Genomic DNA, 143,329 nt, shown 5'->3' with positions numbered 1-143,329 from the left:
ACTCGACAATCCCAGTTTGACCATGTGACCACTGCAAAGTTGGCATTTTTAACCCCCTTCATCTCTAGCCATTTGTCGTGTCGAACCAGAGCTTCACTCAGTGTGACTCCTCTGTCCACCTGGAATTAATATCATTATTTTCATACACTAAGCAAGAAACAACATGCAACCCTATATGTAGTCTATTTCGTGCATGGACCCTAGGGTGAATGGTTGACAAAACTAGAGGTGCACAAATCGGTTCGAAACCATAAACTGGTTAGGTTTGGTTCTTGGTCAACGTGGTCAAAACTTATTCGCTGGTTAAACGGTTCAGATTCAGTTTGGAACCAATTTTGTATAAATAATAATTTTGTTCTATAAAAAAATACATTCTTTACATACATACACCGGTTCGTGAACTGGTTTCTGATCATCGGTTTGTGAACCACAGGTTCCAAACCAATTCCTGCTTCAGAACTACATACTAATTTCAATATTTTCAGTTCTGAACCGATTTCGATGTGCACCTCTAGACAAAACCATTGAATAACATTACCATAAGAAAGCACGTAGAAACAAACCTGAAACTGCTGAATACCGGTCAAATCCTTGCAGAAATCAGTTAACAGCTGATTGCATGTCGGGCGGACATATGTCTGGAAACAAGCTTCCAGTTGACCAGTCAAACCATTAACTATAACCGAAGGAAACTCAATGATCTCCTGAGGATGAGGGTTCCTTTCCTTATCACACGTCGCCTCAAAATCAATAACCACAAAATAATGAAACTCTTGATGCGGATAATCGCAGGGGTAACTTTGAGGGAACGCGGTAAATGGAGCATACTGAACCCGGTTATTAACAAAGAAAGGGTAAAACTGTTGTTCGATATTGTTCAAAGCCCATGAACCAATGCAGGCTGGTTTCTTGTTGGGTTCTAGTAATTCATTGTGATCTGTTTCTAGTAAATTTGAATCGGTTTTGGGTTCGGTAAACGCTTCCGTCGGCCTAACATTGTTCGGGAGGCCTGATGCAGGGACCTCACAGTTGTTCTGCATAGTTTCTGCATAATTTAACACTAACAAATTAACCTTTTTTTTATAAAATAAAAAAAAGCTAGTTAAACCCTACATAACGCTTGTTTTAGTTAAAACCCACAAGAGTGAATCAAATAAAATAAAATAAAATAAAAAGAAAACCCTAGAATTGAATTGAATCGAACGAACCTTGTTGATTGGTGAGGACAGAAGTAGTCATGATTCAAGACCATCAGATCACTCGCTCCTTAACCAACCAACCAATCCAGAGGCTCAAGAGATTGATATTTTGTTAATTAAAAGAGTGAAATTGAGATTTACTGGCCTTGATTGGCCTGCCCACCACACCCGTATGTATGTATGTATGTATGTATATATTTGTAACCTAAATAATTAAAAAGATCTATCAAATCAATTCTCTATGTTACAATTTCATCCATCTACTTTTACTAAACTTACCATCAACCTCCTCCAGATTACTTGTAGTTAGATCAATTAGTCCCTCACATCATCACATGTACAATACAAGTCATTATATTCTCTTTTATTTTTAATTAAATAATATTTTTTTTATTATTATACTTTTTCTCTTCAGCACTCGTAACTATTTTATATGGTGGAACAATGACTTTTTAAATATATTGAATTAAGGAAAATTCCCAGCACGTTGCGTCGGGTTGATGTTATTGGCAGTCATACTCGTATAACTTATCAAATTATGCAATGCGTTTGCGAGTTGAGATGAATTCGGTCGGTACCAGGTTACGGAACCAGTAATTACTCACACAAAAAAACTTTGTAAACGCAAAAATACAACAAATTAACATAACAAGACACGCGTTGCGATTACGACCTAGAAAATAAAGCAAACCATAAATTTGTCCACTCTTAATTAATATGCAACAATTGAACATGTTCAAAATTTTTAAAAAATGTGGCGAACAAAAAAACACGCGCGTTGCAGTTGTGAACTAATACGAATTTGATTATGGAATTGAAGGATAAAAAAAGTTATAAAAAAACCACGCATTGTGTTTGCGAATTAGCGCGAATTCGATTGGATTCGATGTTGTCGAGACTAAACCGTACATAGAAAACCATGTGTTGTGGTGGTGAACCGACATGGGTTTGGTTGGTATCAGGTTACGACTACGAAATTAAAACAATAAATTAATTCGTCTACACTCAAAATACAGCAAATTAATATATTTACATAAAAAGACCATCGCGAAAACCAAAAATATAGGCGTGTTGTGGCCTTGACCTAACGCGAATTCGCCCAGAATCGATGGACTACAAATAACTCACGGGAAAAAAAACCTTGGATTGCGACCGCGAGCTGACGCGAATTTGACCGGAATTATTTGACGGTATCAATGATAAAAATCCCGTATTTTCCGGTAACGAACCGACACGAATTTAAAAATGTAAAACAAATAAGAAGTTTGGTGACCAATCACATGATTGCGTCACCAAATTTCTTAATTATTATATATAATAATATTAATAAAATACCTAAATTTTTTTTCTATTATCCAATCACAACACCCTAAATGGAAGTTAAAAGTTACAGGTATCAGGTATGTATACTAAGGTTTTTCTCTTTCATATATTATAAAAACCTTACTCGCACAAAACGGTGGAGGGAATGTAAATGCTTCAAGGTTTAAAAGTCACATGTATGGATACTAAGGTTTTAGTTTTGTAATAATGTTGGGTAATAACTTTAACTTCCGTTAAATATTAACAGAAAATGAAAAAAAGAGCGTTATTGTCATTATACTTTCTCACTAAAATTGACATAATAATCATAACATGAAATCGCGTATTATCACTTTCATCAACCGTTTGGGTCGGTAATCACTAATCAAAATTTATTTATACCATATTTTAATTAGTTTATGTTTTTTAATCATCACTTATGAAGAGTGAAGATCGTTCAGTACTTAATTTGATCATCTTTTTTATTGTTAAATTTTTGTTTTGAACATTTTTTTATTTAAAACGGTCCTTGGTATAGCTCGTTGTGAGCTTGCGTGTGCGTGCGTTCTTGAAGGTTTCACATGAATGCGGTTTCTTAAATAGTACATTTTATAGATTAACGCTTCAAGTTTAGTTTACACGATTGTTTGATACAATTTGGAATTGTGAAGGTTTGATATAATTTGAAATATTATGAAGGTTTGATTATGTTGAAAGTGAATATGGTTTTATGATGATTTGGAATACAATGTTGTTTTGGTCAAAAATTAGCAAACTAACTTTTGATCAATATAGTGTGTGAGGCTAGGTGCTAAATAGTAAAAAGATTGAACACGAGGATATGATCACGAGGGAAAAAACCCTTGAATATAATAGTCTTCGTTTCGGTCAAGAGTTTACAACCTAATCTTTAGTCGAATACCTTCGGTTAAAGATTACGAGCTTAACTTTTGGTCGAATTACGCGTGAATATTATAATCTCCGGCACAAAAAACCCCCGGACGGTGAAAACTATCACCGTCAAGTTTATTAATATAAAAAAACGGGTGATTACAGAGGTTGGAGCTGATAAGTGATCGAATGCTAAGTGTTACAGAGATTGCTAGTAAGCTAGATCGTGAAAAGTGTGTGTGATCTACTGATATTATCAGCTCAATATATAACAAAAAATTACAACTGTTATCCCGAAAAATCCGGAAACCCTAGACTAAGTTTTCAACAAGCCGTTAGCTTCCACATTTGTCGGTTGACGAAGTTCAAGTTATATTCCGTTGCAATCCACGTTCTCATAAACATATTTAACACGTGATCTTATCTGCAAAACAGTTAGATAATATAGGACAATTGAATTAGTCAACGTACCTTCCTCAGAATAACCGCTTGAGTCAATATCCTTAAGTTAAGCTCAATTCTGAGGATAAAAATCCACACCCAACAATTGCCCCCAATTTTTACTGCGTGACAGCTGTAAAAATTTTAAATTTCAAAAATAATGATATCTCTGATATGTGAAATGACATGCGCGGGAATCAAGGAGACTCTACAACCGCCTCTCTAGGTTATAATTAAAGCAATTTCCTTCTTCTTCATCACAATCCTCTTCCACCGAGTCATAACCAGGTTAGTTTCTCTCTCTAGTCTTCTTAATTTCTCAAAATCTTTCTCCTGATTCGAACAAAAATGAGGAAGAGAACACCTCGAGTGCTCAAACCTTTTCCTTTCAAAACCTCGGAAGATTTCGTTGATCAAGCCCTAATTCCGGCCACCGACGAAGATCAACGCCTTTTTAAAGACCTTGACATTAGGTCTCTAAAAGATTCAGGTCTGTTACCCGTTGAAGCCGTCATCAGACCTTACGATTCTCGAGTCAAGGCTGATTTTTCTTCAAAAACCTGGGTTTGCTTTTTCTATTACCCCTTTTCGATTGGCCTTTCGTATCTGTTTCCCCCACTTATCCAAGAGTTCTTCGATGTAACCGGCTTCTCGTATTCACAAGTCATGCCAATGGTGTGGAGGGTTTTGGCAACAGTTGACCGTCTGAACAAAACCTGTGGACTATCTATTGGTGTGCCTGAGCTTGCCGCAACTTACAACCTTCGAACCCACGGATCCTTTCGATATTGTCTTCAATCCAAGTCCATCCGTGTTTATATGATTCCCAAGGTGTCCGGTAGTGACCCTGATTGGAAAAAATACTTCTTTTTCGTTCGACGGGATTCTATTCCTGACGGGATGAACTTGCCTACCAAATGGGTTCATAAGGGTAGAAAATCTGTAGGATAGAACTTCTTTTTGTAAACGATCGACTCTAACATGGTTTGTTTTTTGAAAGTGGTTTTTGAGGATTTGATAAAGCTCAGGAAGGATACAGAGAAAAGGCTTAAGGCGTTGTTCAAGGTTCCGGCAGAGGAAAGGGAATTTTGGTTAGAGTAAGAAACAGGAGAAACAAGTGCGGTTGTTGAGAAACCTGCTGAGAGTATGACCTATGGTAAGTGTTTTGGGGATTTTAGGTTTTCCAGGAATTTCGTTATCTTGAACATAACTTGATGAATCATTGTGTAGGGATGACGAAGCCAAAGTCTTTTAGCTTGGTGGATTTGGATGATTTTATTGAAGATAGGCCTGTGGTGAAGCAAGAACATTCTAAGACGCTTTCCCCTTCGGTGAGAATCCCAACTACTCGCCAAAAAAGTGTTGCACAAAAGAAGAGGAAAGCCAACACTTCGGCTGAAACTGAGCCCTTTGCTGATATGACCACCTCCGATGCTGTAGAAAAGCTTCAAGCTCTTGCTAACTTTCTTGGACCAGTAAGTATTTTTTGCTTATCCCGAAAATAGTAATCTGCAGAAAAACTAACATTAATCTGGGAATAACAGAAAACTGAAAGTTACCGTCAGATGTCTCAAGATGCCGAATTGTTCAAGAGAGAGGCCGAAGCCAAGCTCGCCGATCTCCTGAAAGCTATTAGCATCAAGGACTTATTGCTCAAAAAGAAGGACAAAGAGATTTCGAATCTCAGGGCCTCATTTGAGTCAGAGAAAAATGAGTTTCTTGAATATGCTAAGAAGTGTCTGCTAGCATTCTGGAGTCTATGATCAAGATGTCTGAGGAGGTACAAGCGAAGGGTCATGTGATGGATTCTTAGAATTCTGGAGCTTGGAAGAAAAAACTCAAGGTGCTAAGGGGGGAGAATACTGAAGAGGATGAGACGGCTGGGACTTCCGGAGTGATCAAGGATGATGGAACTGGCGAAGGTATGAAGGAGACTAAGGTTGGGGAGACAAAGGATTTGGAGAAGAAGGAAGGTGATGATGCTGAGGGAGGAAAGGCTTGAACCTGGTTTCCAGGTGGTTTTTATGTGTTTTGAATGTTTGTTTTGAACAATTTCTGTTATGTTCGTGTAAGGATAATGTCGTATGCTCAGGATAGTGTTTGGGTGGAGGGATCCTGGTTCAGGACGAAGCCCAAACTGTCTTTTACTTTTCTGCATTAAAAACAATTATGATAGTTCGGGTGGATGGGCTCCGTTTTGAGTGAAACCCGGACTATCTTTTTCTGCATTATAATATTAGTATAACTTTTTATGACTTATATCAGATGCTTTTTACTTTTTCTGTTTTTAGAAAAATCTAAGTTTCATGAAAAATCTCTTAGTAATAGTTTAAGTTTTATCAGCAAACCAATATTAAGTCATAAACTTTAAATAATATGAAAGATGAAATTTTTGCAAATAGTAAATCATACCAGAACCGTGTATCAATTAATCTAGAGATTGTCCAGACCGTCTTATCCTTGCAATAAGATCACTGTTCAGAATATTCTTCTAATCCTGAGGATTTAGTAATAGAATTGCGACATGAGCATTATCCTGAAAAATATTTTTAGAAATTCTGGCGACAAGGCCTAAATAAACTGGCGACAAGGCCTAAATAAACTGGCGACAAGGCCCTTCAGAAGATATGTAAATCTCTTAAACCTTAAGTAAGAACTGGCGACAAGGCCCTTTAGAAGATATGTAAATCTCTTTAACCTTAGATTATGGTACGTCTACCATAAACTTGTGATTCAAACCAATAGTCGAGGATAACGAGGTAACAAGTCACTATATTTCATGTGCTGGACCCGCCTCTCAAACTAAGGCCGAATAAATCGTGCGCTACAGGCGTCTTAAAAAGAGATGAAGATCCCTTAAACCTCAAGATTCAAAACAATAGCCGAGGATAACGAGGTAACAAGTCACTATATTTCATGTGCTGGCCCCGCCTCTCAAACTAAGGTTGAATAAACGTGCGTTACGAGCGACCTTAAGAAGAGATGAAAATCCCTTAAACCTTAGAAGAGGTGAAAACCTCTCATACCTTAGGAATAAGCTGGCGACAGGGCCCCTAGAAACTTTATTCCATATGAGAATCCCTCATATCTACAAAACAGTCAACTCTAAGTGAGGGGTGGGTGTTAGTCTTGCTAACACCCCTCCGATGCTTAAGTCAGTACCATGTTTGAAAAATAATAATATTAAAAAATGAATAAAAGTATAGGTTGGAGTACATACCTTGACTGTTTAGTATAACAGTTATCCTTGGGATAGAAATCTTACATGAAATATTTTTTGAGATGTATAGCATTCCAAGCCCTTGGTAGTAAGTCACCATCCAAAGTAGATAATTTGTATGCCCCATTTCCTGCTTCCGAATCGATCAGGTAAGGACCTTCCCACTTTGGTGCGAGCTTCCCATCCGTAGGATTGGTAGTATTTTGAAAAGCTTTTCGGAGAACCAAATCCCCTTCTTGAAACCTTCGAACTCTGATATTCTTATTATAGGACTTTGCTATCTTCTGTTGATAAGAAGCCATTCTGATCTTTGCCAAATCCCGGAGTTCTTCTACTGCCTCTAAATCTTCAAGTAGGCTACGAGTGTTATCTTCAGGATTTTGATGAGTGACTCTGGCCGTCGGGATAACCATCTCTGTGGGGATAACCACTTCAGCTCCAAACACTAATGAGAAAGGAGTCTGACTAGTAGCATTCTTATAAGTGGTTCTATCTGCCCAAAGAACAAAAGGTAGTTCCTCGGCCCACTTTCCTTTCTTAGACCCCAACTTTTTCTTCAGGTTATTGATACTGATTTTGTTGCTTGATTCGGCCTGTCCATTAGCCTGAGGGTGGACAGGTGTTGATGTGATCATCTTGATTCCCCAACTGGCACAGAAGTTAGTTGTTCTCTTGCCGATGAATTGTGAACCATTGTCACATACTATCTCTGCCGGGATCCCAAATCTGGTCAGGATATTGCGCTTGATGAATGAGATAACTTCTTTCTCTCTGACTTGAACAAAGGCTTCCGCTTCGATCCACTTCGAGAAATAATCTGTCATAGCCAACATAGAGACTTTTCCTCCTGGAGCTCTTGGTAATTTCCCCACGATATCCATTCCCCACTTCATAAAAGGCCAAAGGGATATAATATGATATAATGGTTCTGCTGGCTGGTGCAAAATGTTGCTATGTCTTTGGCATGCATCACATTTCTAAGAATAATTCATAGCATCCCTCTTCATCGTTGGCCAGAAATACCCCGTCCTCAGGATTTTGGAGAATAGAGCTCTGCCCCCAGTATGATTCCCACAGTCTCCATCATGGATATCTTGAAGAACTTCTTGAGCTTCTGCCTTCTCCAAGCACCTAAGATATGGTCATGCAAGAGATTTTCTGTATAATATATCATTCATTATAGTATATGGGATTACCTTTGTGCGAAAAGCTCTTGGGTTTTCACCCTTGGGGATAACTCCATCCTGAATATATTTCCTGATTGGGATAACCCAAGAATCTTCATTATCCTCAGGATTCTTGACTCCCATATCTTCGTTGTCTTTTGATATTTCATTGACACCTTGCTCTTCTATTGCTGGGCTCAGGATGTGTACGATAGGGATCTTGACACCTTCTGGTATCCTGAAGGATGAGGCTAAATATGCCAGGGTGTCTGCTTCAACATTCTCTTCCCTAGGTACCTGCGAAATATCAAATATTTCAAAACACTTTGCTAGTTTTTTGACTAGCTCTAGATATTTCATTAGTCTTTCTCCTCTAACAGTATATGAACCATTAAAATGATTAGTTAATAATAATGAATCAACATGTACTTGAATAAACCTGATTTTCATGTCGATTGCTAGTTGTAATCCTGCTATCAAAGCTTCATATTCTGCCTCATTATTTGTGGCTTGAAATTCGCAGGATATGGATTGAGGTATAATGTCCCCCTGTGGCGATTTCAGCAGAATCCCGAGACCTGTTCCTCTAACATTTGAAGCACCATCAGTGTATAGAGTCCACTTATCTTTTGTTTCTTCAAGTTGTTGGACTTCCAAGTTTGCCTTTTCTTTAAGCTCACTGGTGGAATCAGCCACAAAATCTGCTAATGCCTGGGATTTGATAGCAGTCCTAGGTTCATATGTTATATCATATGCACTCAGCTTTACTGCCCATTTTGCCATTCTACCTGACATTTCTGGTTTTCTCAAAACAGACTTAATAGGATAGTTAGTTTTAATACATATAGGGTGAGTTTCAAAATAATGTCTAAGTTTAGTAGATGCCATAATAAGGGCTAAAATTAATTTCTCAAGATAAGAATACCTGGTTTCAGCATCCAAAAGACTTTTACTTACATAATATATGAGGTGTTGCTGACCTTCGAGATCCTTAGCCAAAACTGCACTTATAGCATTATTTGATACAGCAAGATATAGAGATAGAGATTCACCTTCCTCAGGTTTTACCAGTAGAGGAGCAGAAGAAATATAAGCTTTTAAGGATGCTAAAGCTTCCTCATGCTTACTGGTCCACTAGAACCTTTTGTTTTTCTTCAGGATATCATAAAATTCTTTGCATTTTTCTGAGGATTTGGATATGAATCTGTTGAGCGCTGCTATCCTGCCGGTCAGCCTTTGAACATCCTTGACTGATTCTGGGGATTTCAGATTCAGGATAGCTTGTATCTATCCTGGACTCGCCTCTACCCCCCTTTTGGTGACCATGTATCCCAAGAATTTTCCAGCCTTCACTCCGAAATGGCATTTCGAAGGATTCAGCTTCATGTTGTATTTGTCGAGGATATCAAATGCTGTCTTGAGATCTTGAAGGTGATCTTCAGCTTTCTTGGACTTCACCACCATATCATCAATATAGACCTCCATTGTGTCCCCAGTTGCTCTTTGAACATCATGTTAACTAACCTCTGATAGGTTGCACCTGCATTTATAAGTCCAAAGGGCATAGCAATATAACAATAAATACCTGTGGGAGTCATGAAGGCCGTATCTTCTTGATCTGAGGGCTCCATCTGGATTTGCTGAAATCCTGAGGATGTGTCCATAAATGTCAGCATCTCGTGACCAGCTGTAGCATCCACCATTGAATCTATGTGTGGTAGAGGGAATGGATCTTTGGGACAAGCTTTATTCAAGTCTGTAAAGTCTACACAAACTCTCCATTTGCCATTCTTTTTCTGTACAACCACCACATTTGCTAACCATCGGGGATATTGAACTTCCCTAATCATTTTTGCCTTCAAGAGTCTTTCTACTTCCTCTTGAATGATTATGTTTATTTCAGGTGCGAACTTTCTTCTCTTTTGATGGATTGGCCTGAAAGAGTTATCAATTCCAAGTTTATGTGTTATAATATCTTTGGAAATACCTGTCATATCTTCATGTTTCCATGCAAATGTTGATAGCCTTGACTTGAGGAAATCGAGCAATTTTGACTCAATATCCTCAGGAATGCTAGTTCCTATCAGCACTTTGGCTTCAGGATCCTCGGGATAAAGAGGTACTTCTTTAATTTCTTTTTCCCTGGCCTCCATTACGCCTCGTGCTTGCTTCTGTAATTGCTACGCCTGCTAGGGTTTGGCAGTACACTTCATGGAAGAGGTGTAGCAATTCTTGGCGTCTTGTTGATCACTCATGATTTTGATAACTCCCCACGGACTTGGGAGTTTTACACATTGGTGATAAGTGGAGGGAAATGCTTTCATATCATGTATCCAGGGCTTGCCTAATATAATATTGCAATAAGATAAACAGTCAATAACACAAAATTTTTGCATCTTATTTACCCCTTCGACATATATTGGGAGCTTAATCTCCCCAATAGTGTTTTTAGTTTCTCCACTGAATCCAACCAATACTGGGGAACTAGGGATGATTTCATCCTCAGGAATATTCATCTTTTTCAGCACGTCTAATTGAATAATGTTGACAGAGCTTCCGCCATTTATGAGGATCCTGCGTACATAATGGTTAGCCACATATAAAGTTATTACCAAATTATCATGATGGGGATCCTAAACATCGGCTCTATCACTTTCATCGAAGGATACAATCCTCTCTTGAGTGAGAATAGAAGTATTTGTTGGCCTGTCAGCCACTTCTAACTTTCTTTGGTCAACATTTCTCTTTGCAGCAGAATAAGAGGTTCCACAGATGTCGGATCCTCCGGATATGAACATGATTGTTCTTGCATCCATTGGTGGAGGAGTTGTCTTTTCAGGGATTTTCTCTGGATCTTGCTCTCTTCCCTTATTCTTGCCAAGTAGCTCTTTCAGGTGGCCCTTGCTGAGAAGATAGCTGATCTCCCTTCTGAGTGCAATGCAATCATCAGTCAAGTGCCCAAAGTCTTCGTGGAAAGCACACCATTTTGATTTGTCTTTCCATGCTCCTGGTTTCTCCATCTTCCTTGGCCACCTGGCTTTTTCACCTAAATCCTGGATGGAACACATTAATCCACCAATATCAACAGAAAAACAATATTCAGAGATTTTAGGATATTCTTCGTCATCTTCTTCATCTACTGCATTAATCCTGGGGTTATCAGGCTTGTGGTAAGGCTTTGCTCGAAAAGACTTTCCCGGGGATTTGAATTTCCTGTTCGTCTAATCATACTTTGGGATATCGACCTTAGAATTTTTCTTGTCGTCTTCTAGCCTGATAAACCTCAGAGCTCTGCTTCTTGCTTCATCTAATGACCTGCATGGAGTCATAACGAGATCATAATAGAAATAGGAGCCCTTCTCTAACTCCAACTTGAGAGCTTCCACTGTTGAAGCTGGGTTTAGGTTCTGGGTAACCCTATAAAGATCACCTGTCATTTTCTCAAAAGTTCTACTGCAAGAAAACTGGTTATTAAACATGTTAACTAAATGAGAAAAAGAATTGATAGTGTTAGGGGGAATACTCAGTAGCCATTTCATGGCTGCTCCGGTTAAGGTAGACCCAAACCCTTTACAAAGACATGCTTCCTTGATTTCCATAGGGATTGGATTGATATCCATACGTTCTCTGTATTGTGCGACGTGTTCCTCAGGATCTGTCGAGCCATCATATAGTTTCATATTTGGGGTTTGAAACCGTTTTGGGATCTGCACGTCGCTAATCGATGGCACGAACCGGGATATCCTGTGGCTATCAGTAGGAACTTCAGCTATGGTACGGATTACGCCAGGGACGTTTGATATCATGTCCTTGAGTTTCTGTAACTCTCGAGCTAAACTTGAACTTATGTCTGCATCCTAAAAAATTCCCTGATTAGCATTAAAAGGAATTGTATTGAAAGTGTTACCCTGATTGATATTCTGAGGAACGGTTTGGGTGTTGTAGCTGGCATTTCCGAACATAGTATTTCCTGGAGTGACAAATGAAGTGTTCGAGGTGTTAACATGCATCGGGATGAAGTCTCCCTGGTGCACCTCGGAGGACCCTGCAAATTGCTGAGTCTGAGCATATGGCAGCTGAAGATTGAAGAATCCTGATGGAGGTACTCCTGAGAATTCTGCCCTTTGTGGAAATCCTGAGGATACCACCTGTTGATAAGGACCTGAGCATCCTCCTTGCTGCGCCAATCCTGAGGATAATGCCTGTTGATAAGGACCTGAGGATCCCTGTAACATCCTACTTTCGGTTATTATAATAAAAATAAATTTCGTTATTTCATAGTGGGTCGTTATCGGTTTAGATAAATAGAATACGAGTTGGGCTAATGTTGGGTAAATGAATATGGGTTATGGACTTGGGTTAGGAAAGAAAAAAGGAAAGACCATGGGATTAAGCCCATGATCCATAAATATATAAACCCTTAATATCCATTTAATCCTCATTCACACATATTCCATACACCACCCAAAACACACACTTAAGATTTCTCTCTAGTTCTTCCTTATCTCTAGCCAAAATCAAGAAGGAAACCGAGCACCGACCCAAGGTAATGATAGTTTAATATTGTACGAGCCTAAAACGTTAGTTATAGTCGTGTAATGACGAGCCGACACTGTTAAACCGTTTAAATCACAAGATCCAGGTGGAATCGGGTATAAATCGGACCTAAGATGAGTTTAGGGATCACCCTAGCTCAAATCTGGATCAAACGGGACGAAAAACGATGAAAACGGTGGAAGAACGAGTTAGATCTCGTTTTTCCGGCGAAAACGCGGTTTTCCGGCGATGACGGCGCCGGAAAGGCGGCGCTGGAAAAGATAAAGATGTTAGGGAATGTTCTCTGACCTAACTCTAGTTCGCTAAGGAAACTTAGAGAACTAGAGGGTGATTCTTTAGCTAGTTCTCTAAGGAAACATAGAGAACTAGAGGGTGATTCTTTAGCTAGTTCGCTAAGGAAACTTAGAGAACTAGAGGGTGATTCTTTAGCTAGTTCGCTAAGGAAACTTAGAGAATCAGAGGGTGATTCTTTAGCTAGTTCGCTAAAGAAACTTAGAGAACTAGAGGGTGATTCTTTAGCTGATTCGCTAAGGGAACTTAGAGAACCAGAGGGTGATTCTTTAGCTGATTCGCATAAGGAAGCCTAACGAACTAGGCTTGATTCTTTATCCGATTCGTTAAGGAAAAGCGTAACGGATTACCCTTGATTCTTTAAGACCATTCGTTAACAAAGATAACGAATTAGAAGGTCTAATTCGCTAAGACCAAAGTAACGAATTGAAGTTTAACAGAAGGACAGAATGGTCCCTGAACTTAGAAAGGAATGAATTAATTACAAATAAGCTAGTGATATGGCTAGTAATAGATAATTAATACGAGTAATTGTTATGCAGTTAGCCGCGCCCAACTGAAGAAAGGAATAACAATTAACGGTGAACGTAACCGACTTCATGTGAGTTTCTAGCCCCACTTCTGTGTTCTGTTTTCGGGGCTGTGTGCATACTCGATATGTTTGTTAATACACTTATCCTAAGTGATAAGTGTATGCCTTATATGAATGATGTGAAATGTATGAGTGATTGCTTGTTAGTACGGGAACGATCTTCGGATATTGCACGTACTGTCAGGTTGTAGTGTTACGTATAAGGTAGGTATAATGTATTTGCTTATATGTATGAATGCGATAAAGTTAATAAACGAAGGAAAGGCATGGTTGTATGGTAACGAAGAGGGACCAGACCCTAATAATATCTGTGATGTTAGGGACCAGACCCTAATAATATCTGTGATGTTAGGGACCAGACCCTTATTATATATGTGATGTTAGGGACCAGACCCTTATAATATCTGTGAGGTTATAGGGCGAAAGGCTCTTTAAAACGTATGATTATGTATGTAAAGAAAGTATGAAGGTAAGAATGAAAGTATATGCACTTATGTGTGTATGAAAGAAAGTTAAGAGGTTAAGTATGAAATGTAAGAAGGTATTGTATGATTATGTGATTAACTAGAACTCACTCAGCGTAGCTGACTTTTAGTATGCACGCAGGTGAGTAGAACGAGGCAGGTAGCTTGAGGAGGACACATGGCAGAGTTGGACGAAGCTGGCATCTGAAGATTTTGCTATGATGTTTTATTTTAAAAGACTATGTTTTGTTTTTAAATGACTATGAATGCTCGATAAGACAAGAATTATGGTTATGGAATGTAATGGTTTGAATGTTTTTAATGTTCCGCGAATGTTTTAATTAACTCTGATATTTAGAACTGCGTTTATGAGTAAATCCAACACGAAAGTAGGGCTACCGGTAACGGGGCCTTACAAGTTGGTATCAGAGCAAAGTTCGAGAGATTAAGCATCCTACATGCTTAGACTCGAACAGAGAATGGGATTTAAGTAAGAAAAGAAAGAAGATGCCAGTTCAAGATAGCCATGTGTCACTCAAGCAAGCCCAGTAATGGTAAAGTGTATGGATAAATATGTATGTTAATGTTAGCTTGATTGCTAAAGAAAGGATATGTGAATGTTAGGGATAGAATTATTTGATTGATTAACTGTTTAGAATAGAACCAACACAAATAGACTCATAAGGGGAAGTGTATAGGACATGGAAAGTAACGTGATCAGCCAATCACAATTGGCCACTGTTATTACCTGTTAGCCTTACTATCCTTGTACTAAATAGTTCCTTAAGTGATGACGTTTGTGTTTTCCCTTTTTTTTGAATACGATGGCTGGAACAGGAGGAAATGTGGAAGCGGGAGGTCGTCGTGCCCAACGACCTTCAGTAGAGACAGCTTCCAACACCGAAGCTGAAGGAAGCACAACTGGAAGAAACCCGGAGAACAACGAAGGAGTCCAACTGGATCCCGTGATTCAAGCAGCTATTGTTCAAGCCGTAGCTACTGCTGTGAAGAATATAACTCCTGGAGGGTCTGCTGGAAGCCGTGAAAGAACTGCTGAAGGGGCAGGTGGTGATGGTAGGAAAGATGATGAGAGGGAAAATGGTGATTCAAGTGAGGTAAGGTCTGCGAAAGTTGATGATAGGAAGAGGGGCCGAGGCGATTGCAACTATAAGTCCTTCAAAAGTTGTGACCCGCCTAAGCTGACTGGTTTAGGAGACGCAATCGCTACTCTCAAATGGATAACCGCGATGGATAAAATTATCCGCATTAGCGAGTGCCGTCCCGACCAAGCGGTAGGTTATGCTACTCAATCATTCGAGGATGAGGCTATGTATTGGTGGGAGAGTGTGGAGCAGAGGAAGACCCGTGAAGAGATCAAAGCGATGAAGTGGGAGGATCTGAAGGAGTTAGTGATGAAGAAGTTCTGTGCTGACGCCGAGGTTAAGAGGGATGAGATGAAGTTCCTGAACTTGAAAGCTGGGACAATGGCACATCGTGAGTACACCGCCGAGTTCAATCGAATGTCTAGGTTGGTACCCGATATGGTTAACACTGAGGCCAAGAGAATCAAGTGTTATGTGAGGGGATTGCCACAGAAAGTCCGCATGCTAGTCAGGACGAGTAAACCTGCTACCTTTGACTCTGCTGTCGAGCTCGCAGAGGTGGTTTATGCAGACCTGGCTGCGGATGACGCAGTGGTGGAAGAAGAAAAGAAAGATAAGAAGTGGGTTGCTCCTGTTAAGCGACCCGGTACTCAGTTATGGAACTCCAAAGATAAGAAGCAGAAAGTGTGGGAGAAGAGATCGTGTAAGACCTACGGAAAGATGCATGGTGGCGAGTGTAAGTGGAGTAGGAGTTCTGAGGTTTGTAGCAAATGTGGAAAGACTCACGGTGGAGAATGCCGGATGGGGTCTAATGTGTGTTATAAGTGTGGGAAGGTAGGACATTATGCCAATGAGTGCAGTGCGAAGCCAGCATGTTACAAATGTGGCAAGACAGGCCACATGGCGAGAGAGTGCACCGATGGTGAGGCTGGAGGTAGTGGGAAGAAAGATGCTGATCAAGCAAGGCCGAGGACTAGGGCCTACATGTTGACCCAAGAGCAAGCCAAGCAGATTCCCGATGTCGTCACAGGTACGTTTCTAGTAAACGGTATTTCCGCTTCAGTATTGTTTGATTCGGGCGCAAACAAAAGTTTCGTAGCCACACCATTTAGTAAACTAGCTAAAATGAAATGTTGCCAAGTGTCTGAAACACTTATGGTAGAAACCGTTAGTGACACTTCGGTTAAAATAATGAAAATGGTTAAGGATTGTAAGATAGAATTGGAGGGACATGAGTTCCCTGTTACTTTGTATGTTATGACCTTAGGAGGGTTCGATGTGGTTTTGGGGATGGATTAGTTGTCTGAGTACGAAGCTCAGATAGTGTGTAGGAGTAGGATAATAAGGTTAAAGTCCTTGGATGGTAGTGCGGTGACGGTTTATGGTGATAAGGAAAGTTCTGGGCTTAATGTCATTTCGATGATAAAAGCCGAGGGTTTGCTAAGGCGAGGGTGCTGTGCCTACCTGGCGTATGTTGTCAACGCTATGGCTGAGACGAAAGAAATGAAAGATGTTCCTATCGTGCGCGACTACCCAGAAGTGTTCCCAGAGGATCTTCCAGGTTGCCACCGGAGCGAGAGATAGAATTCCAGATAGACTTAGTACCGGGCGCCCAACCCGTCGCGAAAGCACCTTACCGTCTAGCACCGTCCGAAATGAAAGAATTGATGTCCCAACTGCAAGAACTCCTCAACAAAGGTTTCATAAGACCAAGTGTTTCCCCGTGGGGCGCACCGGTGTTGTTCGTGAAGAAGAAGAATGATGGAAGTATGAGAATGTGCATAGACTATCGTGAGTTGAATAAGCTTACGGTAAAGAATAGATATCCTTTGCCAAGGATTGATGATCTGTTTGACCAACTGCAAGGTTCAAGTTGGTTCTCACGGATAGATCTCAGATCAGGCTATCATCAGCTGAAGGTGAAAGAGGCAGACATCCCTAAACCAACGTTCCGAACGCGATACGGACACTATGAGTTCCTCGTAATGTCATTCGGTCTAACAAATGCTCCTGCAGCATTTATGTACATGATGAATAGGGTGTGTCGGCCAATGCTGGATAAGTCAGTAATCGTCTTTATCGATGATATATTGATCTATTCCAAGAGCGAGTTCGATCATGCTGAGCATCTGAGAGAAGTATTGGAGACCCTGAAAAGAGAGAAGTTGTATGCTAAGTTTTCGAAATGCGCGTTCTGGTTAAGAGAAGTGCAATTTCTAGGTCACGTGATTAATCCTGAAGGGATTACCGTTGACCCAGCTAAAATTGAAGCGATAACGAATTGGAAGACTCCCCAGAATCCGACTGATCTACGAAGCTTCCTAGGGTTAGCTGGCTACTATAGGAGATTCATCGAAGGTTTCTCCAAGATAGCCGCACCGTTGACCGGTATGACCCGAAAGTCGATAGTATTTAGTTGGGGTAAGTTTCAAGAAGAAGCTTTTCAGGAGTTAAAGAAGAGACTCACGCAAGCTCCAATCCTTGCTCTACCCGATGGTGACGAGGATTTAGTTGTTTGTGCCAATGCCTCGCATCAAGGGCTAGGTTGCGTGTTGATGCAACGAGGGAAGGTGATAGCTTACGCGTCTAGACAGTTGAAAGTCCACGAGAGTACTTATCCGACGCATGATTTAGAGCTAGCGGCAGTAGTGCATGCCTTAAAGATATGGAGGCATTACCTGTATGGTACTAAGTGTACTATTTATACAGATCATAAGAGTTTAAAGTATTTCTTTGAGCAGAAGGAATTGAACATGAGGCAGAGAAGATGGTTAGAATTGATAAAGGATTACTATTGTGACATCAAGTACTACCCCGGTAAAGCTAATGTGGTCGCCGACGCACTAAGCCGTAAGAACGAGGAAGTCCTTGCAATAGTAAAGTCATACCAGTTGATCATGAACCCAAGTCTTTTTGAAGAAATCATCAAGGTGCAGTCTGAGGTGTTAGTAGATGAAGGGTTAGTAAAGAAAGAAAGGATTTATGGTCAGCAAGATGAGTTGATGGAAAACACTCATGGAGTTAAGACTAGGTTCGACCGTATGTGGATCCCACGCCATGGTGATCTTAGAAGTCGAATCTTAGATGAAGCTCATAAGTCAAGGTACTCAATCCATTCTGGAGCTACAAAGATGTATCAAGATTTGAAAAGAGACTACTGGTGGCCTGGAATGAAGAATGATGTAGTGGATTATGTTAGTAAGTGCTTAACTTGCTTACAAGTCAAAGTCGAACATCAAAAGCCTTATGGGAAGATGCAACCGCTAGATATACCTGAGTGGAAATGGGAACACATCACCATGGATTTCATAACTAAGCTACCTCGTATAGCTAAGCATCATGATACTATCTGGGTGATTGTGGACCGTTTGACCAAGAGTGTTCACTTTCTGCCCATACGAGAGGCCATCTCGTCAGAAACGTTAGCAAGCTTGTTCATTAAAGAAGTTGTAACCAAGCATGGAGTACCGTTATCGATCGTGTCTGATAGAGATACACGGTTTACTTCGAGGTTCTGGAAGAAATTCCATGAAGCTATGGGGACGAGGTTGAACATCAGTACGGCGTATCATCCTCAAACCGATGGACAGTCTGAAAGGACGATCCAAACCCTTGAGGATATGTTGCGTTCTTGTGTTTTAAATTTTGGTGGAAGTTGGGATGAGCATCTGCACCTGGCAGAGTTCTCCTATAACAACAGTTACCATTCAAGTATTGGTATGCCACCGTTTGAGATGCTTTATGGTAGACGATGTAGAACCCCGGTGTGTTGGGGTGAGATTGGTCAGAAGGAAATGGGAAGCCTAGAAGTGGTTCAAGAAACGTCTTCAAGGTTCGATCAGATCAAAGCAAGAATGAAAGCCGCTCAAGACAGACAGAAGTCGTATACGGATAAGCGGCAACGACCGATTGAGTTTAACATTGATGACAATGTGATGCTTAAGGTCTTGCCTTGGAAAGGAATTATCCGTTTTAGAAAGAGGGGGAAATTGAGTCCAAGGTACATTGGACCGTTTAAAATTATAGATCGTGTAGGCGAAGTGGCTTATAAACTAGACTTGCCAGAAGAGTTAGAAGTAATTCATTCAACCTTCCATGTTTCTCATCTGAGAAAATGTCTAGCTGATGACACGTCCCACGTGCCATGAATGGACATTGAGGTTGATGAACAGTTGAACTACATTGAGCAACCGATCGAGATAGTTGACCGCAAGGAGAAGCAGCTTCGTCACAAGGTTATACCTTTAGTGAAGGTGATATGGAAGCATCGCAAATGTTCATATGCTACTTGGGAAGCGGAGGATGAGATGCCCAAGTTTTACCCAAATTTGTTTATGTAATAGTTAGGTTTCGGGGACGAAACCTCTTTAAGGAGGGAAGACTTGTAACATCCTACTTTCGGTTATTATAATAAAAATAAATTTCGTTATTTCATAGTGGGTCGTTATCGGTTTAGATAAATAGAATACGAGTTGGGCTAGTGTTGGGTAAATGAATATGGGTTATGGACTTGGGTTAGGAAAGAAAGAAGGAAAGACCATGGGCTTAAGCCCATGATCCATAAATATATAAACCCTTAATATCCATTTAATCCTCATTCACACATATTCCATACACCACCCAAAACACACACTTAAGATTTCTCTCTAGTTCTTCCTTATCTCCAGCCGAAATCAAGAAGGAAACCGAGCACCGACCCAAGGTAATGATAGTTTAATATTGTACGAGCCTAAAACGTTAGTTATAGTCGCGTAACGACGAGCCGACACCGTTAAACCATTTAAATCACAAGATCCGGGTGGAATCGGGTATAAACCGGACCTAAGATGAGTTTAGGGATCACCCTAGCTCAAATCTGGATCAAACGGAATGAAAAACGATGAAAACGGTGGAAGAACGAGTGAGATCTCGTTTTTCCGGCGAAAACGCGGTTTTCCGGCGATGACGGCGTCGGAAAAGATAAAGGTGTCAGGGAATGTTTCCTGACCTAACCCTAGTTCGCTAAGGAAACTTAGAGAACTAGAGGGTGATTCTTTAGCTAGTTCGCTAAGGAAACTTAGAGAACTAGAGTGTGATTCTTTAGTTAGTTCGCTAAGGAAACTTAGAGAACTAGAGGGTGATTCTTTAGCTAGTTCGCTAAGGAAACTTAGAGAATCAGAGGGTGATTCTTTAGCTAGTTCGCTAAAGAAACTTAGAGAACTAGAGGGTGATTCTTTAGCTGATTCGCTAAGGGAACTTAGAGAACCAGAGGGTGATTCTTTAGCTGATTCGCATAAGGAAGCCTAACGAACTAGGCTTGATTCTTTATCCGATTCGTTAAGGAAAAGGGTAACGGATTACCCTTGATTCTTTAAGACCATTCGTTAACAAAGATAACGAATTAGAAGGTCTAATTCGCTAAGACCAAAGTAACGAATTGAAGTTTAACAGAAGGACAGAATGGTCCCTGAACTTAGAAAGGAATGAATTAATTACAAATAAGCTAGTGATATGGCTAGTAATAGATAATTAATACGAGTAATTGTTATACAGTTAGCCGCGCCCAACTGAAGAAAGGAATAACAATTAACGGTGAACGTAACCGACTTCATGTGAGTTTCTAGCCCCACTTCTGTGTTCTGTTTTCGGGGCTGTGTGCATACTCGATATGTTTGTTAATACACTTATCCTAAGTGATAAGTGTATGCCTTATATGAATGATGTGAAATGTATGAGTGATTGCTTGTTAGTACGGGAACGATCTTTGGATATTGCACGTACTGTCAGGTTGTAGTGTTACGTATAAGGTAGGTATAATGTATTTGCTTATATGTATGAATGCGATAAAGTTAATAAACGAAGGAAAGGCATGGTTGTATGGTAACGAAGAGGGACCAGACCCTAATAATATCTGTGATGTTAGGGACCAGACCCTAATAATATCTGTGATGTTAGGGACCAGACCCTTATTATATCTGTGATGTTAGGGACCAGACCCTTATAATATCTGTGATGTTAGGGACCAGACCCTTATAATATCTGATAAACCTTAGAATTTTTCTTGTCGTCTTCTAGCCTGATAAACCTCAGAGCTCTGCTTCTTGCTTCATCTAATGACCTGCATGGAGTCATAACGAGATCATAATAGAAATAGGAGCCCTTCTCTAACTCCAACTTGAGAGCTTCCACTGTTGAAGCTGGGTTTAGGTTCTGGGTAACCCTATAAAGATCACCTGTCATTTTCTCAAAAGTTCTACTGCAAGAAAACTGGTTATTAAACATGTTAACTAAATGAGAAAAAGAATTGATAGTGTTAGGGGGAATACTCAGTAGCCATTTCATGGCTGCTCCGGTTAAGGTAGACCCAAACCCTTTACAAAGACATGCTTCCTTGATTTCCATAGGGATTGGATTGATATCCATACGTTCTCTGTATTGTGCGACGTGTTCCTCAGGATCTGTCGAGCCATCATATAGTTTCATATTTGGGGTTTGAAACCGTTTTGGGATCTGCACGTCGCTAATCGATGGCACGAACCGGGATATCCTGTGGCTATCAGTAGGAACTTCAGCTATGGTACGGATTACGCCAGGGACGTTTGATATCATGTCCTTGAGTTTCTGTAACTCTCGAGCTAAACTTGAACTTATGTCTGCATCCTAAAAAATTCCCTGATTAGCATTAAAAGGAATTGTATTGAAAGTGTTACCCTGATTGATATTCTGAGGAACGGTTTGGGTGTTGTAGCTGGCATTTCCGAACATAGTATTTCCTGGAGTGACAAATGGAGTGTTCGAGGTGTTAACATGCATCGGGATGAAGTCTCCCTGGTGCACCTCGGAGGACCCTGCAAATTGCTGAGTCTGAGCATATGGCAGCTGAAGATTGAAGAATCCTGATGGAGGTACTCCTGAGAATTCTGCCCTTTGTGGAAATCCTGAGGATACCACCTGTTGATAAGGACCTGAGCATCCTCCTTGCTGCGCCAATCCTGAGGATAATGCCTGTTGATAAGGACCTGAGGATCCCTGTAACATCCTACTTTCGGTTATTATAATAAAAATAAATTTCGTTATTTCATAGTGGGTCGTTATCGGTTTAGATAAATAGAATACGAGTTGGGCTAATGTTGGGTAAATGAATATGGGTTATGGACTTGGGTTAGGAAAGAAAAAAGGAAAGACCATGGGATTAAGCCCATGATCCATAAATATATAAACCCTTAATATCCATTTAATCCTCATTCACACATATTCCATACACCACCCAAAACACACACTTAAGATTTCTCTCTAGTTCTTCCTTATCTCTAGCCAAAATCAAGAAGGAAACCGAGCACCGACCCAAGGTAATGATAGTTTAATATTGTACGAGCCTAAAACGTTAGTTATAGTCGTGTAATGACGAGCCGACACTGTTAAACCGTTTAAATCACAAGATCCAGGTGGAATCGGGTATAAATCGGACCTAAGATGAGTTTAGGGATCACCCTAGCTCAAATCTGGATCAAACGGGACGAAAAACGATGAAAACGGTGGAAGAACGAGTTAGATCTCGTTTTTCCGGCGAAAACGCGGTTTTCCGGCGATGACGGCGCCGGAAAGGCGGCGCTGGAAAAGATAAAGATGTTAGGGAATGTTCTCTGACCTAACTCTAGTTCGCTAAGGAAACTTAGAGAACTAGAGGGTGATTCTTTAGCTAGTTCTCTAAGGAAACATAGAGAACTAGAGGGTGATTCTTTAGCTAGTTCGCTAAGGAAACTTAGAGAACTAGAGGGTGATTCTTTAGCTAGTTCGCTAAGGAAACTTAGAGAATCAGAGGGTGATTCTTTAGCTAGTTCGCTAAAGAAACTTAGAGAACTAGAGGGTGATTCTTTAGCTGATTCGCTAAGGGAACTTAGAGAACCAGAGGGTGATTCTTTAGCTGATTCGCATAAGGAAGCCTAACGAACTAGGCTTGATTCTTTATCCGATTCGTTAAGGAAAAGGGTAACGGATTACCCTTGATTCTTTAAGACCATTCGTTAACAAAGATAACGAATTAGAAGGTCTAATTCGCTAAGACCAAAGTAACGAATTGAAGTTTAACAGAAGGACAGAATGGTCCCTGAACTTAGAAAGGAATGAATTAATTACAAATAAGCTAGTGATATGGCTAGTAATAGATAATTAATACGAGTAATTGTTATGCAGTTAGCCGCGCCCAACTGAAGAAAGGAATAACAATTAACGGTGAACGTAACCGACTTCATGTGAGTTTCTAGCCCCACTTCTGTGTTCTGTTTTCGGGGCTGTGTGCATACTCGATATGTTTGTTAATACACTTATCCTAAGTGATAAGTGTATGCCTTATATGAATGATGTGAAATGTATGAGTGATTGCTTGTTAGTACGGGAACGATCTTCGGATATTGCACGTACTGTCAGGTTGTAGTGTTACGTATAAGGTAGGTATAATGTATTTGCTTATATGTATGAATGCGATAAAGTTAATAAACGAAGGAAAGGCATGGTTGTATGGTAACGAAGAGGGACCAGACCCTAATAATATCTGTGATGTTAGGGACCAGACCCTAATAATATCTGTGATGTTAGGGACCAGACCCTTATTATATATGTGATGTTAGGGACCAGACCCTTATAATATCTGTGAGGTTATAGGGCGAAAGGCTCTTTAAAACGTATGATTATGTATGTAAAGAAAGTATGAAGGTAAGAATGAAAGTATATGCACTTATGTGTGTATGAAAGAAAGTTAAGAGGTTAAGTATGAAATGTAAGAAGGTATTGTATGATTATGTGATTAACTAGAACTCACTCAGCGTAGCTGACTTTTAGTATGCACGCAGGTGAGTAGAACGAGGCAGGTAGCTTGAGGAGGACACATGGCAGAGTTGGACGAAGCTGGCATCTGAAGATTTTGCTATGATGTTTTATTTTAAAAGACTATGTTTTGTTTTTAAATGACTATGAATGCTCGATAAGACAAGAATTATGGTTATGGAATGTAATGGTTTGAATGTTTTTAATGTTCCGCGAATGTTTTAATTAACTCTGATATTTAGAACTGCGTTTATGAGTAAATCCAACACGAAAGTAGGGCTACCGGTAACGGGGCCTTACAATCCTCCCTGCTGCGCCAATCCTGAGGATCCTACATGTTGAAACGACCCAGCAATGGATGCATGCAAGTATCCTTGGGATCCGGATGAGTACAATCCCGTGGACGCTGAGTGCTGGAAAAGCGAGGATCCAGGGTTGTACGCCGTGGTTGACTCCGGACGCACCAATCCTGAGGATCCTGGAGGAGTGAAATCCAGAGATCTCGGGATTAATGGTGTGAATTCTTCCGCCGGCTTCTTGGCTTTCCTGATATCTTATAGTTCCTTCACCAACATCTGCTTGGTCTTGTTCTGGCGATCCATCTGTTCCTGTAATCGCTTATAAATAGACAAAAGTTCATTATTAGATACCATAACGGGATACTGGGGGGAAGGTCTCGATCCCGAAAATACTGGAGTAGCAGCTTTCTTCTGAATGTTGTCAGGTTTCTTTAGGATAATAGCAACAGAAGGAGGAGGAGGCATGGAAGGTTTCGCTGAGGATTCTGAGGCTGCGGCAGAAGATGAAACAATCTTGGGTTGTGAAGACATGTTGTGTATATTGAGAGTATGGTTTCGTTTGAGAATGAATAATGATCAAAGCACCGTTTGCCCCACGGTGGACGCCAAATTGTTTTGGTCAAAAATTAGCAAACTAACTTTTGATCAAATTAGTGCGTGAGGCTAGGTGCTAAATAGTATAAAGATTGAACACGAGGATATGATCACGAGGGAAAAAACCCTTGAATATAATAGTCTTCGTTTCGGTCAAGAGTTTACAACCTAATCTTTAGTCGAATACCTTCGGTTAAAGATTACGAGCTTAACTTTTGGTCGAATTACGCGTGAACATTATAATCTCTGGCACAAAAAACCCCCGGACGGTGAAAAATATCACCGTCAAGTTTATTAATATAAAAAAACGGGTGATTACAGAGGTTGGAGCTGATAAGTGATCGAATTCTAAGTGTTACAGAGATTGCTAGTAAGCTAGATCGTGAAAAGTGTGTGTGATCTACTGATATTATCAGCTCAATATATAACAAAAAATTACAACTGTTATCCCGAAAAATCCGGAAACCCTAGACTAAGTCTTCAACAAGCCGTTAGCTTCCACATTTGTCGGCTGACGAAGTTCAAGTTATATTCCGTTGCAATCCACGTTCTCATAAACATATTTAACACGTGATCTTATCTGCAAAACAGTTAGATAATATAGAACAATTGAATTAGTCAACGTACCTTCCTCAGAATAACCGCTTGAGTTAATATCCTTAAGTTAAGCTCAATTCCGAGGATAAAAATCCACACCCAACAAATGTTGTGTTTGATCTTGTTAAAGTTAAATATATTTTATTTTACCTTGTTAAACCTGAAACCTGACCCGAATCTAACTGACTCATTCAACCATTGCGTTGGTTATTGTGTTAATTTCTTCTAGGTTCCAACCCAATCAACGCGACCCAAACAATTCAAAACCCGAAAAATAACCCAAGGAATGTTAGCGTATTTGTGTTTGGCATTTTTTTTATGAACATGTCAAAGAAGCACTTTTTATGTTTGCCATATTTGTGTTTTGGAATATTTTGAAATTCTACATTTTGATTAGTATGGAAATTTGATTTTTTTTTGCATATTGACTATAATGCCCTCGGCTATTCTGCACATGCTTATCGTCTTTGTTAACATTTAACGAAAGTTAAAGTTAGTACCAACATTGTTACAAAATTAAAACATTAGCGCCCATACTTTTAACTTTTAAATCTTTGTAGGCCCGAAAATTTTGACTTGCTGTTCTAAAATTATTTGATATCTTTTTTCTTTTCTTTAAAAAAATGGAATGATATGAGTGACTGTTTCTTATAAAACAGATTAGAGTGAGTTGATTAGGACAACCCTTTCTGTTGAAATGGATAAAAATGGTTGGTGCTCAAATTGCCAGTTTAACTACTTTATAAAGGGATGTGAAGATTAATACGCGAATATATCAAATCTTAATTTTATTTAAACTTTTCATGATCTTATCATATAAGCAAAAGAAACGAATTTTAGCTATAATTAGCTAATATAAACATGTTTTAGATGATAATAATCCAGAAATTTTATGATCTTCATAACTCTTTTAATCACCTTCAAATGTCAACCCTTTAAAAAGTTAAGCTTTGATCTATTGTAAATTTTAATCCAAGAATCATCTTTCTAATGTGATTCCTCAAGGGTTTCAATTGAACCCCTCTAGTTTTCCAATTATTCATTTCAATCCTAACAAAGTTCATATTTATACTTCCTCTCTTATACTTTTAAACTTGGCAAATCACACCATAAACTATATTTTATACTTTAGTCCTTATACTTTCATAATTATCAACAATCACTCTAAACTTTCCAAGTTAGTAAAAAAAGGAATTATAAACCTAGTATGTATGAATTTGACAAGCGAATGGTTTTGTCTAAGGCTAGAGTGGCGTCTATAAATCCTATTTGGCCCGTCACTCTTACCTAGGAATCAACTTTTGGAGGCCATGCTCTTAGTTTAAACGATTCTAGTATATGATACTCTTTAATCATCATATACTTAACTAACTTATTTCTTAAAACATAACTTATTCTAGGACATACCGCAACTGGTACAACAAGTTCTTGCTCAAGTTTGTGTTCATTAAACGACTAAGATGAGATTCATAGCCCATTTTCTTATTTTATCTTTTGGGGTGGAACATGTATGCGGTTGCATGCACAAATAAACATTTGTCTACAAACATACAATTCTAATATCAAGTATTTATCATGAGCATTGTTATACGAACTAAGCATGATAACTGTTTAGCTGCTTGCAGTCATTAACTTGACTTTCAAGCTAATGGTAGTACTAATATGGCAATAGATTGGAAACTGGATCATACATTATGGACAACTCTATGAGTTGGACATCATTCGATTTTAGTACAACCAAGGAGGTTGTACCATGTCATTTATTCGTTAATCAATACTGGGTTTGACGGCATGCCTACTCAGTGTTGTTTATAAATATGCTTATATGAAACTTGAATTTGAATTGTTTACTTTATGTTTAACTTGCTATTTTTTAAACCTATGTCTCTCACCAACTATATTTAGTTGACTCGTTTTTCTACATGTTTCAAGTAACCAAGCTTAGGTCAAGACAAGAAAACTTAGGATGGCCAAGATATCAAATAAATGAAACCTTCAGTTATTTTTTTGGTTTGCTTATTTGAACATGTTGGTTTGATTTTGTTTAAGACTTATGTAATTCAATTAAACCCTATGAAATTTCAATAGTAATTTGTGGTTTACCTTTATGCCTTGGTTTGTTATGATTCATTGTCACGCATAACGGATTTTACACGTGGTGGCAGGTGTTACAGATTAATATCAGAGCATTGGTTGTAGAGAACTAGGTAAACCACCTAGAGTATGGCCAGCTAGGTCGGCCATTGGGACTTATGTGTTTAATTGCCTAACATGCTAAGTTTTTTCCTTTTAACCATGTCTTCCCACTCAAGCTTTCATTTCGACGATGGCTCGCAAAGTCTAGTTAATTGGAATTTCATCCTCAATAAATCCATAGGGTCAACCCCAAACCTCAACAACGTGGAAGCTAGAGTAGAAGAAGGAGACCTTGGCTGCCTCTCAGATGTAACAAACCGAGGCATTAAAATCATTAATGAGAGCAATAGGCGAATGATCGTGGAAAAGGAGTTGAGCTTGCACCTACAGACCAACCGCCATTCAAAAAAAGTAAACACGACAACAAAGGATCAATCTCTTGGCTCTGTACCAGTACAAGTTCAGTATCGGTGCCCAGTACAATTTGCTCATTCATGGTTTCCAGTGGCGGATCCAGAATTTTTTTTCCAGTGGGTTCACTGTTTTTAGATGCTCTAGTTTTGTACGATCGGGCACAAAATTTTTCGGGTCGGTTCAACGGTCCGGGTCGTATAAGGTTCATTACATTATAAAAATACTATAAATTAAAAAAAAAATCTTCGTAAAAACAAAAACATACATAAAAAAGATATGACTGTCTTTAAGTTAAAAAAAAAAACTAATTATAGCACGTTGTTCTCTACTTGAACATGATGATAGAATTTTCACGGCTCACCTTGGAAATATCTTTGAATATCAATAATGCCTACAAATCAAATTTAATCACCTCTAATTGTCTAATTCAATTAACTTTTGACATAATCATTCATTCTAATTCTAATTTTAATAAATAAACAAAAAATACTTGAAGCAAAATATCAAAATAACTATCTTACTGTGAAGACTTAAGTAAAGGAATCTGAAGACAAAGGTGGAGACTAGGAAGGAGGCGCACGGAGGTGGAGGACTGTCGTGGTGTTAGCGATGTGTAAACAACTAAGCTTAAAAAATTAGAAAAATAAAAAAGAATAAAACTAACACATGAAGCTGGAATAGTAAATTGGTTAAAATGAATAAAGGAAAAGAAAGAAAGAACGAAAAAGGAATAAAACTAACACAGCAAAAGAAAACAAGGAAAAGGAAAAAAACTAACAAAAGAAGCCGTAAGGGAGTTTCAAACCAATAAAAAGAGAATTTAAGTAGCATATGTAGCTGCAATTGGGTTTCAAACCTGGGTTTACACAATTGAAAAGAAGGGTGTTTACCACCAAGCCAAAGTTCAATATTATGTATTTGTTCACTCACAAAATATACGTGGGTTTACTTTCATAATTTGTATAGGTATTCTATATAAATTTTGAAACTCAGTGGGTTCTCGTGAATCCGTCCGAAGTACCTTGATCCGCCCCTGATGGTTTCGCTTATGTTCGTTACAATGATGGAACTAAAATATAAAAAAATACATAGTTAAAACAAAAAAAGAACTTTAAAATAACTAAAATAAAAAATACAAAATTATGGACCCAACCATACGAGTTAACTCAAATTTGATCTAATAAATAAAAATAAGGAAAAAGAAATGTGGTTAACAAGTTTTAAAATATAAAAGCCAAACTAATTAGCAAAAAAAAGAGAAAAAAAATCGCTAAACCACACCGAAGAAAAAGTTTTTTTTTTTTTTTGCCAAAATGATAACCACCGACAGGTATCGAACAATTATAATTTATAAGTTTACAACCTAAAACTTGACAATCCTAAACCAACCACATGACCAGAAATCAGAAATCTTTAAGCATCCAAATGCTTTAAATAGAAAGCACACCAAAACTATTAAAATGTAGAGTTGAATAATCGAAAAGAGGGTCATAAACTTATAATAATGAAAAGGCCTCCCCCTCTTACAAAACTCCATCACATCATTCTTATTCTTCTCATATATTAAACTCTTGTATTGTAATCTTTTTACTAAAATGTTAAGAAAACTTTTGTGGAACCAACTATGAGTTTTTATCTTACATATAATATGAATTATAAATATGGGCATAAGACAATATCAGAAAATAAAATATCGTGAGCACCCTTATGAACCACTTGTCATTACCTGTGTTATGTACGATGATTTTATGTTTATAAGTTATTCAAGTTTTCATGCTGTTCAAGTTTATATGTCATTCGAGTTACAAGTTTACAACTTTGTTGTTTTTTGTTATTCTTTGTTATCCGCTTACTAAGTGCTATGTTTAACTACATTTTCCTGTTGTTATGTATGTCACATTGCCGGAGCTATTAGGGAAGACAAAGAGAAGTGTCCTCAGTTCAAAAGACAATTATCGTAATAGACGAAATTAACTAAATTTTTCATTTTTTTTACATGTTATATAACATTGTAAGTATTTCCGATATTTGATTTGTTATATGACTTTGTATAAGTGACACATGTGTAGTTTCTTTGAGTTACGTGTTAAATTATACTACATAAAATGAAAAATAAAAAATATAATAACAAATACATGTCGGTGTGAAAGCTTGGTTTCTACTTCATGTTATAAAAATTCAACATATTTTTTATACTCATAATATGTTTACAAGTTTTTATCTTTTTTAAAACGGAGTTAAGTACTTTTATATAAAATAGAAAATATTAATGGTGTGACAACTACAAGTCTACAAGTAACCATCGTTATAGAATACGAGGCTTGGTTTTTTTAACGGAGAACCAAATTTGATGCACATTTATGGTATTTTTAGCGGATTATGGTAATGAAAGGTTTGAGCTAGGTCTTTTGCAAGGTTGTCAATTCAAATCTCGAGCTCACCTGAGTTTTTCTCTCACCGTGTGTTACGCCAGAGAGTTATGCTTTTCTGGCGGCACAACGACTGTCAAGTGGCAGTCAGCCAATATGGTTTCCCAGAGAACGCCCAAGCCAAACTCTGAAGACAAAATAAATCCGATTAAGACAACATAGTCTGGCCAGAGTGAGTCATCGTGACTCTCCAAATTCGGGAAGTGCGATAGCATGAATGCAAGAAAGTTGTTCTAGAATAGCACTAAAGAATACAAAATAGATCAATATTTTTAAATGACTAACAAATTCTTCAAATGGCTGCTAACGAAATTCATCATATCAGAATACACTTGCCTTTCCAAAAACTCGATAACACAGTGATATAAAACCCACTCATATCAAAAATCAAACTACCAATCACCGTCTATTCACCCAGTCTCATGTGTATGATGACAATGAATAATATAAAAGGAAAGACAAAGAGAAGAGAGGTGTGGTGGTGGGACCGAGGCTAGCCAACGTGGATTAAGGAGGTCGCAGATTTAGATGGAGGCGTATTATTAACCACGAATTTCAGGACCACAATTTCCCACCACACAAATCAAATAAAAAAATCTTGTCTTCTTTCTCATTTTCTTTTCTTTTCTTTCTAAACACACAACACAACACAACACAATCCATCATCCTGCAACCAACCAATTCAATTCTCACCGCCGCCTCTACAAATCCTTTGCTGGTTTATTATTTTTCAGGTCAGTTTTCTTCATTTACAAAGTTTCTTCCTTAAATCTGTTACCTTAATAACAATTTAACAAACCTTTTTGACTTTAATTAACTTATTTTCATCTGGGTTTCTTTTATTTTTTTGGAAGTCTAGTGATTCTTTAATGTTTTCTATTTATAACAAACCCTTTACTTATTTTGATCTGGGTTTATTTTTTTTATAGCATACCCTTTTGAGTTCAATTACTTAATTTTATCTTGGTTTCTTTTGTTTTGGAACTTTAATGATTTATTTTCAATATTTTGTATTTTTACCAAACTCTTTTGAGTTTAATTACTTATCTTGATCCGGATTTCTTAAATTTTGAAAGTTTAGTGATTTTTATTTTATTTTATAAATATTTTGTATTTATAACATACCATTTTGATTGAATTTTTCTTTTTTAGATCTGGGTTTTTTTCGATTTTGGAACTTTAGTGATTATTATTATTTTTTAATAATTTGTATTTATACCGTACCCTTTTAATATAATTCCTTATTTTGAAAGTTTAGTGATTCTTTTTTTAATTTAATTTAATTTTAATTTTAATATTTTGTGTTTATAATTACAACCCCTTTTGATTTATGTTACTTTTTGATCTGGGGTTTATTAGATTTTTTTTTCTAATTCACAATTAATTTTTGCAAGTTAAATGTTTCTGCTCTGTTTTACATAATTAATGCTTGATAGATCCTCTGTTTTCACATTGCTTTGACTTTAATATCCTGCTTAATTTTGACTTTTTAAGCTTACAAATGACTGATTTTAGCTTGACCTTAGTGTTTGTAATCTAAATCTTAAGGGCTTTCAAGATCTGTTAATAGTTATAAGGTTTACATATGATCCTATTTCAAAGATTTGACTTTTATGGTCAGTTGACTTTCTTCTTGACTTAAAATGTGATAATCTTGATGGGCTTTGTTTTACAGTGATTATTATTACTATGGAGTGGTATTTCGGTAACGAAGTTGACGATCTTGTGGTTCCGAAGAATTATGAACAACCACAAATGATATCATCACCAGAAAACTGGTCGCAATGGGGAATGACCGGTTTTGTTAACTCTCCGTTTCCAAAAAAGAACTTTAATTCAGGAGATGAACTCGGTTTTAACGGTGGCAAAAACTTTTACTCTTCATTTGACGAATCCAATAACGAAACATCAAAATCTAACAATTCAAGCATGACTCAAGAGTTGTACAACAATGGCGGGTCCCTTTTGTGGAATAACGAAGCGGATTATCGACAGTTTGCGGAGGAAGAAGCCAGAATCAATCATATGAATGACATTTTCTTGTACATGCTCAACTTTTGGGATTAAGATTCTTGATTTAATGTCGTATTACATGTCACTAATTAATTAAAGAAGAGGTTGGAGTGACAATGCTCACTCTTTTGGATGGTAAGAAAGTAATCGGTTCCGATGAAGTCCTTTTTGACTCTAATCCGATCCATTTTCACTAATATGAAAATTTTATTTTAATAGTATTTTTAAAACGCACATCCAAACACCCCTTAAAAACAATATGTTGAATAAATGGTTTTTAAAATTTGTATTCTTATGGTGTGATTTTGGTACGTTTTGCAGTGGTTCATTTCTTGAAGAGGATCCAACTAAAGAATCAACCGAGCCTCATGACAATACAATTCTAGGTAATGATGCTAACAACATCTTTGAGAGTGAAATGATGAATACGCAATATGTTGGACGCCATGGGCAAAGCTTTGGAAGCTCGAAATACCTCAAAACACACGCGTTCTCTCCGTCAACCGATTGGGGAAACGGTGAAGTTTCAACAAATTATCAAATGCCAAAGGTGAGAAAAAGTTTAGATTTTTATTGTCAAACATTAGTCAAGTTGTAAATCACACGCAAAAGTCAATATTCATATGGTCAAACATTAGTTTATTGGTAATTACATGCAAAATTCGATATTCATATTACATTATTGTATTGGTAATTCTGCCTACAATATTTGTTGTAACTATAGAATTTCGTGACATGTCACATACGTTATGTAAATTTTAATTAAATTGTAGTTAGTTTGACCTGCATATTTAAAGTGTGTACTAATCGGTATTATGTATCTCATGTTTGTTTCTTTGTTTTTGTTAGCAATATACAAGCAATGAGAACACGGAAGAATCAGTATTGAATGATCTTGAAAGGGTGACTGCACAGGTGATTACTTGGGCATTATTGGAAATTTTAAATTTTGTGCGAACCTGTCAACACGCTTAATAAAGTTTTTTTTAGCAGTTCACGGACAAGACTCGAATTTGCTTCCGAGATGCTTTCTACCGACTTGCAGAAAGCTCAAAACAATCAACCAACTCATGCGGAGATGGAGAATCTATGACAACTTGTATTGATGATACATTGAGGTGCGTATAGTGTTTTGTTCTTTTCAAATGTTTAATAATTATATATATATATATGATGAGTTTCAATACAAAACTGTTAAATAATTTAAGAACTCTTAAAAAAACACCTATTTTTTTATTATATTAATGTTCTAGTGTAGTTTTATATGTATATATTTACAAACAAATCGATTATGCTAACAGAAAATCATAGTCCAAATCGACTGGTTCATTGTTATTGATATTATCTTGGTTTGTGACATTCAGCGCTGGAGGACGAGAATCAAAAACAAATGTTATCGATAGAGCGGTAGCCAGTCTCGTGTTTCACAAAAACGAGTACTATGATGATGCACAACCAACTGCTTATTAAGTTAAATTAGTTTTGCAGATATATAATGTATGTATATATGTTGCACTTAGGTAACTAGGTACATATGTTTACATCATCCAATTTTACATGATGTTGTTTACATCATTAGGGAGATATTAGTTCGGGTTTTTAACCTCTTGTGTTGTTGGTTGTTACTAAGTATGAGTAGTTTGTTACAAAGTATGAGTTGAGTGATATGACAATAGAACACCGGGAAGTGAGTAATATAATGTATAACTTGTTTGTTAAATTGGTTGTGATCAGATTAACTTGTTTAATAAAGAGTTATACTAGCCAACACAGAACCTAATTATTTTCATCTAATATATCAGTAATCGTTGGGTTGGTTCATGTGGTCGCTTCGAATAGAATTGTGTGGCACACAGTTTCTGGAGCTCTTGCAAAACTAGTCTAGTATTCCAGAATCCAGGAGCATAGTGTACTCAAAAATGATGCATTGGCCATGCCAGAAAGAGTATTGTGTGTAGTGCAATGTCCTCTGCATAAACTGGTTTTGTTTCAAGGTATTGCGCCTACTAACAACAAAAAGACTGTTGTTTCACAAAGGAGGGTTCAAAGGTAGCACATAATCGTATCTTGACACTTGTATCTATTGATCGTTCTCCATTCATATGGGGTTGCTGAAAATAGTGAAAATGGAAAGTTTGCTTCCCTATATGATTCCTTGCTACACTATTCCTTAGATTCTCATCATCAGAGGTCTCATATACGTCCATGTCAGGATTTAACCATCTCCATCATTATTGTCATATGTGTCTTCATCCACATCGTAATCAACACCACTTTTGTATAGCCGCATGTCAACTTCTACATCCTACAAAGGATTTTCAAATTCTATTACATAATCAGGATCAGAATCAACATTACCATCTGGTTTATTATCTTCAATCCTTCATAATTATTTTCTTCGTCAGCTTTTCCATCATACCTACTACACAATTCTTCCTCACCCTCAGTTTGACCAGCAATTCTTTGTATGGAACCTTTTTACCACCAGGCATGCTAAAATCACTAGCAAATCCTGCGTTTTGTATCACTTTGCTTTGCCCATGTTCAACATACATTTGAACAATGTTATGACCACCTCTTACAATATGACATACACCATTAAAGTGGTAAATTTTATCCAACGGTGTAAGACCCTAATTCAAACAACAATCAGTTTTTTTATAATGAAATTAACAAACTTGACCACAACCATATTGTAACTTACAAACAACTTCTTTAAACAATCCTTTACAAAATTTATCAACCTCAACATAGTCAATGAAGCTTATCTTACCACCCTCATAACTCAATTCCGGATAATTAATGAACTCACATCCATGGTACAATTGGTAAACATTGTGTTACTATCACCTGTAAATATGTGAGGGATATTTGAAAATAATATGGTATGGTTATTTATGAGTGGTTGCGAGTAGAAATGAAGAATAGAAAGAAAATGTTATATGAAAAAAGTTAAATTTGGGGTTTCACTATTCATACCGTTTAATTTTTTAATATTTTTTGAAAGTGGTTGTGAGTGGAGGAGATAAAAATTATAAAGATAAAGGTATAATTTTTTTTTATTTAAGTGAACATGAGAGACAAAATGCAGTGATTTTTAGTGTAACTATCTTAAATCTTAAATATATATAAACGAAACCTTTAAAAGCTCGATATAACATTCATTTATTTGTGAAACGCTTTCATCATCAAACCCAAAGTATATTATTAACTTCCTTATAATAAATAAAATTATAATCCAAAAAAAATATATAAATATTAGAAACGAATAATGTAAAACAACCATGTAATACAGGGGATAAAAACTAGTATGATATATATGAAATATACGGTGTGGAATGGGCTCGGAATGCTCTAAGTACCATTAATCAATCAATAACACTAATAGTTTGAAAATTCTTGTATCCAATTAATAAATTCGCTGCTTGCTTACCATAAAGTTCATTCGGCTCAAATTACTCACTTTCAAGCCGTATACTATAAGACCCAATCGCCATATCCACTTCAAACGCGCTAAAGGAGCTCAAACTGATGCTCAACTAAAAATCAAAGGTCAAAATTACGGGGAGACAGAGAGGACTAGAAGCCAGACGTCCTAAGTTTAATCGAGGGGTTCAAATGTATAAGGGGGTTTTGTATGAAAAATGACCGTATTCCCCTTGTTGTCGACTGATCCACAAACATAGTCAACAGACGGAAGGATGCACTTTTACCCGCCGAAAAAACCACGAGGATGTAAATCAATCGGGTTAAGTGCCCCGTCCATAAACCATCACAAAAACAAATCATAATTAATATAATAATCTGAACCTTTTTCCGATAAAACTAATATATAGTATATACTCGCTCAAAAGTATTGGCGCCAAGGACTGGACTGGAGTGGAGCAATGAAGAGAAGCTTATTAGGGTTTCATCCTCCTCACTTCTCAGAGGTATGTATGTATTGGTTGTGTTATAGGTAGCTGCTTATAATAATAATAATAATAATAATAATAATAATAATAATAATAATAATAATAATAATAATAATAAGATTGTTATTAGGTTTCATATGATATTATTTACATTACATACAGGAAGAGGCATGGCTCCCTGCTTGGCTTCATCCTTGTAATCAACCACCTTCTACTTCTTCCCAGGTATTCAAAACAACATAATTAATTCATTAATTAATTAAAAACATAAACTTTACAATATTTGAATCACTCTATTAGGGTTCTTGTTCAGCTGCCCCAATTGGGGTCTTTTACTTTCTGTTATTTGGCTACTTTAAATGGATTCTTCTTCTTCTTATTATTATTATTATCAGGAGATTGGTCGCCTTCAAGAAAACGTCGTTATTACAGAAAATGGGAATTTGTCGAATGAAGCTACGTGCAAGAGTCTCCGCTTATTCTTATCCGGCGATGACGACTACTCGCTAATGAATTTTCCTTCATCTTCTACCAATGTAAGCTTTCATACTCGTCTAATATATAATAAAACTGCAACTGTGTTTATCAGAGTTTTTATTTTACTTTCAGCATCAACTTCAATATCGTCTTCGTCTGTCTTCAACCGAAGAATCTCAGTATTCACTCAATCCAACTTTGAGTAAATCCAAAGTTATTGCAGATGAGGCCAAATTAGTAATTACACACCCCAAATCTTCAACCTTCAAGGAGCAAACCGAGGAAAACGCTAAAGTAGATGCCATGTGTTAAGAAACTGACATCAGCGATGCGATTGAACTAGCTGTCGCAGCATCAGAAGCGTTAACAATACACAAGGTATTAAAAGATGAGCTCTTGGTTGCATCATCTGTACTCGAGGCTGCAGTACGCTTAAAACAGGCCCGTTTGGAGAATTCCAGAGAGAATCTTGGTAATTCGCTTGAGGAAAGCAGTGAGGTTGACTTTGACTTTTTTTCGGATTTGTATTACTTGACCATGGCGGATGCATATGAAGATGTAGGGTTAACTGTTGCAAACCATGGTGACCCGAGTGCTTATTGTTCCGTATCTCATGTAAATGATACTTTTGGTTCTGAAAATTATACATCTAATGCCAAACACAAGGGGAATATATTGGAATCTTGTGAACGTGTTACACTCAATGAACGTGTTGATTACGAATCATTAGGTGCGGAGAACGCTGATCTGGCATGTGATGTTGATCCTGTGTTTAACTGTTTGGTTGAGCAAGCTGATTTTTGTGCAACAGAGGTGAGTTAACGATTCTCAAGCAAATTTAGTTCTCTTTATTAACTTAGATATTAATAAAAAAATATATATAAATCATTTATGATGATTTGCAGGCTGGCTTGCAGAAAGAGGGTTTTTCAGTTGAGGATATTACAACATCTCAAACAATTTTAAGATCCAATGGTAGCATGCCGCCTTTTTGCATTTTTATGTATATATATATATATATGGACGAGTTTATTGATTATGTTATGTATATACATATATAATTATTTTTATATATTTTTATGATTATGATCTTATATAAAAGTAATATTTATTATTTAGTTAGTTCTGTCATAGTTATTATGTAATATATTCATTATATTAAATAAAAGCTATTATATTTATATGATAAATGGCTAACTTAGGCACGCAAGCCTAGCCGAAATAGGTTTTTGTATTTATATTTATAAATCACAATAGGGGTGTGCATGGGTCGGTTTTTGGCTCAAACTGAAACCGAAATTTTGATTTTTGAGTTTTTGAGAACTGTTTGGTTTTGGTTTCCCAGCTTTTCAGTTTTGCCATTTGGGCTTGCAATTCTTGGCAAAAAGATTGGCCCAAAGTAATGACTTCGGTCCTAGTTGTTTTTTTTTAATAATTAATTGATTATTATAAATTACTTAACATTCAAAAATAGAAATGAAAATTCATAAATTCGTTTCGGGTCGGTTGCTTCGGCTTTGGTTGCATGCAAAATCGAGTCTGTACAGAAAATTTAGTTTTTACCAAAACATAAAGCCAAACCTCGGATTTTGTGTGGGTCGGTTATTTCGGTTTGTTTTTTTCGGTTTCGGGTTGGTGTTTTCTGTTTCATGGGCACCCCTAGCTCACGAGTGGCTCGGCTCGTTTACACCCTCATTGGTACTTACTTTGTAAATTATTTTTTCATGTCTGTCTATGGATTCGTGTTAAATTATTAATAAATTTGTTTTTAACTTTTCTGTTTTTTTATAGAAAGACAAGATAAGATGACAAATTTGGTTCCAGATAGATTTCAAAGCCGCTGGTTTGGTGGTTGGACATCGAAGGTGAGCATTGTTCTGGGAAATACCAAAACTGCCCTCCACTAACTAGTTTAGCCTTAACATATTCTGAATGATTCTTTTGTAATCATATCTCAGTTCACAAACCGTACTAATCGATATCATTTTTGCTTCTTGTTTTCAGAGTGAAGAAAACATTCCTGCAGTTGCAAATGCAACGATAAACATAAACGAACCACTAATGAGCTATTTGCTAATGAAACGAGTTCTCTCTCAGAATCTGCTGATATTGCTCCCGACATGAGTTCCTGCGTACAGATCAGACAAGATAAAGACACAACCGTCTCTCAATCAAGTGTAGTTCTTCAACATGCATACGAGAATACTGATAATGACGAGAATTTGATTCCTGGTGACGTGGCACTTTCTCCCAATGTCTCCCCGATGGACCCTATGTGTTCTGTTGTTCCTTGCAGCTATGCTTCTGATAGTGTCGCATCTCAGAACACCGAACACCAGGAAAATCTCAAGAACCATCCGGGCCCCACGGTTCAACCGAATCTGGATAATTTAGAACTTAATCGTGAGAGTTCACCCACTATACACAGACAGGTGACATCCCTTAAAACTTACAGCATGCTTTATCCTACATGTGCTCCTTATTTAGGCAAAGAGCATACGCGTGTCGAATCATCACCATTTAAACATAATCAGACTGCAAAAGAAGATACTGCGTTGACTGGCCAACACGAGGAGACCACCAAGGTTTCCCAAAAGGTAGAATCTATAGTTCCGAGACGAAAACGTGTCCGTTTTTGAGAAACCGAAATTTGTTACCGACAAGTAAAAAAGTTCCAAAAAACACCACAAACGCGACTCAAAGATCCTTCAGTTGCAGGTAGAATTTGCAGACGGGTAACAAGAAGCAAATTTAAACCTCGGGAAGTTAAAAAAACCAACAAGACGCTACTGCAAGATCTAAAGTTTCTACTAACGGGATTTTCGGTTAAGAAACATAAACAAATCAACAATTTAATTCAAGAAAATGGCGGAATAGTTTTTGATGATATTCCTTCAATATCCAGAAGAAAGAAAAGCTCAAAACATCCACTTATTTTGTGTCCCAAAAAGCTGCTAACAACCAAGTTTTTGTATGGATGTGCAATAAATGCTAGTATTCTTAAAATAACATGGTTGTTTGATTCAACTGATGAAGGTTTGATCTTACCACATAAGAAGTACACGGTTTTAAACGATCATGCAACCGATAACCGTCTTATATTCAAGGATATTGCCATTATGCTTCACGGGAAACAAGATTTCTGCAGTAAAATGGGAAAGGTTGTAAAACATGGAGGCGGGTTGGTTTTCAAAACATTTCATTGGTTGATTAAGAGTCTTGATTCTAAGAAGGTGTCGGTAGGGGTTATTGTTGTGGAGGACGAAAATGGTATTTCGCGTCAGTTGAAACAATGTGCCTTAGAGCAAAAGATATCGGTGATGCCTTATAGTTGGATTATAAACAGCTTATATGCAGGAAGATTGCTTCCTTCACCACAACTTAAACTTCCAGACCAAGCGGTTCAAGTGGAAATGAGTGAAGAAATATGAATCTTTTGTAAACTTGACGATTAATTGATGTTGTTGTTAATTTGAGGACTGATTATGTAATTTGATTTTAATATAAGGGAGATTATTAAAAAAGTTTAAATTCGAGGAAAACAGAAGCGAAAACTCTTTATTTCAACTGGATATCCAGATACGTGTTTACATTATATACTGGTACGTTAGAAAAATCCTAAAGTCCATAAACAACTAGGCCAAGCCAAATTATATACTCAAAAGTTATATTACTGGATAATGTTGGCTCGGGTTTTCATTATACTTAAGAAAACTTAGTGAGACAAAACTTAGAAAAGGGAAAAATAAAATAACAATGTGAATACGACTCGTTGATTTTGCATGTCTCTCTCAATCTATGGAATCCAATCTTCTGTTATAAGTGCCTGATCTGTGTAGGTTTCTCTGTTTTGAGCTATGCAAGCTACATTGTCTCCATACAATACAAGTAGGTTTCTTTTGATCAACTCCGCTCCGCACCATTCTTGAATATGTTGAAAACATTGACCTCAATAAGTAAAAACGTATTCGAATTATGATCGAGCTTTGTGCAGCATGATAGATATCCTACATCATAATCACCTGGTATGCCGTATTTCTCTCATGGAACAAACCATGTCTCAAGTCCCTTAAAGACACCAATTATTATTTTATGAAGTTGATTATGTTCCTCGTTAAAAGACTTGCTAGGAAAATCCTGTGGTATAAAACCGTAGTTTATAAGAAAAGTACACCGCTTAATATTACACAATTAACAACATGCTTCACATTGATGTTAAATCGACACTTCAAGACCAGTAAAATTAACTGATGTGACATGAGTGAAACATGAAAGAAAACTCTGTTTAATCCAATTGAATATTAATACATACATTACATCATAACTGCATTTATGACAATTTATAAACTCAAAAGAGGTTTCTTTAGTTGTTTTCTTTTGACTGATTTATCTTTCTTTCGATTTGGTCCAAACGGCTAGCCCGGCTCCCGCCCACCTTGGTTTTTGAAGGCCCGTCCGATTAATTTATACCCTGGTTAGCTGCTCGTAACTGATCCATGATCAATGGCATTGATAAACACAACCATTGTTACATTGTACACATCCCACACTTTAATTGGACAACTTTATAATGATAACACGGCCAACAAGTTAAGAATAAGTACGTGTTTATAATTGGGCAAATTTATAATGATAACACTTGAACCACTAACAAAACCGTATAAAACCTTCCACAACAAACAGAGTTTTAACCGTCAAAAGGAATTACACAACTGATCCGGAACATGAACTAAAACTTTTATAGAATATAGACATCATGAAATGAAACAACCTTGGCTGCACCAGCTACTGCAGGTCATCTCTCCTTTTCTAGGTTTTATCTGAGCTAGCATTGATATTATTCACCTGTGACTGTGACTGTGACTGTGACTCAGAATTTTCATCTTCCTTTTGTTGCTTATCTTTTTTCTCGAACCGACCACCACACCCTCTGCTTCTTCTCAATGCATGCAAATGTCGTGACTCGTGCAAGTATGGCTTCTACAATTTCACAAATATTCAGTAAGTCCCACAAACTAAATGGCCAGATTTTATGTGTATTGCATACGTAACGGGATTAATTTTAGAATGCCCAAAAATGAATTTTAACGAATTAATATAGTTCTCTTAAAATTATTAAAGCAATTAAGCATGCATAAAACTAATGTAGATCAGACCATAAGAGGTGGCAATTTTGACCTAACTTCAATCACAAACTAAACTAAAATTGTTAGTTAATACTTAATAAGAAACAAGTCAATCGGGTTGAAACTCGCCAATTAATATTTCAAAAACATACCATTTTAAAATCATATTGAACACACTTAGTATTTATTAATAAACTCGAAAGACACAGAAAAGAAAATTGTCCAGGTCAACCGTCAATTCAATCCTAATGTGTTTAAACCTGATGGCCACATGTTGTATGTCTCCATAAACCATGGTTTAACCGATATCAGCTACACAAGGAATAGTCAAATCATAGTTAAACCAATAGACAGCTTTACCCAAGAACACCAACCAACCACACATGAGTTCTACTGTTCTAGAGTGTCAAATACTCAAATATGAGACTGTAATCCTAATGGGCCTAACCCAAGTGACGGCTAACCTTAATGTATTCTAACATTTATTGATGTTTAAGTTGAAATGTGTCATTAACTGGTATGTGCTTTCCTTCAATAAATTTATAATTGGTCTCATTTCCATCTGATGAATTGTGGTTTTTGACAAATATGCCACAGTTATCATTTGTTGTTATACAATAAGATGAAGGTCAATTGGTCAGAATCATTGACAGATACAGTCAGATCCATCCAGTCTGCGCAGATATTTGGGCCGAATTCTCTACTCATATCTTGTACTTTTGTAAACCCTAATTTAGCTAAAAGATCCTAGATGCAAAAGTGGTACCTTTCGAGAGTCGTTAGCTTTTTTTATAGATTCAGCTTTTGCACGGCACTGTCTGCGCCTCAAGATGCCATGATATTGTTTAGCATTCACAAAAACCGGCTCTTCAACTGTATCTGACAACGGCAGAGGAACACCAACACCACCTCCCATCAACTGAACATGTACCTGATAAAAAAAATCTCTTTTTTCAGAACAACCAACCACTGTAGAGGTGGCATTTCTAATCTAATGACGGGTTCAAATTTGATCTCTAATAGGTCAAAAGCAGGAGGTAGTATAATAATACCATAGGTTGCATTGGATAGGGGTTAGTTGGATATGGATGTGTTTCATATGGAGTGAACAGACTCCTGTAGTAAGGATCCGGATAAGGATAAGCTGCTTGTCCCTGATATCATACATAGACTATTAGCTTACACGACACGAGGTTCAAGTTTCAAATCAATAAATCACTTAACTATTTCTGTTCTTTTAACCTTGTAAACCATATTTTTCGTAAAAATCTCAACATCGTTGTTTTACAAAAAAAAATTGAAGGTAAATAAACAAATAAGGATTTATTCAGCAAGTTGAAAGGGATACCAAAGTTGGATACTGGAGGTTTGAAGGATGAGAAATGGCATCTGCAGTGGTAGTTGCCGTTGGTGAAGATTGATCCTGACCATCCATTTGGCTTTGGCTCATCTCACTTTGACTACTATCTGTTCGATTACCAAACAGTCAGTTAATATTGTCAAACACTGCATACTTACCTACGCAGTAAATGCGAAAAAAATATTGGATATCAGTCAAGGACCGAAATTTGAGATATTAGTTACCTAGATATTGGTAATTTTAATATCATGCAGAATTTATATATATAACAATTTAGTATACTCTCCTCGTCCTCCTACCATTAACAAGTTAACCTTTTGCATCTTACTAAAGACTAACAATCCTAGCAAGCAAGTAGAAACTAATTAAGAGTTAAAACACTAACATTTAACACTAAAAATTGACAATCAAGACTTAAAAAACTAATATTGGGAAAATTGGTGATATATCAGTCAAATATCGGGACAGATATTATGACCTAAATTTTGCACCGTTATTTTACCAAGAGACCAATAACCGATATATCCGGCTGCATGAAAAGCTTATGAATGAGAAGATAAATATAACATACATACCAGAAATCTCAGGAGCAGAAGTGGATATGATTTGATTTAATTTAATGAAGTTGGATCTGGAAGCACAAGTAAAGTAAAGTAAAGTAAAGTCAAATCATTAATCAATTTTGAACCCTAAAACCCCAAATCCATTTTAAAAAGATGTATGATTAACTGTAATTGAATTAGGTCTGATACAAACAAATACGAAAACAAGTAACTAAAACTAGCTAGGGTTTCAATTAGGAAGGAAGGAAGGAAGCAATAATACCTGGTTCAAGGAAGAATATTTATTTATTTTGAATTGAAATGAATGTTGGTTTTTGGTGGTGCTGCTGCTTCTCCCAAAATGTTCTCTCTCTCTCGTCAACGACTTTCACGTCACAACGCCTTTACTTTACTTATTCTTAATCAATCTACGAAGCTGTTTTATGTAACACGTAAGTGTTATGTTATGTAATGTTAAGTTAGTGACTAACGGTTAGAGCAACCACAACAACAAATCATCATATCATAACTAAATCAGATTCCAAACTTTTTATAAAAACCCAACTTTCTGTCACAAAAACAAACATTTACAAAATATTATTAAAACTATATATATAATATGTATGTATATATCCATGTGAGAGGGTGGAAAACGAACCCACCATCACTTGTTTGTTGCAAGTTTGCGTAAACAAACTTCACCATTTAAACTTTACTCCCACAACAATAAATTAAGTTCACATTTGTTTGTCTTTTTTGCCACCTCATCCAAACATTGGGCATTACACCTTGTTGTGGATGCTCTTATGACCGCATGTGATTGGATAACGAGATAAATTTTGTATTCTAATTATTCTAAAGTTTAATGGATGAGAGATTTAAAAGTATTCTCTCTGTGATTTGTGAAGCAATGCTTATTCATTCAGAGAAAGGAATAACTTGAATGAGTGTTCAAAATTTTAAGTGTTTTATAAAAATATCGGGACTAACCCACAATAAAATTAATACTAAAATTATTTATTTCACTTATAAATAGTTTTGTTAAAAGATTATTATTATTTTATTATAATCTTTTTCTAACCGAAGAAATTTTAATGTATAAACTTAGACGTTATATCAGACCGAACCCCTTGATACACGAGAACGGGATATAATCCGTAATCCCTCGCCTAGGTCGGGCTCAAATCTAGTCCATTCACAAATCGTATTTATGTTTAACTTCTCCGCATTTAGTTTTATTTAAAATCAAAGGATAAATATAGAATGAGACGAACACAATCGAATCGATGGAGAAAGAAGCAGCAGCAGCAGAAGCGATTACAGCAACATCGGAAGAGGTATCACATGAGTTCAAAACCCTAATCGATCAACACCATCTGGATTCATTGAACCAATTGCAGCACACCATGTACGATCTTATATATATTCATTTCCAATCAATAGTCTTTTGTAACCCTAGCTAGGTTATTTATTACTACATAATAATTGCAGATTAGGGCGTTTGCAGGATAGTAATGCAGTCCTTTCTCATTTTAACGACTACTCCGAACACTGTTTTGCTGAGGTTTCGACTGATCTCTCCGCAAATACTCGCCTTTTGAAGTCCATGAAATCAGACCTTGATTACATCTTCCAAAAGTTGAGGTGTGGTTTGTTATCGATTTATGTTATATTAAACCACCAGTTGCATAATATTCATAGATCAATACATGTATGCTAATGCTGCAAGCTGCAACAATTGTTTTACCTTTTGCAATTTAGATTAGTAAAAGAGTACTCGGTAATTAATTTGAAAATCACAGTAACTCGGGTCATTAAATATTTTTAATTTTTATTGAAACGAAATAAGATGTAATCCACAATATAAAGAATATAGAAGGAAGACAATTTAGTAAATTCTAGATTTTTCTAATAATTAAGTATAGACTTGGAGCAAATACGGACTTAGTCGGTACACCACAAATGGATCACACTATGCCATCAATATCATACTTTGAACAAAGTCTTTTGCTAAATAGTCATTTTTTTACTAGTGGTGGTAATATGAGCATGTTATACGGTGTTTGGACAAAAAATGATATCTTTTTGGTACATGAAGCAACGAGTAGGGTTGGGTTGAATACTTGACAAACATTACCTGTTCAAAGTTTAATACCTAATGTGTTAATATGATTACAGAACCTACCTCAGTGCATTAATAATGCTTTTAAGGTGTTTTAAGAAGTAGCTTTCCAACGAGGTTCAGGTCACTGGGCTAGATAACTAGGATTTGAGCCTCTTAACATAAATTTCACAGTTATAAAGGTGTGTAACATCGCGTCTGTAACAGGTCAATCACCATTTTGACATGTTAGAGATGTGATTGTGCAACCCGTTACAGATCTCTTATTTATTTGCATTTGATTACTTGGTGGCATATACCTTGTCGGAAGCTACTTCCTAAAACACCTTGTATAGAATATAGAAAAATGCATCGTTATTGTTTTCATATAAATTTCGTGATCATATTCACACATTAGTTATTCAAAATGGATGAGTAATGTTTTCTAACTCATCCAACCTGACCTGATTCGTTTCTTCATGCACTAGAATTATATATCAGTTAGTCCAAAACTGTATTAACATGCTCATTTTAACACCACTACTAAAATTTGATAGTTCTATAAATGGCTTTGTTCGTAGTATCATATTGATGGGAGGGATCCAAACGGATATGCTGGTATTATGTAGTCCTTTTTTCGGTGTACATGACAGTGTTTGTATTTAGTTACAAGTTTGTACTTATTTAAAATAATCTAAAATTTACAATATTTATACCATTAGTCTTATTTTTACATTTTTTTATATTGTGGGTCACATCTTATATTGTTTCACACTTGGCAAGAGAGACCGGTTTATGGGAAATTCGATGTTGATGGATGCATTGTGTGCGTGTAGAAGTTAGTAAGAGAGATGAAGAAACGAAAAGGGGAAATCTTGGTTAATAACTTGTGTTACTGAATACAAATCAATTACTGAATATTCTTTTACCAATCTAAATTGTGAAAGGTAAAACAGTGGTCACATGGCAGACACCTTGTAGCATTAGCATACGCCTTAATATTTTTTGACAAAATGTGGCAAAATGTGGCATCCAACGTACACTTGATTAATGATAGCAGGTGTAGCTTCCTTATAATGTTTTGACAAAATGTGGCATGCAACCGTAATATTTTTTTCTCATACAAGTATAATTTTCCTAGGAGATTGGCAGGAAACACTTAAAAGCAACGTTCCAGATGATTTAGATACTTATTTTAGAGCAAAGAGAGTACATAAATGTGTTCAGATTCAGAAGTATGATGCATTTAGCTGTCATGAAAGTAATCATAATATGAATGCAAAACATATAATCGAACACAAAATTTCTTTTTTGGGGATGACTAAAAAGTAAAAACTTCCCTACTTGAGAAGAGCATGAAGTTTAGGTGGGCCTATTGTGATTAATATTGTTTCTTTAATCATAATTAACACCTTGGTGCTCTTTATAAAAAGAAACAAAAAGTGTTGCGAGTTAACCCAACCAAAATCGGAACCTGTTCAGTATGAAATTACTCCCTTCAACTCGAAATTATTATGACCCATTTGCCCTTATGTAATGAGTTCCATGAAAGCTGACTTTGAAACCATATGATGCTGAACTGACAAGAGTTAAATATTGCTTTGCATTTTGATTAAAAAAATGTTGGTTTTGTTTCAGGACTATAAAAGCAAAGATCAAAGCTACATATCCTGATGCATTCCCAGATAATTTAACACTAGAATCACTCGACCGAAGGCCAGATCTCAATGAAACTGTATGATGCTCTGTTAACGTTCATTTTGTTTTTACTGATTACATGAACCACTATTGAGAATAACAAGTTCTCAGAATGGTTAGTCAAAATGGGTCACTTTTTTGTGTTTTTCTTTCTTGGATTTAATGTTTGTAATATGATTGGAAAGAATCAGGGAATAGTATGCCAAAGCATTAACTTAGGTTATAATAGTGGTTACATTTATGGCCAAAACATGACTATAATGCCTTAATAAGTTTGGAATGAAACATGTCACCGCCCTGTGAGTATATTTTGAGTTACTTTGACTTGTTTGACATGTTTTTATTTTAGCAAATCTTTTTAAAGTGTATCTATTTAACTGTTTGTAATATCTATTTAACTGTTTGTAATTCATATTGATACGTTTTTAAAATGTATCCAAATTGACCCAATTTTCCCATACAAACCAACATACTTAGGGCATGTTTGGGATTGAATTTAAAAAATGCTTATTGGCTTATTGGTGTTTTCAATAAGCCAATAAGTTAAAATGTGTTTGGCAATCACAAAAATATTTTTTATTTTAGCTTTATGAAAGGCTTAAAAAGCAGTTTTTCAAAAGCCCCAACTCCCGACTTTTCAAAATGGCTTTTTGAAAAAGCCAATAAGCATTTTTCAAACTCAATCCCAAACATGCTCTTAATACAATCTCGCTTATAGGCATGGCTACTTTACATAAATGAATATAATTTGCTTGCCAGCTCTCTGATGTATGCATGTTGGTTTGCAGCTTTCATGACACCAAGCTTTGGATAATAAACATGGAAAGAACAGAACATGCCCGGTCCATCCTGAGATTCTTATGGATTCTATTTCCATCATATGCCTGATCATTTTCGTTCACACTAGTCTTATATTATGTGCTATAAGTCAATAATTTCATATTTTGAATTGTTATTGTATCTGTTTTGTTTTCATCTGTTTTTGGCATACAATAGACTTCAAATTATAAGAATGGATAATGTATTGATGTGTATTAGAATGGATGATATATTATAGATTTTGCAATCATGTTACAGTTTAAATCTATATTAAGCAGCACGATCAGTCTGAAATGTAAGGAAAAAAACACAAAAGGCTTGGTTAAGACAGGTTCTTTTTTTGCTATATTTGGTACCAAGCATCAATAAATCTTCAAAATCTTGATTACAAAATACACCTACAGTTTCTAAAAGTTCAAAGAAGAGAAAAAAAAAACAGAAAACAACATTTTGTGAAAGCTTATATAAAACCTGGGATTTCCCCAGGCATTGGAGCCAACTGATTGGTATTGAACCTTTCTTCATCATAAAAAGTGGCACGTACGACTCTTCCGCCAAAAAACCGACCTTCAAGATCTACAAGTGCTTTTGTTGCTTGCTCTGATCTCTCAAACTGCACAAATATTCTAACGGCTTCATCAACCGGAAAACTAGGCTCGGTTATTTCAAATATCAACACCCTTGTCACTGTTCCATATTTTGAGCATTCCTCTGCAACCTCGGATTCTAGATCATCATCTACCTCCCCGGGACCCACCTTCAAACGGATGTGTATTAGAATGGGTGATATATTATAGATTTTGCAATCATGTTACAGTTTAAATCTATATTAAGCAGCACGATCAGTCTGAAATGTAAGGAAAAAAAACACAAAAGGCTTGGTTAAGACAGGTTCTTTTTTTGCTATATTTGGTACCAAGCATCAATAAATCTTCAAAATCTTGATTACAAAATACACCTACAGTTTCTAAAAGTTCAAAGAAGAGAAAAAAAAAACAGAAAACAACATTTTGTGAAAGCTTATATAAAACCTGGGATTTCCCCAGGCATTGGAGCCAACTGATTGGTATTGAACCTTTCTTCATCATAAAAAGTGGCACGTACGACTCTTCCGCCAAAAAACCGACCTTCAAGATCTACAAGTGCTTTTGTTGCTTGCTCTGATCTCTCAAACTGCACAAATATTCTAACGGCTTCATCAACCGGAAAACTAGGCTCGGTTATTTCAAATATCAACACCCTTGTCACTGTTCCATATTTTGAGCATTCCTCTGCAACCTCGGATTCTAGATCATCATCTACCTCCCCGGGACCCACCTTCAAACGTATACCACAAAGATATTAATAAAATTAGAATTTAGAATTCATGTCAATGTCAGAATATTCAATTTCACAGCTCTTGTCCAAAACAAACATATAAAAAAGATGACAGATTCAGTTTTGGGTGCAAATCCAATATCTTAATAATAAGTCCACTTACAACTACTGCAGCCTCTCCAAATTTGATCAGTTACACTAAAAGCTGATTATTAACAGACAACCTAAATAGACATGATCATTCATTTATTCTTAGGGGTCTTTCTTCTCACCAAAAGTAAAGGAAATCAATCGAGGTCAACAAAACAGGAATGAAACTAGAAAGAAAAGCCTTCCCAAGACTATTTTTTTTATCTCCCATATTAATTTTCCATTAATCCCAAATAGCTCCTAGGCAGCAAGCACATGAACACGCTCAACTTCTTTCTGAATGTCACGAAAGAAAATTAATAACACACGTGCCCACAATAAGTCAATAACTTCCAAGTTGCAAACGAGTTCACTACACTGATATGACCATGTAATTAATTACATAACTGTTTAACATTACTCCATTAGTAGAAAATTATTAGGTAAGTGCTAGAGGTATTTATTCAGTTGACCTCTCGGTTGTCAATTAATCCATCTTTTTAACCAAACCAAACAAATAGCAGTCTATAATATACTTCTTCTATTGGTTTTGAGGCATTAGAAGAAACAAATATCAAACGGAAACAAGTCAAGCAAAACACAATGGTCAACAATCTGCAGTTTTACAACCTTAATTTTGCATCAAGAATTCCTATAAACATATCACTTAAAATCTTCTTCCCTATGCATGGGCATGTGATTTCTGATTTTCTAAAAGCATATCCTCATCGGCATCAAAGTCTTTAAAATGGATATGATATTTACGGTAGCTACAGTATATGGGGAATCACTGTAGCTATCACAGGTTTCATCTCCATTTAGAGATTCTGACTGAGAACATAAATACAAGAAATTTTGTTTCAAATTATTTAGAGATAGAAGTGAATGCAGATGCTGATGCTCAAGCTTTCTCATTTTGATTCACTTGCAAGTGCTTAGGTTGATGATCGTGTCATTCTTAACACTAACTACCTTTTAAACCAAACTTTTCTACAGTAAAATAAAAAAAGTTCTTCTCTTTGACAGCCAAAAATTCAAAAAGTAAACAAGAATTTTTCTGGCCAACATACCTACCGCAATTATTATGTCAACATCAATAAGAATGGCGATGATGTTATGATAATGAAAAGAAGAGTATAAGGTATACAAAATTTTAATGTAATAAACAGATGCCAAAATGATATATATCTTATTCTCTACAGACACCAATGATTACTCGCACTTTGTACAAAATATATATATGGGAGGGTTCATAAGAAAACCACAAACTTACAAAAATTCCGTGATTGGTTAGTTTGCATGGTCTAAGTGACAAATTAACTACAAATAAAACACAAGTATTTCCAAGAATGTGACAATTGCAGGGATTAGAACATCATTTCTACCTTGAAACATATGTCATACACGCAAGAAAAGCAGTAAAAACATATTATGAAAAAAAGAAAAGAAAATTAGAAAGGCATCTAAAGCTCACAAATTTTTCTTGGTTTCAAATTGCATGAACGAGTTCAGTAATACACCAAAAAATGACCAAATAACTTAACAAGAATTGACTATTGATCTTTTGCTCAGGCTTATATTAAAGTTCAATAATAAAACTGTTAGAAAAAAGTTTAAATGTGTTCTTATCAACTAAGTTTCTATTAAGACTACCACTGAAATATGATGCTGCAACTTGCAAACGGTGCCGACTTCACTGGCATGGCGTGAGAATTTAAAAGTGTAGCCAAGATATTATCATAAGGTCTCTACAGACTCAAAATGTGATTCTTACTAAATACTAAAACGCTATTTAATGGTGGGATTCTTAACCACGCTGCCCACGCATGCAATATGATCACAAACTTTTTACACTACAACAGGTTTTCATTAGGATACACACATTTTATAACTGACCTTCCAATATATTCTTGTGTTTTCTACGATATATAAGATTGGTTCTTGTGTAATGAAAGTTTTCAAGTTTTCCAACTTTCCGTATAGTTTAATCCCTAGTCTATGACTTATCATGATACTTATTCTCATAATAAAACTGTAAAACATAAACACCAAAGTGTATAAATCCATGAAAGGCACTAACCATGTTCCGAAGCAGCACAACGCGAGTGGGGGTCCCATTAATACTAACCCCTCTGGTTTTCTTCTCCACCTGCTGCTTAGCCTCACCCGCATTGACAATCACCCCAGCCCGCCTATCCGTCTTCTTGGCCACCAACGGCGTCGTAATCCCCTGCTCCTGTTTCCCAAGCCCCTGCCCGGCTTTCCACCCCATCTTCGCCATCATCCTCTGCGCCGCAGTCATCTGCCCGCCCGCCCCAACCCCTAACCCACCCATCTCACTCTTCTCAATACTAAACCCATCCCCATCTCGATCCCTATCCCCATCCCCACCGCCACTCATCGCTGCCCGTCGCTTCCACGCCTCCTCGCCCGATATATTAATATTAACATTAATATTAGCCTCCCTCTCCTTATCCTTAATCTCCCTCTCCTCCTCTTCTTTTCGCCTTCGGTCCATCTCCCTTTTAATTTCCGCCTCGGCCGCCTTCCGCTTTCGCTCGCGTTTCAGCTCCTCGTAATCGTTGGGCCTGGCGGGGTCGTATTCCTCGACGACAGAGGACGGGACAGCGACAAGGGCCGGTTGGAAGGTGGGGTTAGTGTTTGGAGTGGTGGAATCAAGAACTGGGGGTGGTCTGGATTTGGGTTTGATTAGGGTTTTGGGGTGAGAAGAAGAAGATAAAGAAGATGGCTTTCGGAGAGTTGGTGGGGCCATTTTAACGGAGCTTGACCAGACATTAGATGAGGGGTTTGAGGGTTTGGTGGTGGCGTTGGAATCATCGTCGGTGGATGAAGGTGGAGGTAGGTCGCCGTATAACCCACCAAGCATTATATTGTTTTGTTTGATTGATTATTGTAGATCAAATGGAATTGAAGAAGAAGAAGAAGGATGCAGAGAAAGACTTGTGTGATATGGAAAATAGGGCTCGTAAAGTACAGGGTATTTGCTCATAAAAAAACACAAATTGAACCTCCATTATAACTAAAGGTTCATTAAGTGTTTTTTTCAAATTTCAAACTATCTTTTAGGGTGTTTGATTAAGATAATAAAGATACGAGTGAATTGATGTAAAATTTTTCTTGGAATGGTGATTCAAATGGTTTGATTTTGTTAATTGGAAATTCAAATACCCGGATTGAAACACATTTTCGTTGTTAGGATCATCATTTCGATATAAGTCCTAAAACATCGGTTTAAAATTCGGAAAAACACTTGATGCCATTAAATGTTTTACAACGGAGGTCCTTGAGAGAAAAATTGTCAAAAGGTTGGACAGTTGGCAGAGATCTTTAAATGTGAGATTACTATCGATTAATACATAAAATGTGAGATTATTTATTTCCAATTTGTCAAAAAAAAAATATAAATTGAATTATGGTAAAATTAATATTTTTTTCCAACATATTTGTCGCTAGCTCACTCCATTCATAACTTTGAATATATTTTCCGTTACAACCCATATTAACTGAAAGTTATCTCGTTATTTATTAGATAACAAAAACGTCTTATATAACAAAAACATTAATTAATAATTATATATTAAAGTTGAATCTCTCTCTCTCTCCATTTAAAGTACCGAAAAGATTAGTTTGAAATATTAGTTAATCTATTGTCTTGGTGAAATTGGTTAAAGTCCATCTTTGTTCTTATATAACATTTCTAAGTCATGTTTCTTAGCACATCTTGGCCATTTCCTGAATCCACTTATGGCACGAAACGTGCCTCAGCGATGGTACCAAACAGACTTACGTTATTTAATGATTGGTTAAATAGTTTTAGTTATTTATTTGGTTTTTACACTTTGTTTATCTTAATAAATGAAATATCAACTCCTGTTGTATCTAGTGCAATCCCAGAGGCCTTCCTAAAAAGCAAGATAAAGCCCAGAATCCTTTTTACCATAAACTTGTCATACGGATCTAGTTCAATGCCAAAAGCCTCTACTAGAGATCCCAAACCAATTTAATTAAGGTTAAAGTTGATTATTAATTTATTAAGTTAAATTATTTAATATTATGTCCCCTTATAAGAATCGCTTGAGTATATACTTCCGTCCAAAAAAATTATTTAATCACAACTGTAATCTTATCAGTTACACATAGTTCTTTTTGAATTACAACTTTATATTTGATAAATTATTGCAAACTAGATAGGCACACACACATATATTGCCATTTTATTCAGTTTTATATATACTGCATGCTTCAGCTTTATCTCCCCTAAGAATCGCTTGAGTAAGCTTGTGACGTACAGGGACGGATTTATTCATGTGAGTACCGGGTCAAGCGAACCAGGTGTTTTTCGAACCGTAGTGGAGCATTTAATAGCGACTTTTTTAGCGAACCATGTGTTTCTGGGCTGAACCATATATATAATTCGTTTCAAATATATACATAAAACATATACTGGCTTAGTGGCAAGGCGTGCATTGTGTTTGAGTGCAGACCCGGGTTCGAGTCTCACACAAGACACAACCTTATTTTTTTTTGCCTTTTTCTTTTGTGCTCTATTACCCTTATAAACCTTTCTTAAAAACCCTAAACACCCCCAATTTCCCTCACTGTCTGTCTGTCCACCTCTACCGTAGAGAAAGAAACTCGCCGAGACGCCGACCACCTCACAGTCACACAGACAGACGCCGACCACCTCCAAATCTCCAATTCCATCTGTAGCTCCCACAAATTAAAAACCCTAAATCCACAATACACATCCTCCGGCCTCCGCGTTCGCCGACGGTGACGACTCCGACACTCACAGTCACACAGTCACACCAGAAACTCGCCGTCGCCGTCTCACCGATAGTCCGATACCCTCCGGCAGTCCGGCCTCCGCGTTCAGGTGCGTTCCCGAATCCCGCCCCTTTTGTAGTTCGTTAGAATGAGACTTTTGATGATTGAGTGTTCAAAAAAGATGTTAGTTTTTTAGGGCTTTGAATTTTATTTTTGCTTTTACAGAACTTAAATTTGATAGATTATGGACCGTTTTTTATCGAGAAGGCCACGAGACCCTTCACCATCTAGTAGTAATAATCTGGCAAGAGTCGAATTGGATGATCTTCCATGGGATCCTTCAGATCGAAAGCCGATTTCATCATATCATCCTAATCAAAAAGATGAAATTAGAAGAACATATTTGCTAAGAGGGCCATGTCAACCTATTGGGCATAATTTCCCGCAACGAGATTTTGCTAACTTGGCCACTACATTGCTAATGTGAAAGAAGATTCGAGGTTTGACAATCTTAAAGGGGTAAGTGATCTTGCAAAAATGATGGTGGAAACAAGAAAACACATTGATTATCCGTTGGTTTATCGTTTAATAAAATTGTCACTAGTTCTACCGGTTGCAACGGCTAGTGTTGAAAGAAGTTTTTCTTCAATGAAGCATGTGAAGACGGAACTACGTAATAGGATGGGTGACGGGTACATGAATGATTCTTGCATTTGCTACATTGAAAGAGAGTTTTTACTACAAGTTTCGATCGAAGATGTAATGCAACGCTTTCAAAAGATGAAAACTCGTAAAGAACAACTATAAGGTTAGTTTTTTTTTTATTTCGAAAGATTATCGTTTTTAAGTCCCGTGTTTTTTTAGTTTCTAATGATGATGTTTTTTAGTTATTATATCGTTTTTTATTATATGATTAATCTTTCTTGACCCGAACCGTTAAACCAATCCGAATCGTCAACCCGACCCAATTTTTTTATACGCGTTCTTATATATTTAGAGCATCTTAAAATAGCGAACCAGATAAAAAAAAATTCTAAATCCGTCACTGGTGACGTAAACCACCTTTGTGCCAATACCCAAGCTTCTTTAGGCTTGTAAACTGCAATTGAATGTCCTGCTCCCTGTAAACATCCAGATGCATTAAAACATGTATATATAAATCTACATCATACATATACAAGGTTTTAGAAAAATGCATGCTACATAATATGTTTTCATTTTCTCAGACAGTAATTGTTTAGGCTCATTTATATGATTTTAAAATATAATAAACTAAATTCAATAGGTTCAATAGGAGACAATAATGAACTGATGATGATTTTTCTCACCTTAACAGTAACAAATGTCAATGAATAATTGTTTTTTGCATATTTTGTTTCGTACCTGCATAAGAAAAATTGAAGAATAACTTCTCAATAACATCAATATAAAACAAGTTATAATTTCAGTGTTCTTTAGTGAATGGAACACAATCTCACCCTCCAACTTGATCGTCAACATAGAACGGTATCCATGGAACCTCAACATCCAGATTTAGAGAAGTTATCCATTGCTCAACGCCAACGTATGGAAATGTTAAATCATGATCACCACTGTCAATTACAAGGCGGCAAAATCAATTGTATGCACACATATAACCAAATATATAAAATGATAATTATCTTCCGGGTAAGAGGGTAATGTTAAATTACCTATAGATCAAAGCTCGACAGCTTTTACTAGAAAGTTTCTTATGATAGGAGAAACTACTAAAAATGTCATAAGAGTAAAAGATTGTGTCATTCTTATCTTGTTGGTAATGCAAGGTATAGTTGATCACCTCCCATTTTTCAACTTTTCCCTGATAAAATTATAATATTATTGAATTAATAACAATAATAGTTCAAATATATATAAGATTACGTACTTGGCGAATATTGAGAGCTTGTTGTACAGCGTCGATGTTCGCCCATTTATTTAGGGCCTTCCTGTAATCTCTCTGAAAGTAATTAAACGAAAGCTTTAGTTTTGTTATATTTGTAAATGCACAAAAACCCGAATTATATATAAACTTTATGTAAAGAAATGTGTCTATGGCAACCCTTTTTGAGTGAAAACATAAATCACACATTACTATTGGTCACACCTTCGAACTCCTGTTTTATTATTTGTAATCAAAGTAGTTGGACTTCGAAAAGTTCAAAACTGAGGTTACTAAATATGCATAAGTATGTTGTATACCTACAACTAAACAAGGTACCTAGCTAATCGTAGACTCGGTACCTAGCTAATCTTTCAGAACTAGTTATATATTTCATGTGTGAAATAGCTAGATGAACAAAACTCTTAACACATTAAGTCATTAACACAAAACACCACATAATTTGGTGTTATATTAACACTTTTAACTAGGCCAACTAGGTTTAGCCTTTAATTAGTTATTGGATAACTATAAAATTACCCAGAAATTAGATAACCTGCTTTCCTTCACACTTGTTATCAGTATAAATATCATGTAAATATCTATATAGACGGTAATATTTTCATGATGTGCCTTAGACAAAAAGTAAAGAAAAGGAAAACAAAAATAATAAGATGAGAGAGAGCGATGAGTTACTTCACAATCTAGCGTGGGATCATTTTCGTCGCAGAAAGGATCCAAAATGTTTTCGACATTAATACGGCGTGTGCACTGCAAGTCGAAGCATCTAGCATAATTATATCATGAACACCAATTTTGTATGTTTTGATACTTGTATATATTCATAATTAAGCTCACCTCTTCATATCTTTGCAGACTGTTTGCGCATATCGTATTGGCAGAATTGGTATTTACATAATTACCATGACAATTTTCTGTGGCGGACTACAAATAAAATTGTAATACATAATACTTAGTGATCTGACTTGGTCTTTTTAATCTTTACAATTTACTAAAGTAGTTATATCACCTTATGAACTTCATATGATATGAGTCCCACACGATGAGCATATTCAAGTCTTGAATTGAAATCCTTGAACTTATCGGTTAGAGGACTGCAAATAGTGTAGCCCTGCATGTTTTATAACAAAAGTCTGCAAATTAAACATTTATAGCTTATTGTAAAAATATAATCTTTGTAAATCATTTATACTAAGTTCTAATCCTTTAAACACACAATAATGAACTCTTGGAATAAAGTAAAGTTTAGAAGGTTTAATGATTTACTTGAATGTTGAATTGCGGTTGATCTCCACGCTCATTACCTGTAAAATGCGAGCTTCTTTTGCTTCGCTCATGTATGGGAGTCGCCAAGCTTTTGTTCGGTTTGAGAACGTGTCAACCTATATATGTGGGGGAAACTGTTTCTATATTTGACAATGGTCTTCGAAGGGCGATTGAGGACATCGTGGTTTGTGGAGGTCCGTTCTTTGGGGATCTCCAATGGAGGTTAGCATCACTTCCGACCCGTTATGGGGGGTTGGGTCTCTGTTCGGCCAAGGATGTATCTACAAATGCTTTTGTGGCTTCGAGAGCACAGTCGTGGTGTTTGCAAGACCATATTCTTCGGGGTTGTGATATTTATGGGTTGGACTCTGATTATGGGTGTGCGATGGATCGTTTACGTACTTCACTTCCAGATTTTGATCTTAGCGGGTTCTCTAATAAGGACACCGCCCCCCCTAAAACCCAACATGTTGTGGCGAGTGCCTTATTTAGTGGAATCGTTAAGAGTTTAGAAGTGAAGTTTGATCTATCCCCTCGCCAAAAGGAGGTGTTTGAATGCCTTCGGGCTCCTCGGGCTCAGGATTTTCTAACGGCCATCCCCGTTGAAGGATTAGGCCAACGTATGTCGGGTTTGGAGTATCGGGCTATCCTTAAGTACCGGTTAATGATCCATATGTTCCCGACGGATGAACCTTGCCCAATTTGTCGCAAGGTCTGTTTGGATTCTTTTGGTGACCATGCGGTGCATTGCAAAGAATTACCTGGCTTTAAATACAGACATGATCTGGTTAGGGATGTTCTGTGTGATGTTCTTAAACGGGCAGGGATTTCTGCTAAAAAGGAGGCCCCTGTTAACTTTCTCACGGATCCTCTTGAAGGAAGGTCTACTTTACGACCAGCTGATATTCTTGTGTTCGGGTGGGCAGGGGGGAAACACGCCTATGTGGATCTTACAGGAGTGTCTCCTCTTGTTGGGCTCAGGGACCATGGGTTTGTTGTGGGTCAGGCTGCGTTGAAGGCTGAATCGGGCAAAGTTGTTAAACACGAGAAAGCTTGTTTAGATAATCAACATGTCTTTCTACCATTTGCCTTTGATACATTTGGTTTTCTGGCTCCAGAGGCTGTGAAGTTTTTTAGTAGGGTTCAGCGCGTCGTACACGGAACCTCTTCAGCTTCTAGGTCCCAAAGCTTCGTTTTTAGCAGGATTGGCTTTGCTATTTAAAAGGGGTTGCGGCGCAGCTTGTTGCCCATTTGCCTACCACTTTATTGTAATCGTTTTATAGTAAATTATATAAAATAAATCCAAGTTCACTCAAACTTTATGTGCCATGCATTAATGAAATAAAGCAAATAATATCACATGCCATAATTACCTTCATATAAATCTAATGCAACTCTGGGAATGATGAGCCCTACATAAGAAATTCCTGATATGTATAATGGATTCCGCAAAAACGTAGGATGATCGATCAAAAACTGTTCGTTAGACAAAACACAAAATGGGTATAACAATCCAAAAAAGTGTAATATAATTAGACAGAATTACAAATTTTGTCCTTTAAAAAAAGCCAAATTACGGTTCGTGTCCTTTTTTTAGTTTCCTTGCAGGCGGTGTACTTTAAACTTTTTTTTCTACACGTTATGTCCTTTACATTTTTGTCTTTTCGTCTACCCTGCGACTTCTTCTTCCTCTTTCTTCTTCATTGTGCCTCTGATACGTGAGTTTGATCCTTCAGATTATATGTGCCTCTCAGCAACAGGATGTTGCCTAACATAGACTCCAAAATTCAATCGATACAGTAATATGCAATCAAGTTAATTACTGAAGAAATCTAAAGTACAGATTACAGTTAAATTAGGTAATCAACATAGATTTCAAACTTCAATCAATAACAGTAATATAAAATCTCAAGAAATCTGAAGTTGAGATTACAGTTGAATCAATAGTCATCTTTCCCTAATTCTGTAAAAAGAATGTTACAATTCGACCTAATTACTACAGAACACTGTTAAATTAAGTAATTAATTAATACAATCAATAATCGTGTAATCGATCTTTAACATAACACAATCCAATTCAGATTACAGTTAAAACATTAAAATTCAACCTAATTACTAATTAAAGAATGAATAACCGTCAATTTGAGTGCTAATTGAGGAATTAGATAATTAATCGCAAACTGAGTGCCAAATTAGGTAAATAACAACGAAATTAACGATCAATTCGTAATTAACGAACTAATTTCAGCAATTATGAAGCCCTAGAAAACTGTAAAAGAGTTATAGAGGATTACAAATGGCTATAAGAGGACACGGTCCATTCTCGTTTTGAAGTACGATTCTAGTAGCGTTTCCTGAGAAGTATATCTTCTTCGTTCGATACATCGTTTGATTAACCGGCTGCTTCTCTTGCCACTTCGACAGCAGTTCCGACGGTGAAGCCATTGCAGCAGTTTCTAGTAACAATTACGAACTGAATACTGTAATTGAGCGTGTTACTATGTGTAATTGAGCGTGTAATTTGGTAGGTGTGAAGATGATGGGAAGTTGAGAAAGGAAAATGAAGAAGAAAGAGGAAGAAGAAGTTGCAGGGTAGACGAAAAGACAAAAATGCCCTCACATGCGCCTCACGTGAGGGCATTTAACTGAGTTTTTCTAACCCAGTTAGCGTAAAGGACATAACGTGTAGAAAAAAAAAGTTTAAAGTACACCGCCTGTAAGGAAACTAAAAAAAGGACACGAACCGTAATTTGGCTTTTTTTAAAGGACAAAATTTGTAATTCTGTCATATAATTATATAAACATCTCAAAAGATATGTAGGTCTTGAAACCCGATTAGAAAGGTTGCTAGGGTCATTCTTGGACTCTATAGCCACACGACTTTCATCCAAAAAGTGTTTTTTTTTTTGCACTTGGACTCCTGAGGTTTCCCAATTGTTGTCAATATTATCAAATCACTAACTCTATTAATTTTCATCGTTAAATTAAGAGTAAACCCGTCTTTTCACCGTAGTATGAAAGGCTTTTGGTATTCTTTCACATAAATTTTAATAGTAATTTGAACCCTTTTTTCCACTCTTTGATCCCACACAATCTTCAACCCTTCGAAGAATAGCCTCCACCACCATTTAAAAGCTTAAAGCTCATCCAGTGTGACCTACCTACAAACCTTCCGGCAAAATACTCTACTCTATTGTCTCGCAAGTTGCAACTATAGTAAGATCCTCTGAGACTCTATTAGTCTTTTTACATTTTTTTATTTTAAGTTGATTGGCGGATCCAGAAGTTTTAGTCAGTGGGTGCCATAAAAGTTAACCTAGAACGGGTTTGGTCAAAATGAAACGGGTCAACCAAAGATGGGTCGGGTCAAACCAAAATGGGGCGAATAAAAAAGTTACATTAAATAAACTATGTATATAAATTTAAGCAACAAAATTCATTAAACATAATAAACAAAATACATATTACAATTGACATTTACGTGAATTTATGTTTTGAAAACGATCAATTATAGCCTCATACGTACATACATATAAGTGTTTTTTTTTATCATTTGTTGTAAAATTATTAACCATTAAAAAATGATACTCTGAATAAATTCATATTTCGGTCTAATTATTATAATGTTTATATTGACTCTAAATTAACTAGATTGTTTTAGAAATAAAACCAAAATCACCGTTCCTCAAATGACAACAAAAATCTCATGCCTTTTAAATTTCAAAGAACACGCAAACAATCAATCAAAATGAAACCAACGGAAATCAAAATAAAAAAATGTAAACAATTGATAAGCATATTCGTACCATTATAAAAACAAGAATCCGAAATCACAAAAAAAAAATGAACAACGGCATATACGTGATGTGAAAACCTTTTCATCTCTCACTCTTGTATAACTTGTAGATTCCATATTTTCAATTTATAATTTGGTTAGACAATTAAGAAATTCAGGCTTAATTGTCATTTTTCAAAACAAAATAAAATTTATTTGAAAAGTTAAGCTCAAAAGATTGGGTTTGAGACACCGAAAAAGGTAAGGAAGGGGCACATGAGTCATTTTGCTTAATATATTAGAACTTTATAACATAAACTAGGTATTTGAGTGGGTGTCTACACAGCTACACTCCCCTTGCCCAACACTGGATTCGCCCTTGCACTTCCTGATTCGATCGGTCAAACATAAGTGTTTAGCAGGGGTGGCTCGTGGGACATCGAAAACAAGTTAGGGCTTTAGACCCACACTTAATTAAGGCCTCCAAGTCCAAAAAAATATTATATATAGATATATTATAATAGGTAAATTAAATTCAAAGTCAAGTATTAGTGTGGTGGGTAGGCTTGGTTGTTACTAAAATATAAGTTATAAGTTCAAAGCTTGTAATAAACAAAAAAATATTTTCTTAACAATTGTCATAAAAAGACCACAAAATCTAGTTTTGATTTAGGCCTCCAAATTCGTTGAGCCGGTCCTGATATTTAGCATCATTACTATAATTAAAGACACAAGAGACAAGACCATGCATGTTCTTCTGATTGATTTCAATTCAATTGTTCATTGAATATTTTCTCTTTAATTAGATACTATGGTTGCCATCATGCCATGAATCTTCAATCACGTCATGGAAAACTTAAACGAAGCGAGATGATATATGTCGGTGAAAACTCATATCCGAAACATGATGATTTATGTATGTGTAAACTCAAAGTTGATGGAAGGAATAGTACGTTGGAGAGTTGCCATGCATTAAAATAACAATACATGGTGTACTGTTTTGCCTCCCTAGAACAACCGTCTTGTACACCGAGTAAAAAAGACATAAATACCGGCTCTTATTTAACGGTAATAATTAATTGGATATGGTTAACTAATATTATTATAACTAATGCTTACGTAAGTGTTGGTGACGAGTGAACACAAACTGTCCATTACAACACCAATTGTCATTGCAAAAATGCGTATGGACCACAGTTAATTAAAATCTTTTTTTCCCAATGGTTTTTAAGGATGTTTTTTCGGGGGTTTGGACATTAACTTTTAGGCCCTCAATTTTTTTGGCTTTTTCTTAAATCGTATTTTATTCAAATTTACTTTAGAAATAAACTCATTTTATGACTAAAAGTTTTAACGTTATAAAAACTCTTAATGAACATATATAAAACTTTAATAACTGTATAAAAGCTATATTTAAAAGATTCAAATCTTCATGTATTTCAAAACTTTTTACAACTTTTTCATTTTAAATTATTTAAACTTATTAAAATATATATAACCCAACTCTGGCAATCCGATACTATATAAAAAGTAATTTACCTGCGTGTTGTGCGGTAAAAACGGTTGGTTTTCACTGCGTGTTGCAGCGTTGAGTTAACGTGAATTTGGTCGGTATTGGCTACGTTTGTTACGATAGCGAAACTAAATCTAAAAAATAAATTCATCAAACTAACATATTTTAAAATAAAAAAACTAGCGGCACTCGTATAACGTATTATAACAAAACATAAACATATTTATTAAGTCGGTAAAACTCGGGCGTTCGTAAAACCCGAGCGTTATAACAGTGAGTCGACGTGAATTCAGGCAGTATCAATTTTGTTCATTACAATACAAACAACGTTGGTAAAACCAGAGCGTTAAAACCCAAAAAATAAATTCGTCAAATTAACATATAAAAAGACTACTATATATGAAAATAAAATACTTAAAACGACATTTATTCAATTAGTAAAAACCAAATGGTGGTAAAACGCATGCATTTTCGTGCACTGAGGCGATAACTTGACGTTAATTTGGTCGGTTTCAGTCAACTAATGTTTTTTCTTAATCTTATCTTACTCTTTTAATAAAATAAAATTTCTATGAATTAGGTGTCAAGCTCACATTGATCGATTCTAGCATAATTTTCTCTCATAGTATCCTAATATGTAATCACATTAATCCTAGTTATCAATTGATCATGAGTTAAAAGCATTTTGACAGTTGTTTTATAAAATAGTCAATTTTCTCTCATAGTATTCTCTTTCTCATATCTCATTATCATAGCCATCTACGGGTCAAATCTATTTTGACAATCGGTTATAAAATAGTTATTAACTAAAGCAAAATATTAATTGAAAATCAAACAATTAGAAATATGAAAGTTAAACACCTAGAAAATAGCTAAGAACATTTTTTTATGGTTGGTTTGTTCTTTTAATTTCCACTTTTGTTTTCCTATGGACACTATATATTGTATTATTTAGGGTAACTAACCGACATGGCCTAAGATATTAATATTTGATGATGATGATGAAAATACTTATAATGATAAAACATTAAATGATATATGTAAAAAGATTTTCTCAAATTTATAAGTTTGAGATTCTACACCTTTTGTTGTTGTACTTTGTATTATATATTTCATTTCTTTTTTACCTTTACATGTTGTTTCTTTATTTCAATTAACAGACATTATTTAATTTTATCATTTAACAAATTTCATGTACACGGGTCAAAAAATTCTCTCAAGCTATCAGATTGTTTTATTTGTAAATGAAGGTTTCTCATGCATTTGACTCGATTCACGGGTATAGGTCTCACTAAACCAGATAGCCCTTAAACGGGTTATTACATCTCATTATATTAAAAATTAATCTCATCAAATATTTGATATGAAAATCCTATAAAATAATGATATACTAAAAACTAATATCCGTTTTTTAAAATATATATTTTTTATAATAAAGAGACAAATTTATAGTAAAAAAAAACGGGTCATAGGTCTCACCAAACCCTGATAGCTTAAATTCATGTTATAACATCTCATTTATTTGTGAAACCATTTTATCATTAAATCTTAAGTATATTATTAACTTCGTTATAATAAATCAAATTAAAATCCTAATATATATATATATATATATATATATATATATATATTATAAACAAATAATGTGAAATAACCTCGTAATATGGGGGATAAAAGCTAGTTATGTATATATATGATTTGGATCAAATACAAATGAAATTAACCTGCTAAACGTGAGAATCACGTAAAGTAATTATATATTCAAGTAGAGTAATTATGTAATTACATAATAGAGTAATTGTGTAATTACTCTAATTGTATATATAATTACTCTACTTGATACTCACGTTTAGCACATTATTTTTATTTGTATGTTAACTTTCCCCTGTATATATAAGGCATTAATAATTTAATATGATATTACAATACACAAAATGATCGTGAAAAAGAAAAAGAAATATAAAATGATATTACTATTTGGAAATGTTTTCTAAAATGAAATGAAGCGTGTGAGAATATTTTATATAAGTTTTTACATTTTTATAGTATTCCAAATGCGTTGGATGACTAGACAATTTGTAACGTTTTAGACTTCCATGATATGTTTTTTTTAGTGAGCTGAAAACCGATTAACAATAACAAAAAAACCCTGACAAAAACGAAATAACCGACCCAAACTAACAACGGGCTGTTCGATTTTGGTTATGCTTGGTTCCAAAACCAAACCAATTGATGCTTACTCTTGACTAAGGATGTCGATTAAACCCGAACAAGATGGAAATAATCGAAACGTCGAGTAATCTGGTATGGGACCAAGTAATACTTTTGAATATTATAAAGTCGATCTACGAAACTTGTTTGTATATTTGTTTGATAGATTTTCGTTCCAAATTTATTATGTTGGATCAAAAGTTTCACGTAAATTAATTAATAGGTGGTTAACAAATTTTGATACTTTCTGGCCAATTTTTTCAACCACCCATATTTCAAACCCAAATGTAACAGCGAAAACTAACCCAAATTCAAACCCGAGAAAAACCAAAACAAACATTAAAAAAAAAAAAGAAACTTGGGTTTCTGTTAGGTTTAACCCTAAACTGAGCCACATAGATCACTAAAACCTTTTTAATAAATTCGGTAGCTTGGGAAGCTAGAATAGTATCACTGCTAATCCACCCTTCTTCGGTTTTGGCGTAGGAAAAGCCGGTACCAGCAGGCATATCCACGAATATGATGTTCGCCATCTATAAAATTACATGAAACAATATGCCCAACAGATTAAATAAATATCACATTTACTTGATAATTGAATTAATGTAAAGTAATGTGAGGAATTACTCTATATAATAGTAACTAAGTTTTAAAATTGTTTCAATCAGGTCACTGATAAAATATCGTGTTCCAATACGGTTATTGAAGTTTTTTTTTGTTTCAATCTTAGATATTTTACATGGATAGCTGGTTATCTAGGTTTTTTTCCCAAATTATTGGACATTGCATAATATTTATTTACAAATTGCAGAAATTAATTTTTAAATTTCAATAAATTGAAAAAAAAAAGAGTCAAAAAACTACCATTCTTTTAAGTTATGTTTTTTTTTATAAAAAAAACATCAGCTTTTTTTTAAGTTTTGGAAAAATACTTAGGTTACGTTTTTACATCATCATTTTAAAGTTTCATTCTACTATTTAAAATTTGATTTTTACCTAAGTATTTTTCCAAAACTTAAAAAAACATATGATGTTTTTTTTATTAAAAACGTAACTTAAAAATGGTGGGTTTTTACATTTTTTTTTGCAATTTTTTCTCAATTTAAAAATTATTTTTTAAATTTTTAAATAAATATTATGCAATGTCAAAATGTTTGAAATAGAAAAAAAAAACTAAATAACTTGTTATACAGATAAAATATCTATTATTGAAACAAAAAGGCTAACTTAAATAACTGATTTGGACAAAATATTTTATCAATGACCTGATTAAAACGAGTTTAAACTTTAGTTACCGTTGAATTAGATTAATCCATAATTTAAACCAGATTAATCCATAATTTAAACCTGTGTCCAAGCGTTTGGATTCAAAGCTAATGTGAGATTGTCCTTATTTAAGCTAAGTGGGCCTACACATACAAGAAAACAATGTATTAGGCTATTAGCTACAAATTATAATTTTAGTAATTATAAATTTTTGGAGGGCAAATTTGTCTTTTATGCCATGACACCATCTCGTTTAGATAGCGAAAGAGTATTTACACTTTTACCTCCTTACCTGTAATCATGTATACGAACCAGTAGTCTTATATCTTTTAAATTAGGAATAATTTCGTACATCCCGTCTGTAGGGGTATGGTACTAAACCCGGCTTACGACCTTAATTTATTATGTTTGGCTTGTTTTATTATATGGGCTAATACAATATTATTGGGCTGAGGGGGTTTTGTGGAGGTAACCCTAACTGGGCTAGGCCCATTAAGGTACCATGATGGTGGCCATGAGGCTCCCTATATAAGGAGGTTTCCACCTCCTTATTAGGGGTTGGTTGTTCTCAATAAGAGCCACCACCATAACCATTTTTGTGTCTGTAAACAAGAGATCCTTGAGATTTCTTAGCAGTCACCTCCACACCCCCAAAAACCATTGCAGATCTTAAGCTACCGGAGAAGAAGATCGAGTCGTGGTTCGCTTATCTCGAAGACCGGGGAACATCGTCATGGATCAGGTCAGATTCATTTCATGTTTCTACACCGTCAATTATTCGGAATATATTGTTAAGATGTACTTAATTTTATATTTTTTTTACATTAAATGTAAATTTATTTAAGATTGAGTTATGGATTATAATGTACAACTCATCCATGAAACATTGTGTATATCCCTTGAGAGTGAATTTATTTATTAAGTAATTCAAAGTTTCACATAACATCTACTCTTAAGTACTAGTCTTAAGCTATTTACATATTAAACAACTTTCTTTTAACACTCATATTATTTTAAAATACTTTATTTCCTTAATAATATTTTTTATTTTTCTCAATAATGAGTTAATCAAAATTTCATGCGTGTGTTGGCGAAGCACCGAGTAAAAATCAACTTTAAATATAAATACCACAAATTAATTAAAATACAACTTTAGTTTTATAGTTACGACAACTATTAATAGCGAGATTTCAGTAAAATCTAACTGTGTAAACAATGAATTTCTGTTTGTTAAAGTCACAAATTCGTTTTTACCATTAAATGATAACTTTTGTTAAACCTTTAAAACCGTCAGTGTTTCTGTTAGTGTGTTGTATTCCCCACCGTATCACGTAGGCACCTCTTTAATATAAACACACATATAGGTAATGGATCTTCTTAGAACAATCATTTTTTTTCATATGTATAACTCCGTATATCCTAATTTCATATACAAAAAAGCACAAGTAGCTAGGACGACTATTTGCATATAATAATAATCGTTACAAAATATATATGTGTAATAAACACCATTGGTCACATGCGTAACCAGTGTCAACCTTGCCGTAACACGTGATGTATTTTGCTAGTTTAAGTTGAATGAAGTCTGATGCAAACACACAAATGACCTGCAAGATTACTTATGTGCTTGACATGCGTTCATTTATATATTTCATCTATGTTTATTGTTTAGTGATTAACAGTAACTTATAAAAGGATGATATATATAATTATGAAAATGGCAGATGATCGAGCATACCTATTTCATCCATAAAGGAAAGTAAACCAGAAGCCCCAGGGCCACCCGAAATATAATATATAAGCGGGTCTTCTTTTGGATTTCTCATTGACTCAACAAAATAGTATGAGAATTGAATCTCTTCCTTCTCTCCTATTCCCATATAACTTCCATACAAAATATATACGGTTCAATTAGAAGAACATATGCACACATATGTCATATATCAAAAGGTTAGTCCCATAAACGTACATATACGTGTGTGTGTGTATATATGTGTGTGTGTATCAGTGTATGTATATGCATACACACATATTAGCGAAACAACTAAAATCTTATATTAAGCGATTATTTTTGTTGTGTGGTAGGCTATTTGGAAACTTCAGAATAAAACGGTTTTCTTGATCGAAGAATCGTCCAAAGACAGAGTTGTTATTTAATGATGTTTATTTATCATTTTCTTGGTATTCATTTAGCTATAGGAAGGATAAGTATAAAATCTATCGGATAGAGTGTTCAAAAAACAGGGAATAAAATACAAATATGCATGATGTTTACCCAGTTTCAAACTTGAAAGGAAGATCACCGGAATATCCAGGAAGTTTCTTGATAATTGATTTTGAATGTGATTGAAGTATCAACAACGAATGAACGATGAGAACGAAAACAAAATATCTTAACATGGTTTTGGAAAACTCCTTTGGTGTCTCTTCTAAGCCTTTCGAGTCTCATTAGATGATATTTATAGAAAATAACTTACGTGTACAAACAAAAAATGATATGCTCCTAATAAATGTCCCGTAACAAAAATGTACAGTTGAAAAAATGGTAATTGTGATCACTTTTATTTATCATGATACCATCCAAAGTTCCAGACCATCTGACAAATAATAGAGTATGTATTAGAAAGACCAAGGGTTGTAGTCAGTTGGTAGAGTATCTTGTTTACATGTGCACCGATGATCTAGGAGAATAAAAAAAATGAGCTCGCAAAAATTACAGATATATTCGGTTAACTTAGAGAGCTTAAGCTAGACTCATTTTAAGATTTGGTAAAAACTCGAGCTTGGATCATCAGTAATTGTTCAAACTCACGCTCAAATGGGTCTCGTCTCATTTATTGCTTATACTTATTAATCGATATATAGGGAAACTAAAAATTTAGGAAACTGTGGAACTCTTTATTTTATATGTATATATGGTTGGTACACACACATATATACAGATAAATGATTTGATACATTAATCATTTATGTACGCGACACTCTGGAATGTCGATTTTCAATAACCACGTTAACCCTAAAATCACAACTATGTACGTAAGCCGATCTTTGTCCACCTCTGCTCATCGATTCCGCCCACCTTCACCATCACCGTTCAGTAATCGGTCACCGTCCAACGATTATGTCCATCGTCGCGACCATCGTCTATTGTCGTGAACAACATTTTCTTCCGTTACAACCATTAATCGTTGTTCACATATCAGTTAATCAAATTGACAAATTGAAATATAAATTGCTTAACCTGATTGATCTATTAACCTTGAAATCGATCCAATTACTCATCAATTTAAAGCTTCAATTGATCAATTATGAGTTTTGAGTGATGTGTTTTAACCTTGAATGTTTTAGGATTTATGCCTAAATATTTTAATTAGGTTTTAAGCTTTAACGTTTTAAGGTTTAACCCTGAATGTTTTAGGGTCGGAATTTAGCTTGAACATTTTTATTTTCTTAACACTTAACGTATTTTGCGTACCTATTTTACGTTAAACAATTATAAATTATATATATATATATATATATATATATATATATATATATATATATATATATATATATGATCAGGATCATGAGAGAACTTTTTTGAAATTGAGAACCATGAGAACCATTTTGGATCACAAAAAACCCAAAAATAAAAAAAAATCATAAAATAAAAAAAACACAAAAATGAAAAAAGTAGAAAAACCAAAATTCTTATTTTAACATCCCGGTTTCATAAAAAAAACTCGGTTTAGCCAAATTATATACACATATGTATAATATGTATATACATATATGTACATTTACATGATTTTTTATACACATGTGTATAATTTAAGATAAATGACATTGTACATATGTGTATATTACGTAACTAAAGATTAAATAAAATTATACATATGTGTATAATACGACGTTTTTTAATTTTTTTTTAATTTTTTTAATTTTTTTTAATGAAACCGGAATGAAATATAAGAATTTTGGTTTTTTTTACTTTTTTAAATTTTTTGTTATTTTTTGTTTTATGATTTTTTTAAATATTTTTTTCAAATGTGTTTTTAGTGATCCAAAATGGTTCTCAAAGTTCTCAATTTGCAAATGGTTCTCTTAGGATTTTTACTATATATATATATATAAGAGAGAGAGAGAGAGAGAGAGAGAGAGAGAGGTAGGTGTACAAACTGGGCAAATGTGCGACGATTAGTTTTTAAGACACGACCAAGCCAATACAAATATGACTTGTAAACTATTTGACAACGATGGGAAATTTGTTTCCATAATTGCCGTATGGTAGGGTAACACTTATTTAGGGTATATAATATAGTAAAGAGTAATCGTTGTGAATTGGTTTCGTTCTTTTTTATTTATTTATTTTTTATAAATATTTGGAACTACTCTCAATACCTAATTAAGTTAGCCTTTATGAGACGGAATGATAACCAATCATACTGATTTTCACACTTTAGGTCTGACTTACCCAAAAACAATATCAAGGAGGAAACCCACCACTTGGTAAAACCTCCTTAAGTCAAATTTCGAACTTGATACCAATATGATCACAAGCCACAATTTTCCATTTGCGGACCTATATGTTGAGTAGGGAGGTCGGCCGACCCTGTGAAATTTTTTTAGTAGTATATATGTGTTAATCCCAACTGTCCCTTGTGAAATTTTGAGGATCACTACTAGAAAATAAGTCATTTTCCCACAAAACTTTCTTACAAATTTCCTACGACATGTAGTTCCAACAGATTTCTAACAAAAAAAAAATAAGCTTCAACTTTGCTACAACATTATCTAATAAACATTATGTTAAATCAAAATAGTTTTTGTAGGAAAGTTGTAGGAAGTTTACAACCACATCTTTTTGTAGCAATTTTGTAATAAAAGTTGTTGGAAAACAGTTGAAAACGATTTTCAAGCATGTGTTTTTCCAACGTAACTTTTTGTTGGAAACTTGTTAGAAATTGGATTTTCCAACAAATTTCCTACGAATTCAGTTATAGAAAAACATCTCTTTTTCTACTAGTGGATGATAGAGAAACCCCAGTGGAATTATAGAACGACCCTCATGAAATTACAAAACCAGTCATAATAAAAATAGATTTACCTACTTACAGTTATAATTTCATGGACGGCAGAAAAACCCCGTGAAGGGTTATGTTCAGAAATTTGGTGTGGATTTCAATGAAGTTTTCGCTCCTATTGCTTGAATTGAAACGGTTAGATTATTACTCGCCTTAGCCGCCCGAGAGGGGTGGGAAGTACATCACTTGGATGTGAAGTCGGCGTTCTTACATGGTGAGCTTGACGAGACCGTGTATGTTAGTCAACCGGAAGGTTTCGAGAAGAAAGGAAATGAAAATAAAGTTTATTTATTAAAGAAGGCCCTTTACGGGTTAAAGCAAGCACCGCGAGCTTGGAATGTGAAACTCGACAAAGTGTTGCAATCGCTTGGTTTTTACCAATGTCAACGAGAAACGGCGGTGTATCAAAAATATATAAAGAATGACATATTAATAATATGTGTGTATGTTGATTTACTTGTCACAGGTTCAAGTAAGGATGAAATTCTTAAGTTCAAGAAACAAATGGAGGAACAATTCGAGATGAGCAATTTGGGTTTATTGTCATTCTATCTCGGAATAGAAGTCTCACAATCTGAAACTGGGATCGAGATCAAGCAAGAAGCCTATGCCAAGAAGATCTTGAAAGAAACAAATATGGAGATTTGTAATCCTACCAAGTGTCCACTTGAACCGAGCACAAAGCTTTCGAAAGACGAGAAGGGGAAACCCGTTGATGCTACCGTCTACCGAAGAATAATCGAGTGTTTGAGGTATTTGTTACATACGAGACCGGATTTGAGTTTTTCTGTTGGAATAGCGAGTCGGTATATGCAAGAGCCAAAGGAATCTCATATGGATGCGATTAAGCATATTCTTCGGTATGTTAAAAGAACCGTGTCTTATGGTTTAAAGTATTCGAGGGGTGGAAGTCGTCACCTTTACGGGTATTCCGATAGTAGCCATGGAGTTGATGACGTTGATGGCAAAAGTACTACCGAGTATGTTTTCTACTTTGATGATGCCCCGATTACTTTGTGTACTAAAAAACAGCCAACGATAGCTTTATCTTCGTGTGAGGCGGAGTTTATGGCAGCAACCGCGGCTGCGGGTCAAGCCGTTTGGCTCCAAGAATTACTTAGTGAAGTAACGGGATGGCCGATGGAAACCGTAGTATTATATGTTGATAATACATCTTCCATTGCACTTATGAAGAACCCGGTGTGGCATGGTCGAAGTAAACATATAAAAACAAAGTATCACTTCATACGAGATTGTATCAAGAACGGGGATGTTAGTGTGGAACATATTCCCGGAAGTGAACAACGAGCTGACACGTTGACGAAGGCTCTAGCTCGTATAAAGTTTGCGGAGATGCAAAAGCTACTTGGAGTGGATGATCTCTCGAAGGCCAAACCGAAATTAGAGGGGTGATTGTTAGCTATAATTTGGTTTGGTCCGGTCCATCGAGCCTATGGTGGATCGGTATCTTGGAGACCAAGTCGAGCACATGACTTGGGCTACAAGTTATTTAAATAATTGTTTAATTATGTTTTTACTAATTAGTATTTGAGTATGATAATGAGTTTGTATTTTAGTCTAATTAGGTTTTCATATTTAAACTAGTATATATACCCGAGCTTATGGGTTATATCAATATGCATTGTAATTTTTCGAGCTAATGAAAATTACAAGGATCGAGCTTATGATCTAAATGCGTTTTGTGTTTTCGATTCTGGTTACCAAACTTCACTTAAGATCGGCTCACTAAAGCTAGAGCCCAAATTAAAAGCTCATTTAATAAACGAACTCGAGCCTAAGTTTTATATTGAGTTTGACTGAGCTCACGAGCTTAATTAAGCTATTATTATAATAGTTTTTAGTTGATATGATCAATATCTAATTACATAAGAAACACTATTATATTATGTAATTAAAATAATCAATAGTTCGTGCTCTTCTAAGTTAAACGATCCGAGCCCGTGTTTAGGTGAGCTCGGGCTCAGCTCAACGGTAGATTTATACGTTATGTTTACAATTTCTTTTATATAAAATGGGTCATGTCCAACCCGACGCAGCCCATTTGACGCTCATTAAGTTACTTATATTGATCAATTGCTGCATGCAGGTACTGGTAACTTTTGCAAACTCTTTCTGGTTAATCTCATCAAGTCTTAATGCAGCTAAAAGACTTCATGATACAATGCTGCATTCGGTTCTTAGAGCTCCAACAACTTTTTTTCAAACTAATCCAATCGGACGGATGATTAATAGGTTTGCGAATGATCTTGGTGATATTGACCGCAATGTTGCTAATCTTGCAAACCAGTTTCTGAATCAAGTTTGGCAATTGCTTTCAACTTTTGTGCTTATTGCCATTGTCAGCACAATATCTTTGTGGGCCATTATGCCTCTTCTGTTTTTGTTTTACACAGCCTACCTCTATTATCAGGTTAGTATCCTTCTCATTTACCCTTTATGTTTCTTTATATAGGTAAAAAAGAAAAGCAATGATAAATACATTTTGGACAACCACTTCCATTTTAGCTTCTATTTTCTTTATTTTTCCAATTAGTAAGGGTTATAACATAACCTGAATTGACACATTTTCAGAGCACATCGCGGGAAGTCAAGCGTTTGGACTCCATAACCAGGTCTCCCATATAAGCACAATTTGGCGAATCATTAAACGGTTTATCAAGCATTCGTGCTTACAAAGCATACGAACGCATGGCCACCATTAACGGCAAATCAATGGATAACAATATCAGATTCACCCTCATAAACTTCAGCTCCAACCGTTGGCTCACCATAAGACTTGAAACACTAGGAGGTATAATGATTTGGTTAACTGCCACCTTTGCAGTCATGCAATTTTCAAGAACATATGATCAAGTAGCGTTTGCGTCCACCATCGGCTTACTCCTAAGTTATTCTCTAAACATCACAAATCTTATGAGTAATGTTTTAAGACAAGCGAGCCGGGCAGAAAATAGTTTTAATGCTGTTGAACGCGTGGACACGTATATTGACTTAGCATCTGAGGCTCCATCTGTGATTGAGAATAACCGACCGCCACCTGGCTGGCCTTCATTGGGTGTAGTGGAGTTTGAAAATGTGGGATTTAGGTACAGGCCCGGTCTTCCTTCGGTTTTGCATGGTATATCTTTTAGTATATCTTCTACTGAAAAGGTTGGGATAGTTGGAAGAACGGGTGCTGGGAAGTCGCCCATGATTAACGCATTGTTTCGTTTGGTTGAGCTTGAAAAGGGAAGAATTTTGATTGACAGTTATGAAATTTCAAGTTTTGGATTGACGGATTTGCGTAAGGTTCTTGGTATTATACCACAATCACCTGTTCTATTTTCAGGTATGATTAATCTTGATCAGTAAGATAGCGAATAATAAAGTTATTCAATATCAAAGTTTACTAAACTTTCATTGTTTTCTAGGTACGGTGCGTTTTAATCTTGATCCGTTTAACGAGCATAGTGATCCTGAGCTTTGGGAGGCTCTTGAACGGTCGTATTTAAAGAACGCGATTGTCAGAAATCCCTTTGGTTTGGATGCTGAGGTATGACTTCACATTTCACTCTTTGGTGCTTTTACATATATTTCAAATTTTGTATTATTTCAAACATAAGTTTTTCAATTGTTATGAAGGTTTCGGAGGGAGGTGAGAATTTTAGTGTTGGACAAAGGCAGGCAGGCAGCTACTGAGTCTTGCAAGGGCGTTGTTAAGAAAATCAAAGATTCTTGTTCTCGATGAAGCAACTGCAGCCGTGGATGTCAGAACCGATGATTTAATACAAAAAACAATCAGAAAAGAATTTAAATCACGCACAATGCTTATTATTGCGCATCGACTCAACACCATCATTGATTGCAACAGAATTATTGTGCTTGAAAGCGGTCAAGTATGTCTTCCACTTATATTTATATTGAAAATTTCATGATACATTTAATGAAAATGTTTTGAATTTGATTTCAGACTGCGGAATATGATTCTCCGGAAAGGTTAATATCGCGTGAAGGGCTGTTTTCGAAGATGGTTCAAAGCACAGGGGCTGCAAATGCGCAGTATTTACTGGATATTGTACTTGGTGGAGTTGGAATAAACAGGTCCAGTGGAGAAACACCACAAAATGATGTTGATATAAGCCTTGATGATCACATGTGACAAGAAAGTACAAACTCTCATTTGTTTTTCGGTCACACTTGTAGCCGGTACTCAATTGTATTGACAACTTTGGCCTAATGAATTTTACTAGTTTACCATCAACATATATTGAAAACATCAATTAGTTTGAAATTTCCAAATTAAAGATGTTGTCTAAAGCTATCAAGTTTGTTTGTCTTAATTATACCATGGTTCACACCCTCTAACTTAGTTTAATTATCATCTAAAGCTAAAAGGTTCGGTTTTGTTAGGCCTTGATTGGTCATTCGACTTGCTTCAATATCACTAGTATTAACTATTAATGTTATTAGATTAACGGGAGTAAGATGACGGTGCCAAGCACACTGCTTAGGCGTTTGTTCTTGTTTTTGTTTCACTTTTGATATGCCATTTAGACAAAAAGAAGGTAAGTTTAATAAATACCATGGTTACAACATGACTCTGTGAGTAGCTAGCTACCTGATATAGCTAGCACGACCGAACGAGTGTCTTACGCGAGAGTTAGCTTCAACCATGTTGCTCATCTCATTTGAGATCAGATGTATGACTGAATTTTCCTTTTTTAAATGCTGATTTTACCCTTAAGTTGAGAACAAATTTTACTAATAACAAAATAAATCATGTCATCCCAGAAAAGTTTATAAACGCAAATATTAATTTACAACAATCTCTCACCAACGGCTACAAGATATGGAATGAAGTAGAAATCATAACAATGGCTTAAAACAAATACCGTCAACAAGGGCGGAACATATGTGGGGCAGGGAGGGTGAGATTCAATCTGGCCCTCCTGAATTTGGGTTTAGAAATGGGTTTTAAAGCTACTGTTGTTCTCTTGATTGGGAAGTTTCTTGGTTTTTTCTTTTACTATGAGATAAAAAGATGGACAAGAAGAAAAAATTTGACTTATTATATTTTTGAAAATGATAAAATAGATGAGTGTAAACTGAAAATATTGACACAGTTATCCATATAACCCCTTCCCATAATAACTTACTAGAAAGTTTATTATACTCTTGAAAATGATAAAATGAGTGGCTTCAAAGTTTGATTTTCAATTTATATTATTGTTTATTCATTTACTTGATTGTTAATTATTTCATTAGTTGAGTATATCGGCAAGTTTAATGAATTAGCCTTAATGTGGGGAAGTATTATCCTGCAATAAAATATCATATGATTTTTTTGTCGTGTAATTGTAAAAACTGTTTTTTTTTCTTGGATATATGATCTTTATGTAGTGTAAAAAAGTTGGTTTTTTTATTTTATTTTGTTATGTGTTTGAGCTTATGATTAATATAAGATTTTAATCATAAGATTTTCAGCCCCAGCTATGAATATGTTCAAGTTCCGTCACTGACCGACAAACAATAGGCATGAGTGTTACCGATGTTGAGGTTTTGCATACCGTCTCAAACCAACCAAATATGTACCTTTTTATATTTACGATCTACTGAATGTATGGGCTGTTACCCTTGGACCTTAAAATTTTCACTAAAAATAAAATAATGTTTCTATTTCATTATTAATTATTTTAAAACATAAAGATATGAAGGCCCCAAGTAAATACACAAATAAATCCATACATGCGTAGGCCCGACGGAATGGGTATGAAGGCCTACTGGTTGACGGAGTAGATATGAAGGCTCGACGGAATAGATAAGTTGGCCGACTATTTATTAAACCGTCGGATTGACCATTTAAAGGTTTTTAAACCGTCGGACCGACTCTTAAATAAATGGCCGGCGTCATATATAACTGAACGATCGATTTTTTTTTAAAAGCGATTAGTCTGGTAATTTAAGTGTATACGTATTTGGATGTGGGTAGTTGAAAAACAAAAGGGTGCATGACGTTTGTTCTAAGATAGTGGATCATAAAGTTTAGAAATGGGTCACTTTTAGTATATTTTTTTTTTTAGTTTGGATGAGCCAGTCAAGTAATTGACTTTGAAAAAAATGGATCAGTTTCCCATAGAAAGTAATTAAAAAAACAAGACATGTAGTTTACTTTTAAAAGTCTTGCTTGTTCACGCGGTTTGACTATTTTGTCTGATAACAATTATTATAATATTTATCCAACCTATTTTTCATTTCAAAAGGGTAGCCGGTGAACGCACATGGGTTACAGTCTTACAGATCAACTTAATTATCCCTTGCATCATTAATTAACAGTACTCTTCCTCATTAATCATCCAATCTCACTCTAATGGCTCATGACTCAAGCACTTCCAGGACGAAAAGTACGTTCCCATTGTTCTCTTTTGTTACATTTTTAGTGAACCCATTATGCATGTAGAGCAATATTATATATATAACCATTTTATATGGCGAATATTAGATGAGGAAGAGTACGTCCCATTATGTAGAGCTATCCAAATAGACTGGGAGAAAGCTCGAGAGTTTTTCGACGACCACGAAGACGCATTGACCGATATACTCAACATTAGAGGACACCGAGCACTTCATGTTGCAATTGGTAATCCTGAAAATGTTGGGTTTCTTGAGAGTCTCCTCGAGCGGATACACGTGGAGTCTTCCAACTCTAATGAATCATAAACAGCAAAACGGATTGCACTATGCCGTAATACTTGACAACACAATGGCTGCGAAGAAGTTGGTCGACAAGAAGCCACGTTTGTTATTCATTGTCGACTACCAAAACTTATTGCCTATCCAGATAGCTATTTTCAATTCTCACAAGACCACTTTTCTTTATCTGCTTCAAGTGTGCAAACAACATATTTGGCTTAGTCAAACGAACGGATATCACAACCCTTTTGAGGGCGAAAAGGGTGTTTCGCTTCTCTGTTATACAATCTTGTCAGGGTTTTTGGGTGAGCTTTACTATCCCTTTTATAGAGTTAATTGTCTTCAAATTCATACGCATGATGTGAGTTTTTGTTCATGCTTATTGTAACTAAATGCTACTTGCAGATGTTGCATATGAGTTGCTCAAGGGCTACCGTGAACTTGCTTCAACAAAGGTCCCTGGTATTATGCCTCCATTATGGTGTATTGCGCAAATGCGGGATGCATATCGAAGTGCTAAACCATACAACTTCTACCAAAGCTTTGTTTATTCGTGTATGTGTCAACTTGCTTTAACTAATATCATTAAATTATCTTTGTGTAGATGTTTTCATGTGAAAAGATCCAATACACTAATCCTTAACGTATATTAATGTACGTGAATCCTGTTTTTCACAAATCGATCCATGGAATCACATCCCAACATCTCGGAATCGTCAATATATATCCAATTAATCATTGGTTAACCGAAAAAAACTGTTTTGGATCGTTAATCGATCATTTTTTTACTTTTTTCACGAAGACCGGTTTTTGAGCGTTTTCTGAGTGTTTTAGGTTTTTGGCTGAGCGTTTAAGTTTTTGTGAGCGTTTTCTGAGCGTTTTAGGTTTTTGTCTTTGTTTTTTTCCTTTGAGCGTCTCGCGTACCTCTCGTACGTTAAGGCATTAGCGTACAGTATCTCTACCCATGTTTTCATTATAGTGACTTAATTATCCATAACTATAAACATCATGACAACTCATCCAAATAGATCAAGATCCAATGTTAATTGCCATTTCTTGACTCCATCTTTCTTCAAGGAAAAATACTATCGCAAACCTCAAAACCATAAACACGTTTATTGATTAGCTGAAGTCTTTATTTTTGTTGAATTAAATACTTGGATCATCATCCAACTAACATGCATTTATTTTGTCCTTTTGAAGATGTGCCGACAAAGACATGTGACATAGATGACAAATATAAGATTCGGGATATTGAGAACCAATACACTTATAAAGAGAATCTTCTCACCAAGTGCATGAAGAGCTACCTCTACCCTGGTTAGTTTGTGACTCAAATGTTCTAGTTATATTAACCATAAATTAAGTTCAACTCAAATGGTTATATCATAGTTATTGGTATACGACACTCAACAAAAACATATTGATCATCAATAAACTTATAAACGTAACAAATCTCCTCATATATCTATTTAGCTGATTAGACAGTTTAATCATAGTTTTACTTATACCATCATATTACCCGGCCCTTAGCGTTAGCTCCCACTTAATCAAACTTTGAATAATATTATATTGACCAAGATCTCTTATAAACACAACTGATTCAATAAACACTGAATTAATTACGATGAATATAAAGGGGGTGTTACACGTGGCTTGTTTATTTACATATGTATATAAACATAGGTTTAGTTTTTCTTATCATGTAGCGTTTCACTGAGTTGTCTAACTTCGTATTGACTCTTGTTGATGCTAGAAACTGCTATTGGTTCCTCGTCTTCTTTCACCAAGTTAGAATTTTCTTGTGCTTGATTTAATTTTATTGCAATTATAGCATTGCACGTTGGTGAAGTCCTTGGTAAATTTCCTTCCTTTGTTATAATCATTGCTTCTATTTGTTTATGTATTCTGTGAGGCATTCTCCTCCCTTCTAACATAATCATCATGATTGTTTTCGAAGTTATTGTGTCAAGGAAATTCTCTTCCTTCATATATTCTTTGAGCCAATTCACGCACTGTTACACTTAGTCATTTATATGTTTAGTTTCGTGTAATTTAAAGTTTTACATTTTCATATAACTGAATCTGGTTTCTTCTCTTCTGTAGTCATCAAGAAGATTCATGTCAAATTTTGGGACGTTGCACTACTACATGATGGTACACAATTTCTATCATTTTGTTTCGTCTTAAATGTTGTCATTTTTTTACACTTCGAACATAGAGTCGAATCTAGAGTATGTCTTTAGTAACATTGTAATCAAGATATTAGAATATATATGCGTATGACACTCCATCGAAATTGTTTTAAATATATAGTCTAGAAAATTTTAAATCAAAATTAAGCATGCTATCATTATGCAGTGCTCCATATCAAACACCTTCAGGAGAACAAGATGAAGCACAATATAGCTCTTACGATACTGAAGTTAATATGTGAGGAGGTTGTTAAATTAAGATCTGATCATTTTGGACATTATGGTGATGCATTTATTGTGGCGGTGATTAATAATACTCCGGAGGTAATAGAGCATATCAACCGAGTTTTTCCACAAGCAATTTGGACCAGAAACGCGAATGATTATTCACTTCCTCAACTTTCAATAATAAACCGATGTGAACATGTTTACAACTTTTTAGTGCACGAAGTGACTCAGGACAAGTATTTACATAATGTACGTGTTGATAAAGATGAAAATAACCTTTTGCATTTGGCTGGACAATTAGCTCCCGCAGACAAACTCAATATGGTTACCGGGGCGGCATTGCAAATGCAAAGGGAGTTACAGTGGTTTCAGGTGACAATATTATTTTCTATATCAAAATATAAAATTAGTTTGAACTCATTCGCTTTAACATCTATTGACTTATAGGAAGTTAGCAGATTTATGCGTCCTAAGGAGCGGGAAGCTAAGAACCGAAAACAAGAAACACCGATTATGGTTTTTAGAAAAGAACACGAGGATTTGAGACATAAAGGTGAAGAGTGGATGAAAAAAACAACAGATTCATACACGATCATAGCTGCACTTATTATCACGATAGTTTTTGCAGCGGCGATTACTGTACCCGGGGGAAACAATGAGACTGGGAAAGCAATTTTTGAAACTAAATTTAGCTTCATCGTATTTGTTATATCAGATGCAATCTCATTGTTCACATCCACCACCTCCTTGTTATTATTCTTATCTATTCTCACGGCCCGTTATGCAGAAGATGATTTTCTCTACAGGTTACCGAACAGATTGATAATCGGCCTTGTCATGTTATTCATGTCTGTGACGTCCATGATGATTGCCTTTAGTGCAACGTTATATATTATGTTTGGACGAGAAAAGTCATGGATCCTGATCCCAATTTCCGCACTAACATGCCTACCGATTGCTTCCTTTGTGACGTTACAGTTACCGTTGCTTGTTGATCTTATTTCTTCAACATATGGTCTTGGGATCTTTGGTAAACGAAGTGAGTCTAGGATAACATCATAGGAGATATAACCGAGTTAGGGTTCATCTAGATGCAACCGAGTTAGGGTTCATCAAGAGTCAAACCGAGTTAGGGTTTGAGAGTTTGTAATCATTTTTTTGAGTTATATTTTATGATTAATATAAACGAGAGTTAGTCGTTTATTCGTGCTTAATTATCGATCCGGGACTTGAATATATATATATCTTGTACCAACTTTAAATTCGTGTCACATTATAAATTTTACTTTGACAACGGCGGAAGCACGAGAAGTGGCGAATTATACAAAATCTCTTTGTAAGGGACAATACGGATTGGCTAAGGGGGTGTTTGGGATTCCTTATTTTCATCAACTTATAAACTTCTTGAAAAGTTAATAAGGTGTATAGGGTGTTTGGCAAATCATAAAGCTTTATGGGTTTTAACTTATGGGCAAGGCAAAACAAAGGGGTTTTGAAAAGTTAGGAATCTCTAACTTATTAACTTAATGTGTTTGATTACCTATTACACCCTTTTAACCCTCAAAACCCATTACACTTCATTTAAAAGAGAGTGTCTTTTTAGTCATTTTGGTTGTCTGCAACACAAGCTAATCCAAACATTTTTTTAAAAACTACTTTTACAAAATTCATAAGTTAATAAGGACTTTTAACAAGAAGTCTTTTTTCAATTAAATAAGGAATCCCAAACACACCCTAAGAGTAGGTCAAACCAGTTTATTAAATATTTCTATATAATATAAAAATAGCTCGATTACAATTATACTCTACGTGTTTTCATCTTTTGGAAACATAGATTATATTTCCATTGGTGTTTTCACCTTGCGAATCGAGGTTCATCTCTTCCGTCATTGATAATAAATAGTAACAAAAATGAATGAAATATTGAATAATTGGAGAAATCACATACTATTATTTCAATTGTTCGAGCTCTGTTATTTTTGTTGATTGATTCAATTGGTTTCACCTAAAAACCTTTGCTAAAATTCTCTCTGTTTTTTCAACTGATAACAGTTATGTTATTTCAATAAAATCGAGCACAACCTCGCAATTGTCACCACGATGATTTCATATTTTTGTTTGATTTGTACACTTAACGTCAATGAGTTATTTGTATTTGATCCATATGCTACACACACGTGTGTGCATATGTGTACAACTAATTTATATATTTAACCAAATCTTTTGGATGATATCATAACAAAATCAAATAGATTTGATTTGGTTGTAGTGCATTGTGATTTGTAAATTGGGTTAGCTTTTATATTATTGTTCCATTTTCTGAGTGAACCAAATGGCCAAGAAAAATGGTATTATATTTTTGCAGTCACCAAAATAAATTAAAAGTGGTAGTTTGTAAACGTTTATCAATGTGATTTGTTGGTATGGCGATTGATGTTCTGTTTGTCAAGACATTGGTCAAAAGGACGCATGTTCGAATCCGGTTTTAAGCATATGCCATGGTCAGAAGGGCGCATTTTCGAATCCAGTTTTAAGAAGATGCTTTGGTTTATCTGGTTTTACACTTGACCGTTTGTGATAATGGTTTATCGGTTAGTGCCGGTAATAAGTCACGGTATCTATTTTGGTTCTCAGGTCTCACCACTGGTTTGACAAGAATTTCAGGTATGATAAAAGTTTCTAAATTTAATACGTTCGGCTCGTTTAATTTACACAGAGCGTGGGCTTAAGCTAGGCTTATTTCGATCTTTATTTCTAATGCTCGAGCTTGACTAATTGCTAAATTTAGCTATGTTTTCAGATAGGTATGTTAATGTTATTATTATTATTATTATTATTATTATTTTAATTTGTTAGCATTTTATGTCTATGGCTCACATTTTACTAACACCCGGGTTTTACCGACCAAATAAATGGTTTTTTAACTATTTTAATTTTTTATATGTTAATCAACCGAACACACATTAGTGCACCAACGTAAAGTGACAAGTATATAAACAGATCCGACCTACCCGACACGTTATCCGACCTGTCTGGCGTTTTGCGCCAGGTAAAATACTATTTTAACTGAAAAAGACATGTACCCATATGATATAAGCTATGTAACTGAGAAGGACGAATGATATAAACCAGTTGCATGAGAAGGGTCTAGAAGTGTCGGGCCAACTTGAGCCCGATGCACACACTATTACCTCACACATCGGGTCTGGAGGCGTGGGGCCAAGTTGGATCTATATACTATGATGGCCATATTTTACCTTAAAGCACATACATACCTTGTTCAATATTTTGTTACATGTGTCATAAACTCGCAACGAGCTCAAGATAACATGGCTACAACAACAAAGAAAAGAACAATGCAGAATACATATAACAAAGGAAACTAAAGTAATTATATAAATTAATAAGAATTTAAAATCACTTCACTATTCTTCATCATAGTCTTCATCTTCCTCATCCAGCCTTGAGTTGACTCGTGCAAGATGAGGGTCAATCGCCATCCTATCAATTTCTGAAACCGACCACCCAGGATACTCACTGTTAGCAACCTCACTAGCTTCTGCAGCCGCTGCTGGCACCTGTGGTTCTGGTTGTGATACTGATGGCAGCACCGCATCACCATCAGAGGCGGCAGGGACTTTATCTATAGTCTCATCTAAACCAGCATTCAGATCAAAGTCTCTGCTTGGAATAATATCGACTGCAGTATCAGTCTTGATGGGCTCTGAGTGGTTGTCAGTTGGGCCCAGTGGGCCCAGGTTGGGCTTGCTGGTCTGCTGAACAAATAGCATGGAAGAATCTGATTTGGGTTCAGGCGGGGGCGGAATTGGATCTCGGTCTGCAGATGCTCTGCCTCTGCCACGGCCTCTTCCTCTACCTCGGCCTCGGCCTCTGCCACTACCACTGCTGTTTGTATGTCCCACTTCGCTCTGTTTCAATGAAATGATGATTCTAATTAGGTTTGTAAACAACCCGAACGAACAAGAACAGAGACTTGTTCGTGTTTGCTCGTAACTCATTTATCTTTAATCAAACAAACGTGAATCTGTAATCGTTTGTGTTCATCTGTTAAGACAATGAATGTGTGTGACCGTTAAGAGAACTTAAACATACAAAACGTAAACGATGGTTATAAAATCTGAAAATTTAACTGGTTTTAAATTAGTATGGGGTGACAGGTGACTGGCAGATCGTGTTCATCCTTTTACTTCAACAAGTAAAGCACATCACGTCCTTTCCACTAACTGGTGTTAACCTTTTCTGTTAGTTTTCTGAAAGTGACCACGTTGCCCTTACAACTAAAAGACAAAATGTGTAATATCAAACTTTGTAAACAAAAAAAAGTACCTAAAGCTCTATGGTTTGATATTTTATTGTTTAGTTTTGTTTTTGAATTAAAAAAGTTTCATATTACACATTTTGTCCTTTTGTTGTAAGAGCAAAATGGTCATTTGAAAAAAATTAACAACAAAAGTTTACACTAGTTGGTGAAAAGAACGCAATGTGCTACAACAAAATATTACCATGATCCGATTTTTCTTTAATTCTTCATCACTTTCATTCATTTCATCAGCAGCAGCAGCTTTCCTATAAGAAAAGAAATTGCATTTGATAAAAAAAGGCGATTCCATAAAATATAACATGGTGTATAATAAAAGGATGGTAAAATGTTTATTACTTTCTCTTTGCAACAGCACGGTCATCACCACCAGCTTCTGAGTGGCCATAGTCGGGGACCTTGCCAACCACTTCCCTCAGAAAATCATACACGTTGTAGCTTTGAACACAGTGTTTTCTGAAGTAAATATAAATCTGTTAAGTGTATTTCACTATGGTTTTTAACACCAAATAGAATTCAATATATCAGCTTAAGAAACAATAATCCAAAAGAGCAAGGCAAGGCTAGGGGATGTAAACGAGCAGAACCGAGCCGCTCGTGAGGTACTCGGGATCGGCTAGCAAAAATCTCGAAATGAACCGACCTTAAACGAGCTTGAGCCTAAAATTGAGCATATTTAACAAACAAGCATCAACCCAAGCTTCACATACCAGGATTGACTAGCCTATACTAGCCTTTTGGTTATAAAACAACTTTTATTCTATATAAATAATTAAATACATAACTTATGAAAATTAAGATAAAAATAACTAAATAATATATATTTCGTTATATGTATAAAACTATAACAATAACTAAATAACTATGAACTAAAACACATAAATAAATAATTAAATATTTAATAAATAGTTAAATACTAAACGAGCAGACCTCGGGTTTGAAAAGTAATTAACGAGTTAAGCTCAAGATTTAGCCATGGAGCTTGAGTTCAAGATCCCTTAAACTAAACAAGCTAAGCTCAGCTCATTTACATCACCGTGTAAAGCGGAGGCAAAGAAATATGTGGAACAGTGGCAGATTTACTTGAATGACAGGGGGGTGTAGGCCCCCACTCAACTTGTTAATGGCTTTGTAATTTTCATATAATAATTGATCCAAATTCAACATGCGCCCATTCAGTTTCTTTCATAGGCCCCAAGTCTTTTATTCTTTCCCTCCAAAGCCCAATTTGAATAAAGAAGATAGTAATTAATGTTGACACTTGAATAATAAAATCCATTATCAATGAAATATTAAAGCCAAAATTTGTTATAATGTCATTACCAAACACTTATTTGTGAAGTGCAATGGAAACGTGTTTGTGAAACGAAAAGACAATCTTCTGAATCCAGTTTGGCTTATTTAGATAATCTTCCTTGGTGGTCATGACTTTCTATAAGAAAGCTAGGTACTAAAGAGCGTATTTCAGCCCCATTTTGTTTAATATACATGGTAATTAGTTCGACTACAATGTAAAAACGGATAAAGCACGATCTTTTTTACCGATTTCAGTCTGCCCCCACTGAACATAATTTCTGGATCCGCCACTGATGTGGAATATTAATTTAATCTAAGTTCGCGCTTGAGGGACGGAAATATGTGATATATGATTATAGCTAAATTCAGGTAAATCTCGGCTCGTTTGCATCACCAAACAGTTCATGAAATTAAAATTCTTTCATAATGAAATTGAAGTTCCAGATAAATTACCAAGACGGTGAAACAGGTTAAATTAAGAAAATAATTTAACACCCTATACTACTTTCCGGTTCAGAAAAATAAAAGAAATTAAAATCTTGACTTACAAATGCAGCGAGTTAACAGTCTTTGCTCCTCTACGAAGAGTGATGTCATACGTACGGTCACAAAGATCTTGCAAAAACAATTCCAACGCTTTGGCTGCATCATTATTTAACAACGGTAAGAAACACAATAAAAACAATGATCATATAAAGAAAGAAACAAATAACGTGTATTATATGATTACAAACATAGTATTATCACAGTAAGATTAAAATCTGTGAATAAAATGATTTAGGCGACAACGTGACACTACTCCTCTGACCCATTGTCCAAAAAGTAAACAGCTTTTTGATTCTACTCGTTTGCGAAAACAAAGTGAAAACCGACCCACCGTTAATAAGTAAAGGGGTAGAAGTGGAATTGATGGTAAGAAACAACTTACAAACTAAGACGGGCACGGCCATGGCAATCTTTCCAACATCCTCATCAGCTTGCATAATCTTTTTAATCCGGGCCTGCAAATCATCATCATCATCATCGTACTCAGTATATCCCACCAATAGCAAAGCTATGGTAGGGTCTGAGGAGGGTAAGATGTAGACAGCCTTACCTCTACCCCGTAAGGATAGAGAGGCTGCTTCCGGTGAGACCCCCGGCTCGATAGTAGTTTTGCATCAAGCCTTGGACATAAGGCAGATAGCACTCAATCATCGGGACCGGCTGATCGGTGCATGTACCCTTGTCTTTCGGCTATCAACGCCACTACATGATGCCTGATTAACCGTCCGTCACTTTTAACGTTATTTTCACGAGATTAGTAAAATAACGTCAAAATTAGTGCAATTTCACTTTTGCCCACCCGAGGGTTCACACATATATACATCATATGTGCGCACCGCAAGCAGGGCTATTATTGGTTCAAATAATAATAATTATCTATGAGACACTCGGATGGATACTCGTACAAAAGTTTTATTATTGGTTCAAGTAAGTAAAAAAAATCAGATATATATAAAGCATAAAGAGAAATAATTTGGAGTCCATTGATTCCAAGTAGTTATAACATACTAGGCTCCTAGAAACCCTAATTTGAGGAAATTATTTAAATATCAATTAAACGTTCCAGACACCCTAATGACTGAAAATCAAAACCAAAAATGAAATGAATTGGGTTATATATAAGAATCGACTGGTGATGGTTCAATCATGGGGCAAACTGAAATTAATTTGGTCGATTAATTAATAATAGACAAAATTATAATAATTTGAGAAATTGTTCAGCGACAAGTAGAAATCACACAGACAAATATATTGTTTGGGAATGAAATTGAAGAATTGGAAGTAGTAATAATAATAATAAATGGAAACTTACAGCCGGGAAGCGGGTATCGAGCTTTTTCTTCATGGCAGGCTTACAGTCTAATGAAACAAACAAAGATATATATACATATATATATATGAGTTTGAGTTTTGGGATCTTGTAACCGATGATGCTTAATCGATACCCCGTATATATCACTTGTTAGACTGCTTCCATACAAATACAACAAGCCTCACTTGTTTTTTATTTTTATTTTAACTTCACGGCTCGGACCCTTTCCACTTTAATTATAGCGTTAGAGCATTTCAACTTATCCTAGTTCTCATTCCTAATTACATAATAATATTATTTTATACTTTTATTATTACAATTTTCTCAAAACTCCACTCACAACCAATTCACAAATATTAAAAAATAAATAGAAGCAAACAAAGTTTCTTCAAATTTACAAAAAATCAATATTTTTCTCCATTCACCCTATAATTTACCCTTACAACAATTCACAACCTCACCCTATAATTTGCAAACTTCCTCACATTATTTTAGAGCATTCTCATCCCACCCCTATATCTAAACCAAAAATTACACTAAAATTCACTACATTTTCTCTCTGTTTTAATTAAATTATATTTTTATACTTTTATTATTATCTTTCCTCTCTACATCACTTACAACCACTTTAAAAAAATTATAGGGGGGTGAACAGTAACTTTCAAATATACAGAAAAATCACTGCATTTTCTAAAATATAAAAACTTTTCACTCACAACACCCTAAATCACTCTCTAATTTATAAAAATACCCCTCACATAAAATAGAGGGTTCGGTGAAAATGCTCTTACATTACAAATCATTTATATAGTTTTTTTATAATAAGCAAACCCTTCGTATTTTCATTTTACTATATTTTTTTATTTGAAAAAATTTTTTGAATTTCGTTTTTTTCACTATAACAAGTGTTAAATTTTTCAAGTAAAAGGTTGGTTTTGATTAGTGGGTTGGTTTATTTTATTATTTTTAACTAATAATAATAATATTAATAATAGATAATTATTAGTATGGACTCTATCCACTACACTCACTTTAGCCATAAAACCCCTATGATTACGTGACACCACATGACGCATAACACCCCTATCGGGGCTCCATCCACTATACATGGTGTTTAGGCAAAAGATGCATTTGACGTGCTCAATGGAAGAGATAAAAAAAAAAGTCAATATAAAATCATATGTACATGAATTTTAAACTAACAAGAGTACTTCATTTGTAGTGTTAAAATGCTACAATAAAAAAGCCAACATAAGCACCAAGTTTTATTCTTTCATGTTAGTTTGCAACAAGCATGTCTAGGTCTCCCTTAACCATCCTTGACCACATAGATGATTACGGAATCCGCGACCTACTTCATTACCATGCTTAACAAAATTTAACTGTCACTAGTTTTCTCCAACACTAAAAGATCAAACCCGAGAGCCGTTCAGTCAACAGTTTCATTAGTGCAACCCAATACTTTTGGTTTCTGTAGCCAGTACTCTTGAAACCTCTGTTTTGCATACTCCATGTAGTCAAAATCAATTTCATTAACATGTTCCTGAAATAAAAATAAAAAGTTATATTTTATGAAGGTCAACTCTTTTTAGTAAGAATGTTTTCTCCAACACTAATGCAGGTGTGTGTCAAACAATGGAGGTGGTGATTTAGACCTAGTGGTCAAACGCTAAAACGGAAAATAAATAAATAAAATAAAAGGGAAACGGGTCAAACGTGCATGCGTAAAGCTACTAAATCAATTCATTTCATTATACAGCTAATATCATTAGAAAAAACACTTTCTTGCTAAGTTGCTATTATAAAAAATGTCAGGCAACTTAATTTTGATGTGTTAAAGTCCCTCCAACTTATAAAAAATACACGAAAAAGCAAATAAACTGACTTTTGTAAATTAAAGTCACTAAACTTCTCTACAATGCATGTAGTTGTGAATTCGTTTTAATATAAGGATCAAAGTTTAATAAAGTGGCATTCAAAATTTTTGCAGACAAAATTATACCGTCTCATTTTAATCAATTAAAGAATTAAAAAGCCGTTGTTCTTTAACACGTGCTTAGAAACAAAAAACGTGTTATTTAACATAACATATAAAAAGTAGCAAAAGTACCGATATTACTCCCCATAAGCCCCACATTAGATGACTTGCAAGAGTATACTTCTCAACTTCTTCAAGTATCTTGTCAACTTCTGAGTTGACCGGTGGATTACCTGCACCACAAAGTTGAAACATATATTACCAACTAGCTCTCATCGACTATTTCATTACTATGAGGCTACATTATGTAACTATACTTTTAATAAACATATATTATCAGTGTTAAATTAATAAGTGTTAATGTTGTTTGGTACCTGAAGAACTGAGATATACGTGCAGAAATCTCCTACGCTCTTCAAGATCTGTTTCAGTTGAAATTCATAAGAAGCTTAAGCATTTTTCTACGGTATTTAAGAAGATGTGTTAATAGCTAATATATATTGACTCACCAGGGTATTTACTGTAATCCAATACATGAGGTGTTTCTGTATGATAATCAGCAGCCATCTCACAAAAGTGGTTTGCAATATCAAACATGAAAGGGTTGTAACAAGCATACTCATAGTCCTGTAAATATGCGAGTATCAGGAATAGAGGTACTGAAAGCATGTGAGAAACTAACACAAGCAGAATAAGTAGAAGATTATAATGCATGTCTAGTAATCATAGGATTTAACATTAAACAAACTTTTACTTGTCTGTGTCATTGACATACACTTTTATTTCAGATAATACTTCCAATATTCATCAGACATTAAATTTAGAACACTTCAATGGGTACAATATATATTGTATTGTGATAGTATATAATATTATAGCATCACATGCAGAAAATCAGCACTTAAACCTAACATATATAAACAAAATCAATTTCCTAAAAATTATTGTTAACTTAGGTAGCTATTATAGCTTATTCGTCATAGTTTGCATGCTCTAGACATGACAGCCATAACACATAAAGCAAATGTTAAATATGATAACAAAAGAACTGTAGTATTACAAGATTTTCGAGGACTTATGCATTTGAGTGCACTTCAAATAACTTTCAACATGTTTGACCTTTGAACGAATCGTTTTTAGTTAAACCGTCTAGCTCAATCTGTTAGACACATTATTAAGAAAACGACCCAAATAAACCCATTAATAAGTAAACTGGTCAAATTTGCTATTTACTTAACACATGAAAAAAATGCACTCAAATCCATATCTTAAACTGCAAGTCCTTGTCAACATTATGGGCAATGTTTGACCCCTTTGACCTCTTTCTTTTTACCTTAATATTTTATTTTTACTTTTTTTAACCCTAAACCTTATGTAGAATTAAATACTCACAATTATGGTTATGGATCTTGTATCTTCATCCATCATTATGTTCCCATACTGTAAGTCATTGTGACAAAACACTATGTGTTGATCTGATGCAAGACACTTGTATAGAGTTTCTATCTCTTTCTCAATTGCATCCAACCTGAGGGCCTCGGATTCTTCTGCAGAGCACATACTTTTGGCTGTACCAATCCATTTTCTAGAAAAAAGAAAAACAAAAATCGCCAATTTACATATTACAAAAAACATAGATTATATTGAGGCGAAGTAAACTAACAAGATTAAAAGAGTTATTAGTATTATACCGCAATCTATCCCAGACTAATGCCTTCTTTGGACCAGGCATATCAAGATCATGAAACTCCTTTAGCTTTGATGCTATAAGCGCAGATATATCAGGATCCCTCAAATCACAAGCTGACAGTGTCTGGTTTCCACAAAACAAAAAAATAAATAAAAAAAGATTATTATTACTTTCTAAAAATATTATACTCTTCGACACGTTAACCTTGAAACGAGATGTTTCGGGTTATAAAAGGTCGAATAAGCTAAAATGAACCAATTAAATTACCTCTTGATTAGCTTTATTAGGAAAAAAAGAAAACTAGATTATACCATTTTCAAATTTTATTTTCTCAGTCATATTTTAATACAATAACTATTAGTAAAATTCGAGAAAGAAGGGACAAAAAGCCTTGTATGCTGACCCGATATGACCCTGATCCAAACTCAACAAGAAAAAACAAAAACAGTGATTTAAACCCCTATTGACTAGTGAAGATGTTGGACTTCACATAGGCGTTTGTTACCGTATGGGCATTGATAGTTTGATATGAAGTATATATGTCTCCTAAGTGTTTTTTATATTTATCAAACTTTTAAATATTACTCAAATTCATATATATAGAAGGACATGAGTCATATGCCAAGACTAGGAAATATAATATAAATGCAACAGTTGTACTACTAACATAGTAACATACACATAAACAGGCAGACTAAAAAGTTAAAAATAATTCCTAAAGGACAGGCATATGTTCAAAAACAACAGATTCATTCATGCACAAGAAAACCATAATAAAACACTAAATCAAAGAACAAGAAACAACATATACCCGTGCACGAATAAACTCTTCAATCCGCCCATTTGAGAATCTACCTAGTAAACGAGGCCCTTGTCCTTGTTTAGACATAAACTCAAACGTACGGATCTCCAACTCCCTATCAAAAAACACATCCACACCCTCACCATATATCCTCACTAAAACCTTTCGAGACCGTTCTCTGTTTGTTGGCCACTTGATTTGGTACACTTCATTGGTCATCGCACCTTTGAGTCTTATTACCTGTAAACCATCTACATCAATAACATCATCCCAATGAGATGCCAATGACTGTAGTATCCTCATCGCCTCTGCTGGTAACCGACTTCCTATAGCATCTACTTTTTCTGCAGACTCCATAACTAACAATTCCTCGGTAAAGGCAATTACCGGTTTACTATAAGCACGTGAAGAATTTAACCTGTGGAATGACTTCTGAGAAAAAAAAAATATTTGAGCTTGATGTTATCTATAAATTATCCTCTAGATATAATGAAAGCGCTATATACTTCTTTGCAGTGAACAAAATTGTTCTATAACAGTTGTGCATCAATTGATATTGGGAAAATTTAGCTACTAACAAATTCTAGATGCATAGCAGCTTGTAGTCTGATTGTTTTCTTCTATATGATAATATTTTAACATGTACTAATATATAACATGAACGCACAGCCATCACAACTTCAAAGTTCACACTACTGCCCCGGGCCCGATCACCCTTGTAGGCCCGAATTTAAATTAAAAAAAATGTTTAAACCCAATTACCAAATTTACTTAAGGCCATTTTTATAAGAAAAAAAAAACTTTTTGGACAACTCAAATCATAATCCAATAAGCCCGTTTAAACCCAATAAAAAAAAGCTCTCTTTACTTAAGGCCCAAATTATTTCTTGCCATCGGCCCAAAACCCAAAATCTTTTGACGATTCTTGGGGCCGGCCCTGCTTCAACAATTTGGAGTTTAGGTTAAAATATCTTGCAAAAGGGGTTTTATGCAGAAACAAGAATTAGTAAGAAAATCAGGTTGAATTCTAGCAATTAAAAAGATGATAAATTGTTGAAATGAATATATACAGAATTAACTAATGAATAGCAGAAAGAAGAATGAATATGCAATCAAATTATAAGAAGAATAGAATGAATGACCTGATTAAGAAGTAGATGAAATCTGGTGGAATTGGGTTTTAGGGCACATGAACAGTAGTTGGGACTAGTAACCTGAGTCTGAGAGACAACGCTGGTTAGTGGGAGGATGCTGTGCATGCTCAATCTTTCACTTGCACCCCTCGGACATTGTTTATTTAGGCCGTCCAACAAACAACGCACCGTTCTCAGTAACATTTTTACTTTGGTTTGGTTCGAGTTAATGGAATGAAGGAAGAATGAAATGAAAGACGGAATGGAATGAGCAAGTGAATGAAAATTATGAAATGACTTATTGTAGTTTGTTTATCGTGTTTGGTGAATCTGTATAAATAAAATAATTATTATTTTATGTCGTTTGATAGAAAAAATGCAAGAATAAAATATAAATGATAAAAATATTCATATCTCTAAAGTAAAAAAAAAATACAAGATTGTAATGGTGATGGTGGCTCCGGAGACGACGATGGTTGTGGTCAGGCAGCAACAGTGATGGTGGAACGGCGGTGACGGTGGTGATGGTCAGGTGGTGTTATCTAGAGAGTAGGGTAGAAGATGAATTAAATGAAAAAGAATGGACAGTGGATTTGGAATAATGGATTCCTTGTGTAATCATCAATTTAATTCCATTTATCAACCAAACATCTCTTTATTTTTTCGCAAGACTCATTCAATTCATCATCTCATTCATGCCTAACATTTTTTTAATTTAATAGTCTCCGCTAAATATATCAAATTAAAATTTATTAATCAACTATAATTAGTTTATTTTTAATAGTATTAATATTATAAATATTTATAATATATATTCTTTTAATTTTAATAGTATCAAAACACACACACACATAATAATAACAATAACAATAATAATACTGCATCGACACTCATAATAATAACTATATTTATTATGTTCTATAACAACCCACAAATAAAGAATAAAGAGATAAGTGAAGGAAATTCCATCCCACATTGGTGAAAGAAAGAAATGGAGAAGGTATCACCACAGTATAAATAGGTTGTAAGCTCTTGTCCCACATCGCTAAATTACAAAACTAGTGAGCACTTTATAAGAAAGAAAATTCCTATGTTAATGTTCTTATAAGACATATCACACCCAGTGGTCCTAGCGGAGGGTGCGGAAGCACCCAAACGCGCACGTGGCGCTTTGATGGCACACTTTCTCAGCAAACCTATAAAGATTCTTCGTGATACGCGACGCCCTTGCCCATGGCCATTGCGTACCGCGACGAGGTCCAGAACTTGTTATAAATAGATGGGCAACGGGACATTCACATCTCTCACCAAAACTCTAAATTTCTCTCTGAATTCACACACATATACTTTTATATATTAAGATAACGGTATAATACCCGAGTATCGTAACGATATCCGATCGAAATAGATATACACGAATCCGAAAGCTCTGCCTGTTAAGGTATGACATTGTGCCATCGTGTAAAGTTTCTACTCTCGTGAATATCGTTATGATTATTGGTTTTATACTAATCTAGGTATACTACATTGTGTTTATCCTAGGTGCTTAATACCAGGAGGTGTTACTTAATTGTAAACTTGCAAGGTGAGACATTCGAGTTTTGTACCACTCACATTTGCGTGAGACAACTATTTTCCGACACTGTCATGATAATTTCAAAACCTATAAAACTCATGAAAGATGGTCTAAATGTTTTCAAATATATTTTTAAAGTATTTTAAATACATTACAGTGATTAAGTCTATGTAGACTTACAGGATAGTTACTACTGGTATTGTGGGGTTTTGTATACAAGGCTTGCCTACTGGGCTATTACACGTTACTTATTGGACAAGTGTTAGCCAATAAGTAATATGACCACAGTCATAGATACGGTCGAGTGACAAGTACCTTTCGGTAATTTGTAAGCAGGCAGGTGTAAAAACATCTTAATGTTGTAACTGTAAAATGTGTCATTTACAAATGAATATACTCACCAGTATTTCTTGCTGATCAAATATTTTAAACATGTTTCAGGTGACTTGTTAGAGACAAAGGAATGATGCCTGCAGGCTTCCAGCTTAAATAAGTGGCTTGTCACCAGAATAAAAAAACGTGTTTTGTAAATTAGGGTTTAACCCTATAAAACTTATGTTTGTAACAAAAGGGATTAAATTCCCGGTTTATCATAATAATAATCATGGTGTTTTTATAACTCTGCTCATTTTTCCTAACTACGATTCTGATGAAATTTTCCGCTGCAAAATAATTTAATAAACACCGATACCACCAATCTATGTTCACGGCTCCCCTCCCGGGGTATAGGGGTTGGGGGCTGTGACAGCTGAAGTGGTATCAGAGCCACTGCTTTAATCAATATGGGTATTTTAATAATACATATTCTTAAAATTAAGAGTTAGGAAATACATGCATTAATCTATGTGCTAACCAAAAAAATAAGATTTTAACCACACGTGAAAATAAGTACTATTCTCGTTTGGAGTTCGTTGTTTTATTGTTTTTGATTAACAGCATGAGTGAGCTAGTTGATGCTTTTGAACATATATCCGTTAACTCCACGGATATAGAAGAAGGAGAATGTAGTCAATAACACCCTGAACCCATGGTCTTTCAAGCCCAACCTGTAGAAAAACCAAAGCCTAAAAGAAGAAGAAGGCTGAAAGACTGGCAACGGGGGTTGAGAAGAAATAAGAAAGGAAGAACCACACAACCACCCCCACAACCTGAACAACCAACTCAACCCCAACCTAAACAACCAACTCAACCACAACCAACTCAACCACAACCAATTGAACCACCACCAACTTTACCACCACCTATGTCAACAATACCAATGCAAGAGAGACTAGGCAGATGTGTCACACCCCCATCTTAGGCCTGGGAGTGTGATCCAATAGTTGGTACCATAATTGTAAATAAATCAGAGTTACGTTTGTAAGCGGAAGTCTTATAAAACTTTAAGGATCATATATCAAAAGACGGGATTAAAAATATACCCGTTTAAGTTGGTAACAAAACATTACTTGTTAATTTTTTTACAAACCACCTATTAAGTGTTTTACAAAACAAATCCTAGCCATCGGATTAAATATAGCACTTCGATGCTTCCAAGCGCTAATCTTGTTCACCTGCAAAATGTAATAAAATACGTCAGCAACGAATGTTGGTAAACACGCTGACGCAAAAATATTTTCTTTTACTTTATTACCCCTCGAGAATACACCTACCTCGGCCCAACGTGGATTAGGAATAACAAAGTCAAATAACACATTATAAACATGAGCCTCTACTCTAGGTCACCTCAGCAAACACCGCAGCGTTTGACTTAGTTAAGTACCCATAAATATACACAACGGTCGTACTCCCTGCAGGAGAGCGTCCTACGACCAGGGGTTGTGCGATCATGCCCATTCATCGCATAGTACCACCTATGTAAGGATCTAGACATACGTATACCACAGCCTGAGGGCTAGGTTTATACCCTTTATTTATAACGGTTTTAGGAACACATAGTTCCTTGTAAACAATTTCATAGAACAAGTTGACTCATTTTAAAACAGGTTTAAAAATTTGGGGGCGTATTCACCTTATCGCTTTAGGATCGGCTTCACTCACCGTCCAAGGGTCTTTCCCTTCTTTATCTCGCACCTATAGTACGAGTATAAATATTTGTTAGTCGGATACACGATCCGGCTTAAGACCTTTAGTCTTATTTTATATCTCGATGAACCTCTAGTTCATTTATCTCATTTACTTGGAAACCTTTAGTTTAAAAGTAATTATAAACCTTTAGTTTATATATAAAAACCCGACGTTTCTTCTTCTCCAAGAAACGTATTCTTTTTCTTTTATTATTTAAGAATACTCATTATTCATTAAATAATATTCTCATAACAAAGAGCATACATATATACTTACACACATATATACGTATTAATATTCAATATCTTATATTTCATTCATTTCTTTGTTATGTTTTCTTTTCTTTTATCGAGGCATCGAGTATAACCTCGACTTAAGGCTTAAGTCTTGAATATAATATTATATTATATTGATTTTTCGTTACGCCTAACCTTGGTTGGCGTTTAAAAACCCTAGGGACTTGAGCAGTACTCCAATACCGCTTCACTTTTCTTGATCAACTTTGGCACGCCAATGATCACCAATCTTTAACAATGGCCAACATTCCTTTCGATAACAAGCCTTACTTGGTTGAATGTGGGTGGAGGGTGGCACGCACTTCGAGAGAACGTTGATACACAAACGAGGGATCGGGGCACGCAAATCGAGGTGAATCGATAATATGATTGTTGGGATCTAGTGAGAAGTTAGAGAGAGAGTAGAGAGCAGATTTGGATGTGTGAAATGAACACCCCATGGCTGCTATTTATAGGCAAAACTCGGAAGCCCATCGCGGTACGACCGCCTTCAGGGCACCCGTCGCGTACCGCGACGTAGCCCTGGTGACGCAGACAGTAGGTCTGCCACGTGTGGACACGTGGCATACCACGTGTCTCGCTGTCAGACACCCCATCGCGGTACGCGATGGGTCTCTCTGCTGAGCCATCGCGTAGCGCGATAGTTCATAAAATCAGAATTTTCATTTTTAAACCCTCAACTTTGGAATTTGGCCATTTTAGTCCTTATACTTTGGAAAGTTTACATTTTGAACTTTAAATTTTCACTATGTTACAAGATGCCTAGATGAATGTGAAATCTTCCAACCAATATTCAACGATATAGGTGCAGGAAGCTCCAGCAACCCTAATATATCATCCCAGGATCCAAATAATACGATGCTTCCTGATGACATCATCAGTCAAGCTCAAATGGAAGAATGGTGGACAAACATTTGGCAATATCAAACAATGATGTCAAATCCTTATGCACCATTCCAGGCTGAAACCGCAAACTACCCCACCATGACGCCGGAAATGACGACAGAGCTCCGTCACTATGGGGATGAATTGGTGGATACCGCCAATGGACTGAGGAATATTGGGGAGACCCTACTCTGGAAGTACTACGACCGAGAGCCTTATATATAAAGCTATATATATAATATTTATATGTTCATTATCGTAATTTCTTTCGTGTAAAAAAAAGTGTAGTGACGCATATATATATATATATATATATATATATATATATATATATATAAAGTGTGTAGATGTAAAATATAGTGATGCATATATATATATATATAAAGAGTAAATGTCGCAAAGATCAACGATTTTGACATATTCTGTGCCTATGTGTTATTTTATGCTTATGTGTTCTTAATATCTTATTATTTGATTACGATATTAATAATTTATTTCTTATATGTAATTCAGATGTCGAATGAGCACAATCGCGAAAATGAGCACAATAACGAAAACGAGCACAATCCCGAAAATGAGCATAATCACGAGCACAATCCTGAAAATGAGCATAATCATGAAATTCATAATCAAGAAAATCGTCTGAATATGAATGCCATTGAAAATATGATAGCTCTGAAAATCACTGAAGCAATTCCTTTAATTGCTTATGCTATTAAGCAATCCATTTCTATAATTAGGCATAAGACCGAGAGTAATAAATGCAAGTCTAACAATGAGGCTAGTCATAGTGTGAATGGAGGAAACAGCAACCCATTACCTAAAAAGTCAAAAGTTCACGGTTGTACTTACAAGGATTTCTTATCCTGTAAGCCAACTGAATTCTCTGGAAACGAAGGACCTACTTCAGCACTACGCTGGTTAGAGAAGACAGAAGCCATCATAAGAATCAGTAAATGTGCTGAAGAAGATAAAATATTATATGCTTTTAACCTCTTTATCAATGAAGCAATGGAATGGTGGAACACGGTCCTCCAGTCAAAGGGAAGTCACATAGTATATACTATGCCCTGGGAAGAATTTAAAGAAATAGTAGAAAGGAAATTTTGTCCTCCTCATGAAAGAGAAAAGATTGCTACTATGTTCTTAAACCACAAGATGGAAGGCGTGAAGTGTCGTGAGTATACGACAAAGTTCTTCGAATATGCAATAATGGTACCGGCTTTGGCTTCGCCAGAATCAGTACTAATTTCTCGTTATATTTGGGGATTAGTAAGTGAAATCCGCGATCTGGTAAAGTCAGCTAGACCTCACACTATTGAAGAAACAATTGAGCTAGCTAATACCATGACAGACGGATTAGTCCGAACCCAGAAAGAAAACAAAAAAAAGACTTAGCCCAGAAGATTACCCATTTCGGAAAAAAGGAACAGGGCAATCTTATGCTTATCCTTTCTGTAAAATTTGTAGAAAAAGGCATTCAGGGAGATGCGCTTTTAAGAAAACTAAGTATTTCAATTTTTGTAAAATGGCTGGGCATACAGATGAAGAATGTAGGAGAAAAGAAAGTCGTGTCTGCTACAACTGTGGAGAACCTGGCCACATACGTCCAGAATGTCCAAAACTGATAAAGGTGCATGACAACAAAGCAAAGAACACATATGGGCCTAAGAACAATGCACGAGCTTTTCAGCTTACTGCACAAGAAGCAGCAATGATTCCAGGCGTCATTGCGGGTACGTTCCTTATCAATAACGTTTACGCTAAAGTATTGTTCGATTCCGTAGCAAATCAAAGTTTTATAAACACGAAGTTTTTCCAAGCCTTAAATCAACCATTAACCAAACTTAATCAAGTTTGTACAGTAGAAATGGCAGATGGAAATTCCACTCATATTCATGAAGTACTTCAAGAAGAAAACATAGACTTACTAGGCCACAAGTTTAAAGCAAATTTACTCCCAATGAAATTGGCTGGATTCGATGTCATATTAGGGATGGATTGGTTAGCAGCCAATCATGCTCGAATCCTATGTAATACAAATTCTATTGAAATTCGCACGCCAACGGGAAAAATCATTACCATTCAAGGAGATAAAATACTCAAGCCTAGGAAGTTCATATCAGTAATGAAAGTGGCAAGCTATCTAAGGAAACAATGGGTAGCATATATGATTTCTGTAATAATTAGCGCCAAAGGAAAAGAGCTAAAAGAAATTCCGGTAGTATCGGAATATCCTGATGTCTTTCCAGAAGATATACCTGGACAACTGCCTGATCGAGAAGTTGAATTTAGAATCCATATAATACCAGGAATAGCGCCAGTTGCTAAATCACCATATAGATTAGCTCCAACAGAGATGTTGGAATTAAAGAAACAATTAGATGAATTGCTAGAAAAAGGTTTTATACGACCTAGCTCATCACCCTGGGGAGCACCAGTATTGTTTGTCAAAAAGAAAGACGGGTCAATGCGTATGTGTATCGATTATAGAGAATTGAGTAAAGTCACAATTAAGAATCCGTATCCTTTACCGAGAATTGATGATTTATTCGATCAACTCCAAGGAGCTCGATATTTTTCTAAAATTGATTTACGCTCAGGATACCACCAATTAAAAGTGCAAGAAGAATATGTTCCTAAAACAGCTTTTAGAACAAGATATGGTCATTATGAGTTTACGGTCATGCCATTTGGTTTAACCAATGCACCAGCTGCATTCATGGATATAATGAACCGAATATGTAAACCATATTTGGATAAATTTGTAATCGTTTTTATAGACGATATACTTATTTATTCCAAAACTAGTGAAGACCATGTTAAACATCTTCATACGCTTTTGACACTATTGAGGAAAGAGAAGCTTTACGCTAAATTCTCAAAGTGTGAGTTTTGGTTACAAGAAGTACAATTTCTAGGACACTTGATTAACCATAAAGGTATCCACGTGGATCCTGCTAAAACAGAAGCTATTACAAAATGGGAAATTCCTAAGACTCCTACAGAAATTCGAAGTTTCTTGGGATTAGCGGGATATTATAGACGTTTCATTCAAAACTTTTCCCGAATAGCAGTTCCGTTAACCAAGTTAACGTGTAAGAATATTAAGTTTGAATGGGGACCTAAACAAGAAGAAGCTTTTATAAATTTGAAGCAAAAGTGAACAAATGTCCCAATACTTGCACTGCCAGAAGGAACTGAAGATTTCGCAGTTTGTTGTGATGCTTCTAAATCATGATTGGGATATGTACTAATGCAACGTGAAAAAGTTATTGCTTACGCATCTAGACAATTAAAGAAGCATGAAGAGAATTACACAACACATGATTTAGAATTGGGAGCAATAATTTTTGCCCTAAAGATCTGGAGACACTATCTATATGGTAGTAAGTTTACTGTATTTACAGATCATAAAAGTTTAAAATATATCTTTGGGCAAAAGGAGCTTAACATGAGGCAAAGACGCTAGATGGAAATTCTTAGCGACTATGATTGTGAAATCCTATACCGTGAAGGTAAGACAAATATAGTAGCCGATGCATTAAGCAGAAAAGAGCATGAGAAACCTAAAAGAGTGCGAGCTCTAAGGTTAGAACTTCAAATCAATTTAATTGATGAAGTAAAGAATGCTCATAAACAAGCAATAGAAGAAAATAATATTGTTGATGAGAAAAGAAATGGTACCATTGATCTACTTGTCAAAGGAAATGATGAAATTATCTGAATGGGGAACAAGATCTCGATACCAATCATAGGAGGATTACGAGAAAAGATTCTCGAAGAATCGCATAAATCCAAATACATAATGCATCCTAGAAGAGATAAAATGTATCAAGATTTTAAGAAAATCTATTGGTGGATAGGAATGAAAAAGGACATAACTAATTATGTTTCAAAATGCTTAACTTGTTCACAAGTCAAAGCAGAACATCAAAAGCCATCAGGATTACTTCAACAATTAGAAATGCCAGAATGGAAATGGGAATTTCTAACAATGGAATTTGTTACCAAATTACCTACCACAAGAAGAGGTAATGACACAATTTGGGTAATTGTGGACAGATTAACAAAATCAGCTCATTTTATACCAATGAAGGAAACTTTCAAAATGGAACAATTAGCTAAGCTGTATGTAGACAAAATTGTCTCATTACATGGAGTTCCATTATCCATTGTATCGGATCGAGATAGCTGTTTTACTTCTCATTTTTGGAAAAGTTTCCAATAAGCTATGGGAACAAAATTAAACTTGAGCACAACATACCATCCACAGACCGATTGTCAAAGTGAAAGGACCATACAAACATTGGAAGACATGCTAAGAGCATGTGCAATAGATTTTGGTGGAAATTAGGATGACCATTTACCACTAATAGAATTCTCCTATAATAACAGTTATCATACAAGTATTAATGATGCCCCATTTGAAGCCCTTTATGGACGAAGGTGCAGAACTCCAGTATGTTGGGAAGAAATAGGAGGAAAACAATTATCGGGTCCTGAAATCATACAAGAAAGTACTGATAAGATAAATCAAGTTAAGGAAAGATTAAAGACAGCACGAGATCGTCAGAAAAGTTATGCGGATCATCGACGCAAACCATTGGAATTTCAAGTTCGAGACAAAGTGCTACTGAAAGTATCTCCATGGAAGGGAGTAATCCGATTCGGTAAGATAGGAAAGTTAAGTCCAAGATTTGTTGGACCATTTCAAACTCTCAAACGAATTGGACCAGTAGCCTATCAGCTAGAATTACCAGAAGAAATGTCAGGTATACATGATGTATTCCATGTAAGTAACTTAAGGAAATGTTTAGCTGATAAAACACTAAAAGTACCCCTTCAAGATATAAAGGTAAATGAAAAGTTGAAATTCGTTGAGAAACCTTTACAAATTGAAGATAGGAAGATCAAGAATCTCAAGCATAAAAGAATAGTTCTGGTCAAAGTGAAGTGGGATTCAAAACGTGGACTAAAATATACTTGGGAATTGGAATCTGAAATGAAACGGAAGTACCCACACTTATTCCAAGAAAATCTCGAGGACGAGATTCAAAATAAGGAGAGGAGACTATAACAAACCACAAATAAAGAATAAAGAGATATGATATGGGCTAAATTATATATAAATATTATAACTAAATCCTACATTTTTAAATAACTTTAGAGTTGTTTTTTTTTAAATCATTGGCTTAATTGGTTCATATTTAAATTGATGTATATATAAATCCTACATATTTATATATATATTGATGTCTATATATGGTTTAGTGATTTGATGTATAAATTTATAAATCATATGTTTGAATGCATTGGTTTATCTGAATGAATGTTGACTAACGTTGTTTTAGTATGTGATATAGGCCATCATTCTACCAAAGCATCTCAAATTCCAAATATAGAAAAGAAAAAAAATACAAGACAATGGTGGAGGATCATATTGAACGCCATATATTATTCTTTCATTTGTATTTCGGCCTATAAGATATAAGGTGGCCCACAGAGTAAAGTCAACAAGCCCACGTGAGAGTTGGTTAAAACCAACTCTAACGAATGAATAAAAAAAGTGGGTTTTTAAACCCTACATTGAAGAGGGGAAGGGGGACTCCCCCGTGAAGAATTCAAAGAGGTTAAACGAGATCAGAAGCTGGATGAAAAGGAATCAAGCAAGCAAGCAAGGTCTCATATATTATATTCTTCTATGAATCATATTTCATTTATAATTATGAGAGGCTAAACTTTTATACTGTCTAGGGTTTGGATGAATACTTTTTAGACTTGTTTTATTTTTGGTTTTGGATTATTATTGATTGGTTCATGTTTTGGTAAAGTTTATATTTTATTTGGTTGTGATGCTTATGCGTATTTGGTATTAATTTATTATCAGTTTTTGTTCCATATGCATCTTTGTGAATGTCTTTCATGTATGGATACATATTAGGTTGTTTACTGTGTGTTTATAACTAGTTTATGGTTTATTGTTAACGTATTCCATAGGAGCAGTAATTGCGAGTTTAAATATACCTTATATTCTGTCACTTGAGAGACCGGGAGGTAATTAAGTGTCGACTGTTTTAGTCTTTTGCGGGTTTGGGTAGTGATTGCACGGGAGTGAGTTACCCTAGATTCCTTTAGATTCTTACAGATCCGAATTATAACCGAATTCAATAAAAATACCCCTTTACGCCTTAGGGTGTTTTGTGATTAAAGAGACCGGTGGGTAATTTAATCTTTGGGTACCTTAGCATAGTTTGGTAAGGTGAGACCGGGAGGTGATCCGAACCATTAAACCGTGAGCTTACATGATATTTAGGGTTCTTAGGTATTGTTGGTGAGACCAGGAGGAGATCTAGCATACTTTAGTTATTCCTTAAATTTCATATTTTTAGAATACGGTACCATTCATTAATCCATTACCGAGAGTTTACGAGTTGACTAGTGGGATTCCTTGCCTAGGTAGTTGTTTCACCCTATTTGAGTTCCAGTCCAATTTGTCCGTGTCTAGTTTTCGTGTCAGTTTTAGTTTAAGTATTATTTATTTTATAGTTAATAATTAAAAACACAAAAAAAATCAATTAAATTCATTTATTTAAGTATTTAGTCAGAGTCTAGTTTAAGTGTCGCTAGTGTCCTGTGGGTTCGATATCCGGACTTCGTTAGGCTTTACTACAGTTGATAGGTACACTTGCCTGTCTAGTGGTCTAGCATTAGGATAGTCTAGATTTATAAATTTAAAACTAGAGTGTCTAGGTTAGGTTAAGTTTTTAATAGACCGCGTTATGCACATCAAGATAAGTGAAGGAAATTCCATCCCACATTGGTGGAAGAAAGAAATGGAGAAGGTATCACCACAGTATAAATAGGTTGTAAGCTCTTGTCCCACATCGTTAAATTACAAAACTAGTGAGCACTTTATAAGAAAGAAAATTCCTATGTTAATGTTCTTATAAGACATATCACACCCAGTGGTCCTAGCGGAGGGCGCACGCGCACGCGCACGCGCGAAGTGCGATGGGCGCAATGTGGCGCTTTGATGGCGCACTTTGCACTTCGCACGCTCGCATCGCGATACGCGACGGACCCATCGTGTACAGCGACGTGGAGGTTACGCAGAGGACACGTGGCGTGCCACGTCGCAGGCCTATAACTAACTCAACAAACCTATAAAGATTCTTCGTGATACGCGACGCCCTTGCCCATGGCCGTCGCGTACCGCGACGGGGTCCAAAACTTGCTATAAATAGATGGGCAACGGGACATTCACATCTCGCACCAAAACTCTAAATTTCTCTCTGAACTCACACACATATACTTTTATATATTAAGATAACGGTATAATACCCGAGTATCGTAACGATATCCGATCGAAAAAGATATACACGAATCCGAAAGCTCTGCCTGTTAAGGTATGACATTGTGCCATCATGTAAAGTTTCTACTCTCGTGATTATCGTTATGATTATTGGTTTTATACTAATCTAGGTATACTACATTGTGTTTATCCTAGGTACTTAATACCAAGAGGTGTTACTTAATTGTAAACTTGCAAGGTGAGACATTCGAGTTTTGTACCACTCACATTTGCGTGAGACAACTTTTTACCGACACTGTCATGATGATTTCAAAACCTATAAAAATCATGACAGATGGTCTAAATGTTTTCAAATATTTTTGTAAAGTATTTTAAATACATTACAGTGATTAAGTCTCTGTAGACTTACGGGATGGTTACTACTGGTATTGTGGGGTTTTGTATACAAGGCTTGCCTACTGGGCTATTACACGTTACTTATTGGACAAGTGTTAGCCAATAAGTAATATGACCACAGTCATAGATACGGTCGAGTGACAAGTACCTTTCGGTAATTTGTAAGCAGGCAGGTGTAAAAACATCTTAATGTTGTAACTGTAAAATGTGTCATTTACAAATGAATGTACTCACCAGTATTTCTTGCTGATCAAATATTTTAAACATGTTTCAGGTGACTTGTTAGAGACAAAGGAATGATGCCTGCGGGCTTCCAGCTTAAATAAGTGGCTTGTCACCAGAATAAAGAAACGTGTTTTGTAAATTAAGGTTTAACCCTATAAAACTTATGTTTGTAACAAAAGGGATTAAATTCCCCGTTTATCATAATAATAATCATGGTGTTTTTATAACTCTGCTCATTTTTCCTAACTACGATTCTGATGAAATTTTCCGCTGCAAAATAATTTAATAAACACCGATACCACCAATCTATGTTCACGGCTCCCCTCCCGGGGTATAGGGGTTGAGGGCTGTGACATGTTCAAGGAAATTAAGCACAAAAAGAGAAAAATAAATAAAATTTTTATAGTTTTTGATTTAATATTTTAAAGTGAGATCATAAAATTCAAAAAATGTTACAATGGAGTAATTTTTCAAATAAATTTGTTAAAGAAATTGAAAGTTTAGAAGAGAGGCGAACGTTTAGCCTAACCATTTTCTATGTGATATTTTTTGAAGCGGTTTGATAACAATTCGTGAACAAGGGTAGCTAATATGATATTTCATGGCTTATGGGTGTGAATGGTTTGGGAGGTTTTTCCTTTTATTTTGAACGATGCTCTAAAGGTTTGAGCACTCATCATGCAATTTGGTGTAGTCTTTACTACTTCATAACCATTTACACTCCTTTAGACATCGGCGGATTTAAAGGGTGGTCAGGAGGGTCACTTGACCCTGTGGCCGGTGAAACTGTTTTTACACCAGATAACTCGAAATAAGAAACAGTTATAGCTGGACCCTCTTTATTTTCTTTGAGATAGGATTTAAACATAATGAAAAAGATAGTTTTAAAGATTTTCAAGCTGGGGGTGGCGCTGTGGTGGTCTGGCGGTCCGGCGATGCTTCTATGAGAAAGAGATAGAACGCAAAAGAAGATAGTGCTGCTGTTTTTAACCAACCTTGATTTACGTAAAAACCCAAAAAGTATTTTGTTATATTTCTTTTTAACCTACCCTTAATTCTCTGCAAATCTATCACTAATCTCGATTTCCAAGACTAGGTTTATATTGTTTTATTTTTGCTTTACATAATTTTTTTCTTCTAACAATGAGTCAATGACTTTGCTTCGATTATTTGTTTGATAAGATAGATCTGGCATGTGAATTAATTTTTATATCAGTTTGATTATCTAATTAGATATAGTATTTTGGTTTTTAAAAAACATTATTTTTATATGTAGAAACGTTTTTTTAGGATATAAATTGAAAAGAGGAAAAAAAACCCAAACCATATACTTCGTCTAATCCATTACATGATATTGTTAGGGACAAAACGATTTGTGTTGAAATATTTTTTTTTTCTCACGGTTATGCTTAAAATTGATTTACACGTCAATTATATCTTTCTCACAAGTTCACTTGTGTGTTATATCGATAAAATATATTTGAGAGCATTAAAAATGATGCAAAATTACAATGGTATTAAACCATGAGTGTTATGGTTAACAATTGTAGCTAAAAAGAGTCGCCGGTGTACACTAGTGAATCACGAATGTACAACTATATTATGACCCCTTAATTAAGAAGTCTTGGTTCCGTCACTGCCTTTAGAGGCAAACATGTAACATTAGATGGTTAAAATAGTCAAATTTTTAGGTGTTTTTTAATAGATCTCAACAATCCAAAAATCAAGATTCCTGCCCATAATTGTTTATTGTTTGATCTGTTCAACATTCAACATTTCCTGCCATGATCAATAGACAAGTTGTCGTAAAAAAGGTGTGTAACGTGCGACCAAAATAGTGTGTAACAGCATGCCAGAATCAATAGTCAAGTTATCTTTAAACTAAAATTTTGTGTTGATTACAATGTGTGTCCAAACATCTTACAACGACGACTCTTAGTTAATTTTAACAAATTCTGTGATATTACTGCAATTGCAATGGAAAAACTTCCATAGGAAACCCGTAAAACTTAAGTAGCGCGTAGACATAATAATGTTATCTATTACTAACATCATTAATTAGGTATTGCCAACAGTAATTGTGATGGCGAAACTTCCATAGGAAACCCCATTTTGCGTCCGAATTTACTGACCTCCGTCACAAATCTTCCTATGTTTTGTGACTGTTTGCAATAGACATATTTCGGACAAGTTTGCCACTGATTTCCAATCTCCTTTTCTATTTATTATTTATTCTTTTCACACTATGGCGATGTATGTTATGAACGGGAACCGGGCCCAAATTAGCCTAGTAAATGTGGCCCATCAAATTAAAGGGTCTGATGATAAAAAGCATGGAACGAGAGCGTAAAGGAAATTAACGAATATGATGAATGAGTCTATGTATCTTCTTCTCCCATCTCCTATTACTCTATAGTGTCTGATCTTCCCGTCCCCTTCTATTATTCATTGGTTTGCAGTGTAATCGATCTATCTATATCAATATAAACATATCCGATTTTGCTCTAATTTGACTATTGCTTGCTGAGTGAATATCAGTTCACTTCAATATATTTGTACCCTATATATACATTTAAACTTTAATGAACTTCCTTTCTATTTTTCTATACTACCATGCAGGGTCGGTTTTTGAGCCGTTCAGCCCGTGCAATGGCACGAGGCCCAAATTTCAAAGGGGCCCAAAGATATTTTTAGTAGGTAAGCAGGCCCAGAAATAAGACCATCAAAGCTACGCATATGGGACTACGGCAATTTTATCAGAGATCAAGCAAGGGCCATCTGCCATTCTGGTCTCTAGATATTAGGTATGAGCTCTGTTTGTTTCATTTAGTCGATGACCTAGTTATTTCTTACAAAACTAAATCTGTCAATCTGGTTTCTGGGTTTTAGGAATTATTTTGGTCGAACTGTATGATTTCTATGCTTGCAAAACGCATCTGTTATGCTTGAAACAAAACTATAATTTTACTCTTAATTTCTTCTTAATTCTAAATAAAATGGGTTTTTGATGATGAAATTTGCCTGAAACTTCGTTGAGAAAGATTGTTTTGTCAATACAATTTTTTTCCAGGTTCAAATTCTGACAATTTCTTAGGAGATTTTTAATTTTTTATTATTAACTTTTTGAGAGAAAGTGTTATGTTTGTTAATTAGGAGTTTGTCAATAACAATATTTGTTTTATTATTGAACCTGTTAGTTTTTTGTTTTTTTTTTTCAATTTCATGACAAAATTCTTGTACCTCGTATGAGTTTGTGGTTCTGTTCTAGTTATTCTTTATTGTTTTTATCTAGAAATCATGCCTCTCGTTCCCAAGTTTTTCTTGGATCTACCTTAAAGCTGTAGTTCTAATGTGGATGAAGCTAATATGGGTAAAGATATGTTACATTAACGAACTTAATGTGGATGAAGATGATGTTAATGCTAATGTAGATGAAGGTAATGTGGGTGAAGATGATGCTAATGTAAATCCTAGTATTGATATATTTGATTCTAGAACTTGGGATGGGCTCACTCCAAACTTGATTAATGAATTGGTTAAGAAAGGTCCCAAAACGATATGAGAGTCTAAAAATTCGCTTAAGTTCGATCATTTTGATACACTATTTTTGTTTTGTTTATTTTATAACAGTTGTATTCGTATTGGGGTTTTATGGTTTTATGAAATTATGTAATTGATGAGTTTATAATATAAGGAGGAGGCCCAAAATTTGTTTCACACGAGGCCTTAATTTTTTCTATTATTCTCGGAGACGGACCTGCTACCATATGTGCACAAAATGAAAGCTGCAACAAATTTTACGACTGAGCGTAAGTATTCGAAATTATTTCCTCCGAACTTCAAGTGTTGATAAATTGTATGACATGACAGTTGCCGAAGCTAACTTTTCTACCAATATAATTTAGGCCACAAATTCTTCCGTAAATATGCCACAGTTTCTTTCTCAAGTAAACTTCGGTTGCAAATGTTGAGTTTTCTAGTATGTGCCACCTCTTGTTAATCCACCTCTATAACATTTACGGTTTCTATAAACTTATTCTTACCTATTAGAATAAGAATTGTAGTAATTTCTACGTAAATACGACCATATGGACTTTGTGTATGAACGTTTACTTTTAATTAGTTGCTGGACGCGTCTCTTAATTATTTAAGGACAAAATGTCACTTATTCTTGACTTGGTCGTCTATTATCAAGTACAATATTTAAATGTTATATCATTTTCAAATAATAGTTTACTACTTAATACATCTATAAGAAAAGGAGCACTCTTCATCAATCATCCAATCCGTTAGTAACTTTCCAGTATAATGGCTACCTCTAGCACTTTTAGCGGCTACTCCTTTAACCGAGGTATGATACCCAACAATTTTTCTAAACGACTTAGCTTTATTAGTCAAAAAGGGCTAGCAGCGCAACTTGTTGCCTGTTTGCCTCAAATTTCGATGTAAAAACTACTTTTTAATGAATGAAACTTGACCTCGATCTCATTTTTTTTTTCTAATCTGCAGGATCACAAGAATATCCATACCCCTCTCACGTGAATGCCACAAGCTTTCTGTCTATAAAGCTGTCCGGTAAGTCAAATTATGTTCAATGGCAGGAACAAGTGACTTGCCTTCTGGAAAGCTATGATATGCTTGGTTTTATCGATGGCACGATAAAGAAGCCCCAAGAGAACAATGGTTCTAAAGCGAAGGCAGATGTTAGTACTTTTGAAGCCATGTATAGGGAATGGAAAAGGTCGGACACCCTAGTGAAAGGATGGATTTATGGTTCCTTAAGTGAAGATGTTATGGGAACGGCTGTCGGTCTCCAAACAGCTAATGATGTTTGGAATAAGCTAAAAGAAAATTATACTACTCCCTCTGCTCCGGCGCCTGTTACTGTCGGCCCACCCGACACGTCTACGAAGAAAAAAGGTATGCTCGGTTCAAATTTTGATTAATTGTTTCTGGTTTCCCTATCTTGTTAGTTTTCTGAGACAATTGTATGGTTTTCGTATGTTGTAAAAGATGTGGGAGAGTATGTTCCACTATGTAGAGCTATTCAAATGGGGGACTGGGAAAAAGCTCAAGAATTTTTCAACGAGGACCAAGACGCGTTGATTGATAAACTCAACATTGACGGACAAAGATCGCTTCATATTGCAATTGGTAGTCGTGAAAATATTTGGTTTCTTCAGAATCTCCTTGTGCGGATAAACCCGGACTCACTTCCAAGTCTTGTGAATAATAAACAGCAAAACGTGTTACATTATGCTGCAATGCTTGACAACATCGTAGCTGCAATATTGTTGGTCGAGAAAAACCCACGTTTGTTATTCTGTGTCGACTACCAGAATTACTTGCCAATCCAGAAAGCTATTTTTAACTCGCACGAAACCACTTTTCATTATTTGCTTATGGTTTGCAAACAGCATATTTGCTTCAACAAAGAGGTTGGAAATCACAATCCCTTTGAGGGTGAAATGGGGGTTTCGCTTCTAAATAATGCAATCTTATCAGGCTTTTACGGTGAGCTATCAAACATTTTATTAACAAGCAGCAAGTAGATTTAAAATATCCTCATACATATAAAGCCTGGATTTATTTTGTTTATTATAAATCATATTTGCAGATGCTGCAGCTTACTTACTCCATGACAACCCTGAACTGGCTAGAACAAAGGTCACTACATTTAAGGCTCCATTATGGTGTATTACAAAAAAGTGGGATGCATATCGGAGTGCGGAAAAATACAACTTCTACCAAAGATTTGTTTATTATCGTATGTTTCTTCACTAAATTTCATTGTATGGATGTGCCATGTCTTTTATTAACATATGCTGGGATGAAGTTAGCTATACTAATCTCTTATCCTCAAAGCTCTAGGCTTAAAACATGTTTTTCAAATAAAGTTGAACTAAACTACTAAAATTGTAATTAATTTGGTTTCTTCATCAATATCTTGATTTGTGCTGATCACTATCTAGTTAACTTTTTATTTCATTTTGAAGTTTTGCCTACCGAGAATTACAACACAGACAATACAGATATGATCCAGGACACTGAGAACCAAGAGGAGACCAATCAAGTCAATATGGGCCAGAATTCTAGCTCTGTCTACCCTGGTGTGTGATTCAAAAGTCTGATTAAATAAACCATAAACACGAGTTATAATCGACAACTGTATACATTATGACAAGTTTTTTAAATGGATCAAGATCCAACTTTCATTGGTGTTGCTTGACACCATGTGCTTTCTCCTCTTCCTGCCGTACTATATAATGTCGATGAAAGATGAAATAATCCCCTTGCCATTCTCATTAAACAATCGACTATAAATAATACATAGAATCCCTTATTTTAGGGATAAATTTACAAGTATTTGAATTCTAGATTACAATCTAATTAGAGACAATATACAATTACTATTACACCCCCGTAGTCGAAGCGGGAGGTTGTCGAATGCTAAGACTGGCTCGAAAGTCATCAAACAAAATCTCCGGGAGGCCTTTCGTGAAGATATCCGTAATTTGGTAACATGTGGGCACATGAAGGATGCGAACGTTACCACGATGTACTTGTTCGCGAATGAAGTGGATGTTGAGTTCGACGTGCTTCGTTCTTTGGTGTTGAACCAGGTTGTCGGATAAATATATTGCACTGAAGTTGTCATAGTAAACTAGTGTCTCTACCGATAGAGGACGATGAAGCTCAAGTAACAAATTCCGAAGCCAACATATCTATGCCACCAAGTTCGCGACACCCCTGTATTCAGCCTCTGCACTAGAGCGGGAAACTGTAGATTATCGTTTTGACGACAGGTTATCACCCAAGTAAACGCAATACCCAGATGTGGAACGTCTCGTGTCTGGGCAACCCGCCCAATCTGCGTTTGTGTATGCTCGTAGTGCAATGGTGCGTGTCGGTCCAAGCGTGAGGCCGAAGTCTGAGGAGCCCCGAAGATACTGAAGGATACGAAGAAGAGCATTCCAGTGTGACATCTTAGGTGAGTGCATATGAATACACACATGTTGGACTGCATAAGTGAGCGTAAGAAATATCAGGGCATGTAAACATCAGATACTGAAGAGCCCCGACTAGGTTTCGGTAAAGGGTTGGGTCACCGAAATCGGTCCTGTCATGTTCACTTAACTTTGGTTTTGTGTCGACAGGGGTTGGGACCGACTTGCAGGTTGACATGCCAGCTCGATCCAAAATTTCATTCACATAACTTCGTTGAGACAAGAACGTAGAGTCTCATGTGCGTTTTACCGAAATCCCCAAGGTCTTTCATAGCAAATTATGAACCGAGTTTGTTCACAATGTGACTCCTCAGAGTTTCTGTGGAGGTTGTGAGAATTATGTCGTCCACGTAAGTGAGGATATATGCAGTCTCGAATCCATGGTTGTATACGAATAATGAGTTATCGCATCGGCACTGTGTGAAACCGGGTGTGATAACGAAATCTGTAAACCGTTGGTACCATGCCCTCGGTGCATGTTTTAACCCATATAACGACTTTTTAAGTTTACATACGTGATCCGGATAGCCTCGATGGCAGAACCCCATTGGTTGATAAATGTAAACTGTCTCATTGAGGGAGCCGTGTAGAAACGCATTCGTCACATCGAGCTGATTAATTGACCAGGATTGTGAAAGAGCCAATGAGATTATCGTGCGGATTGTTGCCGGTTTTACTACGGTACTAAATATTTTCTATAGTCAACATCCAGCTGTTGGTTTCTATCGTCACAAACCAACCGCGCTTTGTACCGTTCCAATGATCTGTCCGATCGAAATTTATGTCGGAATAACCACATACACCGTAAGACATTCATGTGTGGTTGGCACGAAACTACTTCCCATGTTCCATTTTTAATAAGGGCATCAAACTCCATATTCATTGCTTTGTGCCATTCAGGTGTGGACAAAACAACCGTTGGGTTACGGGGAGCAGGGGCTATGGTTGTGGTATTGAGATTAAATGGTTGTTTTGGTTTTACAATTCCGTCTATGGATCTGGTGTGGATGGTACAGATTTGAGTTAGTGGGGTTTGTGAAGTGAGTTGACTAGTGCGGGAGTTCGTAGTATGTATAGGTGGGATCGGCGGGTTTGAATCGGCAGTGGGCACGGTGGGGTTGGTGGGCCGAAGACTGGGTAGGAGCACGAGCCGAAGATTGGGCTGACGGTAAGGGGGATTGGCCCGTGGGTGTATGGGTTGTACAGGTGGGGTGGGTTGTGGATCGATAGGTTGTGAAGTTGGTTGGTCTTTGTTGTTGGTTAAGTGCCAAAGTTGCGGGTGTATAGGATCGGTTAAGAAGGAGTAGTTATCAAGTGGTGGTTTATTAAGGTTTTTAAATGGGAAGAATGTTTCGTCGAATCTCACGTGTCTACAAATGATGAGTTTATGTGTCGATAGATCGAGACAATTGTAGCCACAGTGTTGGGTCGGATAACCAAGAAAGACACACGGTTTTGAGCGAAGTTCAAGTTTATGAATTTGTGTGTGAGGAATGAGAGGGTAGCAGAGGCACCAGAACACTCGGATATGATCGTACGGAGGTGATCGTTTGCATAGGAGTTGAGTGGGGGTTTTGAAATTGTGTGTTTTACTAGGGAGAATGTTTATTAAGCAGGTAGCGACCTCCGGCTCATAATGCCAGTGTGTTTGGTATGCTGGATTGAACTAGAAGGGTGTAGATGACGTTGTTTATTGAGCGGATTTTGCGTTCCGCTTTACCATTTTGAGAAAGATGTGTGTGGGCATGAGAAACGAAAAGCCATACCGTGTTGGTTGCAAAAATTTTGAAAAGAATTATTAGAGAATTCATTTCTGTTGTCACATTGAAACTGTTTGATGTTGCGTTCAAATTGAGTTTCAATTAGTTTGTAAAATGCTTGAAAGACGGTGTAAACTTGTGATTTATTGCAAATGGGATAGGTCCAAAGAAAATTAGTGGCATCATCCACAAACAAAATATATACCGATGACCACCGGTACTGATTACTGGTGAAGTCCATAGATCACTATGTATCAAATCAAAAGGTAAATAAACATGAGTATGAGATTGAACGAAAGGAAGTCTACTACTTTTTCCCAAAAATCATGGCTGACAAAGTTTAGTTATAATGTTATTACATTTGACATGACTAGATTTATTTAAAACATGCATTAAAATTTTCCCCCGGGTGTCCCAAGCGTTGGGCCAAACATCTTGAGCAAGAGCGATGAATGAGGAAGGAGAGCAAATTTTAGAGAGAATCTGAGGTGTGAGCAGATAAAGGTCCCCAATACTATTGTTGTGTAAGATACACGCCTTGGTCTTAAGGTCCTTCACAAGAAAACCCAAAGCATCAAACTTAATAGAAATTTGGTTATTCGTGGTTAATCGACGAACCGACAAAAGGTTTTTAATAATATTAGGGGCGAGTAGGACGTTTGGTTTTAAGGGTGGGTATGGTGGTGTTAGGGTTTGGTTGCCTTGGCCGACTACGGAAATGGTATTACCGTCGCCGACAATTATATTCCGTGAAATGTCATTATTAAAAAAGAAGTGAAATTACCTGGGTTGTTTGTCATGTGATTTGTAGTGCCTATATCCATGAACCACGGCTGCTCGGGGGAATTTAGGGCCATGGTATGAAGGGCTTGCTCGATGTCGGTGGAAGTGTAGCTGACATTGTATGCCTGAGCGGGTCGAGTGGGCCGAGAACTCCTTGACCCGGGGAGTTGGGTGTAGTGGTCGTCAGGTACGAGAAAGGTGGGGTCGATGCCCACTATTGACACTGGGAATTTCCCTCACCTGGGTTAGACCATATGCCTGGGAATGAAGCCCAGGGGTAAAATTCGATCTGTTGGAATGACCCACGGCCGCGTCCAGTTGAGTTTCTCCCGCGTCTACACCCACTGCCACGTCCGTGACTATTATTGTTGCTGCTGAGTCTACCCTTCTCTTGATTGTTTTCTGCCCGAACGTCTGCACGTGGATTGAGTTGTGCGGTGTTGTTGTGTGAGCTGGCTGACCCGTTTGAGCTGACATGAAGAGCAGCGACTGCGGAGTTTGCTGCATAAAGTGTCGTGGTTGCACGTTGGGTTTTTTCGTGGCAGAGAGCTTATCGAAAATTGTTGAAATCAGGAAGTGGGTCTTTGGAGCGGAAAACGGTGGCAATGGTAACGTATTGTTCTGTCAGCCCACTGAGGAGTTGCAGAACCAATTGTGTTTTGGTGAGGGGAACGTCTACGTTAAGTAGTTGATCGGCAAGCATCTTCACCTCTTGACAATAGGCGGCCATGTCCTTGAAGATTTCGAGACGTGTATTGGTGAGTTTTTCCTGAAGGTAAAGTGCACGAGAAGCCTTGTTGTCTTGCAAAAGGTTTTCGAGATCAGTCCATGCGTCATACGCAGTGGTGTTTTCTTGAGGATGGTACGGAGAAGGTCCGGGGAAATTGTCTCATATATCCACTAAAGGACGATTGCATCCAAACATTCCCAAGATTCTGGTGCCGGATCTGCTGCCTTATCTTTTCTGGCGACGGCAGAGGAGGCGGAGGTTTCCCTTCGTGGTGCCAAGTGGTCGGCGGCCGGAAAGGCCGTGCAGTGTATTCGGAACAATCCCGACCATGTTATGTATTGGGCACTCTCGTTGTCAAGAGTGATCGGAACAAAATTCCGGGTATTGGTAACGGTGACAATGGGGTGGAGAGAATCCATCGGTGAAGCAGAGAATCATGAGTAGGAGGAGAGAGGCCGACGGTTTATGAGATACCGGCGGCTTAGGGTTAGCGGAGGGTGGGGAAGAGAAAAGAGGTCGATCGGTGTTTGCTTTGATACCATGAAAGATGGAATAATCCCCTTGTCATTCTTATTAAACAATCGACTATAAATAATACATAGAATCCCTTATTTTAGGGATAGATTTACAAGTATTTGAATCCTAGATAACAATCAGATTATAGACAATATTCAATTACTATTAGTCGATCATACGCTAATTAACGTTTATTTTCATTTTGAAGATGTTCCTTTTCCGCCTCCTTACATTCCCGGTACATATAATAATCCTGATATTGAGAACCAAGAGACTGAAGAGGAAAATCCTTTATGCAAGGAGAGTTGCCTTCCCCCTGGTTTGTGATCTAAAACTTATATTTTAATTTAAAGTAAAGATGATATATCAAAACATTTATTGGCAAGGGTATGTTAAAAGAACAATATCTTCTCCCTTTTATCTTGTACATATGCGAGAAATAAACTCGAATTACTAAATTATCATTGTTGGCGTTTTAGATAAATCATTGTTCATGAAAACAAGTATTTTCCCTAACATCTATAAACCTTCTAAGACGAACTTATACGTACCCAACCAACTATAATTTCCATTTGTATGCTTGCTTCTATCATCAAAATCATCATTCGTGTGCGGCATGTATATCCGCTAGCCTTATTTTTTTTTTGTTTTTTTTCTGAGATATGTATATATATGAATCATCATCTAATTATTTCTTTTCATTTTCAAGATGTGCCTGATGCTGAGACGCCAGAGACATATAATTACAACGTCAACCCTGGTGTCTACCCACCAGATGGTGTCAACCCACCTAGTGTCCACCTACCAACTGTCAACCATCCTGTTGTCCACCCACCTGTTTTCTACCCTTCTAGCCTCCACCCACCTAGTGTCTACCCTCCTTCTCCTAGTGTCTATCCTCCGACTGCCTACCCTTTTGGCGTTCACCCAACACATAATTTCTTCCCTCCTGGTGTCTACCATCCCGGTGCCTACCCAGGTTAGTGGTTCAGATTGACATGGATATTTTTCGAGCATATATACATTGTTCTCACTTTTGTGTTCCACACACACGATAAGCTCAAATGGCAATATCAAAAACTAATTGATCAACATAATCGAATCACATTCACGTTTTAGCAAAGTGAATTAACAACTATATACATTGTGAAATCTCATCAACAAGAATTAACATTCAATGTTGATCATAGGCATTGCTAGACATAATCCTGCTATACATTAGTTAGCCTAAAACACGTTTTTCAAATGATATTGTACCCGCAATATTTAAATTTAACTATTTTTGTTATTATCCTCAATATTATTATTATCGTCATTGGTGTGCAGATTTCCATGTGCCTTATGCTATTGCAATTGTTTCCACTTTTCTAACATTTATATACAGGTCATAGTTTAATTTTCGGTTGTTTTCATTTTGAAGACGCACATGTGCCTTACGGCTTCCCTGGTTCATTTCCTGCTACTGACAACCAACATACACGTCCTGCCACCAATATTAAGTGTAAGAAGACCTATGTCCCTTCTGGTGTGTTAATTAGAAAGTTGAAGTAAATGAACCATAAACATGATTTACGAAAATGATTTAGTGGCATAGGTCTCTCTTTCAAGAACATTATGCTCACATTTTCATCACGGAGGCGTCTAGGATAAATTTAAGGCATATTCATATTTATTATTGATCTATTCACTCAAGTGATTAATCATCTATATATATAGTCCTTGAAATAAATTGTTGACAAAAACATCAAGGAATGACATTTACATTTTAGAAAACTAAATCGGCAAATCGTTATTATTGGAACATTAACTTTGTATATAATAGCCCAGTACTTAAGCATCTGACAATGATTGCTAATGCCATAATTGTCAATGATTTGTTTAGTTATGTCTTGTTCAATTTTATTTCCTAATTTTCATAGTGTTGAATCTGGCTTCTTGTGTAGTTATGGAGAGGATTTATGTCAAGTTTTGGAAAGTTGTACTACTGTATGGTAAGAAAGCTTCTGTTATTTAGTTTGCTCCTAATCCTTTTGCTGGAAATCAGGCTACGTATGGTGAATCAAATATTCGCTGAAGAAGTAATTAGTAGATAACACACACTCAAGGTGGGAATATAATAGGCTGTTTACTTCATGTAGAAACGAAACTAGACTCTCGTTTTATATCCATCTTCAGATTTCCTTTCGCTAACTAAGTAACTCGATCCTGTCAACAAAACTAAGCAAAAATTGGCGTGTAAAAATCTTCTCATTAATTTTAATTTGTGTCTCCAACATTCTCGACGCCCAGCAGTTCCCTCATCCGAGAAACATTAGTCGTGGTAGTGTTTTGGTCGGAATATATAAGCTCTTTGTTGCTCTCCACTCACATGCTATTCACAAATCTGTTCCCTTTCAACATATTCATGTAGTGATTCAAGAACAAAACAAGGATTAGATAAAACAAAGGAATTAACTTATGGTAATTAAAGGTTAGACGAACAAATCAATGTCGAATAACTTGGTACATAATAGTAATACATCATTTAAGAGTGGCATAAACAGATACGGTTTGGGGGTTAAAATATATGGTGCTCTTTCTAGAGATGTCACTCCTTCCCTCAATTCTTAAATTGAGTGATTTTGTGTCAGCGTTCATGATGCAGGAGCATCTCCTAATTTAAATTCTGATTTTTATTATCTTTTATTATTTTATGTTTATCTAGTTTCCATGTTTATCTTTTCCTGTCTAGTATAAATAGGATTGATTGTAAACATTTTCATTAGTTTTTTGATTTAGTTTTATATTGATAAGAACATTGTTCTTGGAACTTCGGTTCAGTTATCGTCTTTTGATTAATCATGAGTCTCTCGAGCCATTGATCGCTTTCGAAACTGCATCAGTTTACTTATTGCCAGAAACTTAATTCAATGATGATACCTAATAGACTTAAATTACTAGACGAAAAATAGTATTGGTCATTCGGTTTTTCAAATTTTTTTATGTTTAATAAATTAACCCTTAACCCCCTTTGTGGATCTGGTGTAATAAATACTAGAAGCCTCCCTATGGATTCGGCTAAAACCTGGAAGCATTTTCACTAGATCTGGCATATTACCAGATGCGTATTACCAAATAGTTTTTGTTCATTTGTTGCAATGATGTTTTCCTTTTAGTCAAATCACATGTACTTGAAGCATTGTTTGAATCCCATGCAAATATGTTTGATGCAGCTTCCTCATTAGTTTCTTGTGAATCATCTTGTGGATCGCTTGCAGTAACATTTTTATCCATTTTCTTGGCCCTTTGTGATATTATGTCCTGGTAAAACATCTAACTCCTCTACATATAACATTCAAACCAAATCTTTGTCTTCGTCTTTGGTCTCACAATCTTCAAAATAAACACAGACATTCACTGTTTCTTTTATAGAGGCTATCACTTCAATTTTTAGTTCGATGTAACTGTTGTGAATCGTATGTCCTGGTTTACGATAACAAAAACATGTTTGTTGTTCCCCTCTTTCTTGTTAGAGTCTTGATCTTCTTAATTTCCACAAATTATCGTAATCAAGATCGCTAAAATTCATTTCTTTCGTTAATAGTCCTCCTCCGATCCTGTCGTTAAAACCTTCCCTCCTTTGTCACTAAATTAATCTGATCTTCTCTTTCTTCTTTGTTGATTCATAGTTTCATGCATCTTTTTTCAAATAAAGACACTCAATTTCCTTTTTAAATCAACGGTTCATTCTCAATATTTTGGTGTCCTTTCCTTATGTTGACTTCTGGTGGCAAGCAAGATTGTGCTTGGGCAAGCAGGCCCGTGTTTGTCTTTATCGAATTCTTGAAATCTTCACCATTTATCCATGTTTCTCACTTCTTTTCATTCTTAAGGGTCAAAAACCTTAATATATTTAGGAACGAATTAATTAGTATTTTCCCAAAAATAATAATCAAATGTGTATAAAACATGTATAATTGATGGCAGATCAACACTCCTTATATTAAACACCTGATTTATGTTACAAATTTTGAAGTATTAGTAATCTAATACCTGATTTGGTCAAAGCGCATGAACGAGGTTAACTGATTGTTCAATTTTGCCTATAATAAAAGCAGTTTATTTGTTTAGTACGTGGAGATCAAACTAAAGAGAAACCCAACAAAATTTGATTTCTTACATTTAAAATAGCGTAAAACAAGGCTTTATAATTAACTAATTCGTTGTTAAATTTATACAGTTCCGCAAATCAAGCACCTATACGAGGACAAAGTGAAACATGCTACATCTCTTATAATACTGATGGTTATATGCAACGAAATTGATAAATTAAAATCTGATCATGATACACACTATGGTGATGCCTTTATCAAGGCTGTTAAAAATGACACCCCGGAAGTAATAGAGCAGATCATCCGATTTTTTCCACAATCAATTTGGACCAGGAACAATGGTTATTCACTTTCTCAACTTTCGATAATGAACCGATGTGAAAAAGTATTTAACTTTTTCGTGCAAGAGGTTACTCATGAGAAGTATTTGCATAATGTGTGTGTTGACGAAGATGAAAATAAACTTTTGCACTTGGCCGGAAAATTGGCGCCAACGCATAAACTCAATATGGTTAATGGTGCAGCATTACAAATGCAAAGGGAATTGCAGTGGTTTCGGGAAGTGAGCAAATTAGTGCGACCGAAGGATAGGGAAGCTAAAAACAAAAAACAAGAAACACCAATTATGGTGTTTCGTAAAGAACACAAGGAGTTGAGACAAAAAGGAGAAGAGTGGATGAAGAAGACAGCTGATTCATACACAATCACCGCGGCACTTATTATAACCATAGTTTTTGCAGGGGCAATCACTGTACCAGGCGGAAACAATGGGGAGACTGGGAAAGCAATTTTGGAAACAAAGTAGCTTTATCATATTTGCAGTCTCGGATGCAATCTCATTGTTCACTTCCACCACCTCCTTGTTGTTGTTTCTATCGATTCTCACAGCACGTTGTGCGGAAGATGATTTTCTCTACAAGTTACCTAAGAGATTAATACGTGGCCTTGCGATGTTATTCATGTCCGTGACAACTATGATGATAGCCTTTAGCGCAACATTATATATTATGTTTGGACAAGAGAATTCATGGGTCCTGATAGCAATTGCTTCAATAACATGTCTACCCATTGCTTCATTTGTTACATTGCAATTGCCGTTGCTTATTGATCTCATCTCTTCAACTTACAGCCGTGGAATCTTTGGCAAACAAAATGAGTTTAGAACAATATCATAGGAAAGCATGGCTTTTTTTAACATTTTCCAGATGTATTGTTTTTAATGAAATGTAATAAAGCAAGATGATGGATTTATTTTTAATTTTAAATGTTCTTCATTCTAACTTTTCTTAAGATTGTTATTCGTTAACCATATTAAATAAACAAGTATTATACACTTAGGGTAAAGTTAAAATACAAAGGACAACAAAAAATAAGAAGAGTGAGAAGGAATCCAGTCCATTGATTTTAGATTTGAAAGACTGAGATTAATTTAATAAATAAAAATTGATGAAAAGGGCATTAAGTTAATAACCCACATTTGTTGACTTTCTCTCTCCACATGCAAGGCACATGTCATTCCTCATCATTTTAAAATGTCCATAACTTCTTCATACGACATTTTTTTTTTTTAAAAAAATCACCATAATAATAAGCGTTTTTTTATCTTTAATATAAGTATCATATTGTTATATAAAAATAAAAAAAAATAATGGGTTTTTTAATTGTGCTTTTTTGTTGTTCATTGTGTCATTGTGTAATATGTTGTTTCCATTGTGTTTTACGTTTCAAGTCATTGTTTTATATGTATTCACCATTGTGTGTTACGTTTCAGGCCATTATGTTATACGTATTCGCCATTGTGTCTTACGTTTTAGGTCATTGTTTTATACATATTCACCATTGTGTTTTACGTTTCAAGTTATTGTGTAACATGTATTAATGGCGAAAAGACACAATGGTATGCGAAAAGACACAATGGTGTGCGAAAAGACATAATGAAGAAAAAAGACACAATGACAAGCGAAAAGACACAATGGTGTGCGAAAAGACACAATGAAGAAAAAAGACACAATGACGAAAAAAGACACAATGATAAAAGAAAAGACACAGTGGTGTGCAAAAAGATACAATGAAGAAAAAAGACACAATGACGAAAAAAGACACAATGATAAGCGAAAAGACACAATGGTGTGCGAAAAGACATAATGGTGTGTGAAAAGACACAATGACGAAAAAAGACACAATTATAAGCGAAAAGACACAATGATGTGCGAAAAGACACGATGACGAAAAAAGACACAATGATAAGCGAAAAGACACAATGGTGTGCGAAATGACACAATGACGAAAAAAGACACAATGATAAGCGAAAAACACAATGGTGTGCGAAAAGACACAATGGTGTGCGAAAAAGGACACAATTATAAGCGAAAAGACACATGTTGTGTCAAAAGACAAAATGACGAAAAAAGACACAATGATAAGCGAAAAGACACAATTGTGTGTGAAAAGACACAATGACGAAAAAAGACACAATGATAAGCGAAAAGACACAATGGTGTGCGAAAAGACACAATGATGCGCAAAAAGACAATGATGAAAAAGGACACAATGATAAGCGAAAAGACACAATGGTGTGCGAAAAGACACAATGATGAAAAAGGACACAGTGATAAGTGAAAAGACACAATGGTGTGCGAAAAGACAATGATGAAAAAGGACACAATGATAAGCGAAAAGACACAATGGTGTGCGAAAAGACAATGATGAAAAAGGACACAATGATAAGCGAAAAGACACAATGGTGTGCGAAAAGACACAATGATGAAAAATGACACAGTGATAAGTGAAAAGACACAATGGTGTGCGAAAAGAAACAATGGTGTGCGAAAAGACACAATGATGAAAAATGACACAGTGATAAGTGAAAAGACACAATGGTGTGCGAAAAGACACAATGACGAAAATAGACACAATGACGAAAAAAGACACAATGATAAGTGAAAAGACACAATGGTGTGCGAAAAGACACAATGGTGTGTGAAAAGACACAATTATAAGCGAAAAGACACAATGGTGTGCGAAAAGACACGATGACGAAAAAAGACACAATGATAAGCGAAAAGACACAATGGTGTGAGAAATGACACAATGACGGAAAAAGACACAATGATAAGCGAAAAACACAATGGTGTGCGAAAAGACACAATGGTGTGCGAAAAAAGTCACAATTATAAGCGAAAAGACACAATGTTGTGTCAAAAGACAAAATGACGAAAAAAGACACAATGATAAGCGAAAAGACACAATGGTGTGCGAAAAGACAGAATGATGAAAAAAGACACAATTATAAGCAAAAAGACACAATGATGCGCGAAAAGACACAATGATAAGCGAAAAAGACACAATGGTGTGCGAAAAGACACAATGACGTGATTTTTGTTTTAAATTTTTTATAACAAAATCATACTCATATTAAAGATAAAAAACGTTTATGATGAATTTTTTTTAAAAAAAATATCATACGAAAAAGTTATAAACGTTCTAAAATGATGAGGGTATTAACATGTGTCTTGCATGTGAAGAGAGAAAATGTGTACAATTACCTTTATACTCTTTTTTCTTTGGTCCCCACTTGACACATGTCAATTATTTATGACTTCTCACACTTCTCATTTTTTATTACCCTTTGTAGAATAACTTCACACTATACACTCAATGTGAAAATAGAAAATAAGTTTTTGTGCTCCACTTTCATTTTGCACCGTCTCTTTTGTTGGATTAATTGAGTTGTTCACGTGTCACGCTTACAGGTCATCAACTCTTATGTTTTGAGGATGTTAGTCTTATTGATGAGTTAAAGCATAATATGCCAAGTGTCTCTAAAATTTTTGACAAAATGTTTACAACCCATTTCACTAAAGACGAATTCGGAATATCTTATATTGAAGCCAGGTTTTTCCATACCTGAGCAATCGGTTCTGATGAGAACTCCGAGGCACAATGACTCTTACATACTAGACATGAACAATGACTCTTCACTAAGGACAACGTCATGTCTTTTATCTAAGGCCTCGGAAACATATTCTAGTATATGGCATTGAAGGTTGGGTCATGATAATTATAAAAGCTTCAATTGACTGGTAAAAAGCGAACATGTTTAATATTTAACCAATCATAACCTCTTCAATCATTGAAAGATGTATTTCTTGTTCGAAGTGTAAACAGCATAAAACGCCCCATAAATCTAATTTTTTAGTTCTGTTGGATTTGTTTTGCAACTCTCACACATGGACTTATTCGACCCGATAAGCATCTTGAGTATTGGTCAAAATACCTACTTTTAGTTGTTACACTACTAACCACATTGAAGTTGACTATTACTTTATCCTAGAACAAGTTGCAAAAGAAAAATTACAAGTATGATTAATTCATATAGATAGTGACATTTTTTTTCAAAAAAACCTTTACCAACACACATATTCATTGTTTTACGCTCCAAGCTACAGAACATCCTCCAGTCTTATTAGCTTGCGGGGAAATATTAAACACAATGTAATTTAGACAAATATAAGAGGTATCTTATGTAATATGAGTTAAGTATATAACTCATTGTCTTATACTAACCATAATTACAATCATCATTATAATACATATATTCATGTATTCTTTACATACACTTAAGAGTTCATCCCCAAATAATTAATAAAATAACCGTAAACAAAAATTAATTTGCTTTTACTGGCATTAACTTGTTAAAAATGCCAACTATATCGTATTTTAATTTTGATATCCGTTAGGCTGAGGGGTGTGGGGGGCTCTAACGGGGGCGCGAGTGGGGGCTCCAGCCAATAATATTGTGACGTGTGGCAGAGAGAGAAACTGGATAAGATGGGTGATTGAGCCCCCGCTGGAGCCCCTGGCCCTGGTGTGGAGGGGCTCCAGCAGGGGCTCCAACGGATTTTTTTTTTATTTTTTTATAAATATATTCAAAAAACGTATTATTAAAAAAACTCATAAATTATTAAAAAAAACACACATTAAAAAAAAAACACATTAATATCTAAAAATAAAAAAATAAGATGGGTTGATTTTGGGTTTTTTTTTGAAGTTGTGGTAATTGTTTTATGTGATTTTGGGTGTGGTAATTGTTTTAGGTGATATTGGGTTTATATATAGGAAGAATAATTTTTTTTTTATTAAATTAAAGAGCCCAACGGCTCATTTGTGTACTCCCAACGGCTATGTCACGTCTCCCAATGCTCCTTTACGCCACCTTTCTCCCGCGACCCACCTTGCGCCTGCTTTGAATTCCGTGCTCGCGCCCCTCTCGCGCCCCTCTCGCGCCCCGGTGGTGTGGTGCTCGCGCCTGGGGGCGCGAGCGGAGGGGCTCTCGCGCCCCCGCCGAAGCCCCACACCCCTCAGCCTTACTGAACAAGTGCATGGCCAATAAGTTGATTTTAAAAGTCAACTGTACTTATCAAAATTGAAGGACTTTTAAAAGTCAACGACACCAAACATTATTGGTATTCAACATTCCCTGTTAGAAATTATTGTTCCACTCATACAGAAACACGTACATGCATGTGGTTATTATGCCAATTTGTAATAAAATAAATAAATACATAATGTTATGCCTTACACTAATTTCAATGCAAATTCATTAAAAAGTTAATATATGCCTTAAGTTGAATTCAAAATGAGTAAATTCCCCCACCACCCTAGAGATAGGGTTCTTATTAAAAATCACGTGTCCTTGCATACACATAAGTAGTACTTAGGGGTAAAAAAGAGTTTGTGGAAAAAAAAGATAAGTGAAAAAATGACATGGCTTGCTGACTAGGCCCCGCATAGCTACATGTGAGAATAATTATTTGTAAGCTGTAACGTTACGCATTGAGTAAAGGGTTCAAGTGGTAATTAAATGTATTTTTCTTTTTAAACACATAAACTTGCGATATCCACAACCTCTAAATGCACTCCTTTTTATCTATCTAATACAACATATTAGAATGAGTTTTTAGAATTCAAAAAACCATGATTGTAACTTGTAAGTACCTTTTAACTATCTAAACATTTTCTTTAACTTGATATCTAACACAAATGCATGTTAACATAGCAAGTTCAATCAGATCCCTAATTCTCTATAAGTGGTTACTATGATTTACATGAGTGTCTTATCTAACTTGAGACTGTATCATTGTTTGAGCTCTATAGCTCATTATATTTGTTTATAAATAGTTACATATTTTTCTTTAAGTAATAAAAAGAACTATTAGTTTTTTTAACTTGTAGAACATAAAAAAAAATATCAAATCCCGTCATGCTCATCTCATATTCTTGTGACTTGGTCCCCGCCGTGTAGCTCAGTTGGTTAAGGGGACGTAAGATTTGGAACAATAACATAGAGGTCGTGGGTTCGAAACCGATCCTAAGCGCCAATCACCTTGCTGCTGAGTGAGGCTGATTTACCTCTCACGTGATGGACCTGGAACGGTCTGACGTGGACCGGTTTGCGTGTCCGAAATAACACGTTTTGGAACAATATTTTTGTGACTTGAGGTGTGAAGCGTTGGACCGCAATTCACCTTCACGCGTTATAAAACTAAATTTAGAAACTTTAATACGTAAAGCTGATAACAAAAGAGGTGATTCAAATAAAATAAAATAAAATTCGCAACTATCTTTTTGTTTTAACTATTTTATCCTTATATTACTTTTCTCTTTTCTATTAATATATCTGTATATTTATTCACTAAAATATAATAAACGTGTGAACACCAAATTAAATTATAGATCCGTCCCCTCATACAGTGGCGGGCCCATGATTTTTGTCAATGCGGTTCCAATTTTTTCGGTTTACAAAATTTTCGTTAAGTTGTTATTCGGGTCGGGTCGAGTAGAATAACATAATAAAACACGGAAATATGGTGTCATTGGAAACGAGTAAGTAGAAAGAATCTATATTAGAAACTAGATAAAACATACACTTAATTCATTTTTATTCATACCCGAAAAACATAAACGTAAGCTATATATATAGTCTTACGTAAATGACCAAAACGTGAAAAACTAACTCTAACACAAATAATGATTAATTATAATATACATATACATACACAATATAAATAATAAAAGAATATGCAAAACCCATGTTGACGTTATATGTTGCATGGTGATGATGGTTATATGAGAAAAACTAACGAAAAACACAAATACTATAACTAAATAACTAAGACTAGGATATTTAAAAATAAAAAAAAACAACAAAAAAAAAGAGTATGGTGAGGCTTCAAACTGCCACATCTTAAAGGAAAAACAGAGGACTTTCCACTAGACCAGTTCACTTTTAATTGTATGAGTTCCAAATATTAATTTTTATTAGGTCCTTACAAAATTTCATATACCGCCTCTAAGTAATTTTAAAAATATTGATGTCTCGGGACCCCGATCAAACCTATGTGGGTCCGCCCCTGCCCTCATATCTTCTATAATCAATTTTAATGGGGTCCTCCTATATGTATCAAAAGGGGCATAGTTTTTACTAAATCCATATATTTTTGTCACATATGTTATACATTGTATAGCCATATACAAGTGTATGCTTCTTGTATACCCTCTTGTATACATGTGCATCAACTTTGTATACCAACGTATATTGATGTGTAGTCCTCAAATCAATAAGATCAAATATAGTTTATTAGTAAAGAGAGTATGCGTAAAAATGTTGTCTTGGTCATACAAACGCCGTTCTCAAAAGTATACACAGCTACATCCGTCACATAATATATGTTGTATAATTTTGTACAAGCCGTATACTGTCAAATAAAGTCTGCACAGAAAAGCATGTAACATCACACGCACCGTATGATATATTGGTATAACTAAAACTTGTCATACAAACCATAAAATGTTATCAGTGATCGAATCAGTTATTTCTTTGTCAAACAAAAAAATCATACAATCAAAATATAACACGTTCGTCTGTCATACGAGACACCATACAACCATTTTCTGACACGTCATAGGTGTGTATGGTACAAAAGCCTTGGACTTTTCCTTACTTTAAGGGAACAGTAATCATTTTACTAGTAAACAACATGCTACATGACCTAAACATTTTATAATATTCAAGACTTGTTCATTTCCTTTCATTTCAATAATATTAATAATTCCTTTACCCTTTTCGCCTTGTTCAATCAATCAATCAAAACCCTAATTGTACTATAAATCACCCCAATTATAGTCTTCACAGATCTTGTCTGCTCTGATCATTTCACACATACAAGTATCATTCTTACCCAATTACATTATATTATTTGTTTTACTCTGTTTTAGGCTATTTAACCCAATTAGGGTCGCTTCAAATCGTATAAATTTTTAATTTTTGGCATCAATTGAGCTTTGATCAGCAAGATTCCATCTGGGTTTTTGAATTAAATTGTGTTTGAATAGTTTTATTTGATAAATTTTGAATTTTGAGTTGTTTGGTGAATTAATCATTTATAGCTAGAGGGTCCAGTTTTAATTTGTATAATAAAAGCATGTACCTTTATGTTTCTTTTTTATGTTTTATGATTAATAAAAAGTCTGGTTTGAATATGCAGCTGCAGATTCATCTGTGATTATTTTCCTTTGAAGAATTCATCAACAAATGCTAAACTTTAGCAGATCGAGAGCTCAACCGAGACCGAACCGATCGCATCCTCTCGGAGGTAATTAATTAATCAATTCAAGATTTTGATTCTTGGGTTTTGTCAGAAATGTAATGATATTGATCAAGATCATTGACTTGTGCTGTTATATGTTTAAAACAAGTTGATCTCATCAAGTTAAAGCACTTATTGTAATCTTTAAAATCAGTGTTTTGAGGGTTTGAAGTTATTTTGTTATTGTGTGTAGGCATGGATTTTGCAGACCCGAAAAAGAACGGTGCGGTTGGAAAGATTCTTTTGGCTGCGGGTCTTACGGCTTTATGCATTCTTATCCTCAAACAATCTCCAAGTTTCAGTAGCCCGAGCCCGGTTTGTAAATTTATCTTTTTTTATTTGTTTAGTTAATAATTAATGTTGCAGGCTTTGATATTTTGATCTAAATTACTTAGGTTATATGAATAAAGATATCAAAGTATTGCATTTCGAGTCATGATTTGTATTATTCTTAATCTACCGGTTTATTTTAATTGAGCGTCTATTAGTACACACGAAAGACTAAACAACATTCTTCAATGGCCTTTTCAAATTCCCATAGACCAACAAAACATGACATTGTGAATAGTAATTATGTCGATTTTGTCTTGTTTTAATGTATGTTGTTGATAAATCGGGTTAAGAATCTTACTTCCTCTGTAGTATAACAACCGCAACTCTTATTTAGGTGTCCCATGGCATGTGGAACAATTCCTTTTTGGGAAGATTCCAAGTTGATATTGTTTATTCACACATTGTCATCATTATAAATATATTGATAATATCATTTTGGGTCCACATGATTACTTCATTTTACTTTTAAAATTGGGTTAGAGGGTGTATGCCGGAGGATGATATGAATAACAACTCAAGTTTCCTTAACTCATTATTCACGCAAAAGTTATATTTCTTATAAAAGTAAATATATAATGTTTGTACTATCTGACGTTTGTTTGTTTTTTTCTTTTTAAATTTTAAAGTTCTCTCGTCATGAAGAAGGTGTTACACACGTCCTAGTAACAGGAGGTGCTGGTTATATCGGTTCTCACGCAGCACTACGCCTTTTAAAAGACTCTCATCGTGTGACTATAGTGGTATTTTCTTGTGGATTTCTATTCATTATTTGTTATAAGCTGAAAACGAATGAAACTAATTGTTCAAAAATAAGGGTGTGCATGGGCCTGTTTTGTGCTCAAAGCGAACCAAAAAACCGAAAATCGGTTTTTGAGTTTTCGAAAACTTTTTGGTTTTTTCGTTTTACTATTTGGGCTTGAAATTTTTGGGCCGAAAATAGTTGGCCTAAAATAATAAATATGGGCCTACATGTTTTTTTAACTAATAGTTAACTGAGTACCGTATACATTTGGGCTAAATTTTTTGCATTACACTATTTATTAAATTTTTTTATAAATTAAAAAATCCAAAATAAATAATGAAAATCCATAATTTCAATTCTGTTTTTAGGTTTTAATTTCATGCAAATCCAAAACCGAGCAGAAAGTCATAAAACCACAAAACCAAACTGTCGGTTTTGTTTAGGTTCAGTAATTTTGGTTTGGTTTTTTCATTTACGAGTCAGTTTTTCCAGTTTCATGCACATCCCTGTTGAAAGCTGATTATTTGACCCTTATGAAAAATAATATGACGAGAAACAGAATTTGTCTATCTAAGTTTTGGCATGAGTGTGCATTCTTTTGTGATAGGATAATCTCTCGCGTGGAAACCTAGGTGCGGTCAAAGTTCTTCAAGACCTGTTCCCGGAACATGGGAGACTTCAGTTTATTTATGCTGATTTGGGTGATCCTAAAGCTGTATCCTATGAAACATAAATCGACAACCAAATAGATGCTAGTAGTAGTAATGTTATTATATTATAGTATAAGCAATTTGATATGTCTATGCTCTTTTCCTTGATCAAACACTTCAGATGCACAAAATCTTTTCTGAAAATGCATTTGATGCTGTGATGCATTTTGCTGCAGTTGCATATGTTGGAGAGAGCACCCTTGACCCCCTAAAGTAAGTTTATAGATCATCTTTGATTCGTTTATATGTATTGGAGGTCACAGTACCAACTAGTTAATGATAACCGGGTCGATTTAAGGGATAGCGTAATAATTGTTTTACCTCTACCGGTTAAAATTTTGAAAAATGGATTAAATGGAGACGAGTTAAAGCCACCAAAAGTACCCCTTCTGCAGGATATTAAAAACTTCACTCTTTAATATTAGTTGCATTTGGAGTAGGGTGGTAAATGGACCGAGCTGCTTGTTAGTTACTCAATATTCGCTCGCTAAAAGCTCAATCATGCAGAGCATAAACGAGCTCAAGCCTATTATTTATGCAAATATTATATCTCTTGTTTAATAAAATAACGATATATTACTTCTTAAATTTAATACATATCTAGGGTGAGGTTCATTTCAGAACACTAAATTATTATGACTTTGAGAACAAAATGAACAAATCTAAATTATTTAGTTTATTTTTAATGGTTCATTTTGTATAAATCTTATACTTCTTAAATACAAACGTGTATGTTGTGTACATAAAATGTCATCTAAGTAATTTGTTCATAGTTTTTTTATTAACGTTTACTTCCACATGTTCTTGCAAAAGAAAAGATTTCTGCGTAGAAACCTCTCTATATATAATTATGATAAACATTATTATACATATATATGAATATAAAATAAATAATTAAATATTAAAATAAATGAGTTTAGCTTGAGTTTCAAAGTTTTCTCACAAGCCAAGCTCGAGCATTGAGGTATTGAACTTGCACGAGCCAAGTTTGAGCTTGAGCTTAGCTCATTTACACCTCTGAGTCATAGGTAACGGAGAAAATTTAGTTGCCAATCGAGTAATTGACTTAATTTTATAATTTTATAGGTATTATCACAATATCACATCAAATACACTCGGGATAATGGAAGCAATGGCAGCACACAATGTAAACACACTTATATACTCTAGTACGTGTGCAACATACGGAGAGCCTGAGAAGATGCCCATTACCGAAGAAACTCCTCAGGTAACACGAGCATATGCAAATTTTAAATTTATTTTTCATCAAATTTAATTCAACACTCTATTTATTCTTTACTATTTCAGATTCCCATCAATCCTTATGGAAAAGCCAAGAAGATGGCAGAAGATATTATTTTGGATTTTCATAAAAATTCCGACATGGCAGTCATGATTCTAAGGTTTGTAGTTTACATATCTTGATACATATATCCAAGGGGTCAGTTTAGGGTCAAAGTGTCAAAACAGTTTAAAAGTCAGCTGATGTGTATATTAATTTGGGTTAAATACGGTGTTAGTCCCTGTCGTTTGATCATAATAACCAGTTTAGTTCAAAACTTTAAATATGACTTTTTGAGTCCAGTATTTTGGTTTTCTATCAGTTAAAGTTAAGCCCACCATCCCCATCCAAATTTTCTGTTAACTTTATATTGAAAGACCCTTGACTATTTGTGTATTTCATGAAGTTTTTTGTTAACTTTTGATCTTTTAATAAAAAGATAACATAGAATTTGGATGAAGTTAGTGGACTGGATTTTAGTTGATTAGGAAATCAAACTATTGGACTAATCAAGTCAAATTTAAAGTTTTGGACTAATGGTTATTTGGATCAAACACAGGAACTTAAACTGTATATAACTCAGTTTAAAAACTATCTGATTGATTTTTTATATATTGAAATTGAGTTGATTATTTTGCTTTTTTTCTGTTTATTTAATTTCTAGGTACTTCAACGTGATTGGTTCGGATCCCGAGGGGCGGTTAGGAGAAGCACCGAGGCCAGAACTTCGTGAACATGGAAGAATATCGGGTGCATGCTTCGATGCAGCTCGTGGAATCACCAACGGGCTCAAGGTAGATTATTTTGATAAGTTAATTTACAACAGAAGTTTTCTTTTATTTTTTAGTTTACACTTTAACATGTTTTTTTTTCCTTTTTTCTTTTTTGCATATTAACGCTCTAAAGTTGCAAATTTACAACAAAAATTACAAACGTATATTTTAAAACTTTATGTTTATTTCTCTTTTATCTTTTAAATTCTAGCATAAAATTTTGTGACGTTATAAACTTGTTAATTAAAAAAATAAACAAGTTAAACGGGTCAACCTGTGAACTCACAAGGTCAACCTAAACACTCTAGACTAAACCGTTTAGACTCACTAAACCTAAACCCATGAGTTTTATGTTAGGTATATGCCATGTCAGAAATTCACTCTACATATAATGTGATGCAGGTGCGGGGAACAGACTATAAAACCCCTGACGGAACTTGCGTTCGTGACTACATTGATGTCACCGATCTAGTTGATGCTCATGTTAAAGCACTTAACAAAGCAAAACCCGGGCATGTTGGAATCTACAATGTTGGTACAGGAAAAGGTACTAAATATATCCGTTAATTCAATATTTTTTATAATCTCAATAAAGGATGTGAATTTTAAACACGAAACAAATATTCTCGTCGTATCTTGTCAAAGTCATGTCATGTTCGTGTTGCGTTGATATGCCTGACACAATTTTTGGACTCGATAGGTAGATCGGTTAAAGAATTTGTTGAAGCATGTAAAAAGGCAACGGGTGCATCGATCAAAGTAGAATACCTGCCACGAAGGCCCGGTGACTATGTTGAGGTGTTTAGTGACCCGTTTAAGATAGTACATGAGCTTAATTGGTCAGCGCAACACACGAATCTTGAAAAGAGTTTGGAGGTTGCGTGGAGATGGCAGAAGTCGCATCGGAACGGTTACGGTTCCTCGTCAACGGCCTCCATCTAAGATTGACATGGTTTGGGAGATAGGTGTATGTATTTTTTAAACATCAATATTAATTGATATTATTATTAAGGTTTGTTACATGTGTTATATGCAAGTGACTCTCTACAATAAAAATTTCCATGAATTTTAGGCTATTTATTTATTTATTTATTTATTTTACATAATGGAGAGGATGCCATACCATTATGCTTTATTACCTAAAGTACATGCACTAGAATTCATATTTATGAAAATCAAGTGATGTTTGGCAAGTTGAAGTGTATATAGTTGTAAATTCTAATAACTATTGTATAAGCAAAATACCTCAAATATCTGCCAGTTAGACCAGTTATTGAATGTGTAATATTTGGCTAAGGGATTGCAAGCCTGTATTTTATATCTTAACACTACTAACTCCATTGTATTATGCCTTGTTTGCACAAATGACTCTGTTAGTTCCGTACAATTAGTTATAACATGATACTTAAAAATTAAAAAATCCACGACCTTTGTAGTTTCATAATGCACCTTCAAATTGACCAACATTGTATTTTTTTGCATTCATTCTCGTCTTTTGGTATCATCGGATAACCAGAATAATACAAGTCTGCCAATTCCAAATATCAACCGAATCCCTACGTGTAGCAGTTGTATAATAATAGTGTAGTAGTATACTGATAGAGATCTTATTCTAGTTTATTACAACCACACCGCTTCCGCCGCAACACTACCACTTGCCTCACTACCACCAAAACAAGCTTCCGCCACTGCACCACATATCCTGTCACCCGCTTCCGCCGCAACACCACCAGCCGTGTCACCCGTTCCCACCACACCACCACAAACCGCTACCCAACCGCAACCAACAGTCCCAACATCTCCACCAAAACCCACACCATCGACCCTTGCAAACGCTCCAACCCCGGCCCAAAATCGAACACCGTTACCAAGACCATTCGCACCGATCACAGGCCCAAAACCGCCGCTTGCACCAAAACCAATCCCGCAACATGCCTCACTACCACTCTCGTACAACTCCCATGTCACAAAACGTGGTTCTAGTGTATCAAATTATATGCATTTTAGTTAACTAAATTAGTTGTTAGTTTATTAAGTAGTGGGTCGATTATGTATCTTGGCTATATAAGCCACTAGTTCTTATGTATTAGGGATTATGAATGAAAATATTATGATTAGATAAATCAAAGTCTCTTCCAAAAATCTATAAATTATATTCTAGTTTCCGTCTATTTTCTTTGAATAATTTGATTAACGAACGAGGTTCGTAACATATACTGATAGAGATCTTATTCTAGTTTATTACTTAATAGACTATTTTAATTGTGGGAGGGGGTAAGTGTAATTTCTATTTCTATAAATAATAATCAATAGTCATTTAAAGGGGGGGGGGGGGGGGGGTAAGAAGAGATTACATAGTAGTTAGGCTCATTGCTGTAGCATGAGAATGGTATTGCCCTGGACCACTTCGGTGGTTAGTTACCCAATTGTAGATCCTTGAGATCATCTTCTTCTATTCAATATAGTTTACACTTTTGATTTCATCTTTTCTATACTTCCTAATCTAGTATCTATCATATACTATTTCGTCAAGTCTTATTTTTGGAAGTGGGATCTTCGAGGCCTGGACTTGGTACAATCTTCATTAAAGTCAAGGTCTTTATGCCATAAGAACCAACCCAATTTGTCTGTTAGTGTTGTTTCAGTTTGTTATGTTTGTGTTTCCATTATCAGTGTCTGTGTGTTCATTAGCATCCGTTTACAATATTAATGAACGGACATGAACAAACTAAATTCCTAACTCACAGACGAACTTTCATTGAACCGTCTATTTCTTAACCGAAAGCTGAAATAATTTGGAGGGAGTAGATATACTAAAATAGAAATGATATGGGTAAAAAACGAAACTTATCTCCAACACAGCAGAGGATAAGATGATAAACAAAACCTGTTCACCACACCAGACCACAGTTTCATTCAGTCTCGGACGATGGCTCAATCACTAGCAACACCGGTAACACCTTCACTTTCGCTCATCTCCACCGGCATATCACCTTTCAATTCCAAATCTACTCTCTCATTCGCCACTTTCAATCCTCCCAAGGTAACAACTAACAATATTATTATTATTATTATTATTATTATTATTATGAGAATTTGTCTTTTAAAAAAATAAATAAAATTGAATTGTAGGTTGGTGGATTGAGCATACGATGTGCGCGTGTGGGGGGAGTGGAGATACCTAACAACAAGCGAGTTCAGTATTCGCTACAGTACATTCACGGCATAGGTCGTACCAGAGCACTTGAGATACTCAATGATTTGAAGATGGAGAACAAGATTACCAAAGACTTGACGGAAGACGAGCTTATTGTGCTTCGTGATGAAGTCTCCAAGTACATGATTGAAGGAGACCTTGTATGTAATCATACTTTCTCATTTTTTTTTATTTTTAATTAGCTTTCAAATTGGGGGGGGGGGGGGAGGGGGATGAAATAAGTGTTTAATTGTGGTTATACAAATTTAGGGGTGTAAACGAGCCGAGCACTACTAGGCTTGAGCTCGAGCTTGGGTTGTGACTCTGCAAACGAGACGAGGCCGAGCACAAGCTTTTGGCCCATTTAACTTACACAGAGCTCAAGCTTGGGCTCAGCTCATTTACTATTTATAATAATTACTTTCTTTATATCTTTTTTCAATTATAACTTTATATATAACATGATATATATTATTTAATTATTTTTCCATAACTATATATATTAATTAATAATTATTAAATATAATATATAAATCATATAAGTGACAGACTCGTTTCGAGCTCGATAGATAAGTGAAGCTCGGGCTCGTTTATTATAAGAGCTTCATTTTAGGCTCAGGCTCGTTTATTAGAAGAGCTTAATTTTAGGCTCGGGCTCGTTTAAGCCCGGATCGATCGAGCTTTTTAACGTGCCAATCTCAATTAGCTCGCAAGCAGCTCAGCTCCTTTGCACAGCTGTTTTTTCAGCTCAAGTTGGCTTGCTTATTATATATTGATTGATTTATATCCGTTTTAATTATTTTTATATGTTGGAGAAAAATTTTAAACGAGCCAAAGCTTAAAAATACACAAGGCTCCGTAAGGCTCCCTAAATGAACTTTATTTTTTGAGGCTCGGCTCGAGCTCGAAAAAGTAGCTCACGAGCGACTTGGCTCGTTTGCACCCCTACTTCTGGCGATTACTGTTTGATTAGTTAAATGCAGTTCTGAAATTATTTGAAGTTAGGAAGTAACTCATTTCAACTAAAAAGTAGACTTTTGATGGGTGTAATATCTGTGGTCAAATAACTGTCTTATGTAGAGTGGTTAAAGCAATAGGTATATGTAATTGATTCGAATCTCATAGTTAGGCAAAATGTTAGGTATGTTGTTAACAAAAGTTTTATAGGTTCCTTTCTGTACATATGTTTTTGTGTTTGTCAATCTGTTTTTAAATTCGGAAGCTATTGGTGAACTGTATAACAAATTGTTTAGAAGGTAATTGTATATAAGCAACACAATATCATATTTTTATCTTTGCATGTTCAAATATTGTAATAAGTAATTATGGTATAAAACTTCTTTAATCGTCACGTAAATTATTAGCCTCTAAAAGGTCGTTTAACTTCTTACTTTGCAGTATGTAGTCGGTATGTAGGACAATGTGGTTTGAATAAAGCAGAATAATAGTTATGTTGAGGTTGACAGTTGACTTGCTTGGTTTTGACTTTACAGAGGCGATTTAATGCACTTGCAATCAGAAGACTGAAAGAAATTCAGTGCTACCGAGGCATACGTCACATTCAGGGACTGCCTTGTAGAGGACAGCGCACCAAGAACAACTGCAGGACTTTGAAGGGAAAGAAGGTTGCGATTGCTGGCAAAAAGAAGGCTCCTCGTTAGGCCACAACTATCGGTTTGTGTACTTTTAAATACTCGTGTTTAATGTAGATTATCCATGATCTTGGTCAAAGTTTGACTACATTTTGTGTTTAATGATTCAGTTTTAAAATTGTATCACAACTTGCATGTTAGGTATCCATTCAAACATCACATAGTGTTTAGTGTATTTTGCATTGTTCATATCGACTAGGAGTGTGTAGAAAAATTAAACAGCTGAAACTTAACCGAAATAAGCGTAAAAACCAAACCACTGAGAAACAGGTTATTTTGTTTTAATTATTTTATTACCAACTTTTATATACTTAATAAATTATGTTATGTTATGTTATGTTATAAGGTCATAGAAGTCTTGTTTTTATTGTTGTATAAATAAAATTAGTAGTTGTCTAATTTTTTTTCTGTGAGTTTTAATATTTTATTTAATGTGACAAATAATTAGATTTATTATTGAAATTAGCTTGAATCCACTGACGTTTAAAGCTGCGATTAATAGAACTGTCTTTTTCAGTAATCGAATTAACAAAAATGTCTATGACCGAAACTGTTTCCAGCATCTAATAGCGATGTAATCGTCTGATCACACCCTCTCAATTGCTTTGATCTAAGCGTCAATCAAGCTCAAATACATTGAGATTGATCTAGTGAGGGTTAGAGATCTTACATAAAGCATGCTACATAGTACATATTCTTCAAACACTGTTATATAATATGAACAAAACCAAACATAATATTTTTTCTTCCAAACCACATTTTACCAAGTACAATCTGTTTTCACTTTAACAAGAACCCACTTTTCCCAATCCAATATCCTTTAACAGGACATCTTTTAAACTAAAAACCAACATTCTGAAACATCTACTATAAAACATAACATCCTTTTTAAAGTGGAAATATAAAAATAAATCAAGACTCATTATTATCAAGTTTGTTCTCAAATCCATTCTTCCCTTGTTCAACCTTGTTCCATTGCTTCTCATCCTCCTTAGCAGTGTCATATGCTGCATGAAGCCCAAACAAGAAGTAATACCCCAACAAAAAACATGTCCACCCTGCAAACCTTATAAACGAGTCTCTATCAATCGACCCAAGAAGAAATATGTTAATCGCAATCGATGTTGATGGCAACCACGGAACCAACGGGACCCCCCACAACTTTGGGTCCCTTGCGTGGGGCACAAAAGCCCAGAGGCAAACCGTGGCTCCTAGCCAAGTCGGGACAGTGATGCAGTACCCTATCCAACCGTGCTCAGACAGACCCCAGTACCCGGCAGTGAAACACGAGGAAACAATTATGGTCACTAAGCAAGCAATGAGTTTGTTGCGGTTGGCGTCAGTGGTGACTCCTGACACATAATAGCGGCGGACGAGGAGGGCGACTGCCACGAGCATGAAGATGAAGAGTGTGGATATGGAAAGGAGGTTCGAGAGGATGTCGAGTTTGGTGAAGAATGCAATAACGGCTGTAGCCATAAGCATGACCACGGTCGCATTGACTGGTGTCCCTGTTTTGGCATCCACGATAGCGAACCACGGTGGCATCATGTGGGTTCGGGCAATATGCGTCAGGTACCTACAACGATATAAGTAGGATTAGAGAGTGTGTGTTAAAATGAAGGAAAATTACCATAATAGCCAATTTGTCATGTGTCACATCAGATTGAAATACGTTGTATCAAACTGACACATGTCGTATTCTGGTTGATCAATAATTTTAGAAAGCAAATCTATTTTGTTAATTATCTCGGTCAAAATGGCTATTTTGATGATCTGCAATGACTTTCGAGATCAAATATATTGTGTGTTACAACTTACCTAGCTTGACCAACGGCTCCGACTAGTAGGACGGAGGTCATACCCTTTAAAGCTCCGGCGGCCACCACGTACTTAGCCCAATCCCACCCAACCGCTTCAAACGCCTTCGAGAACGGAGCATTGATATCAATATCCTTATAATATTGCATCAAGCAAAGCGTTACCGCTAAAGCGCAATATAATGTGGTAGTAATAACCATCGAGCCCACTAGCCCGATCGGGATGTCTCTAGCCGGATTCTTAGTCTCCTCAGCCATGGTTGAAACCGCATCAAACCCAACATACGCAAAAAACAGCACTGCTGAGGCCTTGAACACGCCCCTGGCCCCATTAGGATCAAAGTCCCTATAATTCTTTGTGTCCGCCTTGATGAGACCGCATATGATGATAAATAAGATCACAATAATGTGAACAAAAGACGCGATGTAATTGAGTCGTGACGAGCCTTTGGTGCTAAGGACCGCAATGACACAAATGATGGCTATGACGCCTACTGCAATGGGGTCTAAGTGGTTGTATTCCTCTTTGAGCCCGTGGGCAATGATGCGGAAGTCATCGGGCTCGTGGTTGCATAGGGTGGCAAAGTAGGAGGTCCATGATCGGGCCACCGCGGCTCCTCCTATGACGTACTCTAGGAGGATGTTTCCCGCGGCTATGAATGCCACAAAGTCACCTAACTCAACTCTCAAATAAGCAAAGGACCCACCTGAAGAAAATTACGTATTTAAATTCCCATAATTATGTCAATAATTAAGATTAAGAAAGATATATTATTATAAAGTACAGTATAACGTAAGCTAGTTAAAGAAAGATATTATAACAAATTAATTAAATTGAATTGGAGAAGTAAATGATATTAATTGTGAGGTGGCCCATGGTTGACCAATCTTAATAATGTGGGTGGTGATGGATCGTCCACATGGGTCCGTTGATTATAAAGTCTAGATGCAAACACACTCCACACAACCAATTATGACTAAAGAAAATGTGACTTCATCCCAATTGTCAATGTATTCAGCCGGATTTTAAGACTTAAGTTGAATCTGGTCATACTTGAAGATGCAAGATATAAAGATTTTTGGTAAAAATTATTGTTAAAGAAATGAACCTGGTCGTTCAGCCGGCCAGATGATGATAAAAGATCATCTGGCCGGCCAGATACATGTTCTTGTCTTTCAATGTTGCCGGCCAAATAATAATACTTAGTTACTATAAAATTTGATGATTTTCTTGAATAAGTCTAATGGTTACTATATCAATGATTGAAATTTTATTATTCTCATAATTATATAATTAATTATTAATCAAATTCAAACTATCTTTATCTAATTTATTCTTTAAAATTAGAACAAGTTTGATTCCGATTCGAACCGGTTCGATACTTCCCAACATTAGATACTATATAGCAGTCATAGTGTTCTCTTGGACTAATCGCCATATAGCTTTTAAATAACAATTAAACTACAATATATATAAGTAGGAAAACTAATATCTATCAAGATAAATTTGAACAAAATATATAAGATGAATTTGAGTTGTGAAACATGATAGTGCTTTAAGTCTTTAACATAATATCAAATTTTAATTTTCAAATCACAACAAACATTTAACAAAGTAGGAGAGTTATAGGATATACCCGCAACTGGAATCTCAACAGCAAACTCCGTATAACAAAACACGGACATAAGAGCCGAAGCACCCGAAACCACATACGACAACACAACCGCTGGACCCGCATCGTCTCGGGCTTCAAGTCCCGTAAGCACAAAAATCCCCGCACCAATAACCGCACCCATACCAAACCACATAAGATCCCACCACGTCAAAGTCTTCTTCATCTCAGTCTGGCTTCTCGCCTTGACATCAAGCTCCGCCTGATCACCCGACCGCGTAAGAATTCGGTCGATCAAGCGGTGCGGAGTCTGCCATAACGCCGCGGTGTAGTTTTCCCATGATTTGAATGATTCTTCAGGTAAGAAGTCACCCTTTTGGTATGAACAACCTCTTCTTCGGATGGATGAGTCTTTTTCTTGATTCATTGTGTATTATTTTCGGTTACTCATACACACACACACACTATGAATGAATGAATGAAGAGGTATTAATATTATTGGTTTGACGTTGTAGTTTACTTCGGCTGATTTAAGGTAAGGACGAAAAGAAACGGACGAAAAAGATACTTTGTTGGATTGGTTTAATGTTAACATGCATATGAATATATTTATATTGTTTGTCAATTGTCACACATAATAAATGGTGATATATTATTAATCAAAAAAATCATGTACAGATTACAGCCACATGACAGCTTATCAACGTCACATTCTTAGAAGTTTTTGTCAATTATTTACAAGAATGTTGTTAATTATAAATGTAAATAAAAGAGAGTATATTCGGAAGAGTTTGTTACCGATTTTATTGGATGAGTTTAATGTATTAAATGATTATTGATTTAATTGGTTTTTAGTTACGGTATACTAAAAAATTGAATAAAAAATATTTACTATATGGTAATTA

General features: G+C 35.6%; 12 protein-coding genes and 3 pseudogenes across 17 annotated transcripts in view; 8 read left to right on the top strand and 7 right to left on the bottom strand.

Moving 5' to 3' along the window:
* The window catches only part of LOC143608387 (uncharacterized), a 2,115-nt gene extending 756 nt beyond the window's left edge, over positions 1–1,359 (bottom strand). Inside the window, exons 1-3 of the mRNA XM_077083435.1 lie at positions 1,209–1,359; positions 564–1,045; positions 1–119 (exon numbers count right to left, since the gene is read on the bottom strand). The exon at positions 1–119 is cut by the window's left edge and continues 756 nt beyond it. Coding sequence (XP_076939550.1) covers positions 1–119; positions 564–1,045; positions 1,209–1,239 — 632 coding nt within the window. The 5' untranslated portion in view covers positions 1,240–1,359. The remainder of the gene's footprint in view (positions 120–563; positions 1,046–1,208) is intronic.
* A 30,572-nt stretch (positions 1,360–31,931) lies between these two features.
* On the top strand, positions 31,932–34,080 carry LOC143608400 (protein LNK3-like). Of its 2 annotated transcripts, none has more exons than XM_077083447.1 (5): positions 31,932–32,539; positions 32,832–33,060; positions 33,360–33,425; positions 33,501–33,628; positions 33,875–34,080. In XM_077083447.1, the coding sequence occupies exons 1-5, from the start codon at positions 32,187–32,189 to the stop codon at positions 33,978–33,980; spliced, it is 882 nt and encodes a 293-aa protein (XP_076939562.1). In that variant the 5' UTR covers positions 31,932–32,186; the 3' UTR covers positions 33,981–34,080. The 2 variants fall into 2 exon arrangements, with proteins under 2 accessions (XP_076939562.1, XP_076939563.1); XM_077083448.1 differs by having other exon boundaries at positions 31,934–32,539; positions 33,504–33,628.
* Positions 34,081–36,360: 2,280 nt separating this feature from the next.
* LOC143608419 (uncharacterized) lies at positions 36,361–38,891 on the top strand. 2 transcript variants are annotated; one of them, XM_077083465.1, is made up of 6 exons: positions 36,361–36,442; positions 36,587–36,649; positions 36,820–36,960; positions 37,034–37,714; positions 37,807–37,876; positions 38,693–38,891. In XM_077083465.1, the coding sequence occupies exons 4-6, from the start codon at positions 37,439–37,441 to the stop codon at positions 38,806–38,808; spliced, it is 462 nt and encodes a 153-aa protein (XP_076939580.1). In that variant the 5' UTR covers positions 36,361–36,442; positions 36,587–36,649; positions 36,820–36,960; positions 37,034–37,438; the 3' UTR covers positions 38,809–38,891. The 2 variants fall into 2 exon arrangements, with proteins under 2 accessions (XP_076939580.1, XP_076939581.1); XM_077083466.1 differs by having other exon boundaries at positions 36,367–36,442.
* Positions 38,892–41,508: 2,617 nt separating this feature from the next.
* Positions 41,509–44,094, bottom strand: LOC143608431 (nuclear transcription factor Y subunit A-4-like). Its single transcript, XM_077083474.1, has 6 exons — positions 44,084–44,094; positions 43,963–44,018; positions 43,376–43,494; positions 43,080–43,181; positions 42,794–42,958; positions 41,509–41,881 (listed from the first exon to the last, which is right to left on the bottom strand). The coding sequence occupies exons 1-6, from the start codon at positions 44,092–44,094 to the stop codon at positions 41,711–41,713; spliced, it is 624 nt and encodes a 207-aa protein (XP_076939589.1). The 3' UTR covers positions 41,509–41,710.
* Positions 44,095–45,182: 1,088 nt separating this feature from the next.
* On the top strand, positions 45,183–48,815 carry LOC143608417 (kxDL motif-containing protein LO9-177-like). The gene is made up of 4 exons (XM_077083464.1): positions 45,183–45,337; positions 45,421–45,573; positions 47,669–47,765; positions 48,517–48,815. Exons 1-4 carry the CDS (start codon positions 45,216–45,218, stop codon positions 48,523–48,525), a joined length of 381 nt encoding a protein of 126 aa, XP_076939579.1. The 5' UTR covers positions 45,183–45,215; the 3' UTR covers positions 48,526–48,815.
* Positions 48,816–49,440: 625 nt separating this feature from the next.
* Positions 49,441–52,902, bottom strand: LOC143608386 (DNA-damage-repair/toleration protein 111-like). The gene is made up of 2 exons (XM_077083434.1): positions 52,074–52,902; positions 49,441–49,864 (listed from the first exon to the last, which is right to left on the bottom strand). The coding sequence occupies exons 1-2, from the start codon at positions 52,878–52,880 to the stop codon at positions 49,568–49,570; spliced, it is 1,104 nt and encodes a 367-aa protein (XP_076939549.1). The 5' UTR covers positions 52,881–52,902; the 3' UTR covers positions 49,441–49,567.
* Positions 52,903–55,068: 2,166 nt separating this feature from the next.
* On the bottom strand, positions 55,069–69,168 carry LOC143608430 (serine carboxypeptidase-like 13). The gene is made up of 15 exons (XM_077083473.1): positions 69,009–69,168; positions 68,472–68,617; positions 66,815–66,876; positions 65,878–66,000; positions 59,342–59,444; positions 57,969–58,006; positions 57,712–57,813; positions 57,540–57,626; positions 57,378–57,452; positions 56,688–56,759; positions 56,473–56,621; positions 56,260–56,373; positions 56,110–56,164; positions 55,828–55,902; positions 55,069–55,152 (listed from the first exon to the last, which is right to left on the bottom strand). Exons 1-15 carry the CDS (start codon positions 69,131–69,133, stop codon positions 55,069–55,071), a joined length of 1,410 nt encoding a protein of 469 aa, XP_076939588.1. The 5' UTR covers positions 69,134–69,168.
* A 4,663-nt stretch (positions 69,169–73,831) lies between these two features.
* Positions 73,832–76,155, top strand: LOC143608429 (ABC transporter C family member 11-like; annotated as a pseudogene). Its single transcript, XR_013149251.1, has 5 exons — positions 73,832–74,230; positions 74,392–75,148; positions 75,231–75,352; positions 75,442–75,695; positions 75,770–76,155. The product of XR_013149251.1 is annotated as an ABC transporter C family member 11-like (transcript).
* Positions 76,156–78,246: 2,091 nt separating this feature from the next.
* LOC143608428 (uncharacterized) lies at positions 78,247–81,974 on the top strand (annotated as a pseudogene).
* Positions 81,975–84,031: 2,057 nt separating this feature from the next.
* Positions 84,032–88,567, bottom strand: LOC143608375 (uncharacterized). The gene is made up of 6 exons (XM_077083425.1): positions 88,406–88,567; positions 87,476–87,548; positions 87,096–87,189; positions 85,591–85,707; positions 85,436–85,499; positions 84,032–84,841 (listed from the first exon to the last, which is right to left on the bottom strand). The coding sequence occupies exons 1-6, from the start codon at positions 88,436–88,438 to the stop codon at positions 84,338–84,340; spliced, it is 885 nt and encodes a 294-aa protein (XP_076939540.1). The 5' UTR covers positions 88,439–88,567; the 3' UTR covers positions 84,032–84,337.
* Positions 88,568–89,741: 1,174 nt separating this feature from the next.
* Positions 89,742–94,189, bottom strand: LOC143608374 (putative choline kinase 2). 3 transcript variants are annotated; one of them, XM_077083421.1, is made up of 8 exons: positions 94,018–94,189; positions 92,879–93,307; positions 92,075–92,196; positions 91,776–91,968; positions 90,893–91,010; positions 90,758–90,805; positions 90,516–90,616; positions 89,742–89,948 (listed from the first exon to the last, which is right to left on the bottom strand). In XM_077083421.1, the coding sequence occupies exons 1-8, from the start codon at positions 94,132–94,134 to the stop codon at positions 89,835–89,837; spliced, it is 1,242 nt and encodes a 413-aa protein (XP_076939536.1). In that variant the 5' UTR covers positions 94,135–94,189; the 3' UTR covers positions 89,742–89,834. The 3 variants fall into 3 exon arrangements, with proteins under 3 accessions (XP_076939536.1, XP_076939539.1, XP_076939537.1); XM_077083424.1 differs by having other exon boundaries at positions 89,745–89,948; positions 92,879–93,304; positions 94,018–94,082; XM_077083422.1 differs by having other exon boundaries at positions 89,749–89,948; positions 92,885–93,307.
* A 15,928-nt stretch (positions 94,190–110,117) lies between these two features.
* Positions 110,118–122,830, top strand: LOC143608427 (uncharacterized; annotated as a pseudogene).
* Positions 122,831–129,693: 6,863 nt separating this feature from the next.
* On the top strand, positions 129,694–135,231 carry LOC143608382 (putative UDP-arabinose 4-epimerase 3). Its single transcript, XM_077083429.1, has 11 exons — positions 129,694–129,882; positions 130,202–130,309; positions 130,497–130,618; positions 131,263–131,376; positions 131,986–132,093; positions 132,210–132,301; positions 133,175–133,316; positions 133,397–133,491; positions 134,035–134,164; positions 134,546–134,690; positions 134,844–135,231. Exons 2-11 carry the CDS (start codon positions 130,249–130,251, stop codon positions 135,083–135,085), a joined length of 1,251 nt encoding a protein of 416 aa, XP_076939544.1. The 5' UTR covers positions 129,694–129,882; positions 130,202–130,248; the 3' UTR covers positions 135,086–135,231.
* A 1,774-nt stretch (positions 135,232–137,005) lies between these two features.
* On the top strand, positions 137,006–139,166 carry LOC143608423 (small ribosomal subunit protein uS13c-like). The gene is made up of 3 exons (XM_077083471.1): positions 137,006–137,186; positions 137,276–137,500; positions 138,833–139,166. Exons 1-3 carry the CDS (start codon positions 137,073–137,075, stop codon positions 138,998–139,000), a joined length of 507 nt encoding a protein of 168 aa, XP_076939586.1. The 5' UTR covers positions 137,006–137,072; the 3' UTR covers positions 139,001–139,166.
* Positions 139,167–139,740: 574 nt separating this feature from the next.
* On the bottom strand, positions 139,741–143,006 carry LOC143608422 (cationic amino acid transporter 1-like). Its single transcript, XM_077083470.1, has 3 exons — positions 142,449–143,006; positions 140,813–141,518; positions 139,741–140,570 (listed from the first exon to the last, which is right to left on the bottom strand). Exons 1-3 carry the CDS (start codon positions 142,849–142,851, stop codon positions 139,904–139,906), a joined length of 1,776 nt encoding a protein of 591 aa, XP_076939585.1. The 5' UTR covers positions 142,852–143,006; the 3' UTR covers positions 139,741–139,903.
* Between the last annotated feature and the right edge of the window lie 323 nt (positions 143,007–143,329).

This window comes from Bidens hawaiensis, unplaced genomic scaffold (genome assembly GCF_021521415.1).
Source record: "Bidens hawaiensis isolate Kalapana, Puna unplaced genomic scaffold, B.hawaiensis_p1.1 tig00419365_1, whole genome shotgun sequence".
Taxonomy (NCBI): Eukaryota; Viridiplantae; Streptophyta; class Magnoliopsida; order Asterales; family Asteraceae; genus Bidens; species Bidens hawaiensis.
This window is presented reverse-complemented; position numbering and strand designations above follow the sequence as displayed.

What these genes read in the sequence shown, in the direction of transcription:
- LOC143608400 (XM_077083447.1), top strand. Translation starts at nt 32,187, where the DNA reads ATGGAGTGGTATTTCGGTAACGAAGTTGACGATCTTGTGGTTCCGAAG. An exon ending in CATATGAATGACATTTTCTT is followed by an intron (nt 32,540 to 32,831) that starts GTACATGCTCAA and finishes TACGTTTTGCAG; the next exon opens with TGGTTCATTTCTTGAAGAGG. An exon ending in CAAATTATCAAATGCCAAAG is followed by an intron (nt 33,061 to 33,359) that starts GTGAGAAAAAGT and finishes TGTTTTTGTTAG; the next exon opens with CAATATACAAGCAATGAGAA.
- LOC143608419 (XM_077083465.1), top strand. Translation starts at nt 37,439, where the DNA reads ATGGCGGATGCATATGAAGATGTAGGGTTAACTGTTGCAAACCATGGT. An exon ending in CTGATTTTTGTGCAACAGAG is followed by an intron (nt 37,715 to 37,806) that starts GTGAGTTAACGA and finishes GATGATTTGCAG; the next exon opens with GCTGGCTTGCAGAAAGAGGG. An exon ending in AACAATTTTAAGATCCAATG is followed by an intron (nt 37,877 to 38,692) that starts GTAGCATGCCGC and finishes GTTTTTTTATAG; the next exon opens with AAAGACAAGATAAGATGACA.
- LOC143608431 (XM_077083474.1), bottom strand. An exon ending in TTCTGCTCCTGAGATTTCTG is followed by an intron (nt 43,495 to 43,962) that starts GTATGTATGTTA and finishes GTAATCGAACAG; the next exon opens with ATAGTAGTCAAAGTGAGATG. An exon ending in CCTATCCAATGCAACCTATG is followed by an intron (nt 42,959 to 43,079) that starts GTATTATTATAC and finishes TTTTTTTATCAG; the next exon opens with GTACATGTTCAGTTGATGGG.
- LOC143608417 (XM_077083464.1), top strand. Translation starts at nt 45,216, where the DNA reads ATGGAGAAAGAAGCAGCAGCAGCAGAAGCGATTACAGCAACATCGGAA. An exon ending in AACCAATTGCAGCACACCAT is followed by an intron (nt 45,338 to 45,420) that starts GTACGATCTTAT and finishes TAATAATTGCAG; the next exon opens with ATTAGGGCGTTTGCAGGATA. An exon ending in TACATCTTCCAAAAGTTGAG is followed by an intron (nt 45,574 to 47,668) that starts GTGTGGTTTGTT and finishes GTTTTGTTTCAG; the next exon opens with GACTATAAAAGCAAAGATCA.
- LOC143608386 (XM_077083434.1), bottom strand. Translation starts at nt 52,880, where the DNA reads ATGCTTGGTGGGTTATACGGCGACCTACCTCCACCTTCATCCACCGAC. An exon ending in TTGTGCTGCTTCGGAACATG is followed by an intron (nt 49,865 to 52,073) that starts GTTAGTGCCTTT and finishes ATACGTTTGAAG; the next exon opens with GTGGGTCCCGGGGAGGTAGA.
- LOC143608430 (XM_077083473.1), bottom strand. Translation starts at nt 69,133, where the DNA reads ATGTTAAGATATTTTGTTTTCGTTCTCATCGTTCATTCGTTGTTGATA. An exon ending in AAGCTCTCAATATTCGCCAA is followed by an intron (nt 56,622 to 56,687) that starts GTACGTAATCTT and finishes TAATTTTATCAG; the next exon opens with GGAAAAGTTGAAAAATGGGA. An exon ending in GTTGACGATCAAGTTGGAGG is followed by an intron (nt 56,165 to 56,259) that starts GTGAGATTGTGT and finishes TTTCTTATGCAG; the next exon opens with GTACGAAACAAAATATGCAA.
- LOC143608375 (XM_077083425.1), bottom strand. Translation starts at nt 88,438, where the DNA reads ATGAAGAAAAAGCTCGATACCCGCTTCCCGGCT. An exon ending in GGCCGTGCCCGTCTTAGTTT is followed by an intron (nt 87,190 to 87,475) that starts GTAAGTTGTTTC and finishes ATAATGATGCAG; the next exon opens with CCAAAGCGTTGGAATTGTTT. An exon ending in ACTGTTAACTCGCTGCATTT is followed by an intron (nt 85,708 to 87,095) that starts GTAAGTCAAGAT and finishes TATTTACTTCAG; the next exon opens with AAAACACTGTGTTCAAAGCT.
- LOC143608374 (XM_077083421.1), bottom strand. Translation starts at nt 94,134, where the DNA reads ATGCACAGCATCCTCCCACTAACCAGCGTTGTCTCTCAGACTCAGGTT. An exon ending in TTATTCGTGCACGGGTATAT is followed by an intron (nt 92,197 to 92,878) that starts GTTGTTTCTTGT and finishes TGTGGAAACCAG; the next exon opens with ACACTGTCAGCTTGTGATTT. An exon ending in CAAGATCCATAACCATAATT is followed by an intron (nt 91,011 to 91,775) that starts GTGAGTATTTAA and finishes GCATATTTACAG; the next exon opens with GACTATGAGTATGCTTGTTA.
- LOC143608382 (XM_077083429.1), top strand. Translation starts at nt 130,249, where the DNA reads ATGCTAAACTTTAGCAGATCGAGAGCTCAACCGAGACCGAACCGATCG. An exon ending in ATTTGGGTGATCCTAAAGCT is followed by an intron (nt 132,094 to 132,209) that starts GTATCCTATGAA and finishes CAAACACTTCAG; the next exon opens with ATGCACAAAATCTTTTCTGA. An exon ending in TTACCGAAGAAACTCCTCAG is followed by an intron (nt 133,317 to 133,396) that starts GTAACACGAGCA and finishes TTACTATTTCAG; the next exon opens with ATTCCCATCAATCCTTATGG.
- LOC143608423 (XM_077083471.1), top strand. Translation starts at nt 137,073, where the DNA reads ATGGCTCAATCACTAGCAACACCGGTAACACCTTCACTTTCGCTCATC. An exon ending in CCACTTTCAATCCTCCCAAG is followed by an intron (nt 137,187 to 137,275) that starts GTAACAACTAAC and finishes ATTGAATTGTAG; the next exon opens with GTTGGTGGATTGAGCATACG. An exon ending in ACATGATTGAAGGAGACCTT is followed by an intron (nt 137,501 to 138,832) that starts GTATGTAATCAT and finishes TTGACTTTACAG; the next exon opens with AGGCGATTTAATGCACTTGC.
- LOC143608422 (XM_077083470.1), bottom strand. Translation starts at nt 142,851, where the DNA reads ATGAATCAAGAAAAAGACTCATCCATCCGAAGAAGAGGTTGTTCATAC. An exon ending in TGTTGAGATTCCAGTTGCGG is followed by an intron (nt 141,519 to 142,448) that starts GTATATCCTATA and finishes AATTTTCTTCAG; the next exon opens with GTGGGTCCTTTGCTTATTTG. An exon ending in GGAGCCGTTGGTCAAGCTAG is followed by an intron (nt 140,571 to 140,812) that starts GTAAGTTGTAAC and finishes ATATCGTTGTAG; the next exon opens with GTACCTGACGCATATTGCCC.